At 43.3% G+C, this 144,179-nt stretch overlaps 1 long non-coding RNA gene and 2 pseudogenes across 1 annotated transcript; 1 reads left to right on the top strand and 2 right to left on the bottom strand.

Annotated features, from left to right (window-relative positions):
• Positions 1-57,651: 57,651 nt before the first annotated feature.
• On the bottom strand, positions 57,652-98,078 carry LOC132652809 (uncharacterized). The gene is made up of 3 exons (XR_009590366.1): positions 98,000-98,078; positions 90,772-90,850; positions 57,652-57,914 (listed from the first exon to the last, which is right to left on the bottom strand). It is a non-coding gene; the product is annotated as an uncharacterized LOC132652809 (long non-coding RNA).
• On the top strand, positions 96,716-97,174 carry LOC110561672 (small ribosomal subunit protein uS13-like; annotated as a pseudogene).
• Positions 98,079-114,767: 16,689 nt separating the features above from the next.
• LOC132652808 (NADH dehydrogenase [ubiquinone] 1 alpha subcomplex subunit 5-like) lies at positions 114,768-115,109 on the bottom strand (annotated as a pseudogene).
• Between the last annotated feature and the right edge of the window lie 29,070 nt (positions 115,110-144,179).

The raw sequence follows: 144,179 nt of genomic DNA, 5'->3' as shown, positions 1-144,179 counted from the left end.
GAGTTGTAATCTGAAAAAACTACATTTTCAAGTTTTTTCCTTTATTTTTTTTTTATTTCCTGTATATGGATATGCATGTCTGTGTATTACATGCATGCAGTGCCTGAGGAGGCCAGGAGAGGGCAACAGATTCCCTGGAACTGAAGTTAAGAGAATGTTGCCATATGGATGCTAGGAATCTAACTCTGGTTTTCTGGAAGAGAAACCAGTGTTCTTAAGTGTTGAGCCAAATCTCCAAAACAATCTTTAAAGAATTATAATTAATATGATAAAAAACAAGAGATACCCTGGAATAGTATAAGCTGCTTGATTGAAACTGCATAAGGCAGGACAAGAGAGGAAAATAAAGAACAAATGTTGCAAGTAAAAATCAGACATAAGCACAGCAGATAGATGTATATTCATAACTACTTCTAAAATGAATGATTGAGATATACCAGTTGGCTAGGGTATGATGGTAAGGGATGCAGCTCATTAGTAGAGTTTATGTTTATCATGAGCCAGGCTCTAGGCACCAAAAACAGAAAATGAAATCAAAATATGGAGATTTTCAGAGAGAATAAAAAAAAATGTTCTGGAGAGATGGCTCAGCAGTTAAGGGCACCAGCTGCTCTTGCAAGAGCACCAGAGTTCAGTTCCTAGCACCCACACAGCAGCTCACAACCATCTGTATCTCCAGATCCAGAGGTTTCAATGCCTTCTTCTGGCCTCCTCAGGTACTAAGCTTGAGCATACATGCAGAAAAACACTCTGTCTATAACTGTCTTATATGCATAAGACAAAACAAAGTAAGAATTTAAAGGGATTCAAAAATCAGAGCAAAAGTCAACTATATTATTATCTGTAACAAATACCAGACGCTGCCCATGGAGACACAGGCCTGTGATCCAGCACAGGGGAAGTCGAGGTAGAAAGACTTCGAGGTGCAGTCAAGTCTGGGCCACAGAGGGAGACCCTGTATCTAAACAAGACAAAACAACAAGCAGGGACATGGGAGGCAAAGGTAAGGGAGAAATGGCCGAGTGTTCACTTCACAGAATATGTAATAAGCCTGAAGCACTACAGAGACCAGCACGGTCTCTGAGTAAGGGCGGCACACACTCATGAAAGGTCTATAGCTTTCCCTCTCCCACCCAGGTCAAGTACTACTAATGGCAGCTGCGTTTATAGGCAGTCCTGTGTGTCTCCTGGGTCTTCCCACTCAAGGAGAGATCCAGCCTCAGCCTGCTGATGGACATGCTGAGGAAGCCATTGACACTAAACCAATGCCTCTCCCACCTCGACACTTTTGGAATTCAGCTGGCCTTGGCTGGAATGAAGTTTCACCCACTTTGAAAGGTTGACCCTAAGCCTCCTGGAGTTCAGGAACCCAAGGATGAAGCCAGCTGCGCAATGTGTTTGCTGTCCATTTTTTTTTTAAGAGTGTGTTTCTAAAATGGGCAAACAACCATACAGATATAAAACCAGGAATGTCCCACCTTCCCATAGCAAACCATGAGCATTGAGTCTTCTGTTCCAACTGTTTATCTTCAGGACTAAGACACATGGGGCCTGGAGCTTGATGAGGTGACACCATCAACAATCATCAGGCTATGGCCAGTAACAAATGTTTGCATGAGCGTATATTTCTGCTAAGAGAGTGTCATGATTAATAATAGGTAATAAATCTTGTAGGCATGGGGGCATTAACATCTGGGTATGACAGAGTGGCAGTTCCCTGTGGACCCTGTAGCAGTTAAGAGATACAAGAAAAGCAATATGGTTATGGCTTTTCAAGGTGTGTTTGTGGGGTTCCCAATTCTCTGACTCCCTCATTGTTGAGGAATATGCTTCTGTGAGACTCCCCCCTTGTCTCTTCCTTATCTTGTAGGGAAATCCTGTCTAGAAATGGAACTGGATTTATGAAGTTGAGAGTTCCCCAGGTCTTCCATTTATATCCTGGTACTGTTAATCCAATCCTTGGAAAAGTGGAGAAAGAAGCCAGATAACAACCAGCTGGATCTAGTAGTTTCTAGACAGGGTTTGTGCAGAGAGGTGAAGTGACATCTACACATGCATGTAGAATGATTTGTGGTGCTTCCAGGTAAGTGCCAAGGCATTGGGAACTCACAGTCCTGTCTTTAGATATGACACAATATTCAACCACTATCTGACCCCAGAGCTGAGGGCTATCCAAGAAGTTGTTCATACCATAAGGATTGATGAGTGAGAGCAGAAGTTACACACAAAGACACCCAGAATATCCTGAGACCCTTCTGGACTACCTGTTAACTTATGCACTTTAGGAAACCCTTTATCAGTCACTTTAGACGTTTGTAGAACTGCCTATCTCTTCCATTTCTGCATCACTGCTGAAACGACTTAATCTGTCTGATTCCTTTTGTCCAAGCTCTGAGCTAAAACGGAACCCAACCAACCATCTCAGAAGGCTCTCCAGCTACCACAGAGCTTCTGCTGGCATCTATAACCAAACAGTTAAGGAAGGGACTGAATTTGTAAACATCAGGTGTGAGGTCACACAGGCTGTCCTAAACAGAAACTCAACCACAGAAAAGATCCAAAGGCTAAAGAAGAAAGAAGTCTAGGTTGTATCAGGCTCCACACCAGAAAGAAAAGTGTGATGATATTGGAAGTATGTCTGAATCGAACCTATGACCATACTTTGTGCTCCGGAGGCAGGTTTGAGGAAAGGTTGCCATGTAGCTCCCTTGCCCTTCCAGTTACACCCATGTAGTGAAGGCTCCTGTTGTGCCCCGTTCGTGAGACCCCTAAAGACCACCAAAGACCACCAGGAATTGACTCCACTGAAAAACATATGAGGATCTTTTTATTGCAAGCTCAAGCCCCGGTCGCAGCAACCTCCCTGGTTGAAGAGGAGGAGTGCATTGGAGTCTTCCTAATATCAGAATCTGGGCTAGATGTAACATAGGATGGGTTACTCTGCTGAGCAGCTTCTGTCCTCTAGGCCAGGTGCCCTTCACCTCCTCAGCTCATTCTCTGGAGAGCATAGCTGAAAATGCTGTACACACACGCTTGGGCAGGAACATCTCTATTCCTCTAGTCAGTGTGGGGAGGAAAAAGAGGGTCTCTAAGCCAGCAGGCTCAACAAACTGAAGCTCATTTCTTCAATGGTAATTCTGTCCTTTCATCCCACCATCCCTTTGTAAACTTTAAGAAGTTTACATTTTCACAGAAGGAACTAGAGTCTTGGGGCCTAAGAGGAAAGGAACACAGTGGCCCCGACCTTCTGCTCTTTGACGTGACAGAGAAACAACCACTCCCTTTATTCATATCGCTGCTATTTGGAGAAGTTTTCCAGTCCTTGCACCTGAACCTGCGTGGACTTATAGATATAATCCCAACGTGACCTTTCAGTTCTAAAGCCACGAGTTTGTAGACACTGCCTTTGAGGGTGTCATTTTCTGGCAGCTTCCCAAAGGTTGCAGGGCTTGTGTCCTGATTTCTGGCTTTTCTGTTGTGACTTTGACTATCGCTCAGGCTAGAGCAGAACCCGATAGACAGATCAGAGAGCCCTGTCCCGATTACTTGCTGTCATCTGACTCTGGGCACCAGTGGGAGCTCCAGGGACCACGGAAAGACAGGCTGGGCTTGGCTTTGTCTTGAATGTCACAGATTAGGAAGCTCACACTGGGCCCTTGCTGTGGCCTTGATCTTACGCACATTCTGGAGCCTGAGGTAGTCACAGTCCCCAGCCTACGGAACTGCTGGAGGCCTGATATGTGCCAGGAACCCAGGAGCCACTTGAGCCCTAGGGTGGAGCTAAGTTTACGGGACCGGCTCCATTTCCTCCAAGACCCAGCCAGCTCCCTGCTTTTGGTCACCTCCTCTACACTGCCTCTTACTTAAAGTAATCTCCCACCGTGGTCTTTTTCTCCATTTTTTAATTTAAGCAACTGTGAATTGAAGCTAGGAAGACACTCTTGTCTTCTGTGTTCATTCTCTGCCTGATCAGAAAACATATCAAAGACAGCAGACACCAAATTCAGCCCACTGTGAAGGGCTCTCCCAGAGTCTGAGAATAGAGCCCCAAATATCTCCATTCCGGCCATTCTAGGATAGTGAGGAGGAAAAAATCTAAACACAGAGAAGATTATTTTAAAACCACCCACATTTTGAGACAGGATCTTTCAGCTGAATCTGGAGCTCACTGATTGGCTAGGCTGATTAGTTCCAGAGATCCTTCTGTTGCCCTGCCCTTCAAGGATGAGGTTACAGGAGCAAGCCAAATGCTTAGCTTTTGCATGAATGCTGGGGATCAGAACACAGGTCTACTGATTGTGCCACAGGCACTTTATCAACTGAGTCACTCCCCAGGCCATACTGCCAGGTACTTAGAGGCAGATTTTTAATGTGGAGTTCATGGGTGAACTGTAGGGGATCTCTCAGCTAAAATGTACATAGCGTTTCTCAGTGTCCAGAGATCTGTATTAGGATTTCTAAAATCTGTTCTCAGAAGGGTCTATTATCCATGTGGAGTTAAAGTTAACTTTTCCAATGCACTTGAGTTAAATCTTAAAAAGTCTTAAATTCAGCCCTTTGAAGAGTAAAAACAAATTTGCCTAGCTGGGTCCTGGAGCACACAGGGAGCCCATAATTAAATGACAAAGCCTGTTCTTTACACGGGAAAGCTGGCCCTGTAGGCTCCTGTAGGCTCCTCGTCTGTACTGTTTATCAAGTACACAGCTCTGCTGAGCTATTGTTTTATATCTTGCTCTCCAAGTAAATTGTTCCCTTTTAAGGAAGGGCTTTGTTTCTTAGACACCTCTGCATGACGTCAAACACACCTCCTCTCTGGCCGTCCCGTTGTTTGCCAGGGATCTATTGTTAAGTATTCCCTGGTAACTACTTACCTGGCCTGGTGCTGGCCTAGAGGAGAGCCATGAAATGATAAAGAGCCATTATTGGCCTTTTAATGTTTAACTTGGTTTGCTCTTCGTTATCTCTCTGAAATTAGATTGCTCAGATATGGTACCCTCTTCTCCACAGAAGAGATAGTAATGAGCTTGTGCTTTGGATATGCAAATCATTCTAGATTCTGGATAACAAGCCCACAGTACAAGTCGATAGAAGCTCCGTCTCTTAATTATCTCTCCTGGTCTTACCCAATTAGCCCGACAATTTTACAGAGGGGAAGGACAAGACTTATCACTCCTGCTGTTTAGATGCCACGCCCAGTTTCTATGCCCTAGCAAGCTTCTGGAAACCCCCTTTTTTCATTGTGGTCTGGGCTAAAGGATAAGAGAAAGAAGCTTCCTGCAACAATGTCCAACCACAGGGAACCTCAAGCTTCCCGGGGCTCAGCTAACATCCTATGTCCATCAATTAGAGCGGACATAATGGCTTTCGTCAACTTCTCTACTGACAAATAAGAAAATCCTGACAACTCTTACTGACATGCACTGAACTGGGCTCTATCACTACTGAGTTTAAATAGCACTTAATATATCATACATGCATGTGGTCCAAAGAGTTTGAGTTGCTGATGTTTTTGTCCTCGGTTTGCAGATGAAGAAACCAGTGCATAGAAAGACAGAGTCACTTTCACAGCATTACACAGTAGGGAAAAGACACGGACTCCAAATGCGGTAGTTCAGGCTCCAGAGCCTAAGATCTTCAACCCTGGGGCCTCTCAATGCTCCCAGTTCATGTTCTGACAGGTAAGGTGAGCTGATTAATTTTTCAAGCTTTTCCCAAGTAATGGTTCAAAGTGCCCGCTGGAGTTGGGGAAATCGGCGCCTTAACTTCAGAGCCAGCAGCTCCAACTCAGGTAAATTATCTAACCCTGGTTCAATGGCACCATTTAAGCATTTAAACCTTTGGAGCCACATCTTGTCTTATCTGCAAAGAGTCCATCCTAGTGTGTCTTTTGAAGAATTGCTTTGTGGATTAGGCATAAATTACTTTTCATAATATCTGGCCCATAGCATATACTCAATGCATAAGCAAACAGGGAGATACCTGGATATGAATGAAGCAATTGCATTACCCAACTTCCATCTAGTCACAGTCTGTCATTAAAGCACACAGGTCCACAAAGACCCGGTCTGAATCAACAGACCAGAGTTGAAGGGAGAAACAAAGAGCAGAGAAATCCAGATTTTAGCATCTGACCTTACTACTACATGGGCCTTTCTGTGTAATGGCCTCCCGGGGTACATAAGAGTGGGTGAAACTGTCATTTGACTTTCAGATCTATCCTTGGAATGTGCAGGCCATGCTCCCAGATGGCTCCAAAGCTTACCAAGGACCCTGTGAGAGATGAAAATGACACACAGAGGTGACTTCGGGCTCAAAAACAAGGGGTGTGTGTGTGGAGGGGGGTCAAGCTATGTGGTCTGACAAACGGGGAGGAAGGGAGATCTGTCAGTAGTAATGACTGTTGTCTAGTTCATTAGGAAGACAGAGCTCAACTCCAGACGAAGGGTATTTGGGAAGCTAAATGAACCATTGCACATTAGCTCTCTTTAATGACTCAAGACAAAATTAAGAAGACTTGAGCATCAAAGGTAATATTGCCTGGTAACACACATATTGATTATTATACAATGCATACTAAATGAAGGAAGGGGAGGGCATCTGAAAAAAGATCCTTGAGTTACAAAGATATTTTAGAAAATAGTTTTTTGTTTGTTTGTTTGTTTTTTAGTTGCAAGAAATAACAGGGTATGAAAAACAAGATGTGTGCAGAGATTTTTGTGCACTGTGTCAGGGGGAGGAAGTAAGCGCAGAAATGGCAAATTATGTCAGATGCATACAAATATCTTTTTCTGGTTGTCCCTTCAAGCCCAGAAGGTTCCGTGCATGCGCTCAGTAGGTTTGGATTGTTGAAGGATCACTGCAGAACAGTGCAGAGTAATTAATATGGCAGAAACTCATCAAGTTGTCTGCAAAAGGTCAAATGCATGATGAGCAGAATACAATTAGGAGGGCAAACTATCCTGTCAACTTTTACATCATTAGCCATTTATAGGGGTCAATACCTTCCAAGGATATGGGCCCAAGACTGAAATTGCTAAGTAGCTGGCAGAACTACTGGGGCATTTTTTTTCCGAATTTCCTTTAATCTTCAAAGGCTAAGCCACCCTTAAAGCCCTTAAACACATTAAGAACACGTAACAAAAACTTCACATCAACAGTCATGAATGGAGTCAGGTTCATTCTCCAGTCAGTTATAAGTGAAAGGAACAAACATAATAGCTAAATGGAAATCTTCGGTTCGGTCCTGGTCACATTAAAGCACAACCAATAAAATAAAGCAGAGCCTTACGATGTCTGTCCTTCCAAATCATGTCAGACGTGCGGGGAGGGGAGGAGGGATGCCACTCCACAATCAAGTTACTTGTGAGATGAGGTAAAAGGATGGAAAAGAGCGTGACCACTGGAGACTTTCTTATGGTGATCTAAGTTCAGCAAGGCTTAAAGTGAAATGGATAAGCATGCATTGATTTTTTTTTTTTGTTTTCCCCTCACAGATTTAAAATAAAAATAAAATAAATAAAATCTGCTCTAAAGTCTTTTTCTCTTTTTACACACACTCACAGAGGCAGTCAAAGAGACACAGAGAGAACAAATGGGATCTTGAAGATTCAGAGACTTAACTAGGAAGAAAGAGCTGCTAAAGTAAATGTACAAGGGATTTTTTTTTTTCAGAGTGGGAGGGATTGGAGAGAGAGGGAGAGAAGAAAATCATGCTGCTTTCATGGCCATGGCCTTTTTAGCTGCTTGGGTCTGTTGTAAACATACTACACAGGCAGATGTATGTTTATATATGTAAGTTCATGTAAATATGTATGCTATTTATTTAATATCAATTATATGCTTCAGTCCGTCTTAAGCATTCTATTTATTATTAAATATGTTTTGTTTATCCTCTGAGAATCTCACACATATTTATCCCTACTCTTTTCTCCACCTCATCTCAGGATCCACACACCCTGTCCCAACTTCTTCTGGTCCAGTTTTTATTTTTTCTTTTTCTTCATAACCCCAGTGTGGAGCCATCCACCAGAACACGGTGAGCCTACCACACCCTTAAAGAAAGCCGACTCTGGCTTCCCACTGACTGACAATGGTCTCTTGGAGGCATAACCCTCTGCTCCCCTCCCTTCCTCCACGCCGGAAGACTGTTGGCCTGAGCAGGTCCTGCGCAGGTAACCACAGGGCTGTGAGCTCGGCGTCCTGTCGTGTCCTGAAAGCACTGTTTCATTCCTGTCCTCTTACAGTATTTGAGGTCCCCCTTCCTCTTTGTTCACTGAGCCTTGGAGGAGTGTGTGACATAGATGCGCAGCCCAGGTAAACATTCCAGGGTATGAGACTTATGCGTGCTTGGACGAGCTGCACGTCTGGAGTATTTGCTGTCCACTGCCCGAAGAAGCTTCTCTGACGTGGACTGAGGGCTGCACCAGGCTGTGCATCCAAAGATATGTATTTAGAGGTAGTTGGATGTTTTAACACAGTAATGACAGGTTCTCTCGCAGGAACCGTGAGCTCCCTAGCTGTAGGTTGTTGGCCATATTTCTAACATGAATCCTTAAATTCAGTTAGAACACCTGTGGGCTTGTTGGGCTAACCATCGTAGCTTTCACAGTTCTAAGCTAGGCAAGACTGCTGATTGCTTTTCTTCTCAGACAGCCTACATAGAACCTTCCAGAACTGTCAAAGCCAGACAGCAGGCGGGAAGCTTCTAGGCCAGTACCAATTGGATTTCTCCAGGACCTGTGACCAAACTGGTGGTGTGCTCAGCAACAGGGTCTTAGCATCAAGTTCTGATGGGCAACCAAGAGCAATGCTAGTAGCCTGTATTGCCTAGGGGATCTCTGAGACACTTCATTGACTAACCCCTCAAGGGGAGGTACCCCACTGGGTGTTCTATTTAGCAGTGGTGGCCTCTGTGAGAAGCATTACTCCTCACATAGGGTAACGCTGTGTAAATTCATTTATATATGTATATTTAGGAAGGGCATCAGATAGTAGGTTCACATATGGCCTTTTCACACATCCTTAGTCCTAAGTACTCCTCCCCCATCCTCTTCTGTTTTAGCCTCCCATTGCCCCTTACACATTTTCTCCATTATTTTATTAGTATTAGTATTAGTATTCACTCCCCCTCTTCCATTCATACCCCCTGCACTCTGCTGTCACCCCTCCTATGAGATCTTGATTCTGCCCCTATTGTGGCCCCTTCTTAGTGTCCTGCCTTTTACAGGAATCCCAAGTTAAACATGCATCTAAAGATTCGACACAAGGAACTACATTTGAGGGAGAACATACGGCGTTTGTCTTTCTGGGTCTGGGTTGATTCGCTCGGTATATTTTTTTCTCTAGGTCCATCCATTTGCCTGAGAATTTTATTTTCTTTTTATAGCTGAAGAAAATTACATTGTGCATATCCCATTTTCATGAATCGATTGATAGACATAACATCTAGTCCAATCCATTTCCTACATATTGTGAACAGAGCAGCAACAAACATGGACGACCATGTGTATCAGCAACAGGAAGTTCCCGGGGGTCGTATTACTGGGTCAGATGGTAGATCTAGTTGCAGCTTTCCTAAGAACGTTTGCACAGATTTCCACAGTGGCTGCAGCAGCCTGCATTGCCAACAACAGTGAGTGAGGGTCCCCTCTCCTCCATACCCCCTCCAGCTCATCATTGTCCCTTTTCCTGTTAGCTATCCTTACTGGAGTCCAATGAAACCCTAAAGCAGTCTTGAAGACTTCTGTCTTTAAACTGTGTGAGTGTGTGGGTCTGAACTTGGATTTGTGCATTTGAATATGGTGCCCCTAGAGGCCAGAAGAGGGCATAGGCTCCCCGGGGTGAAGTTAGGCAGTCAGGCGCTCTATGGTATGTGTTAGGAACCAAACTCAGCTCCTCTGCGAGAGCAGTTCAAGCTCTTAGGGACTGACCCATCTTTCCAGCCCTTTGAAAAGCACTTTTAATTTTCATTTCCATGATGGCTAAGAATGTTAAGCACTAAAAAAAAATAAATAAATAAAAATAAAAAATTAAAACGTTTTAGCCATTTGTATTTCTTCTGTTGGGAGCTCAATTTTTTTTTTTTAAATTGGGCTGTTTGTTTTCTTGACAGTTGTTTTCTTTAATTTTTTATTATCTTTTTAGTGCTTTGTATATTGTAAACACAAATCATATGCATATTTTTTTCTATTCTCTGGGCTGCCTGCGGTCTACTACCAGCTTTCTTTGCAGTCCAGGAACTCTTTCATTTCCTTAGGTTGGACTTGTCCAGTGTTCCTAGCACCATTTGTTAAAGATGCTGTCTTTTCTTCAGTGAATGTTTTCAGCATCTTTGTCAAAAATCAGGTAGTGATAGGTATGTGGATTTTTATCTAGGTTTTTTGTTCTACTCCATTGATCAACATGTCTATTTTTATGCCAGTACCACCCTGTCTTCCTAATGTCTCTGTAGTAATAATTTGAAATCAAGAATGACAATACCTCTAGATGTGTTTTTACTGCTGAGAATTTATTTGGCTATCTGAGGTACTTGCTTCCATATAAACTTTAAAATTTTTTATATATATTTCTATAAAGAATTGTACTGGAATTTTTATGGGAACTGCATTGAATCTTTAGACTGCTTTCAGCAGATGACCATTTTCACAGGATCAATCTTATCGATCAGTGTACATAGGTAGATTCTCTTTCTGGTGTCATCCTCAGTTGCTTTCTTCAGTGTTTTGAAGTTTTCACTGTAACCTGTCATTTTGATGAAAGTGTTTAACAGATGTAGGCATTTCCTTGTGGAGTCTTTAGCATCTTTCATGCACGGAATCATGTCACCCATAGTGATTTTCACTTAGTCCTTTCCTATTATTTCCTTCTCTTGTCTTGTTGGTCTAGCTAGGAATTCAAGCACTACATTGAAATTTGAGTGATGAGAATGGACACCTGTCTTGTTTCTGATGTTAGTGGGATTGCTTCAAGTTTTTCTCTACAGGCTTGTGATATACAGCCTTTATTTTGTTGAGATATGTTCCTTTTATCCCTAGACTATCCAGTGATTTTTATCATGAAGGGATGTTGGATTTTACTTTTTTCTGCATTAATTAAGACCATGTGATTTTTGTCTTTGAGTTAATTCATGTGATGAATTACACTCATTGATTTATACATGGTGAACCATCCCTGCATCCATGAAATAATCCCATTTGGTCATTTTAATGATAGCTTGGATGTATTCTTAAATTTGACGTACAAGTATTTGATTGATAATTTTTGTATCTATGTTTATTAGGGTTATTGACCTCCATTTCATTCATTCTCCACCCCACCCCAGTGTGTATGTGTGTGTGTGTGTGTGTGTGTGTGTGTGTGTATGCCAGTATACATGAGTGCATGTGTGTGTGTCCCCCTCAAATTAAACTGTTATCTGATTTTTTTATAAGAATAATATTAACTTCACAAACTAGTTTGGAAGTGTTCCCTTTTTATTTTTTGGAATAATTTGGGTCATATTGGTGTTAGTTCTTCTCTGAAGGTCGGGTAGATTCTGTGCTGATGAGAAGAACTTGCATTCTTTGGTGTTTGGGTGGAATGTTTGGTAGGTGTCTATTAATCCATTTGATCTATGGATATAATTTAATTCTAGCGTCTCTTCATTTGGGTCCAGTTGATTTGACTAATGGTTAGAGTGGAGCACTGAAGTCACCCAGAACTATCATATTGAGGAGAGAAAGCACAAACCAAATGGTGGGAGGAAACAAACAAACAGTAGGGCACAGGGTTAACTTGCTACACTGACCTATGGTATCACATAGACAAGGCAGAGCTTAAGAGAGGTGGGTGAAGGCACATGGAAATGAAATCATTGGAAGATAAGGAGTACCTGTAGGAGGAAGGAAAGCTGGATGGAGACAGAGAAAGATGCAGCCTCTGGCCTACATGGATCCCCGGTGGATCTGAGGTTTGGTTTCTAGGTCTCAATGTTGACTTCTAACAATCCTGCTATTCTTCTGTAGACTCTCAGCTCCTTTAGTGCGTAGAGTTTTCACTCTGTTCTGTGGCTAGATCAGGCAAACTCCACTCCATGGTTGCTGCTCTTCTGTAGCATCTGCCACAGTGCCCAAATCAATGTTTAGAGCTTGTGCCTAGTCCCACAGCTTTATTCTTCTACACTGAGGCTGGTTCCGGCAGCAGTGGCCGGGAAATCTTTTCATAATATTGTTAAAGAATTAAATTTACCAATTGGGTGGAGATATGCTATGTCTCTTTACTGAAGAGTTAATCCATGGTCAGTTACTTGGCAAAAGGACCACCCTTTAGGGAGACAAGTGTGGTGGTTTGAATGAGAATGTTCCCCATAGTATCAGTTGGTGGCACTGTTTGGGAAGGATTAGAAGGTACAGCCTTGAAAAAGAATTATAACACTGAGGGCTGGCCTTGAGATTAAAAAGTCTTGTTCTTTTTCTCTCTGCTTCATGCTTGTGGTAAAAGATAGGAGTGTTCAGCATATTGTTCCTGACATCATGCCTGTCACTTGCTTCCATGCTACCCCACCATGAGGGACATTAGTTCATCTGGAACTGTAAGCTCAAGTAACCTCTTTCTCCTATAAGTTGCCTTGGTCATGATGCTTTATCATAGCCACAGAGAAGTAGCTACACAGCAGATTCCCATGCTACAGGGAGGGGAGGAATAATTATCCCTTTATTGAGATAATGTATTTTCTTTCCCAGAATAGCTATCCTCAGTGCAGTTGCCTTAGGGCTACCAAAAGGTTCTGTTGTGTCTGCCAACCTTTCTGAGGCCTAACTCAAAAGCCATACCTTCCCTTTTTTTCTTCTGTCTTTTTCTTTCAAAAGCTGGCTAGATTGTTGGAATCTATCTGACAGTTATATCTGTAACTGCACTGATTGTAGCCATAGTTACACATCCCATCCAATGGTAGAAATGTTTGTGGGTCTAATAGTAGAAAAGATTTGTTGCGGCATTGATCAGGCACATTCTAAGGATTGCATCAATAGTCAATGGGGTGATAAAAATATACACTTTCTCCTTGCCTCCCAAACTGTAACCAGCCATTCATTCAGACATGGCTTCTTGTCAGTCATCTTGCCTTGAAGTCCCATCTTAAGCGGTTAAATTATATTTAATTTAGAAAACTTGAAGAAATGTTATATTACCCCAATTTCATTAGGCAGAATCATGAGGCTTATAAAGGTTATCTAATTTCCTCAAGGTAATCCAGCCAATAACATGTCTGGAGTTCTAAATCTTTTGCTTTGAAAACCATATCAGGGTCTTAAACAGATACCAAATGTCTTAATAAGACTTCCTCTAACTACTTCGCTGAGAATTGGGTTCATCACTACATATCCTCCTACCCCCTATCTCCCTCCTCCCTCTCTCCTCCCTCTCCCACATATAAAGAACTGAATCCAGGGTCTTGCAAATGCTACGCAAGTGATCTGCCCATGTACCACACCCCCTTCTTCTTATACTAGTTGACCATAGAAATGTCTGCCATCTTTAAATTATCTAGAGGCCATCCCATGCTTCTTTCCCCCTCTAGCTGGTTTTCTATCTACACTGTCAAAGGACACCAAGAAAAAAAAAAAACATTTTAAGACAAAATTAAATCAGTCTTCACCACTAAAAGAGGGACTTTCGATGAAGTAGTTGCCTCCAGGGGTTCTATGTGAACAGTTTCAAGCCCCCGTGACTCTCTTTCTGACATCCACTTCCTGATGACTTTTGACTGTGCCTATTGTTTTTTGGGAGATGATTTCCCCCCATATCCCCCTTGGCCATCATCAGAGGGTGCATTGTGACTCTTGGGTGTTCCTAAGACCCTTTGGGTACATCCAGTTCTGACTCATAAAATACAATGAGGAATTTACAACTTTGATTTCTACTATGGCATAAAATTAGCCACCTAATTCCGTGTTAGTTTTTTCCCCCTAATTACTTCTTTATTAAACTACTCATGTCGCAGCAGGAGGGGATGCTGATGTTATGTACCTCAGTGGAGAGAAACTTAATGAGATGGTGTGCTCAGTGTCTTCCCCCTGCCCCTGCTCCCCACACTGGCTTCTGGAAGAATGTCCTCATGGCCTACAAACACACACTGCCTGCTTGGTTCCCTGGTTAGGAGTGTCTGGTGAGCAGATCTGAAACCAGAGCATCTATCCCCATGGCTTTCTCTGTGAGGTCACCACAGCTGACTCTGTCCCTCTCCAAAGCCATTCATTGTCCCTCTCATGGGGCTCTCTCATACAGCTGTCTTTCTGGTTCCCTTAACTTTCTCGTTAAGACCAACAGCTCCCTGCTGGGGCCAGCCAGCCCTAGGCTGCAACCCCATCTCTTAGTTTCTCTAAACTCTGCTTCTACCATTTTAATTGATCTCCTCACTAAATACTCATTTTACATATCTTATCAGTTCCTGCCTCTTGCTCTCTGAAGTACGAATGTAGGTGTTCATGTGATTCAAGACTTTCCCCACAGGCACAGCAGTGAAAATGATTGCCTACTTAATCAAGTGGCACTGTGAAAGATTAAGTCCTACCTGACAACTGCATTGCCTGTGGTTTCAGCACAGCAACCTTCCCCTCGATGGGGAAGGAAATATTCAAATGAGAGCAACGGGTTGTCATACAGATGAAATGAACCCCAATAAGGTTGTCCTGGAGATCAGTTTACCCGCTAAAACTGAGTGAGACTTTAGTACAACCCTGTTAAGAAAAACAAAGTGGGAAGTCTGGGGCTGGGGAGGTGGCCCAGTCAGTACAATGCTTGTCACACATGCATGAGGTCCTTAACTCTATCTTCATAACCAGGCATGGTGGTAAATACCTATAATCCCAGTACTGGGGGCTTAGGGAGACAGGAGGTCTCCAGGAACTCACTAGCTAGCCAGCCTAACCTAAGTTGTCAAGCTTCAGGCCAGTGAGAGACCCTGTCTAAAAAAAGCATAGGTGGATGGTGATGCAAGAGCAACACCTGAGGTAGACTTCTGGTCTCCACACAGTGCACACAAGAAGTCTAGAGTGGATCCCAGTGGTGGAGCACGGGCTCCTGGGTTTGGTCCCCAGCAACACACACACACACACACACACACACACACACACACACACGCACGCACGCACGCAAACACACACACAAAATAATCTTGATGCAGTGAGGTAGAGGCCATCCTTTGAAGGTTTTAAGGAAGCAACAACAGTCCCTTGGATTTTCAGATTGTTTTCTCAAGCCCGTAGGTACATGTCAGAGGAGAAGATTAAACCATCTCAAAACTGTCCATTTGGGCAGGAGGCCAATCAAACTGCTTCTCGTTCTTGTAGCTTTGCTTTCAAGTAGCAAAGCTCAGCGGCTTCAGGTGGAACCTCTCCATTGTGGAGGTGGGTGGTACTCCCTGTCATAGGCTACCCCAGCCTTGCACATCCCCCTGTGTCCAGGAAGACCAGTCTTAGAAAGAAATATGTGAATGCAAGAAAAAATGTGATGGTTTTATTTATTTGCAAATCTCTTATATAATAAAGTTTATTAAAATATTTGCATAAAAAGAAATAAAGCAACAGTTGTTTATTATTTGCATAAAACTAATGTAAGCAGTGCTCTGAAATTTACAGTTTAAATTGAGAAGAAGTTGGCCTAGATCTTGGCAGCCGGAGTTCTGTCTTGCATTGGACTCTAGATGGGCACTTAGCATCTGCATCTGCTTTGTCTTCTGAACGATGCAATGCTCGGAATAACTAAGGTGCGCCCACGACACACGTGAGAAGCAGAAGAGCAGAACACTGAACATGGTATACCTCTCAGGGCTGCACCCCCCTCCCACACCTTGAAGACTGAAGGCCATGCTAAGAAGGCCCATCTCTTAGGACGTGGCCCCATGACAAGTTGTCCTGTGTGGAAAAATATCAGAACTTCCCTCAGAGAATTGGTGTGAGGTTTAAAAGAGTATAAAAACAAATGAACAACCATGAAATTATAAATATTTTTAAATACCTGATGCATGGCAAGTAGTGATAAGTACTGTTACTACCGAAGCTGGGCGTGAGATTCTTTCATATATAGGCAGCCTGCTTCTAGGTTGCCTAGTGACCTATGATGTCATCACACGTGCCAGATATAAAAGGACTGACTTGCCACCCCCTCTCTCCCTTGCACTCTCCGCTTCAGTTCTCTGCTGTCCCTCTCATGGGCCTCTTTCTCATCTCCTGCCCTCTCCCACTGTTTCTCTCTCTCTCTCTCTCTCTGTCTATCTCTCCCCTCCCCCCACACAGACAATAAATCTCTTCTTCCTAGAGATCTGTTGTAGATGGCATTTTTATTTATATCATGACAATACCTGTGCCATGTATTTGTGACTTTGTCCTAGGTGTAAGAAGCGTGAAAACCCAGCTTCCTGCTGTAGAGCTGCTGGACAGACAGCAGAGTGCGGAGCTGTTTGTAGGCCTCATGCAAGGAAAGCTTTGTTACAGGATGGTTTTGCAAGAGTGAAGCTGTACCCCATTGTTTCTCTCTTGTCTGCAGTGAACAGTTTGCAATGTGCGATAACACTGCCAGGCATCTGCCTCTGAAAGTTCCATTCACAAGAACCAAAAATCTCTCAGGGAAAAAAAAAAATTCTTTTCTTTCCATTGCTCTGGAGTTTTTCTAAAATGGCTTCTACTGGGAGATTAATTATAGAGGGCCCAATGTTTCCTGGAAATGCTAAAACATTTTAAAATAATACGAAGACACTGCTTGATAAATGGCTTGACTCTTTATTGCCTAACAATCCAAAAAGAAAAATGCATGTTTGAAACAGAACAGGATGTAATGGAAATCTAAGTAGGTGGACTGTAAAATGGATTTTATTAACTATTTACAGTGGTTCTGTAAATTGTTTTTGTCTACGCCTGAGAAAATTCCCGGTTGGGGCTTCGGCTCCCCTTCCTGGCACTTATCTTTTTCGTTTGCGTTATAAAGGCCACTAGGATGAGGCTTTCCAGGTGCCACCAGCCTCCCTAGAGCAGGAAAGGCATCCTTAACAAAAGGGAAAGACTGAGGAGAAAATAAAGCACCTTTGCTCACAGCTCAACTACTAAAGACACCTTAAGAAATACTATTTAAAGGGCTCTGCAACCCTCTCGCTTAGCAGGACTTCTTTGCTCTATGTTTGAAAGGGGTATTATTTTTTTTAAAGTTGTTGAGCACATAGTTATAGTCCTAGAACTTCAGAGGCTTGGTAGGGGGGCATCAAGGGTTCCAACTAGTCCCAGGCTACACAGGAGACCCTGTCTAACAAAGAAAGGAGACAGGGAGAGGAGGGGGAAAGAGAGGAGTTAATACCTATCCTAGAGAAAACATGCTGAGCACTTGGAAAACTTTTCTTTCCCCCACCCCCTATGTCTCAAGATATCTAATGACTGTCCTCCTCTTTACGGTTTTTGGCCAGTAGCTGGTGAGTTACCAAGGCCCCGGGCCTCTCCACTCTTGCAGACCTGGTTTATTCCCTAAAGTTGAAGAATCTCTTGGGCATTGTGGCAGAGCTGTGGAGGGATTGGATCAGACTGGTCACCTACAAGATGAAAACGTCTCCCCCCAAAATCTTCAATTTTTCTGTTGCAAAAGAAATACAAGTCTGTCATCACAGTGGCAAACACCCAGCACCGTCCTGCTCCTTTACAATTAATTATGGCTCAGTGCTGTTTTGTTTTTAATTATAAGTGAGGGTGGCAGTGCTGTAATCTTTTTAGTGGGGAGGTTCCTCCCCAGATCCTAACCCAACTGTGACGTAAGGCGGGGCTTGGCCATTCACCACAGGGCTGCACACGTGGAGCTGCCGCTATAGCTGCTATGTTGTGAGCCTGTGACCGCTGGCACTGCATCCTTGGCACCGAGCAGGCACACCACAGTGATTGCAGAAGTTCCAGTGAGCTGCCACTGAAGTAGCTCAGGCCCTGTGATGAGGACTTCACAGAGCTGCTAACTCTCTGCTTAATGCTTTTATCGATTCTTGTCATCCCCAATTTGCTCTACTTTACATGGAGAGAGCCTCAAGCTTGGAGGTTACACAAGTTTAGAGAAGTCATTCAGCAGTAAGTGAAAGCGTGGACCATTGGTCCCCAGCCATCCTGACCCAGGAACTCACACTCTGTCCATTATACACACTACCAGGCTGCCTGATGTTCAGGAGACTGACTGCCGGCATCAGGTCATTTGGGCTGGGTATGCACCGGAAGCAGTTCAGCAAAGCCGCTCAAGCTCAGTATAGAGAGAGGAGTATCTGTGTGAAAGCACCAAGAGAGAAGATCAAGGAGGTTCCCAGCCAGTTCTAAGTCCCCAGATAACATTTCCTAGGTCTGGATATTTGTTGGGAATAGTCTGCCCTTAGGACTTAGCCCTGCTTTAGAGTTTGAAAATAATTGTTTGGAGGTGATGCCCAGCATGAAGGTAAGAGCGGCTTCACAGTCCTTGGTTGTAAGACATTGGTCTCTGAGCCGTGAGGATGGGCTGGTGGACATGCTCAGAGCCTGAGAGATGTGGAGCAATGCTGGGGGGGGGAGGGGACTGAGAGAGGAGGAAGAAGCCCACTCTTCATTCACTGTCTTCTACCTCAGACAATACCATTTTCAGGAAATTCTGGGATTTCTACAGCTACTCTCTAAGCCATGGGGGTGGAAGGGAGAGTCAGCTCACTTCTCTGCTTCTTGGACAATGACATTTTCAGCTGACGTGAAACAAATTCGCTCTCCCCACAGCTGAAAGAAAAGTGCGAAACCTACAGGCGGAAGGCAGACAGTTGCATCGGGGCTGAGCTCTCTTGACTGGAGCACAGGGGCAGGGAATCCCGTGGCTGCTGCACAGCGGAGCTGGGATTATTGACTGGTTGGGTGTTGAGTCTGGCCAAAGTGTAGGGTTATGGGCAGAGCTTTTCTGAGTCCTTCCAACCGGAAACTTTTAGGAGTGCAGGGCTCCTTTGGCTAATTCTCCATTCTCTCTCATTCTTTTCTGGTCTAGCTCTGAACAGGCTCCATTTATTAAAGAGAAGAGAATGATATTCCCCAGTGACATAAGGCCAAGCCCAGGTCATCTAGAATAATGAAACAGGAAAGCTCATAGACCTTAATGTCACACAATGAAATGAGAAATTCACAGATCTGGGATTGCGGAGAAACGCGCATTTCACTGCCTCCATGCCACACGGAGCCTGAAGATAAGGACAGAGAGAAGAGGGTGGGTTATTATAAATGATTTTCCCACAGCTGGTCTACCTGTCTAGCTTGCTTTTTGTTTCCTCTGGTACTTGGATACAAACTGCATTGTAAAATAAAACATCAAAGTTAATAGCATGAACGGAGTGCTAGGCATGATAAGTTGTGAAAAGGACATGGTTTGTGAGGGCGCCGAAGAGACACGGAAGGACGTGCATTCAGTCATAATGAATCATGTCAACTAAGAGACATGGTGGTAAAGGAGGATAAATTTGAAGAAAAACCCAGAGATTCTGTGTGGCAGAGAGCTAATTATCCTGACGTCTAATCTTCCAGGAGGCTAACAGTTAGTTCAGCTGCTAACAGTCACCAAGGAGTGAGCTGCAGAGATATTTTTAAGTATGCCATTTTTTTTTTTTTAAGATCCAGCGTGCCTACATCTGATCGTCAAACCCTTAAGGATGAGCTGCAGAGGGAAACGCTGAAGTCTTCTGTTCAGCTTTGCTTTAGACATTGGAAGGTTATTAGCAACAATAACCACCATCCCAGCATGCTCCTAGAACTGGCTAGACTTTGATGGCTCCTACAGCACCTCCAAGCAAATCACCCAGGACAATATCTTGCATTGCTCTTTTTATCTGGATCTATTTAATAGTTTGGAAAAGCGGTCTGAGGGATGTAGAGGAAGTCAAGCCAAAAGCAACGCCCAGGTAGAGTTTTAATTTTAAAATATTCTGTAATTGGCTTTGTTAAGTAAATATACAAAAGGGCACTGTTAGGGACACTGCACGAACTGGCTCATGAATCTCTGAAAAACCCTGGGAAACAGGTTTTCTCCTTATTGGTCCTAACCTACAGAGAAAGAAACAAGTCCAGACAGGTTCCTTGCCTAGTGTTACGCAGACAGATGTCAGAGGTCCAGGCTGTAGGCAGCCTTTCTTCCCAGCAGAGTGCATGCTCTCATATGCTTCACTGTCTGTGCTTTGGGGGTTTTCTCTGACATTACCTCACCTATGGGACATGCTAGACTCTGCTGGTTTCTTCTGGTCACTGACTCACCGTATCTGTGGATGGAGAGTGGACCCATGCAGACATGGTCCCTGACTCCACGGGCGTATGGTCCAGAGGCAAGGACAGACATAGGACAGGCCATTTAAAACTCATAATCTGAAGTGCGTGCAAAGATCTCTGAAGAAGAGAAGGGCATTCAGAGTCAGGTAGTGCAGTTATACACACTGCTCTCTGTCTTTCTCTTCTCTGAGAACATCTATAACCTCAAGTCAAATGTAAGGAATCAGTACAAATCATGAGGTCTACAAAACTCTCTTCCACCCTTGAAGCTTGGGCTGATCTGTAGGAGCCCATGTTCCCTCATTTCAACATCCCTTCTTCCTTATAGGCCTTTCCTTGAGGGTCCTGCTAGGCTTACTCCAGTCCTTAACATTGATAGAGTACCTTAGAGCTGACTGACGCTTTCCCATCCCATCCATCTTTTCAACCGTCTTGAGAGTGATGCTGCTGAGGCCGTCGCTTTGTAAGTGATAACAGTACTTCTGAACTCTCCGCCACGTGCCGGGCCCTGAGCTAAGCATTTCATGCGCTGTGTCCAATCCATCTTCATAAGAGCTTCTGTGAAGCAAACACGACATACAGCCATACAGCGGCATGTTTGCGGCCACGAGAAGTGATTTGTCTAAAGCCTGGCAGTTGAGGGGTGAGGAAGCAGGCCCCGCCGGCTTGGCTCTCTGACCCCAGGGTACATCATAGGAAGACATGGCTTCTTAGGGTCCATTGGCCAATGAAGAGCGACATTAAGGCTTTCTTCCATAAATCTATGTGCTCCTACATACCACATAAGTTAACGCAAAGCTTCTGACAGGGATGCACCCAGTTTCTATGTAAAGTGACACACGGGCTATTAATGAGGAAGGGGGTTAGAAAAAGAGGGTTTGCATTTTGAAGGTCAGGCTCATTAGCCAATGGATTTCCCATGCACAACTAAAGTCAGTCCTGGCTTTGGTTTTTAAAGCTCTTGGCATGTTTGTTATCTTGAGAGTTCAAGTCCAGAAACGCAGAAGCGCAGAAAGTAGGCAGGCTGATGTACCCTCTAATGCTTTCAGCTTTTGGAAATGCATCCCAAACAACAGTCATCAAGGGTGGAGACTTGCTAAGAATGCGACTTTTGAAACTGTTAATCACCTCAGACATGCCGCCGGATTTTCCCGCCTGAATTTCATTCCCATGAAGCTCTTAAGAGTGAAGACACTTTAGAGTCTTCGGTAAAATAAAGTCAACACACAAGTAATGTTACTTCTATCAAACATAGCTTCATCCTTGAGTGAAGTACCCGCAGGTACCGTTTCATGCAGTAGGGATGTGGCCACTCATGTTTTAAAATTCAACCACAAATGAGGAGCTCTGGTTTATTTTAAGCATTCTTTAAAACTCAGATTTAAGATATCCTAAGGAAAATAGTATGGTACAAAAGCTATTTCTAGATGTACAAGAATAGGCAAAACAATGACAAACTAAAACACAGAGGTATGGTCATATATAGGAGATTTTTTTAAAAAATCAGTTATAAAGATATGGGCTAATGATGGAGTGGGATTTTTGCCCTGGTACTCTACTTCCCTGTCACTAGATGGGGCTCACTGGTTGAGGTTACTTCCTGCCCAGATTTGGATTTTGGGTCAGACAATAGAGAGGATTCAACTGGAGTTTCAGTTCAGTTCTTGAAAAGAAAAGTTATTGGAAGGTATTCAATGGAACTCCTAATAAGATTGACTTTTTTTTTTCCCTTTTTTTGGTTGACCACAAAAGTCTTATTGAGCAAAGCTAGCTTTATTCCAGTTGAACATGAAATAGGTCACTATTAGAAAAGACAGCTTCACTGTATTTGTACTTGGGATTAACAGATAAAATAAATAGTTCTTTTCTTCCCATGGGCATTGATGAGGCAGCTTTCTCCTAAATGACTGGAGACTTCTGTTCTTTTCAACAAACACAGCCCTCCAATTAGGGGCTGCAAATAAGATTATATGCCCTGAATAAGCCTGAAAAGGGCCTTTTATAATTAGAAAGTTTGTGTGCAGAGAGTGGAGTAGCATTAAGTGCTTGCTGTGGCTTCATTAAGAGAGCCGAACGAAGATTCCCAAACCCTCGTTGGAGTGCTCCGAAATGATAAAATAAAAATTATGGAGAAGAGTAAAGTGTGTCCCACCCCCATGTTTCTTTGTCCTTCTCCCTTCTTCCTCTTCTTTCTTTCTTTCTCTTTTTTCCCTAACATCCAGGACAGAAACAAATCAGTGCTGTTAACAAATTAGGCACCGTTTGGAAACATCGCCCCTGAATAATGGGCAGTGTTAGAATCCAAGCAGAAAACAAAGGACAAAACCATAACATCCCTGTGGATAGAGAGTATCATCTATTTCCCTACAACACTCTAACGATGGCTGCTCCATCACTACTATGACATAATAACGTATTGAGAGCTGCTGGCGTTAGCTTATCTAAGCTTCCTAGACTGTGGACACAGTGGTGATTGTCCTCATCTTCTCTTCCAGATCAAGCAGAGCTCAGCATGTGAATGGGCCTTTCCGCCATGAATAGGTCTCCTCTCCACATACACAGCGCATTCAGGATCAGTGGACTGAATCCCCTAGAGCCCTGGAGAATAAAATGCAGCCGTGCAACGCTTCCTCTGACCACAACTTCCTCTGAGCTAAGAGGAAATGACAAGGCTGAGAAGAAGGAGGAGATGACCTGAGATTCTCCAGCTAGGACAGAAAGCAGTAGCTGCAGACACACCAGACAGAACTGTGTCCAATCCCAGCCTGTCCACAGGGACAGTGCAGGTGCTGGCGATAGGCCAGGCTCTTTCCCTGAGCTGGGTTCCCTGAGGAGGCACACGAAGAACCTCAGTTCACAGTGCTTGCATTCCAGACGCTTCCAAACCCTGTGACTTGTACTTTACACTGCCACTCTCTTATCTGGACAATAATGACTGCCTCTCAGGACTAGTAGCTGGAAATTAATATTACCAGAGAGCTCTTCAGAGCCTCTGATATGTAGAAGACAGTCATAAATATTTCATGAATGGATGAACGTGTCTATCAAATCAGGGTTTTCAAAACCTTCAAATCCATTTAACAAACTCAAACTGTAGACATTATCTTCTGATACTTTAATCACACACACAGCAGCAGCAGCAGACTTTCTTATTTTACAATCATGGATTCTCTCAGGAACCAACATTCGTTACGTTTTTACTTTTATTTTTTTATAGGAAGACATTTAGTTTGTTGTGGTGGTGTGGGGGTGTTTTGCTCTCGTATATGTCTGTGTACCACTTGTGTGCTTGGTTCCCATAGAGACCAGAAGAGGTCATCAGAGTCATGGAACTGGAGGGACAGACAGTTGAGAGCCATCATGTGGGTACTGGGAATTGAACCCAGGTCCTCAGGAAAAGCATCCAGTGTTCTTGACTTCTGAGCCACCTCTCCAGTCTTGCATTTGATTGTTTGAAAGCATGTAGGTGGTGGTTAAAATCATATAGCAGTGTGAGCATGTAAAAGAAGACCAATCTTCTTTTACAGGGTATGGCCATTTGTTTCAGGGCCTTTTGAGTTTTTCTTGAGATAGTCTTAGCCTTTTAATCGTTTTGCAGTCCTATAAGCACTGTTATCCCTTAAAATCTTGCCAGGGGTGCTAATAAAAGGCCTTCCTTGCTATACTGGCACATACTTATAATTCTAGCCCTTGAGAGACCGAGGCCAAAGGATCATAAGTCCTAGCAAGCCTGTGCTGCAGAGCAAAACTCTCAAAACAAGAGATTTAGGATTAGTATAGTGAGCAATACATTTATGACTCACAGGTCTGAAAATAGCAAGGAAAGCGATATTTATGACAATAAAATAATTACACCAAAGAATATGTTTAAGTAACTTCAACAAAGTTATAATTTTAAAGTTAAGAGAGAGAGAAGGAGAGAGAAAGAACGAGAGAGAGAGAGAGAGAGAGAGAGAGAGAGAGAAATCTTAGCAGGGCATGATGTTACACTCCTGTAATCCTAGAATTTGGGAAGCAGAGGTGGGAGGATCAGCAGGTTGAGGCCAGTGGGACTACAGAGCAAGACCTTTGCCTCTAAAAATCCTAACCAAAACAAACAAAAAGACATCTTCTGTGTAAGCCCCCTAGAATAATTGGACCACAGGATCAGCTGAACAAATCTTTCTAAAATGACTTTTAGAGTTTCAGAAAGAAGTGTTTTGTTTTTCTTGTGTGACACCGCTTTTCCTTTCTGCCTCTGAACCTTCAATAGGTCATTTACAGATACAAACTTATGAATTCAAAGTGAAAGGCAGCTCACTGATTCTCAAAACTCATGATGCATTTTGTAGAGAAAATAAAAAAATAAGCAGAACTGAACTTTTGGGAAAACACCACATAGGAGCTGGAGATTGTAGCTTAGTGGGAGAGCATGGCCAGTGATTAGGGACCCAGATCGTCATGCCCAGCACCAAAGCCGAACAGCAACAACAGACCAGATCAGAATACACAACAAGACAATCTTTGGAAAATAGGTATTTTTCTCTTTCTATTATAAGTAGCAAGACTTATTTTTCTCTTCATTTAATTATCAGGCATCCCAACAGTGCACATAACACAATTCTAAATCAGAGGCACTGAAATGATTTCTTAATTTGTTTTTATCGAATTCAGTGGCCAAGACAATATGTGTGGTCTCCGGTTGGATTGGAATCAAGGAATAAAACAGATAAAATTACCAAGACTTGGGACTGGAGAGATGGCTCAGCAGTTAAGAACATTTGCTGCTCTTGCAGAGGTCGTGGGTTCAGTTCCCAAGACTCATATAGCAGCTTACAACTGCCTGTGACTTCAGTTCTAGAAGATAGAGCTTTCCCTTCTGGTCTCCTTGGGCCTCAGTCGTGCATGCGATGTACATGCCTACACAGAAGATAAAAATAGAAGAAGCGTAGAACACATGGGAGGCAGAGGCAGAGGCAGATGGAGTGGGTCTCTGTGGGTCTAAGGCCAGCTTGGTCTTCATAGTTGGTTTCAGACCAGCCAGGGCTACAGTGTGAGCCCTTCTCTCTCTCTCTCAAAAAAAAAATCCAATAAATAAATCCTATTTAAAAATTACCAAGAAATACCCACAGCCAAATATTAGGTGGACTTTGGGGAATCTGGAGGAAGAGGGAGAGGAAGGCTTTTTGGAGTCAGAGAGGACACTACAAGAAAACCCGCAAAATCAACCTGCCGGGGACCAGAGGGACTCACAGAGGCTGAACCACAGCCAAGGAGCTTGTGTGAAACCGACCTCGGCTCACCACACATATGTTACAGTTGTGTAGTTTGGTCTTCTTGTGTGATTCCTAACAGCAGGAACAGGGACTATCTCTGACTCTGTTGCCTACTTATGGGACCTTTTTTCCCTACTTGGTTACCTCATCTAGCCTCAGTAGGAGAGGAGGGGCCTAGTTTTACTGCAAGCTGATATGCTATGGCTGGTTGATATCCATCAAAGCTGGTTCTTTTCTGAAGAGAAACGGAGGGTACGTGGGGTGGAAAGGGAAGGTTGGTGGGGGGGGGCGCAACTGGGAGAAGAAGAGGGAGGGGAAAGTGCAGTGTGGATATAAAATAAATTAAATTTAAAACAAAACAAAAATTACCAAGATTTGAGTTGAGATGACCCAGAAAATATTCTGTTCTTAATTTGGCTTTTAGTTTTCCTTATTCCCAAAAAGAAAAAAACATAAAATGAAACAACTGTGAAGTTTAACTTCCATTAGCCCAGCTTCATTCGGGTGATGGAAGAACAGAGCAATCCATCTGGAAAGGCTTGTGTTGTCTGTACAACATAATATCGTTGCAGCAAGATACAGCAGGCTCAGAATTAGGAGGAATGCCCAGGCCTCAGTCATAAGGAAGGAAGAAAAATCCAAGCTTCCAACACATGGAAAGGCGAATCCAAGAACATCGCCAGATGTAATCCAGAATAGATGGATTTGTTTATTTATTTATTTATATAAGCACAGACTGACTCTACTGCCCAGGGAAAAAGAAGCCCATATCACGATGTTTCAAAATGGCCTTTTCAGCTACTGAAGTTAAAAGCCATTGCAAAGGATATGGGAGCATGAAGAGCAATAGACAGAAATTACCCAAGCAACAGCCAGAGTACCATCATTACTACAGCTGACACAACAAGGAGAGCTAACGTGGCAGCAGATCTGGACTCGCTTGAGGAAAACAATCAGAAGGGGTCTTTGTCAGCACGGCATAGACAGCCACGACCACCGCAGTCCAGCTCCTGGGGTGTGAGAAAGAGTCTACCCATTTCTATAAAACACCCTGCTTCCAGAGTGTAACATCTCAGCAAAATGCATAAAGGCAAAGGAAAGAGAGGGATAGCACTAGCACCCTTGTTGAGATAGAGCTAAACTGTACACAGGACAAGAACACAACCTCTGAGGGCCTTCTGCACGATACACTGAAACAGTGGCTCATACAGCCTCTTCTAGACACAGTGACACATAAGACAGACAACCCCAACCCCTAAAATTTGCATAATGACACAACCCATCTTACAACAGGAGTCCTGGATATTGCCATGGCACAATATCCATGTAGGAGCAGACAAGAGGCACAGAGCTGGTTGACTTTGGTACCATCTCTCTGACAAATGACGTCATTCTCAAAGGAATCCTTTCAAGGAGAACAATGAATGTGAGAACAGGGAGCACTGTCTGTGCCAACATAACCGAGGTTACAAAACCTAGACTTCCAAGCTGGAAAGACCATGAAAGCAAGTCGTCGACAAGAGAATGGACTTGTGGGTGAGAACTCTTACTGAAGCTATCCACCCGATGTCCAAATAAGGAAATAGGGAAACAAAAGCATAGACAGGAATGTCCCACCCTGTTCAAGTAACGATGGGAGGTTTGCCAAAAGCACAGGCCAGGAGAGTAGAGTGAAGCATCAGCTTCCTTCATCAGCGTCAACAACGAAGAGGACGAAGAGGGGCCTGGACGTGTGCTGATGTTCTGATGTGGTCCACTGGCTCATCTAAGAGATTGCCTCACAATAAAACTTTCCCTTGTGTTGGAGATGCTCTATAGTCATTCCCCTTTTCTCCGAGGAATGAGTAGGTTATGAGCACATACTCACCTTCATCCACTGATGCAGATTTCACAAAAGTTGGTCACAGAAGTCATCAAGATAACTAACAACTTTCATCAGAAAAAAAAAAAAAGACTTCAATCCCTCTGCCTCTGTTGTCAAACTCTTCTTTTAGACTACTCCCCTACATTACCCCTATCTCATCCAGAAATCCCAAAGCAGCCCTCCCAGTAGGGGTGACCATGCCAATGTGGGGACAATGAGGTTAGTTGCTGGCTTGTTGGACCAAGAACCATTTCCAGTCAGGATCAAAGCTCTGGTTTTCTGTTACATCAAGGTACATTTCAGGCAGTGGCTGCTAGTCCTGGCTGCAGATAGTCACCTGGGGCATCTTTAGGACAATGTCCGACTACCGTGATTCCTTGGCTGTGTCACCAAAAGCATAGACAACAAAGGTAAAGCTAGACAGTGGGGCTACGTGGGAACTAAAGAGAGCAACAGAGAGCAACTGCTGAACTAAAAGACATTCGCCTATCACATGTCTAATGAGGGCTTAGTCAATGAGGCAAACGAATGGCCAATGGGAACAGGAGTAAGGTACCCAGCATGACTAATCATCAGGGAGATGTAAACTAAAGTCACAATTAGACACTGGTACACATTTGTAAGGACAGACAAGGAGAAAAACTATAGAAGAATCTATGGAGACATTGAGGCCATTAACAGTGGTGGTGTAACAGGTCCCAGACCTTAGCACAACAGATAATATAATAAAAGTACCGATTGGGCTTTAATATAAAAATTTAATATATAAAATAGCACCACCTGCCAAAACAAAAACAAAGACCTAATCCGTCATAGTCCATAGTTCTGGGAAAGTCTCTAAATGTACTAACCTTGCTTTTTGGCTTCTGTAGTTCTGCTTCTGGTTAACTGTTTTTGCTAACTGAGGAATATCAACACAGGATATGGTTTTGTGCTTAAAGATTCACCCTGAGAAAGGCTCAGGTACACTGGAATCCCAAACACACAGTATTGTTGCTGGCTGACTAATAAAGACTTTCTATTGGCTTAAACTTGTGTTTGAGTGGTCTTCTCTGGTCCCACAAGACTGGTAGGAATTAAACATGGAGGAGCTACCACAAGAACCTACGGCAAGTCCTCAAAAAATGTGAAATAAACTAACAGACTCCAGCAATTCCACCATAGGGATTTATACTAAAGAACCTACCCCAGGATCTTGACCTGTGCTGTAACATTCACTGCAGCATTTATTTGCGCATAACAGGTAAGTAGAAACTGCCTAAATGACCAACAAATGAACAGCCAGTGGTTCTCAACCTGTGGGTCGTGACCCCTTTGGGGGCAGTCAAAATGGCCCTTTCACAGGAGACACATATCAGTTATCCTACATACCAGATATTTACCTTATGATTCACAACAGTAGCAAAAATTACAGTTACGAAGTAGCAACAAAATAGTTTTCTGGTTGGGGGTCCTCACAACATGAGGAACTGTATTAAGGGGTGGCAGCATTAGGAAGCTAGGACATGGATGAGCCTCCCCGACATGATGCTTCGTGAAAGTAAGCTGGCGGCAGGAGGACAGACCCTGCCTGGCTCTGTGTACATGCTTAAAGCATTAGAGCTCATGGAAGCAGCCAGTAAATGATGTTGCCAGGAGCAAGGGGAAGGGGAGAGGAAGACGCCCTCACCAGAGGTTGAGGGTTCTAATCGTGTTGGTAGAGAGCCTAGCAACACCTAACAGATGTGGGTACAGCGAGCGGGTAGTTATCAGCACTGCATGACTCACTGAGCAGCTGAAGAAGGGGGCCTCCATTATGTAGTTGAAAACAGTAAAAAGCCTAAAAAAATGTTAAATTCAATCAAATGTCTTTGGTAACAACATGACTGAACAATAGAATTAAAGTTACTACTATAAAAATAAAATGAAATTAAGAAAGAGAAGACAAATACTGAATGCCCAGCTCCATCTCATCCAATTAAGCCTGAATCCTTAGATTTGTGACTGGGCAATCCCTCTCTCCCTTTCCCTCCTCCTCTCCCTCTCCCTCTCCCTTCCTTCTGCCATCACTCCCCCCCCCCCCGTGTGTGTAATTGTGTGTGTGTGTGTGTGTGTGTTCATCTGTGTACACATGTACATGGAGACTAGAGATCAATGCTGGTGCCTTCCTGTCATTCTCCACATTACTTCTGAGACAGGTTCTCTTGCTGACCTTGGAGCTCATTTATTAACTAGGCAGGCTGGCCAGTGAGCGCCAACCCTGGCATCCACATCTGCTTTTTGCATAGGTGCTCCCGATCTAAACTCAAGTCCTCCTCTGGTGTAGTAAGTGCTCTGTCCACTAAGCCATCTGCCTGTTTGTTTCATGCCTATGTGCCTTTCCCCTGCATGTGTGTTTGTGTACTGCACGCATACAGGGCCTGTAGAAGTAAAAGAAGGGGTTTGGATATCCCGGAACTGGAGTGCTGGGAACACAGGTTCTCTGCAAGGGCATCAAGCGCTCTTAACGGCAGAGCCAACTCTCCAGCCTTTTCCACTAGGTTTTGATGATCCTATTCTCCCCTCTCAGTTGCAGAGAGCTACATGCTAAGAAAAACCCTTTATACTGCACTGTCTTCTTTCTTTTTTAAACCAACATTCCCAAAATACTTGCTCCCCAGTCAGAACTATGCCAGGACCTATTGTGCTCAGCACCACCATCATCTTTCAAGCTACCAAGAAACTTGAGTATCCTTGCCCTGAACTACTCCCTTTTGTTGCTCATTCCATCTTGAAGGTCCACTCCTCCATGCTTTTCCTCAGTACCACATCTTTAGAATGTACTTTCTTTCTTTCTTTTTTTTTTACATTGAGATTTAATAGTGCAGCTCTCATCCTTGGGGGCGGGGGGGACTGTTTTGGCTTTGGCCCCCTGAGTATCGGGACTATAGGTATATTTGGCATACCCATTTTATTTTTAATTTTCTTCTTAATAATTGCACTTTCGGAATACAGTTCAGAATAAAGCAAAGCCACTGTACCCACACTGCTTATTCTAACACAGAAAGGAATGTTAAATAAGGAGGTACATTCTACACAGCACTGTTTATGTCCCCATAGCTAACATCCTGGATGCGGAGATTCAAGTTCAGGCTTCGGATGAACCATGCTATTCTAAAGGCTGCTACCAATCTCAACACCAACACATCTGTGTTCGTTGTGCCGAGCTCTGCTCTAGCCTTGCTTCATCGGCATGCAATGTTTCATGTTTCCAACCTGCTCTCAGCTGCTCCTCATGCCGTATCTCTCTGGTCTTTGAGCTAGCCTCTATAACACCTTCCCCCCCCCCCGCGACTAAATCTACTTCAGACTAATAAGGGTGGGTACAGGGCCAGTCACAGCAGTAGAGGATCAAAACAAGATGGCAGGTGGTGCCCAGGGGCTTCGAGTCTGCATAGCTTCCCTTCCAAGCACGCCCTCATGGATCCGTACTGCCTAGCTCTGTGTGGTTTGTAAAGACCTACTCATTCCCTTGTATTTGCAGATCACCCAGAAAAGCAACGCTCTAGAGGACATGGCACAAAGCCACAAAATTTTAATTACAAATGCAAGTAAGCCACAGTTTGAAGAACTTGCAAAACCGAGAAATTGCTATGAGTTTTGTGACGATGCCAGGAATGGTGGTGGAGAGATCCATACGAGTATGCAATAGTTACGTGAGTAGAAGACGCTCTCCACCATTTCAGCCACTAAAGCCAGAGCCAGCATGCCTCCTTTGCCACTAACCAGTCAGAGAGGGGAGTGGCATATAAAAGGTCAGCTTCCTGTGGCCTATTTTATACATCCCATAACTAATCCTTTTTTTTTTTTCTCCATTCTAACCAAATTGGGGGTTGAGTTTTGAGTGGGCCTCACGACTCCCAAGTGTTGCCACTGAGTTGGATATTGATTTGCTTTTGAGACCATTATCTATTCCACAAGCAAGGGAAGTCATTCTTGAATCTGACCTGCCAAATTTGATTCCCAAGGAATCTGACGAACATCCATTAAGAGGGTTTATAGATCTTAATGAGCAAGAGCGTGCTGAACCTCATGCTCTGTAATTATACCCACAATTGCCTCGACATTTAAAACAAATTTTGGTATAGTTTCCATGCATCTTTGAAAACCTCTTATTTGTACACGTCCCAATTTTGACTCATAAAAAAAACCAAAACAAAAACGAACATTTGTTTTTGTACTTTCTTGAAAATGCAGTGAATAGAATAGAATCGGGACTCTGAAATGATCACTTTCCAAAAATATTTCTTTTTTTCATGCAGGAAGGCCTGCTAGCAATGACATGTTTCCTCTGTCTAACCAAGTTTGTTTGCATCCTCATAGTTATTCTTGTTAAATTTCACAAGTCCGATTAGTTGACTGTGACATAGGAATTATGTCCAAATACTCAGAGAAGCATTTCCTCATTGGTAATTAAAGTCTCCGGGTGAAAAGAATTAAAAGATTATATAAGAGGTAATAAATAATCTTATCTTCTAATGAATAACTGTCCCTTGCATTCTCTGGACACAAATGATCTAGCTCTTCCTTCCTGTGTTCTAATTTATTCTATTTGCGTGACTTGAAAGGGAGGGTTAGTCACATGCAGTTAATAACCAGACGCCATCCTGGGGGCTGAGCACACAAAGACAAACAAGACAAAAACAAAACAAAACAAAAGAACCCCGCTTCTCTCAAGAAACCCATTGCAGTGTGTCCCAACATCTGGAAATTGAAAATGTCACACACCCCTCCTCCCCCAGGTAATTATCTGTTGGCAGCGTGCTGTCCATCACCTCTAAGGGAAACTGAGGCACTCTGAGTCCTGATATAAAGGACATGAATAATCATGAGTATTTTACAAGCTACAAAAATGCCTGCAGCTCCGTAAAGTTCTAGAACTTACAAGGGAAGATTAAATTTGCTGAACCAAGCAGGCTGGTTTCTTGGGTTGTCCTGGTCTAACAGGATGAGATGGGGCACAATAAAGAAGTTAGGCTAGAAGCAGTCTGTGCTGTTTCTCAATGTGGGGCTGTTAGTGATTCCCTCTTGCTTCACTGTAAGCTGCTGCACAATGGAAGTTACAGTCACCCTGGGAGACCTGTTAGGAAGATGGCGAGGACTTAGGACAGGACCAAAAGAGCTTCCTTATCACCAAGATCTCTGCCACCAAGATCTCTGTGGCAAGGAGCAGGATTAGGGATAAAACTGTAACTGGGTGCCAATGAGTTTGAAGTGACTTCATTAGTGACTCATATTTTTTTGTAGGCTATGGGCTTTGGAAGTTTGAAGAAATCCACCTAAAAATGCAGATTACTCCTGGGAGAGGCCCGGTTTGAAGAACAGAGGCATGGAGTGTGCAAGCCTTCAGGGAGAAAGAAGCTTTACAGCTGCCTTGGTAAATACAGCATTTGGGAGGGGAAAAAAAAATTCCTGGCCTGATTCCGCCTTTTTTCATGGTTCCCTGAGAATGGTCGCAGGTTCTTTGCAAAAGCTACATCTTTGAAAGGCAGGTCTGGCAGAGACAATTCTCAATGCACAAGAGTCTCACCGATGAAGAGCTTAGAGGGGCTGAGAGAGGAGCTGCTGCTGCATCTTTCTGTCAACAGGAACTTCAGGGGAGTAGCTAGGAGGCTTAAGGTTTTCACAGAGCACAAAATGTTCTTTTCACTCTGTTCAATAGCTGCAGTGAGACGCTCACTTAGAGGACAATGGAGTCATGTGGCTCCTTCCTTCTGTTCCTGATGTCCTGAGTCACAATGTTGTGGTATGCAGCTGCTCTCCAAAGAAGATGACACAAGGAAGGTGACGTTCATCTGGCCAGACCAGTGTTGGCCCAGGAAACACATTCTGAGGTATAGATGTGAAGATGTCTTAAACTTCCTGGTAATCAAATGAAAGAGAAGAAAGAAGAATTGATTTTAATAAGGTATCCTACTCAAAACCCAGTACAGCCAGGTAATGCTATTCCTCCTGGGTTGAAATATTTCCTCCTGGAGGGAAGAGCAAGCAAGGCTTCTAAGACTCAGAAAGCTCAGGAAACTTAAGAAGTTCAGGAAGCTCACAAAATTTAGGAGACTCATAAGGCACATGCGCATGCGCGCGCGCGCACACACACACACACACACACACACCACACAATTCTTTTCTGGAGGTATATAAACAAGAAATAAGTACTGGGGCAAAAGCAACTCTTTAGTGGAACTGCCTGCATGTTAGGGTACTCAAGGAATGCAGGTTTTGCAAGCTGTCACCAAATACTTTACTGGGCTTTTCAGAGATATTATTGCCCAAGTCATTACGCTTCTGGAACTCCAACGAACTAATTGGTTCACCAAGCTGGACTTGAGTGAATTCATTTCTCTGATCTCTTGTCAGTGCCTATCTGGGGAGACTAGACTTTTCTTTTTATCTCCCAGGCACAATCACACAACCACTACCATGTAATTTGAACTAATCCAGTACTTAATTAATGGCTGTCATTTTGAACACACACACAAAAAAAACTACATCATTCTTTGAAAATTAAGAAAAAAACCAGAAGGACCCAAAATTGCCACACCAATGCAATACCTTCCATATGAGTGTGTTGTGTGCCTTGAAAAATCACCTTATCTGTTTCAGGTTCTGCTGCTCCAGCATGAGGAACTGCCACTCCCCCCCCCTCTTCTGACAGTTGGAGGCAGTGGCCATTCCAATCTCAAACCCCTGGGTCTTGACCCCGTGGCACAAGGATCCACTGGGTTGATTTCTTTGCATCTCTAAAATTCCCATAGAACTCAATGTTATAGCTTCGCTAGGCATTCACAACTACTGTGATGAGTCCTCAGCTCCTCCTGACAAAAGGAAGAGCAGAAATTATATAGCTTGTTAAAGACTGATGTGGACTGTGGAGTAGATCTTGTGTGGAGTAGACCTGGATCCAGCCTCTTGTTCTATGCTTTCCCACCCCACCCCACCTCATCCCATCCCACTCCATCCCATCTCACTTCATCCCACTTTGCCCACTCCAACCCACTTTTCCTACTCCATCCCACTCTCTTCCACCCTTCCCACTCCACCCCATCCCGTCTCATCCCACTCCATCCCATCCCATCCCATCCAATCCCCTCCCAAGGAATCCACCATCTTTGATGAACAACCTCTGTCCTTCATGTTCTTAGTCATAGAATAATCTCTCAGAGGCCATCTACCTAGGACTTCATCTTTCTCTGCATCTCATAGAGAGAGGTTTGCCATTCTCCAGAACCAGAAATTATTCCACACTCTCTGTTTCAAGGTCTCAACCTCAAGAATGTCTTTTATCTAACTACAACAAGAAGAATGGTGAAGTTGGTTTGCATCTCCTTAGCCCCCGGTGGTATTCTTCTACTCATGGTGTTCCTCGTGTTTTGCAATTAAATCAAGTGGTGTGGTTGTATGACTAACACCACATGCTTTTACACAGCTAGAAAATGGGTCTGTTTTACTTATGTTTCATAAGAACAATAAGGAACACTAGCCCTCCCTCCCAGAACCCAACAAACCCCACTGTGGACATAATACTACTAACCTTAATCTCAGAAAAACTCCGTCCCGGCCCTCAACCAAAAATCCATCCCATTTTTTTCCCGTCTCTTTACTCTATTTTTGTCTTTAAATGTAAACACATCTTCTCTGGCTCTTGCTTATAACCCTTCCTGAAGGGATCTCATTTTCCTTTGTACCTCATTGTTCCTTTAATCCAACATAGTGCCCCCGGCCACTAAAAGCCTGCCTAGTTCCTGATCAAGTGCTTCTTTATCACTACCATTTTCCCTCTGTCCGTTGGTCTGTTCTCAAAGACAGAAAGCATGCTTTGAATCCCTAGCTTTAACTGTGAACAACCACCACAAAAACACATCAAAATGCTTAAGGGAAAGTACTGGAGAATTAAAAACACAGACCATAAAGAGGTCTAATAAGTCATGTTCTGCTGTTTCTGTCCTTCTCACTGGCTTGTTTCAAGATCCTGCCAAATGCATTAAGAATTTAGAATCCTACGTGTGGCTATCTATCTTCCAGAGGTGAAAATTAACTAAAGAGACCCCACCCAGAGATGTCCCAGTGGACGAAACAGGATTGCAGGAGAAGTTGGTCCAGTGCCTCTAAAGATCTCTTACTGGAAAGACTTAGCATCTGTGGGTGATCTCTCTGGCTTCAGTGAGCATCATGAGCTCTGAGAGAACTTCTCTAGGCACATTTAAGGGTCTCTGGTTGCTTGTAGACCTATGTCAGTAAAAGCCGAGGAAGGTGAAGTGCTAGGGAAGATGAAATGCTCCACTCTTCTCAGCTAGAATGAGCTACACAAAAGAGGAGGTTGGACTTGGCCACAAGACCTGCTCTTGGGAAAGAGAGCTTGGGGTTTTCTTCGTGGTTTGCAGAGAAAACAGCAACACAACCAGACTCAGGGTCTACAGGATGCTGTGTGTAATAACCAGCACATGGGGCTCATTCCACACACATCCTCTAGGACAAAGACATTCGAGCCATTGGGCAAGCCCAGACGCTGGGGCTAAGACCTGCTGAGACAGAGACTTCACAGCAGCTCAGGCACTGTATCATCTCCTCAGTACCATTTTGGTATCTTCCTGTCTCTGGTACTCCAAAGAAACTCAGTGTTATGGCTTCTTCGTATTTGATTTAACGTATTATTTTGTTGAACAAATGTAAAGGCAGTGACACAGAACAGGACGACATATTTACTTATAACCAGAAGCTCTTTTGTTGACTATATACGCTTTCCAGCAAGTTTACCAGGCGAAGGGGCAGCCTTACAAGAAAGACTGCACGTACTTAAATTTATATCCTTCCTTCTTTCCCTGCAGGTCTTAATGGAAACTCAAAACAACTTCTGCAAACAGTCAGCCATTCTAGGGGGAAAAAAACAGATTTCCAGAGTACTTTCAATTCCATCAATCAAACCTTAGGCCAATAGCACAAGTAAGATGTTTGCTCTTTATTGTAACAATTCATAAAATCCATCCATAGTTAGTCCCACCAGCTCAATGTAACTACTTTCATTTGTCCAGTTCGCTTCTACTGTTTCTTAATATGTGTTCTATCTAAAAGCCCTTAGCATGTGCTAATTTTCTTTTACTTATACCAGATATTACAAGAAGAAAATAGTAAGTAAGGATAAGTATCATCTGTTTACATTTCTGTGGTGAGTATATATTTACATGGGGAGCTATGTCAGAACCTTATATCGTGGGTCAATTAGTTGACTCCACAAGGCAAACTCAAGCGAAGAAGAACTAATAATGTCATCTTCAAGTCCCCTAGAGAGACCACTTTTTGGTCAAAATGCAAATGTATGTGACAAGGTTTTTTTTTTTTTTTCATCATAATTTCTTTCTCTTGCTTCCAAATTACTTTGATCTAGAAGGCTCATCATTTGTATTAACAAATTGAAATTTATCATCATTGCTTCAGAGCTAAGTGCCATCCAGGTGACAGTAATAGATGCAGCAGGGGAAATGTTTCCTGGTTGGAGCCATTGGATCATGTGGCTTAGTGTTTGTATAATGACAAGTTTCAAGAGATTAAATTCCACAAAAACAAAAACAAAAACAAAAAAACCTGGTCATTTTTAACCAAGGGACTTAATTGGCAGCATCTGATTTGCATAATTACTCAGCCCTGCTCATGGAATGTTCTTGAATGCAAGATCAAAGGTCTAATTCTATATCTATAGGTATAAGGGCTCACTCAGAGCTGAATAGGATATTTTGGTCTCCAAAGTAGATTCTTCAAAATTATTTGTCAACTGGATATTTTTAAAAAACACCTCAAAAATATTTCTATTCTAGCAGAGTTTTCCATCAGAGTAACTGTCTCAGGCAAGAGGAGAGAAGATATTTGAATTTGTCCTTGAAAGGGGAAGGATAACAACCCCACTTTAAAAATACAACCCAAATCCAATTCGGCTCTCACTGGCAACCTACACTCTCTGTTATCAAAGTGCAGGTCACAGCTGGGATTTTCTTGAAAAATCAAGAGAGAATTACTTTTCTAATGACTCTGGGCATAATCTATCTCAATAAATAGCAAATAAGGGAGACAGACAACTCAGACATTCCAAACATGTTCAGAAGGTAGGCTAATTTTCCCAACTGAAAACTTTCAAAAGAGGCACGCACAATTTTAGTTCTCCCAAATTACAGGAGGATGATTTGGAAACTTTTGATCATTTGCGATGGTTTTTGGTTTCCTAAGAGATCTGCTTATATTTCTCTTTCAGCTACCGTCTTAATGTTCTGTGATTGCCTTGACCTTGCTATATACTTTTGAAGCTTTCATTCCATATGCCAAGTTCAAATTTTGAACATTAGTTTTTACTACCGCCCACCCATCTGCCCACGAGCTCCGGCATCATTGACTCTATAGTTTAGGGGCTACAAATACTATACTACAAAGGGCCCAGACTCTGGTCTCAAGAAACTTAAAACCAATCACTAATAAAATACACATGACAGGAACAACCAATGATCAGAGACAAAGAGTCTCTCAAGACAAGCCATCCACTGTATAAAAAGGATGAACCTAGTTTCAAGTAAATTTAGAAACCAAATATGTGACAGAGACAGGAATGGCTTGTGAAGGATAGATGGAAAAATTAACTGGGGCAAGCAACACACACTACCAATTATTTACCGTTGTGGGGTAATTGTTGAAATAGAAATCATTGTTATGTTATTAATTAGTTACACTGACAAAATTCTGGTTTCAACTTGCTAGAGATTAAATCAGTTTGTTGTATATGCTTTATTAACTCTACTGGAGAAGGTGTGTCCAAGCCTATATGATTTAGGGAGGATAAAATGGCCAACATGGATTGGATTAAAATTCATTATTTGTGTTTATCGTGTGGTATTTGAACTTGGGAAGGCTATCCTTTTGAGAGGTTCTTGATGGAACTTTCTCCCAGTGCCATCTTGATCCAAATGCTTTTGGGCAGCTGAATGGCATCTCTAAAAAGATGACTGGGCAGAGTCCAGTAGTGGGATGCCTTTCCCAGCATGTCTGTCCCTGGGGTTTTAATTATCATTCTAACAAGATTAAAATCACACACACACAAAAGTTTTATACTTACCTAAGTTGTGAAGCTAAGAATTCAAGCTAAAGAAGACAGTTGAGAACACTCCGAAGCCTCCGATGGCTTCCGAGGTTGTCAGGGACTTCCAGAGATCTCATTCATTTGTTTCTAGTTGTTGCTACTACTGTTACTTAACAGGAATAGTCAGGGAAAGCACCTAGGAGTGAGCACTCTGAAGAACTTCCAGTGTCCTGTTTGATGCCTTGAGCACTGAAAGTATGGCTAGGCAAATGTGAGTGATTCCCTGATTTTCCAGATAGCCCTGTAGACTGTGTTTTCTTCCAGATAAAATTTGAAATTATCTTGCAAAGCTGAACCTTTCATTTCTCATGTCAAGTCCATAAGTCAAGGATTTGGGCTGCCCCTGTGAATTTTTCTGACATGAAGGTGACAGGGCAGTTTTACTAAAAGAAAAGTCTGACGTCCAATTGGAATTTTACCACCTAGTTCCCTACTCAATCTTTCCATGAGAGAGTCTTGTGACCTGAGAAATGGTCAATAGGTCTGGGAGCTAAAGAGTGTTGGGTGTCATGCTTCATCCACCTCAAGCGCTCTTTTTGTCCTTTCTCTCTGCTTTCCTTCTCTACACCTGTTGTTATCACACTGTTAGACAATATTATTATATACATAATTATAAATTAATATAAATGCCACACAAATGAATACAAAGATAGTGTTCTATATAAGTCATACATAAATGTATAAAAAGTATAGGAAGCTATTGTTCTGAACTAGAGTTCTTTATTAGCTCTTCCCCACCCAAACCAGGCTGAAAATCGAAATGGAATCCAAGCGTACTGGTCCATTCTCGTTCTCACAGCATCGGAGAGACTGTAGGAGGAGGATATAAAGATAGTCTGACCTACATAGTGAGTTCCAGGCCAACCTGGGCTATGAGACCTTGTCTCTAAAAATAAAACAAAATAAAAATAGATTTGTTCTTGCCATGATTCCAAGTCACCAAGCAGGAACTAAGTTGTTGATGTGACCTGTGGAATTGGGGTTAGACAGAGAGAGATGCCAAATTCTCTGGACAGGTCAGTGACAGTTGGCACAATAATGAAGTTCCTTTTGCCTTAATCCTTCCAGAAACAAACTGGTGACCTGATGCTCACCAGTTATCTTTCTATTGTTCTGTCTTCCTGCCTGTTTGCCCTACTAGGAAGACTTTTAAATATCTGAGTCACTTTCTGTATTTTGTTTCTGTTGTCTTTAAGCTTTTTTTCTGTCCATGAGACCAAGATCCCAGGGTTAGTCTATTGAAGCATTTATTCTAGTTTAGGAAATGAAGTGTTGCCTCAGTCTAAAGTTGCAAAGTTGACTAATGAAGATTTTTTAAACTGAATTGTTGTGATTTGGTGCCTTGATGATATTTAGGGGTAGCTGTAACCTCTTGTTGGCCTTCATGGTTGTAACTTGCAGCCTTGATAAAATGGAAATGTTCATGTGAAACTTGAGAATTCATCTGTGTTTGGGTTGGATTGGATTGTACCATTAACCTGCTGTAAGAAATAAGACTGGAAACTAAGCCTGACGGCACACTTCTGTAAACTCAGCGCTCACAGGGCTCAGACAGGAGGGTCAAGGATGATCTGTGGCCAGCTTAAGCTACATAGTGAGCCCCAGGACACTCTCAGGAGCATAGTGAGATCCTGTCCCCAAACAAAACAAGATGGGAGGGAAATGGGTGGGGGGGCACATGCCTGCTTCAGGAGGTAGAAACAGGAGAATCTTACATTTCTAGTGAGACTGCATTAGACAAGCTCTACTTCTCATTATCTTCCCCTCATCCCATTTGAAAATGGTACCTATATTTAAGCCCATACAGCAACTAAATTAATAATTGCTGCCTGTGGGATCTTTAGGGGGCACATCTATATGGAGGAGTTTGTTTCTTCCATCCAGTGTTTTCCTCACATTCAGAGCCTTAGAAAGGAGAAACACAACTGAAATATCCCAGAGAGACAAGGTTTTGTTTATGTGATTTAAATTTACCCCAGACTAATAAAGACCAAAAAAAGTACTGAGAGTTGATGGCATAATTGTATCTGCAAAATGGAGTAGCATTTCATTGACTCTTCATCTGTTCTTCGGCACTTAAACAATGACAATTCCAGTTGGACAAGTGGCGGAGGACATGATTTTCATCAGGGAAATCTCCTCGTGCAGCCTACAGTAGACCATAACATTTTAGTGTTTTCTGTTCACAAATGCCCATGCTTGGAGTGAAGATTGCATCTCTGGGACCATAATCTGCCCCTCTTCAGGAGAACAGATGCTGTCACAGGCAGAGTCAGCAAGGCCAGTGAGGACAACACTGGCTCCAAGTCTGTCCCAGGAGTGTAAGTGTAGCTGTGCTCGGGGTGGGGAAATGAGGCTCAGGAAACCAGCTTCAACACAGCCCCGGTAAAACTAACAAATAAGGCTGGTTGTAAGACTTTGCCTACCAAGCTGTGCACAGGGATGAGGTGCATGAATTCCCAGGTGGCTGCTGCTGCTCAGCCTTCTAAACCACGCACGCTAATAAGGTACAGTAGTTAGCTCTCTATTGCTGTGACCAGAATACCAAAAACTTTTGAACAGGACTCCAGTCACTCAGGAAGTAAGGTCAACAATCAGTAAGTGGGAGCTCTTGGACCTGACAAGCATCCGTACAGCAAGCAAAGCAGTCAAGTGATTGAAGAAGGAGCCTGCAGCATGTGAGAAAATCTTTGTTCTAACATCAGCCAAAGAGTAGTGAACAGAATATATAAAGAACTTAAAAAACTAAACATTAGGAAAACAACCTAATTAAAAAAAATGGCGGTCACCAAGAAAACAGTTGATGCCAAATACTGACAACATAAGGGGAAAGGGGACCCTTCATACCCTGTCGGTGTTGGTGAGGGTGTGAACTAGTACAGCTCCTTGGAAAGCAATCTCTATGGTCCCTTCAAAACTGGAGCCGGAGCTATTATAACACTGCTATACCATTCCTGGGAGTTTGTACATAAAGGATGCTACATGCAATTAACAGAGGTGTTTGCACACTCATATTTACCACTGCTCCATTCACAGCAGCTAGGAAATGGAATCAGCCTAGGGTGTCCATCAACCGATGAATGGGTAATAAAAATGTGGTACACATACTGAATGGAATTGTTTTAGTGGTAAGGGGAAATGAAGTTGGGAGATTTGTAGGAAAATGGATGGAACTGAAAAATATACAGAGTAAGTAACAGAGGTCCGGAAAGACGAGCATTATAGGTTTGCTCTCATACGTGAATCTCAGCTTTGATGTGTAGACTTTTACATTTAACTGGGAGTGTCTGTTGAAACCAGGAAGCCAGGAATGGGCCATGGTGGGTCGGCAGCAGAGGAGTGTGTAGGAAGGCAGATAGTAAAACACACATAACATTTAAAAAAAGGAGGAGAGTCTGTAGTGGTTTAAACAGAGGAGGAGTGGGGAGGGATGACAGGAGGAAGAGCAGAGTAGTTAGCCAAAACAATGGATGTAAGAAGATGTCATGGGGAGTTATTAAGTATAGCTTGGTTTCAGGATATAGAGAAATCAAGTTGGAAATGAGTTGGAAACTCCCTTCCTGTGAGGCAGTATACACAGTACCAGAAGTTTCTGTGAAGGCTGCTGGGAGAGAAAACTCATCAAAAGTTTAAACCCCCATAAATCCTGTGCTCTGTATTACCAACCTAAAGACAACACATGTCCACTGATACAATAGTGGCATGATTGTTTGGGAGATAAGCGACCACTGTCTGATTTGAGGCATGCCTAGATTTGAGGCATGCTCCACAGGAGAGAATTCACACCTGAGGAGATCACTGAGCCCTAGCAGAGAACCGTATGCTGTTTTGTTAAATAGACACGATGCCAATGTGCCTTCAAAATATTCATTTTCATATCCATAGACAAGTACTAGCCTTAGCTTTGATCAAAGAGGCTTCTTTTCACAGTAGTGATTGCAGAGGCTTAGACTGTTCAAGGTGCTGAGAGTAATCTATGTCACCTCCTCTAAGGCTCAGAGAACATCACAAAAGGGAGGATAGGAAGAATATGAGCCAGATGATTTAGGGGAGGACTGTGAAATGTTCTCTTCTAAGCATGATATGGACATTGCAGTGATTCACGGTAGCTGTGGTTGTCTGCATTGGGCCTACTATAGGCTGGGCCTGTCAATCTGACTCATGGGGCCTTCTCCTACCCCAGGTTATTGGTTCTTGCTAGCTGCTGAGGGAGAGGGAGTCATTGACTCTAATGTGTAGTTACCAAACTCCAATAGGTAGTTCCAAATCCACAGCCACACAAACTGCCCTGGTTAAACTCAGGGGTCACAAAACAAAGCAAAACGATATGAACATGGAAATGAACTTGTGGTTGGGATTTGATGAAGGTAGAGGGAAAGAAGAGAGGCTGGAGGTGAATACAATAAAAATCCATTATGCACACGTATGAAATTGTCAAAGTACACATTTAATTCTTTTAAAAGAAAGAAACCGTTTAAGAGAGGAAGCGTTTATACGGGTTCTGTGTCTGAGGCTTCCTTTCACTGTGGTGAGGAAAGCATGGCATAGCGGAGCTTTAGTCCACAGCAGTCCAGAAAGCAGGGAATAAGTCAGGGCTGGTGATATTATACCCCTGAGAACCTTGTCCCAGTGACATACTTCTTCTGGCCTGGTCCTTCCTTCTAAGTTTCTAGAACCTCTCAAAACACATCATCAGCAGAGAAACAAGCATCCAAATCCCAAGCCTATGGGGAATGTTCCATAGTCAAACCATGACACAGAACAATGAGACTTGTCTTATTCTCTTAAACATTTTTCATTTTTTTCCAGTACCCATCATTGTCAACCACATTCTCTGAAAAACAATTGTTTACACCATCCATTATTTCTTAGCCTTTTGACTATGACCAAATGATGTCTTTATCACTGAGACTTCTTAGGAGACAAGAAGATGGCTAATAATATGTCTAACAATAATTACTCTTAATTACAAAGCATCTTCCATGCACATGGTACTTTGCACAGCCCTTTGACTTGATCCGTATAACTCTTCAGATACCACAAAGTTATGACAATGAAAATGTGGCTTAGAAAGGTGACAGGATTCAATTCACCTCATAGTTTTGATGTCTAAGACCCTGTTAATTCCCAACAATAAGATATTAAACTAAGCCACTTGCCTGTGATAGGTGTATGTTGTGTGTGTGTGTGTGAGAGAGAGAGAGAGAGAGTTTTTGAAACAGACAAATCCTGGCAGACCCATAAAAGATGCTCAGTAATAGGTAGTTACCAAACAAACAAAAAACTAATCATGATAATTATATACATCATTGTTGAGGTTCTTTCTCAGAAACCTTTTTTTTTTCTTTTTGACACACATTCTCAATTTATAGCCAAGACTGAACTTGAACGCATAATCCTCCTGCCTCAGCAATCTAAGTGCTAAGTTTACAGTTAGAAGTCTCCACAGCCTGCATCTTTCTCAGGCTCTCTTGCTCCCACAACCCCCCACTGTGTCCTTAGCATGGCAGAGATCTTTAAATCCTAATACACTTGTTGCTGGATTAGCCGAGTCAAACTTGTCATTACAGACACAGCAATCCTGACAAAAGGACAAATCAATAAAGTAACAAATTGCTAATCAATTCTAGAACTCGAGATACAAGTGTCTTGTTTGTAAGGCCAGTCCCCAAGTGTTTTAGCACCCTCCTCCTTCAGGACCCTGGTATAATTGGCTGAGACTTCCAACCCCAGCCTCAAGTCTGGGTGGCAAAGAGTCACTAGACAAATCATAAAGAAAAAGAAAAGAAGAAAGAAAAAGAAAAACCTGAGGCAATAATCCCAGGTAATGCTTTGTTAAGCTGAATGGAACATGATCTTGTATATTTAATTTATTGACCTTGTTAGCGGAAGACATGAAGAAAATCCTGTTTACCTGAATTTTACTACAGTGGGGCTAAGGAAAGCAGCTAACATCGGAAGTTAGCATACATGTCTTCAAAACCTTGTCCTCTGAAGCCAGCTGAAGCATTGAGACTCGAAGAAAAATGAAAAAAAAATACTTGCAAATGCTGAAAGAGATTTCTATCTTCCCATCATTTTAACAGCAATGCCATAAAATACATTCTAAAACAAACATAGAGGGCTAAAATTTCCACTGTGTAAGCTCAAATTTAAACATCTGTCTTCCTGCCTCATGGTTTCACCTTGGTTCTTGGGGTCTGGGCTAAAAGTACGGAAATGTGGAGCTTTTAGTGTTGGCTCTGGGATTTTTAATCATCTTTACTAGTTAATCACAGCTTCCTCTTTAACCTAAACAGATGTGGAAAGAAAGACCATCTATGGAGTGGAATTAGCCTCTGGACTCCAAAGGCTGTGGGAAGAGTGTGGAGCAGTGAGGACGAGCCTCAGAGTGGGTTGTGACCCTTTCTCAGCATCTTGTTTTTCTAATGGCTTGGACCTTGGTGTTCTGCCTAATCCTCTTGAGGCTGTTTCCTGTTTGTGGAAAAGTGTGCCAGCAGTCTCTGATCCATAGGGTTGTGTGGGTTCAATAAGATGTTTGTTAAGTTTTTGTCTGGAGTTCATGACGGCTCAGGAATGAAAATCATTGTAGCATTATTACACTCCTTCAAGTAGATCCTACCAGCGCTGACTGAACTCTCGTATATGCCTGCATCCATGCATATAATCAAGCAGCAAGAGCAATGCTACAGTTTGCCTTCCATGGATGAGCCATACTGATACCCTGTGGTAGAACTGAAGTCCAAAGCCAGCTTTGATCCTCTCTAAGGTTGGCATATTATTTCTTACATTCAAGAAAGAAACTCAACTGGCCTGAGGACTGATGGCCTCCTTCACTGTGGAACTTCTGGAAAAAGCTTTGTTCTAGTTTCCAGCCTCTTAAAGGACAACTTATAGAAAACAAACAAACAAACAAAACAAAACAAAACAATAAAAAAAACCCTGTGATTCTAACTGATCATGAACCAGCAGTCTAATCTTAAGATACAGGTTATGACACTCATAAGCCATGTTCTTGTCTGAGTCATTCTAAATAGGTGTTCTTGGATGTCACGTGACTGTCAAACTATCTGCCTCAAGTAATGATCCCTTCTCAGCTCAGACAAGATGTCTGATTTCTAAGTCAACGTAGCTATCCCTGCAGACTATCCACGGGGAATGTTGGTTCTAGGATCTCCCCACTCCCTCGTTCTCCCACACCAGAATCCCAAAGCCTTCTAAGGCTCAAGACTTTTATGAATAGTTAGAATGGACATCAATCAATCTTTGAGAGTCAACTCATCCCCTGTGTATATGGTAAAGGGCTTGGGTTACCTGACTTTCCCAAGATTTCTTATATTACAAAGATTATACAATGTCATGATATTCACAAATTGTCTTTACACATCATCTTTGAATCACCTCTGGGTTACTTATAATCCCTAATAGACTATAGAGTTATGGAAATACTTGTTCTACTATATTTTACAGGAATAAAGAAAAGCAACTGTATGTGTTCTATACAGTTGCAATTTTTTCAAATACTTTTGCTCAGTATTTGGCAAAACTCATAGGCCCAGAATAAACATCATCCTCTGAGGTCTCCTTGATATTTCCTTCTGGATAGTTCCTTCTTCTTGGTTTGGTTTCTGGCATGACAGAGCAGCCCTGAGTTTCACATCACCCCTGCTCCCTGCCTGCTAGTTTGTCTCTAGTTGTACACTGGGAACTACAGAATTGTGAAAATACTTACCTGGAGCAATTGTGGACAAGGTAGTCCAGCTGCCATCCCTGGATCGTCGCTTCTGCAATCGTCTCAGAATTTAAAATCAGAATGTGAGCAGCTTGTCTCACCGTAATGAGCTAGACCATCTCCTGTTTCAAATGGACAGACCCAGGCTGCTGTGTGTTCCTTTGAGCTCTGCTATATCATGGTTGCTGTTGTTGTTGATACAATTCTAAATGTCTGCTCAACCCAGCTGCTCTCGAAAGTAGAAATGTTAGAAAATACGAACGTGAAGTGTGCCTCTATTCAGGAACTTTTATGGCAGCTATGTTCGAAACCTGACATGAGTTTGTTAGGCCGGATAGACTACAGTCCCCTTCAAGCAGAAAGAATCTAACCCCAAACCGAAGTGGTGCACACGTTCATCCCCCAGTGATTATAAGTATTGGCAAGAATGTTATAATGTAGCGATACTGAACGTCCTTGTGTGAGTGCTCATGTTATTCCAGAAAAATAAATCCTACATCTGACAGCTAACATGCTCATTTGAAAAGCACTTACATGAACCAAGAGGGAGAAAAATCTTGCCCTGTATTTTATAAGATTTTGAGATTAATGATACATTCAACAAAACAAATATTATTTGAAAAGCGCTCTGAAATATTTTGCTTCTGTGACTAAAATAGATTATCTTAAACTTTCCTACTCATCATTTCTCAAGGAGAGAATAACATGACTTATTCATTAAAATAGATTTGAAGTTCCGTTTTGTGATACCTGGAGTTGAAATAAGCATATTTAATCTACTATTTTGGTGGTATAAACTAGGGAACTTTGAACTGAAGTAGTTAAGCTTCAAGCTAAGCTTTCAGTTGTGGAGGAGATGGAACCAAATTTTGCTATAAGCAAACCTAAGAGTCTTAGCTGAGAAAGTGTTTATGTTCTTAAGCGCACACAAGCAATCACATTTGTACAAGCATTCTGGTATGTGTGCATACAAGCACAAGCCTTAAGAGAATTCTGTCAAATCAACCCACCACGCGTTCTGAGGCGTTTTAAAATTGTCACTGTTTCTACATTCATTCAATGGGTATTTTTAAAAATCAACGATCTATATGTGCCAAATGCAAGCCTCCAAACTAAAAGAGAGCGCAATAGAAGAGACAAATGACAACAAGACTATCAAGGAATCAGAGAAGTATTAAGATGTAAAAAAAGCTTCATCCTCGGGGTTACAAACACATCAAACAATTGCAGGCAAAGTCCTTAGAATGGCAAAAACAAACAAACGAAAAACCAAAAGTCTTTAGCCAGATGTGGTGGTCTACATCTTTAAGCCTAATGCTCAGGAGGCAGAGGCAGGTAGATCTCTTGTCTCTGAGGCTAGCTTGGTAACCTCATAGTGAATTTCAGGAGAGCCAAGGAAGGCCTATGTAGAGAGACCCTGTCTCAAAAAAAAAAAAATTGAAAAGAAAAAAAGTCTTACTTGTCTGTCTCCTTCCAGCATCCAAAATACTGACCAGCATAAAACAGGAATTCCTACAACATGCCCTTCTCTCGGTCTCACAAGCTTAGACATTGACATATGTCTGAGACATATGTGAAACTTACATGACTTCAAGCTTGGCAAACGCACTGACTAGCTTACAAACTCCATTATCAGAAGGACTCAGAGAATTTTAAATCTGTCTAATAGAGATTTATTGGTGCCTGTGGGTAGCTTTCAAGGGTTTTTTTTCCCCTCAGTATTCCAGTCTCTAACTACTGCACACAATGCAACTATAAAGATGATGGATATTTTTAACCTGTTCATAAGGAGATTCTCCACTCTCCCCCACCCACCACTGCTTTTGCTATTTCCTATACAGTTACTGATGGCAAGTTCTTATTCTTGGAGGTAGGATTTGCTTAGGTAACTGGTGGCCCCAGGAAACAAAATGTCCAATGAGCAAATGGCCACAGGAACTTTCCATGATCACCAGTGGGCCAAACTAATCAAGCCTGCCATGGGTCTCCCATTCCAGGGAAAAACTCATCTTTAATGATCAAATGAAAATGCAAATTTAAGGAAAACAAATCGGGTTATTTGGAGGGCGGTATGTGCTCAGAGGATATTAATGTCATTGTGGTTTCCTGAGGAAAGGCCCTCTATTTTGCTTGCAAGAAAAATGTCAACTCTAATTATTCAAACTGACATCCTACAGGAACTTTCATGAAAATTGAGGTAGGTCCGGCAGACTGGGCAGGAAGCAGGGTTTTCATTTTGGACGATGGAGGAAGGTCAGCAACTGGAGACAGCTCTAGTAAGGAGGATTCTTGACTGGCTGAGTCCAGGTCTCCTTGGTTACAGAATCTTGGGCAGATCTACTTTCTCTGACATTCCACTTTCTATTAAATCAATCAATCAATCAATCAATCAATCATATTATCTCTTTAGTCAGAAATAGCTCCTTCTATAGTACTCAGCACAACGTGAAAAAAGATTAAAAGTATATTTGGAGATTAACAAATGACATAATCTTTATTGAAATGATTATTGCTAAGCACGCCATTAATGAGGGCAGTCTCCTGGTTATCAATTAGCCATTGCTAGAGTAATGCTCCATAACAAACAGCTATGAAACTCCATCACGAAGCTGTAAACCTTTCACCCTTGAGTAGGTAAGCTAGGCTCCCTTGGCTGGGCTCAGCTGGGCAAGACTTCTGCTCCTCTCTGGGGTCATTCATGTGGATGGAGCTGTCAGTCAGCAGATCTGGAGAACCTCCAATAAGAGACTGGGGCAGTTGTTCAATTCTCCAGGTGGTTTCTGCCCTCTGGCAGAGTCATCTGGACTTGTTTCCGTATCAGTGGCAAGAAAACAAGCTCAACATCACCCACTCTTTTCACACGCTCTTTTCAAGGCTGTATTCATCTCATTTGCTAATAGCTCTTTGGCCGTAGAAAGTCCCACACCTGAGTGGAAAAATATTTACTGGAGAAGGAGACATCCTGGGAACCCCACGGTAAAGGAGGCAGTTATAGCAGAGTGAGGACTGAAGTCGTTGGAACAGCTGATCTACCATGTGATGCATACTATTTTGAAATTTTTATTTGGGAACATTATTGTACTTTATGTTTATAGAATTGAACAATTTTTTTTAATTTCACTAAACCCCTTAAAAGCGGTATTTCTCAGACTTTTTACTTTAAAATGTATATAGTGTGAATGATTTCATACAAAAGCTTCTCAAGCCATCATTTTCTCCAATTATGAATATTTATTGCTATTATGAGATTTAATTTTTCAAAGTTTGGGTTGCCCACTATATTCGCTGTGGGGTTCAAGTAGTGACGAGAAAAAGAGATTGAAAAACATAAACCAATTTGTGAGCATTAGTCTTCACTTTTTGGGAGGACAACCCATAAATATTTGCAGGAGCCAGAGACTCCACACAGGATGTCTGAAATGAGGCTGTTACAATACAAGTGTGACTAACGCTTAGAACCCAGAGGCCTCAGCGTGAGTTGCCTGCGGCCAGATTTCTAGTCATCCATAGAGCCAGAGTGACTTCAAGCATCTTTAGGCTGAGAGGCGACAGCAGGGCAGGAGAAGGGTGCCAACAGTCACGTGACACTTTGCGTAGCTCTTTAATACACCCACACTCTCATAAGAAAGCCGAAGCTTAGAGAAGTTTCTCAAGGTCACGACATGTTTGGCTGAGTGGGGACTGAGCGGTTTCCGGTGTCACATATCTCAAGGACACTCCACTCCTGCCTCTGTCACTGTCTGCATTTCCACTGTACAGTAGGGAGAATGTGAGTCTAAGTTTTCCCACCAAGAGTAATTCACAGCTGTGCGTGTGTCATGAATATACAGTTAACAAGTACTGTGCACCAAGAGTAAAGCTCTGTGCTTTGGGATATATCAAGAAAGATTTGCAAGAGGGAGGGGTGTCCTACACGAAACTGAGTTTTATTGGAAAATATGTGAGCGCAGCAGCTCGGGGAAATTGCCATTTAGAAAGCCACAGGCATTTGCTTTATGACTTTGCATTTGGGAAAGAGAGGTCCCAACCTGAGAGTTGGGTTTACAGTGACAGCAGATCGTTGTTTTTGTTTTCTTTTGTTTTGTTTCCTCCAGAACAATCACCACTTTGGGACTCTTGATTATGCAAATCAAAGGCATAGCACCACCTATTGTTGCTGGGAAAGATCCAAATTCAGTGTCGTAACCTGGACTCAAATATTTCGTGTTGTTTAGCCGGTTAAGTTGAACAGATGGTTCAGAGAGCTGTGTATCGAGATTATTTGTCCCTTCGAGTGCTGTTGCTTTTCTAAGCACAGCTTTCGACTGCTCCGTGTCTCTTTAATACTATGTGTTTCTCGGGGAGCTCTGTGAATGTGTCTTGTTTAGGCCGTTATTCACAGCGCCTCACAAAACAAATGGGCTGGACTGAGTGCAGGCCACCCTGAAATGGGTTGCTAAAGCCTTACCTAGAATGTGAAAAGCTCAGACTTGGAGGCAAAGGAAGCTCCGTGAGATAAATATATTGTGGTCTTGGGGCATCCATAGGATGGGGTGTTACCACTCTGGGGTTTTCTGAGAGGAAGAGGGGGAGAAGAGGGGATTCCTCCTGCCAGTGGCCATGAACAGCCGTCATTTCTGGCAAAAAAAACTGGAACCGAAAAGAGCATATACCTCATCTCTAGGACTTTGGCTTTTAGCTTGGTTTTCAGAGACCACCAATGGATGCAGGACTGTGTGCTTTGACTTGTCAACCACCAAGAAGTCCTAATAAAAGTAACTTTTATTGGCCTGTCTCAATTGTCATCTGGAGGCTTACTTTACTGCCTCTTTCTGCTAACCTAGGCCTAGCCCTGGAAGCCTCTAGCCTCCATACCATCTAACCTAGGCCTAGAATGTTCTCAGTCTCTAAGAATTATTGCTTAATAAGCTCACCTATTTTTGTTCTTTCTGAGCTCATAGCTGGCTGGTTCAACTCAGCTGTTCTGGCTCAAATTCTTCTTCCATCTGACTTAGTCAATCTGGCTTCTCTCTCGGCCTCTGAATTGCTCTCCTTGGCTTCAAACTAATTCCAGCAATGTCTTCTAATCTTCTGGCTCCTTTTTGTTCTCTGGTTCTTTCTGTCTTCACCTGTGTCTAGTTTGTTCTTTCAATCAACCTGTCTCTATAATTCTCCAGGTTAAACTGCCCCCTCCCCGGCATTGTCCCTTAAATAGTTTTCTTTTCTGTTGTCATGAGAGTTGGGTGTATCTTATTCTGTTAAATCTCTTTCTGATTTGTCACTTTTTCTGCCACTCAATTGAATATTACTTTCAAACATGGGTGCTTCCTTCTACAAACTAAATTTACCTTCAATGTTTGGGATTAAAGGCGTGTACCACCATGACTGGACCTAAGCTTTTCTTTACCTGAAACTGGCTCTATAACAGGCCGGCCTTAAATCCAGATCTGCTTGCCTCTGTTTCCTGGATTAAAGGTATATGCTTTCACTGCCCAGAGTGTTTGTATTCCAACTGGACCACACAGACCTAGAAGATACTTGGATGTGATCTCTTGCCAGAGCACCCATGTTCTGATTTCAAATTCCTCTACAGTCCTAAGTCTGGGTCTGACACTAAGAAATATTTGGAAGTTCGTGTCCATACAGTCATGTTGCCTCTCATCCTTCTGTTTAGACAACTGAGATCAAAATTTCTCCAGTGTCTAGGGGGAAAAGAGAAAAATAGAGTCTTTTCCTTCTCAAGGTCCAAACCAATATTAACGGTAGAGTCACCAGCAAAGGCTTTGTCCAAAGAATGGTAAACTTGGAAAGATCATCATGAGTGAGAGACATGGGTCAAAACAGGATGAAGGTTGTGAACCCGGGGACTGAGCTGTCGTCATCTGAATGTTTGCGGCCCGCACCTCAAGTTCATGAGTTGAAACCTAATTATGACGGTGGTAGACATGGGAGACATTTGCAAGATGGTTAGAGAACGGCAGAGCTTGAAGTAAGGAACCCAGAGAGCGGTTGTGCTGCTCTCCCCTGTGAGGACACAGTAGAGGTGCCCTCTGTGATCCAGAGGCAGAGCCGGGCCACCTACGAGTCCGCCAGCATCTTGACCTTGAACTTCTCGGCCTCTAGAATTCAGAAATTTAACTCCTGTTTAGAATCTACTGGATTTATACTGCATTGTGAGACCCATCTAAATGGATTAAGGCTGTCAGCCTCTGGAGGAGAATGCCGGGGGAACAGCTGGGGGACAGTGTGAAAGAGACTTCACTTCTCACGGCGTATCTCTGGGAAGTTGAGGCAAAATAATTTGGATTCCTCTGTGAATATGGCAAACATGTCCAGAACTACAGTCTACAACATATTAAAATATTAGATGAACTACTTTCAATATTTTAAATGCTTAACCTGAGTTGAAGACAGGGAAAAAAAATCTATCTAGGATAAAGTAACGAAAAGCCACAAATCCAAAACAGAAACTGGGTGTTGGAGCTGAATCTTGTCTTCAGAAAATCTGCCAATACATAGTTGGGTAAGATTTTTGTTTCACAAGCTATTAGCATGTGAGAGGGACCAAAGACAGGGAGAAGGATTCATGTGAAACACAAAGGCCTTTCCTAGGCCTCCAGAGGCAGCAGCACCAATAAAGAGGAAGTGGAAAAATAAATTTAATTTCACTGAAACAGACAGTGAAAGTGCTTTCCTCTTTCAGCTTCAGGAAAACAAAGGCTCCTCTGAGAGTTACCAACATCAAGGTGAACACGATAGGCTGGGTATGAAGTTTACACTATTTAAATGTCCCCAAAGTCCAACTAGAGAATTTGATGTAAATGATCACAGCTTGGTGATACACTGATGCCTGGAAGAAGCAGCTTCAGATCAGGAAGGAGGGGGCTGGGGAAGTGGCTCAAGTAAGGAAAAGCACAGTGCCTGGCCTGAAAGCCTGATGACTTTTCAGGCTTATTCAATCCCTAGAAGCCATGTAAAGGGGAGGATTCTGTGGCTCACCTCTGTAAAGGGAGAACCCACACTCACAGACACACAGAAAAATAAATAAAATGTTTAATGGAGGAAGGGAGGAGAGGGAAGAAGGAAGGAAGAAAGGAAGGAAGGAAGGATGGAAAGAGAAAAGGAAGGAAGGAAGGAAGGAAGGAAGGAAGGAGGGAAGGAAGGAAGGGAGGAAGGAAGGAGAAAAGGAAGGAAGGAAGGAAGGAAGGAAGGAAGGAAGGAAGGAAGGGAGGAAGGAAGGAGAAAAGGAAGGAAGGAAGGAAGGAAGGAAGGAAGGAAGGAAGGAAGGAAGGAAGGAGAAAAGGAAGGAAGGGAGGGAGGGAGGAGAAAAGGAAGGAAGGAAAGAAGGAAGGAAGGAGAAAAGGAAGGAAGGAAGGAAGGAAGGAAGGAAGGAAGGAAGGAAGGAAGGGAGGGAGGGAGGAGAAAAGGAAGGAAGGAAGGAAGGAAGGAAGGGAGGAAGGGAGGGAGGGAGGAGAAAAGGAAGGAAGGAAGGAAGGAAGGAAGGAAGGAAGGAAGGAAGGAAGGGAGGGAGGGAGGGAGGGAGGGAGGGAGGAGGAAAGGAAGGAAGGAAGGAAGGGAGGGAGGGAGGGAGGGAGGGAGGAAGGAAGGAAGGAAGGAAGGAAGGAAGGAAGGAAGGAAGGAAGGAAAGGAAAAAAGGAAGGAAGGAAGGCAGCAAGCCAGCCTACTGGCTTGGCTTACTGGTTTACTGTATGTACCTTAACTTGAAACCAGATAATCATTACTGACCAAGGAGTGAAACCTGCTATCTTAGTTTCCAGAAGTAACCAGTGATCATATAGACATAGTAAAGTTCACCCAGACACTAAGTCAGGAAAAAAACCAAAACTCCAGGGAAATGGGCTTCAGTTAAGTCTCAATTGTTATGGATGTTTCAAATATCATAAGTTCACAATGTATATCAAAACATCACAAATACATGATGAAACAATCTAGCATGAACAGGAGCCAGCAAACATAACAGACACATAATCACATCACAAAGACTACACATGTTAGAACAGTTAAACTCCAAGTGTAAATTGTGTGTGTACATAGGTGTGCATTTAAATAAACAAAAGAGAATAACAGAACTATAAGCAAAAGGCCATAAAGACTTTTTTTTTCAAATTAAGGATATTTGGTAGTAAGAATTTACAGTGGGATTTTAAGCAAAAATAAAATGCTTATTTAGAAGGTAACCCTTGTCTATTAGAGATACACATTGAGTTATTACAGATAAAATGATACAATGTATGGGACTGTCTTCAGAGTTATCTGGAGTAGAAGTGAGTAGGTATTTAGAAGAAACAAATTAATCACGACTTATTCGTTGTTGAAGGTTGTAGGCATAGCACATGGGAGAGGGGTTACTTTGCTATTCTTTTTACTGTGACATGTGTATTGGTTACTTTTCTCATTGCTATGACCAAATACCTGAGAACACACACACACACACACACACACACACACACACACCCCTTAAACAAGGGAGGAAAGGTTTATTGTGACTGTGAAATAAGGAGATACAGTCCATTGAGGTTTGAAAAGCATGGTTGCAACGGGGTGAGACAGCTGGTCATATTGCATAGTCAGGAAGCAGATGACCAAAAAGTGGGGTCAGGTTATTAAGCCTCACATAGGCTTAGATCTTTCACCAAACCTACTTTATTTAGGGTTCTTCAACACCTTCACCTCCCTTCCAACCCCTCCCCCCGACATTAGGTAGGACATTAGAGCTGTAGAGCTCTTTTATCTGCATCCTGCTGTTTAGGGTCAATGTGTCTTTAGGGGATTACCAAACTCAGCCATCAGGATACCAGCAGTCCAGTCCAAAGGCCAACACCAAGCAGCAACAGTATTCAAAAGATTGGGACAAATCAGGGAAAGAGACTCAGTTGGATTGCCCCTGAGAAGTTCTCTGGAACATTTCTCTCTGTGAAGTCACGTGTCAAAGCACAAAGACCAGGGCAGCGATGTCCATCCCAAAAGCAATGTCTTACTGTGCATGGGCCTCTATATATCTCTTCTCCATGATGTTCTCAGCTGGCCAAAGTCATACCATGTATATGATGAGAGAGCAGAACATCACATGCCCTCACACAAGCCAATCCCAAGTAAAACATCACGTGCCCAGCTTGCAGCAAAACATCACATGACAAAGCTTCAAGGAAACCAGAAGCTTCCATTCATCCTGAAGGCACCCCTGGTGTCCCCCATCTTCAGTAGGCTCTGCGTCCTGCACTATCAGCTGAAGACAAAGCACTCAGACACATGAGCCTCTGGAGGACATTTCACATTCAATTTCACAATACCGTGCCTGCAGGCTTTCTCTTAAAATGTTACCATTTTCAATGAGCATGGAGATGGGAAAAAATATTTAACCTACAAAGACAAAAAAAAAAGAAAAGTGGCTTAACTAAGTCTCAGGAGATATCATACACGATAACAGATAAATGATAACAGCTTTAGCGAACTGTAAGATATACCTGAAGCAAGATATATCTGAAGCAATTACCAAGAATGCAGCACAAAATAATAAAAAAAAAGATATGGTCTTATCAGAGTTTATGATAACTAGAAGGTAGGTTCATTAGACTAAATCGATCTAATAAGAAATTGAAGAGGTGCGTTTGGTTTACCTGACGGTCACCTCAACACAGCCTAGAGGCATCTTTCGGGTGAGGCCTCAGTGGAGGAGTTGCGGAGATCAGACTGGCCTGTGGGCATGTCTGTGGGGGACTGTCTACATTATGACCTGGTACGGGAAGGTCCTGCCCAGCCCACCATGGGTGGCGTGGTCTTGGGCTATGTAAAAAAACTACACAAGCTTGAGCCTGCCAGCGAGCGAGCAAGCTGTGTTCTTCCAAGGCTTCTCCTTCAAGCTCCTACCTGAGTCCCTGCCATTGCTTCTCTCAGCGATGAGCTGTGATCTAGGGGGAGCAGTCTTGTCTGCAGGCGTGGACTCCAGACTCCACGTTCTAAGAGGAAGCCGTGGTTGCACAGATAATCCTGGTTAAAGTCGGTGGTCTCAAACGACAACCAGCCATAAATGTGGGAAGGAGACTTTAGAGGGGGCAGCAAGGGTTGGAAGGGAATTAGAGAATGGAGCTTATAGAACAAGAATGCATGTTATACGTGCGTGAAATTGTCAAAGAACGTTTTTTGAGGGTTTTTTTAAGGTTTTCTTAAAAAGAAAAAAAAATCGCTTTAGATACATCCTAGTGAAACAACCAGTCAGCATGAACAACAGAACCACCCGTTTCCTCTAAGAGAGAAAAGATGGAGCAAATCATGATTAGATTGATAAGTGATATCTCAACAGCAGCACTAGAAGCCAGAAAATATCACAGATAAGTTCCCGAAGTGCTGCAAGAAATGATAATCAATATATGAGTACTAAACAAAATGATCTGCCAAAAAGAAAAGTGAAAGCTATTTTCATGCAATCAAAACTGGGAAAGTTTACTGCTAACCGTTAATATCTTAAAAATTGAAGGAATAGCCTTTGGATGATGATCATAACAGAACAATTTAACCTGCGAGAATCAATGGTTAGCCAAGAAGCCATGTGATGTATGTAAAGAAACACAAACTACATAAAATAATCATGTTGAAGATGAAGTAAACACCCTCTTTCCCATCCCTCATATTAAATCCAGCTGAGAACTCTCTGCATTATGTTAGAAAACAAACATAAAACATTCAGAGCAGGGGAAGCACATTAGCTGTTGTCTTCGGGGACCCAAAAGAGCTCCCTAGTTCCTTTCGCCTCGTGTGTCCCACAGGGCTTCTAGAAAACAGGAAAACATAATATGAATAGGTACAGAGAAAACATCAGGATTTAGGGATGGAAACACAGAAATTATTTAGTCTTCATAACCAAGAAAAACATACTGAAAGAGGAAAAAAAGTAACAGAGCCTTAGGACATGTGGGATTATAGCAAACAATAAAATCTCCACAAGGAAAGGAGACGGTCTTGAATAAGTATATAAAGAAATAATTGTGAAAAATTCCCAAATATGACCAAAAAATGTAGACAATATACAAACAGGATTAACTCAAAGAAATCACTCCAAGATGTAGCAAGGTCAGACTTCCAAAGACTACAAAGAAAAACAATTCTTAAAGCAACGAAAGAGAAAGGATACTTTGCACTAGGGAAAACAGTTTGAAGAGCAAATTTCTCATCAGAAATATGGAAGCTAAAAGGAAGAAATCGAGGTTGTCCTCCATTCTACAGCGAGATGAAACCAATCACTTTGTCACCAGCAGATCTACTATGAAACAACACCTAAAAAGAAAATATTCTGAATAGGAAAAAAAAAAAAAAAACCAAAAAAAAAAAACCAAAAAAAAAAAAAACCTACAATAAATAGTCTTGGAACAAGAAAGAAACAAGGTATTTCTATTTATTTTATTAGAGGTCAGTGGATTTTTGTTTGTTTGTTTTATTTTTTGAGTCAGGGTCTCTCTAGGTATGTCTATCTGTCTTGTAACTTCCTGTGAACACCAGGCTAGCCTAAAACTCACTGAGATCCTCCTGACCTGAAACAGGGGGATTTTTGTCACAGCTTTTAAATGGAAGTTGGCAGCCTTGTGGAGTCCATTCTCTCTTCTACCTTAGCTGAGTTCCAGGACTGGATTCAGAATTGCCAGGCTTGTATCCCTGGGTGGCAAACACTGAGTTTCACCTGCATAAAAACAAAGCAAATCTTAGGAAAAGGTATTTTCCTGCCAGAGAAAGCTCTGTTAGAATGCTTAGAAAAATTGACAATGATGGATTCCAGGTGAGCGAACTGGGTAGCTTGTTTGAGGAAACTTTTTAGAGTGTTTTTTTGTTAGTTTTTGAATTTTGGATCCTCTTAATATATTCCTGATTTTAAGTAAAATGTAAATAAGGAGTAGAAAGGTAATATTATGTAACTGACATAAATGTTAACCTAATCTGACATCTAATGTATAAGTAAATAATTAATCACAAACACTACACGTGATGGCTAATTTTTTTTTTTTAGGGGGAACTTGAGTGAATGAGGAGGAATTCAGATATCTGTAAAAGCATTGTTTGCAGATGTATCTGGCTAGGATTTTCAGGAGACAGCGATGTTTGAATTAGTGAATCATGTAAGGAAGCTGTATCATCACCACGTATGGGAAGGCCCAACCAAAGCTACACAACAAGAACAACAACAAATATATACATATATATATATATATTGACTTTTATATCAAGATATATATCTATATTTCTCTGTTTATCTATATCTGTAGATAGATAGATAGATAGATAGATAGATAGACCTTTCTGAAGGACAGCGCGTGTACTCTTTCTTTAGTTTTAGTTTATCATTGTATTTTAAAGGTTGGCATTCGATAGCGAAAATGGAAGACACAGAGAATACAAAAAGAATGAAGTCATATAATTTGCTTTTCTTCCGGAAGCAGGACACCTACTTTCTCCTGTCTTCACCCCCCAGAACTCTGTGTTCTCTAGCCCTCACTGTTTATTACTGTGCCAGGTTTCCCTAATTCTTCAGCTTGAACATGATGAATGTGTACTGAACATATGATGCTATTTTGCACACAAACATACACCACACCCCTGCTTGCCCCGGGAACTTGACTATTCAACCTGTGTTGTAGGAGGATAAATTGTCTTAAACTTTTCTAAAATCTGTTATTTTATTCATTAGTTTTATTCTTGCCTTTGTTTCTTCTGTGCGGAGTGGAGACATTCGTGAGTTGAGAGCACAGGTCTAGGCCAAATAACAAGATCCTGTCCCACACACACATGAAAAATCAAAGTAAATAAAGGGGCATATTTTACGGATAATAACCTTTTAGATGACAAAAATGCTTAGTCTTTATAAACCTATACATAAATTTAATATTATTATGAATAAAATCTCAATGGAATGAATGTTTTGTAGACTACTATAAGCTGATTCTAAAACTAAGCAGAGTTATAAATGTGAAAACAGGCAAGACCTTTTGAAGGATAGCACAGTGTGCTTTTTCTTTCATTTATCTTTTTGGGGGTTTTCTTTTCTTTTTCCTTTTTTTTTTTTTTTCAAGGCAGGATTTCTCTGTATCCTTGGCTGTCCTGGACTTGCTTTGTAGACCAGGCTGGCCTTGACCTTACAGCAATCAGCCTGCCTCTGCCTCCTCGAGTGCTGGGATTAAAGGAGTGTGCCACCATGCCCAGCTCCATTTATGTGTTTTAAAGAGTTGGCATTTGATAAGTAATGTAGCAATCAGTGTTGATCTATATCCTCACCACCCCAAATTCTCTCAGTTTACCCCCAAACAGATTCTGATTGGGTTGGGCAAAGAGAGTTGTTTTTTGTTTTTTTCTTTTTTTAACAATGAAAAAAGACAAACAATAAAGAAAACTTCTGATGCATTTAATGATTAAAGTTTAACAATTGTCTTTCAAAAGACCAGAAAGAAGGCTACAAAATAGTCTACAAATCAGGATAAATTAATTGTTATATACATAACTATATAGGTTATATAAGCTGGCTATAGGTTATTGGCATTCAGAATGCTTTTTAAAACTTCTAAAATTTAATGGGAACATGATAACTTAATGAAAAATAATAGATGTAATCATAATAGATAACATATAATATATGTCATAAAAGATATCTTATAGAAGAAACCTAATAGCCATAAATACATAATTAAAATGTCTTTACTTTGTGTGATGATTAGTTTAAAATGACAACTCTCCATAACCTAGAATCATCAGCAAAGACAATTGTAATTAAAGAATTACCCTGATCAGGTTGGCCTGTGGACATGTCTGTGTGTGTGTGTGTGTGTGTGTGTGTGTGTTGGGTGGGGGTCTTGATTATTGACTGACATGGCCCACTGTGAGTAGTAGTATTCCCTAGGCTGGACTCTGAGCTGTACAATAGTGAAGAAAGCTAGCCGAATGCAAGTGGGCAGGCCACATGGGTACATTTTTCTCTGATCTTAACCATGGATGTGATGTGCCCATGCTCCTGTCTCATGCTCCTGCCTCTGTGATTTCCCTAGAATGACCATTGTTACCTGGAATTGTAAGGTGAATAAGCTCTTTCCTGCCCCATGTCACTATTTGGTCGGGATATTTGTCACAGCAATGGAAATGAAACTACGGCACTTTGAAATGAAAAAATAAGTTGCAAATATTTATTTAGCCTGATTTCATTTACAAAAATTGAAAAAGGTGCAAAACTACAAATATTATTTAGAAATATACTTCTATATAGTAATAACTACAAAGAAAAAATAAAGGCATATAAATAACAATAAGTGTAAAATTCAAGATAAGTGCTTGTCACCAATGAAAAGATAAAGGCTATGATTAGGGAGGAGTACAGAAGAAGTTTTAAAGACATTGAAACATACTTCCTCTTAAACTGTGTGTGGTGACTAAGGAACATTTACTTTATACTTCCATGAGAGATAAATCTAACACATATTGTGATTGGATTAGTTTTCTTTGTAATGCTGTGACAAAAACATTAACCAAGAGCAACTTGGGTACAAGAGCGTTCATTTGCTTTCTACTTCCACATCACTCCATCATCAAGGGAAGAGGCAGGAACTCAAGTCAGAATCCCAGAGGTAGTAACTGAAGGAGAGACCACAGAGGAGTGCTTCTTATTTTCTTGCTCTTCATGGCTTGCTTAGTTTGTTTTCCTATAGCACCCAGGACCACTTGGCCAGAGGTAGCACTGCCCCCAGTAAGCACATCATTAATCAAGAAAATATCCCTACAGGCTTGCCTCCAGGCCAATCTGATGGTGGCAATCCTTCAAGCACAATTCTTTCTTTCAAAATATGTCTAGGTTTGTGTCAGGTTGACAAAACCCAACCAGCACAATGGCCTAACCAAAAAATAGAGAGAGAACATGTAATTTATGTTATTACATACTCCATGGTAGAATGATTGCAAAGCATATAGACCACACCCCTCAGCATTCCTGTATGTCCTTTGCAATATGATACTCAGACTTCTCCAAACTACATCAGTGTGTCTACTTCAGTCAACACATTCTTTTTCTATTTTTTCTATTCTTTTTCTATTTTTCATAGAAAGCAGCCTTCTTCTATTTGTCCTAACCAATGTTCTCTTTTCTCAAAATTATGCAGTTTTCCTTGTATCTTTATAACAATTGTGATGACCACTCTCAGACGTCAACTGGATGAGATTTATCATCAACTGAAGATAGGCCTCTCCAAATGCCTGTGTGTTTTTTGGGGAGTGGGAGGTGGGGGTGTGCAGTTCTCTTGATTGGATTGACTAAGATGGGAAGACCTGTCCACTGTGGGTGGACACATTCCCTGAGCTGCTATCCTGGGTTGTGTGAATGGATTACGTGAGCTGAGCCACATAGCATTCATTTCTCTCTGCTTCTTGATCATAGATGCAATGTGCACAGTGGCCTTCTCAAGTTCCTTCCTCCTTGACTATCCCACTGTGATAGGCTGTACCCTCAAACTGTGAACAAAAATACCGGCCTTCCTTTAAATTGCTCTTGAAAGAGTATTAGAATATTCTGATGTTAAAATTAAATCACAGCAACAGGAAAAGTTACAAAATTAGCAACTTTAAAAATAAGGAATGTCCCATTTCCTCACGTGTGAATGACCTATAGCTCTCATTTTAAATATAATTACGTGTTAATCACTCTTGAAATTATTTATCAATCGCTATTGGTGTTTTCCCCTTAAGATAGAGGGAACTTGAAGAGGTGGTTACCCCTTCAAGGAATTGCAAAGAACAACCTGTCCCTTCAGTGTCTGCTTAGAAATAGCTTTGGCCCAGTCCTCAGTACCTCATTTTGCCCCCAGAGGAACAAAACAATACAGAAGCTGTCATTCATTTCACAGATTACATGACACGGTTTTCTTAGCACAAGAAAATCCCATGCAGACAGTTCTCTGAACAGAGCCACCAACATCCAGGGTCTGTCCATCCCCTCACTCCCAGGTAAACTGCTTTGTTGGACGCACGCTTTTATTAACACTAATGCATTTTCTATGCTTCTCCACACAGCCCAAGGATCTTAGAAAACAAGACTGGGCCCCCAAGCTGCAAGCTGAACATGGTAAAACATGTAAATCCTCGGGCTATATCTGATAGAGAGCTAATTAAAAACTCTGGGTTTTTTTCTCACGAGCAATGAGGAGCTCTGTTCTACCTGTGTCGCTCAGCAGCAGCGAGGGAGGGGAAAGGTGATGATGAATAGTGTTGAAAAACTGTACTAAACATGACATGTTTCCAGAGGCATTTTTTTCTTCTTCTTTTTCTATGTAGGGCATTCAGATATTTGAGACAACATTCCAAGTGCCACTTTTTAAAATAAACTTTTTTTATTTTAGAAGGCAGCCCGATTTACAGGGGGAAAAAAATGAAGAAAGATTTCCAAGTACTCTACACTTTCCAATTACTAGCATCTTGCACGACTGTGACACATTTTTACAATTAATTAACCCAAATTGATACATTATTAAAAAGCATCCATACTTTCTGCAAGTTTCCTAGCGTTTCTTTTAGTATCTTTTCTTTCTTTCTTTCTTTCTTTTGGGGGAGGGGGCGTTGGGGAGAGAGTCAAGACAGGGTTTCTCTGTGTAGCCTTGGCTGACCTGGGCTCGATTTCTAGACCAGGCTGGCCTTAAACTCACAGTGCCCCCCTGAGTGCTGGGATTAAAGGTGTGCACTACCACAGCAATATCTCTTTGTGTTCATAGGTCCCATCCAACATCTTTCATCATATTTACGGTTCTTGGGTTCCTCAGTGGAGCCAGTTTCAGATTTCCCTTATCTTACATAATCACAAACATCTTGGGGCTTCCTGATAGCCAATCTTGTAGAATGTGCTCCTGTTGGTAGGTGTCCGCTGTTTCACACAAAGTAAAGACAAACATTGTGGGAGGGAAGGATTATAGAGGAAGAAAAGTGTCCTTTTCATAAAGTCTCATTTTCAAATCCATTTTTAAAAGTTGGATGTGAACACACAAGAGTGAATAAATAGACAAACCTTTTGAAGGGAGTAGATGAACACAGTGTTAGGAGCGATGACAGGTTAGGGAGTCACGGGGCAGTTCTACCTTATATTTGCTATTTATCTGTGCTTTCTTAACGTTCTGCAATGCATATGTGCTTTTACATTTAGTGGGGCGGGCAAGGAGAGCCAAGATGTCATTTAGTTGGTAGAGTGTTTGCCCAGGGTGTTGGAGGCCCTAAGTTCAATATTACAAAAACCAGGCCTGGTGGGACATTTCTGGGTGACCCCAGAGAGCCACAGCTCCCGAAATACGATAATACCTTGTCGTTCAGTTGCCTGTTTCTAAGAAAGGTTGCTACATTGGAGCCAAGTCTTGGGGTGAGAGCTGAGGATTTAGCTCAGTGGTAGAGTGCTGGCCTGCAAGGCCTTGGGTTCTCTCCCTAACAATTAAATACATACATATGCATACATACATACATACATACAAATATATACCTGTATATATGAATTTCCTTTAGTGAAAAAATTGTCTATTTTTAAATCCATCTTTGTTTGCCTAAAGCAGTAACTCAACTTTCTCAAATGAGCAAAGTGTTCCTAAGGGTTGGAAAAATATCCAGAAGTATTTATAGGTCACTCATTTTGAAGGAAATCTCGAGGGGAAGGAGAGGAGAAAGGTTAGTCCCAAGAATCTTTCTTACTTCAAAGACAAACCTTCAGCTTAGAGACCAACAGGGTATGGTCCTGCTTCTCCTTCACTGTCTCCTTATGCCTGTCCCTCTTTCTCTTGTATTTTCTTTTTGTTCATTGGTTTGTGCTCTCAACTAGCATCTGTTGAGTCCAATGAGAACTGAGTAAACACTGAGGGACATCCTCATCCCTACTTCCAAAGGGAATAGAAATATACGTCAACAAATAGTTTTGTTTAATAGTGATAAAGGAGGTTCAGAAGCCCCCTATTGCATTTACCGTTTGTCCAGGACCTCACCTCTGAAGTCCAAAGTGGCCTAATTTAAGCTGGTGTTTCTTGAACTCTGTCACTGTTTTTTTTTTTTTTTTTTTGGGGGGGAGTACCTCCCAGATGGAAAGATATCCAAAGAAAGATTAGGGTTCCAGGTGGGAAGGATGATGAGGTGGGACTGGGGTCTCAGGAGTACGGCAGAGGGGGGGGAGGGTACCGGAGGAAGCACCCTGCAAGGTGCTGAGCCGCAGTGTGAGGCTTCGTTCTGTTAGGTAGCAAACCACGGGGTCTGAACTAGGCACTTGGTTTTACTTTTATGTTTTGCTATTGGTGTGTGTGTGATATGTTCCTGTGTAATTCCTCTGTGGGTGTTTTGGGGATAACTATCATACCCCATTTGCATTTTCTTAACCCAAGGAGTCCCTCACATTCTAAGTATTAACCATATCGGTTTCAGATAGTACTTTTTTTTCCCAGGTTGTCACCCGCTGTTGACAGTTACTTTATTTAAACTAAAACCTTTCATGCTAACGTGGTCAAATAATCTGTATCTTTTCAAAACCCCTCAAGCCCATAGAATCCAGAAGATCTCAAGAAAAGACTTAGACATAAAATAACAGTGTGACTTTAAGAAAAAGATCATGTTGGGCAGGAGCCCTGGGCTCATGCCTCAGCCTTGCTTGGGCTTGACCTTGTGCCACCGGAATTTTAACACTTGGAAAATAGAGGCATAAAGACCAGAAACTCAAGGTCAGTCCTTAGCTCCTCGGAGGGTTTGAGGCCAGCCTGAGTTACCAGAGGCCTTGCTGAAAATCAAGAGAGAGCACGAGAGAGAGGCGTGCCCTGGCTGGCTGCCCGTCTGCTGCATGCACACACAGAGTCATAGTGTTATGTTATATCCATCTTTCTCCCCAGCAGCCCTCCCTCCCTTGAGAGGTCATACACTCCAGAGCTGTCTTTCAATACCAGAGCGAGCTTGTGCAGCCGGCAGGCCTAGGTCTCTCTTTGCAAGCTCTAGACTCGCTCTTTCAATAACCTGGCTTCATGTATAGTAGAAAAGTATGAGTTTCACCTGCCTCTGGTGTTTTGAATAATAAGACAGGGTTGTAATGTAAGTGCTCATATCCTGTGGTCGGCAACGCCAAGCATTTCTCTTCTACCTTTCCACTAGGATGTGCTTTACATCTTTCACTCACTTTAGACAATGCTTCGCCGCAGGTAGTCTTCCATGTCTCCTTTACAGAAAGCTGAGGTGCAGGGAAATCAGTATGCCTTGGACGGTTCAACTGGTAGACCCAGGATGTGCTTGTGTCTGTGACGATCTGTTTCTATTTTACGCAGGGAACTAACGTTATGACTCAAGCCCCTTGCACAGGACTGTCTCAATGTAGACTAATCAAAGTCCTTTACGAGGCTTTTCAGTCGGACGCTGAAGAAATTATTAATTCCTGCTAATGATTTTAAGATGGTTGGAATGTGGTGCTTCTTTGTTCTCCACATAAAAGAACCTGAGAAGACATAGAGAGTCTGATGCCGGACCTTTGAGTCTCTTGATGCAACCCAAACAGAAACCAGAGTCAACCTGGCTGAGTTTGATGTGCCTTTTAATTTTCTCATCTTCTTTACCATGTTTGAGATGCTGTGCACACCAGTGAGAGTGTCTAGGTTCCCGGATGTTAGTCACCATTGAGTAGCTCTCTAAGGAGGAAAACTCCCATGCAAAGAACCCAGCCCCTGTGGAGCAGGATTCGGAGCCCACCTTCCCAGGCTCCTCGAGACTCGGGATCCACATTCTGGCAGCATCTGTCTACTCACAGGGCTTCCCATGTGAGCGTGGCCTTCATCTTCACTGCTCCACTGGGCAGCTGCTGTCCAGTTCTCTGGAGGGGCAGAAATGACCAAGTTCTTGACTCGGAAGTAGTCTTGTCTAGTGAAGGGAATGGCAGGAAGGCCAAGTTCCTTTCATTTCTGGTTTGGCAAGTAGCAGCCCCATCAGGTCATTTCTGTAGTGGGACTTGGGGCACTGCTCCTGAAAGCACCCATCTCTTCCCGGTGTGCCAACAATTTCGGTGACAATTTTAGTGAGAAAAATCTTTTCACAGGGCATGGCGGCTCACACCTGTATCCCCAGCACATGGAGGCTGAAACAGGCAGATCTCAGTGAGTTTCAGGTTGGCCTAGCCTGCAGAGTAAGACCTTATTCAAAAAACACCCAAGCAAACAAGTCCCACAGTAACAGGCCATGTTTCTCATTCACCATTGTCTTCTCAGCACATGATATAAAACCTGGCGCACAGTAGGCAGTAACACAGCCATAGACAGGATGCAGTTTGGGCCACATCCTTATGGTCTATTGAGGGAAAAAAAAAAACCAAAAAACAAAAAAACAAAAACACAAGACCAATTACATATAATCCCATCATCAGAGATGATGATTATTTAGTATTTTATGACCTCCAATTTTCTTCCTCTTCACATAACGATAAACACACAGAGAAATGCCAACAAAAACACTTTTTTTTTACAGTGCTGAGAATGCAACCCAGAGCCCTACACATGCTAGATCGTCCTCTCTCACTGAGCTAAAGCCCTAGGCCCCAAAGTTGCATATTTTAAATTAACTGTGATTGCAAGATACATACTGTTTGTAATCTGCTCACTTTTTTCTCCTTTCTTTTTTTTTTAATCCCTCTACATTATAGGTGCTATTTCATGCAAAATGCATATTAATTAATTATCAATTAATTGTGTGTGTGTGTGTGTGTGTGTGTGTGTGTGTATGTGCATGTGTATGAGTGTTCGTGCCTGTTTGGGCACGTATGGGGGACTGAGGAAAATCTGGGAGCCCACCTAATTGATCCCCCCTCCCAGCCTGCAGCACTGAGGTCATACTGCCAGGCCCTGCTTCTTCTGTATTTAGGATCCAAACTTGTGTCTTCGTGCTTGCTTGAAAAGTGCTCTTACCCCCTGAGCCATCTCCCCAGCCCCCGTGAACACATTTTCCTTCATCAGTATCCTCGCGAGTTAGTGGCCGCAGGGATTCCTTTGCATGAACCAATAGTAACCCAATGTCTCGGCTTTAGACTTGAGATTGGTTCCAGTATACATGTGTTATGTATAATACCTTCTACGCCTGGTTCAAAATTGTTGTATATGCAGCTTGATTGCACCCAGTTAATCAATAATCAATGTTCTAAGAGGGAGATTTAACCTTATATTTCTGCACACTTATATTTAACCTTATATTTCTGACTGTAACTTTCCTTTTCTATTTGTCCCCAGGAAATACCCTTATTTTTATACCCTTTGCCCGAAACCCCTGGAATCCAGTCAACTAACATTAGAAATGTATTAAACGACCAATACCAAATCTTAAAGATTGGGGAGGTTTGTTGGCTTCCATGTCTGAAATCCTATTTATTTATTCATTTATTTATTTATTTCACTGGATTTGTGAGAACATAACATTTATACCTAGCCCTTGCATTGTTTATAGAGTTGAGTAAGACGTTTTCCCCGGGTGAGTTTATAAAAAGCTCCTTTATTTCTGTATGCGGTGACATATTCCAAGTAATTAAGTATGATGATTCATGAACTGTGAGAGGACCCAGACTCAACACTGAATATAATCTGACAAAGAAGGAGTGTCTGCCTACTACTGAGACCTCAGCTTGATCAGTGAAACCTGCCACATCCTAGTCACTGGCTAGCAGACAAATTTCACAGGGTAGTGAGAATTTCCCTGGAGGATGCTGGGAAAGAGACTATTCCTCTAGTGATTAGCAAGCAGGTATATCTTGTTTGGGGTTCCTTGTAGATAATTGCCTCTTTTGTCTTGGGGGAGAGCGGGTTCTGATTCTTCCTAAGAAATGTATCATCCTCTCAAAGATGCCACAGTATAAATAATAGAATAATAATAAAAATGAGCAAATGCACACCTCTGCATTCCAACGGTTGCCATGGCAACGAGTGAATTGCCAGCACAGATCTCCAATGAACCAGCCACTCCGTGAAGGGCCAAGAGTCTGCCTCTCTTAACCACGGCTGTCTTTGCAGCTGAGCGTGTGAATCCCACTTCACTGAGCCAGAGGACACTTGAGCCTGTCAAAGAAGTGTGGCCCACCTTACTCACAGACCCCCTGACGTGGCTGGCTCTGCAATCTCACTCAGGCTGGGCACTCAAGAAGTTTCCTAAGCAAGTCAGCAGAGAAGCAACTCACCCTCGCCCGAAGTGATCACTAAAACATTAGTTTTAACCAACTAAGGTGATTTACTTGAAACGTGGGTAAAAATCTTATGCCTGTTTCCAGCTTGGAGAACTGTTTCCCCCTTAGGCGGTGCAGAGAGCTCTCTGTGGAACATTATAATTTGTTGTCTAGTTGGGGGTCGGTTTCATCATCCAATATTTGTGCTCCTGTGTCCTGCCTTCTCTTCTCCCTTCCCAGTAGCAGAGGTTGCTGTTTGCCAGCCCGCGAGGCTAACCGTCAGGTGCATATTGAAGAAATGGGTGTTGTCTGGATTCACTACTGGAATTCGACCCATCCACCTGCTGTCACGCATAGGAAGGGACTGGGTCTCCAAGCTGCTCTTGGACCTCTTGATAAAGGCTGAAGACTCCATGTGCTTGCTCTCTGTCTCTGCCTCTCTCTCATTCTCTCTCTCCCTCTCTCATACACAGAAAACCACACACGAGCTTTTTGGTGAATTTGTGGGTTTCCACTGGAGCTCTGGGTGAGACCTGCAGGGCAGCTGGGCCTGAGAACATGCAAGTCACTGCAGCATTCAAGGGCAGAGGGAGAAAGATTACTGTAAGTTCAAGGCCAGCCAGGTCTACATGATAAGTTTCAGAGCAGACAGGACCGTATAATAAGACTCCACCCAAACACACCACACACACACACACACACACACACACACACACACACACTTGGGGGTGGGGGGCGTGGAGAACTGAGTGAAAATGTGTTAGGAAAATGTAGATAGTGTTGAACAAGCCTGGTTCAGGTACCTATCTTTCCTTCCTACCATAACTTCTTCCATGAATGTTGATAAGACCGCCCCTTTTATGCCTGGATATTCTTCCCCCCTTGGCTTAGATGCTTTGACACAGACAACAAACAACAGAAAGGTGTAAATCTTTGTTCTGAAGACATGTGTCCATCAAAGACAGGGATGGGGGGAGACAAAGATGTGAGCAAGCAAATCAAAAGCGACACGAAAAGCGAAAGGGAAGCAGCCAAGATCCTACTCCTGACCCACAGAGGAAGACAAAGTAGGAACTGGCAGCTGGAAATAGTCACAGAAGACTGCACAGAAGATGCAGTCGTTGAGTGGAAACCCAGTTCCACAATGAGAAGGGAATCAGAAACCCTCACAGAAGCTCTCTGTGGTTAAAAGTGTGATGCTCAGACTTGTTTCTCTATTCATGCTTCAGTTCATTTACCCACATCCGTAACCAGGAAGGAGAAAGGATGAGCAGTTTATAGGAAACGAGGCACACTGTTCATTTGCCTTGAAGTGGCACATCTCTGCATATTCTCTGTTTTTAGAATAGCTGTGGAAAGCCAGCAGCGCCAAGAAGCCATTTCCTCCTCACCTCATGCAGGGTTCCTGAAGTCAGACTGCCCTGTTATGGGAAAAGATCATGGAAGTATTTCTTAGGCAGAGAGAAAAATAACAAAAGGGATTTTTTCAACTTAAAATATTTATACGAACAGGAATACTGGGCTATATCAATCAAATGCTTTGTTAAACTACAAATCCAGGAACCCTGCCTTGGGCGATGCCTTGATGGAGGGAGAAATGCTCTGGAAGATCAAGTTTATAGAAAACCGGTCAACTGACACTTGACGGTAAGCAACGGCCCCAAGTTCAAGATCTTGCATATGAAGCAGGTGCCGTTGGCTTTCCAAAATAACAGGAGAGGATGTATATTTTAGATAGAAAGTTCTGGTTTCTATCATTTAAAAAAATGATTTTAATACAACTGTCAGATCTGACCCAGTGATTCAGACAAATCTAATCAGGGTTGTAAAAAGAAATCGCTGCACTTTAGACTTCCCATCTATGTTTGCATCTCCAAAGTTCAGAAAGTGACATTTAAGAAACGTTAAGTTTTCACAGAAATAGTCAAGAATGCACCCAATTTAGAGTCTTCTGAGGTAACAACTTGCTCCCAAATTAGGCGGATTAGAGCAATCCTAATAGTCACCGAAATAACCTAACGTTAGCATTGCACATAAGCCAAGTGGGGAAAGAACTTGAACCAGTTTATTTTTGAGCTATTTTTAAATTGGTGACATTTGCCAAGTGAGAGTCACCAGATGAGGACAGAAGTTACCCCTTTGTGATGCATGAGTTTGCCTATTTGGTTTTTGCATTTAATTAAAATTGCTTGGAATTATTTGCTAATTGCTTGTACGGGGAGAGGAAGTGGAAAATAGAAAACCATTCCCTGAGGGAGATGGGTGCCGAAAGTCGGTTCCTGTCCCTACTGCTCAGGGGGTTCAGACGATATCCAATGAGCTTGGTGAGCACTCCCTTGTGAACCTCCTTCTAGTCAAACCTAGATTGTCAGTGCCACTCTGTTCCCAAAGGCACTTTTCAGACTCTTCAACACACATCGCTTCCTACTCTGCTCCTTCCTTCCCTTCAGCCTTTCTCTTCCCCTCTTTTGGTTTTCTTGTGGTAATGTATATGGTATTCAAGCCCTCACAGATGCCAGGCAATTGCTCCACCACTGAGCTACTGTATAATCTGGTTGTTAGCCTCTTGCCGCCCCTTGGCTCTTCTTATATGCTTTCTGTCTCAAGGTGCGTTGTCAGCCAGGTGTGGTGACACACGCCTGTGATCCCAGCACTCTGGAAGGCAGAGGCAGGCACATCTCTATGAGTTTGAGGCCGGTCTGGTCTACAAAGCAAGTCCAGGACAGTCAAGGCTGCACAGAGAAACACTGTCTCAAACAAACAAAACAAAACAAAAAGGTGAGTTGTCATCCAACTGTCCCTTCTGTTATTCTGCGTTGTCTCTGTATTATCTCCAGTATTGCAAGATTTCAGCATTCCTACCTAGAAGGACATCACTTCTGAAATTCTCCATCCCACTTTTTCCTGAGTGTTGGTCCAACTTCTACAGTCCTCGTCAGACTCCATGAGCCCAAGGGTGCTCAGAACTTCCCAGGGTTGGCTCTAGAATGACATTTGTTTGTGTAACTCTAGAAGATGTCTCAAGGTTGGTCTCTTCCGAGACCAAGAAGGGACCTCTGTCTGATGTTTAATTTTTTTCCTACCAGCTCACTAGATCTCTTACAGGCCAAGGGGCAGGGTTAAAGCTCTCTAGCTTCAAGGAAGAAAATAAACAGAGAAAAGAGAGAAAGAGGAAAGAGAAGGGAAGAGGACTAGAGAGAAGGGAAAGGAAGAGTATTGTGGCATGAAATATCCACAGAAATTAATGTCTGGTTCTGAAAAATAATTTCAGGATGAATGGCTAAAATAAATGCAAAGGCCTGTGATACTTAGATCCGACAGTGCCTCAGGGAAGAGGCTGTTAACACAACAGTTAAATCTGTGTTTTTAGATGGTTCTGCTGCTTCCCAAGGTAGGTGTATAAACAAGTGTAAGGCCGCAGGGAAACCTAGGCTTGATTGAGCACCTGACTGAGGAGGACTTTCAGTCACACTGACATTCATGGGAGCCAAGCCTTGCAGTCAGCATTGCCTCAGGCCCTGGGAGAGCCAGACTCCACAAGAATTTTTTTCCTTGCTTCAATCTTATATGGACATCAGGATGCTGATTTTTAATATAGATCTTTTATGATGAGTTTGAGGATGGCAGAATGACTTTTATGAGGACAAACTTGGTTACTATGTATATAATTCATTGGGGCTTTTAAGATGCAGAAATTTGATTGCCTGCTGGGTGTGTGGACTATTTTTATTGCACATCTAAGTTTGTTTATGAAATTCTCCAGCACCAGATGATATTGCAATATGATAAGGACTGGGAGTATTTATGTGACCTTGTGGTAATGGTGGAGTGGTTTAAGGGCCTCGCCTCTCAAACACTGTATGTCTGTAGGACATTTAATTATTCCATGTCACACAGTGCAATCTGATGGTGTACATAAGAGGCCGTGCCGCTCTCTAACGGTGCACTAGAATGGAGGATGCTGAAATTGGTCCACTCCAGGAAGCCCAGAAATCCCACATCTGCGGCACAAGGCAAGCGTGTTTCCAAACTACAGAGGGGAGATGCAGGAGGGCAGGCGCAGTATGCAAATGAACAAAGTCAAGATGTCCAATCAGACACACTGGATGGTAGAAGCCAGAGGCAGCATTTCCAGAAACCTGGGAGAGGCTACCACATCAGGAATCAGCAGCCAAGAAATTCAACCCTAGAGAGGGCCCGTTGCTCAACATTATTTATAATTACTCTCTCTCTCTCTCTCTCTAACAGGCACCACTCTATGTCCAGCCCATCCTCTCTAATAATTTTATCTCTAATAAAATGCCATCTTCTATTAACTGAACAGGTTTTGTCTTCCAAGTTCTTCAGTCAGCGATTTGCAAGCATTGCCTTGTCTATGACTTCCGGTGATCTATATGAAGAGAGAGAGCATGGAGTCTGTGGAAGGGACAGCCGGCCTATGGTTGCTCAGAGCTTATACTGTCTAATCTCTACAACTTCACCCGTCCACTCCAATAAATGCCACATAACTACCTGGCTATCTGCGGTCTTCACAGTCGAAGTGTCTGAAATCAAGATTGCCATAGTTCCTCCTAAATCTGGAAATTTCATTTGGTTTTTTCCTGTGGTTTGTGGCTACAGGTTTGGTCCCAAACTGTCTCCTCCCTTACCAACATCGAGATAGCTGCTGTCACCTCCTTGCTGGTCTCGCAGCCTCTCTCTCCTCAGCATGCTTGATCTTAGCAAGCTTAGCTCTGTCCCAGTCCCCACTCTCCATCATCACAGCCAGCTGGCATGATGAGGAGCCACAGATGTGACATTGCACAGCCTGAGCCTGACCTTGAAGCCAGCCTCTTATCCAGGATACCTGTGATCCTCAGTTTCCTAAATCAGAAACAGGGTGGCTCCTGCCATCCTGCCGTTGTAAAGCGCAGACACAGTAACGTCTGGAGGGCGCCTCATCAGACCTTGGCCTTTGCATAGCCAGTACTTCCAGAAACATGCTTTCACTTTTTTTTTTTTTATTTCCTCACTGCTCCTCAGATAAAATCTACTCCCGGAACTCAATCTTCCTATGATGTGTTTCCTAACTACCTTTCTTTCCAGCGACCTGTGCACCCACGCAGAGCCCTGTTCCCCATCAGCTCTACTTAGACCTCTCATCTTCCTTCCTGAACAGGTTCACAAATGTCGCTTCTCACGCCATTGCCTTTCCTCACCAACCAGAGCCCTCCATTTCCAGTCCTGAACTTCTCTGTGACCAGGGACGTTTTCATTCCCTCTTCATATGCCAAGACACATGGCTGAACCCACCATTTAGGATATTAATCATACCCGCATTTTTATTGAAATAGTCCCTCCATCTCTTCTTAGCTCTCTAAATATTTATAAGCATTCCAAGGACAGGGCTCCGCCCTCCATCTTTCTGTGTTTCCCGATCTTTTGTTTTCTTGTGCTAAATTAGTGTCCCATGACTGTTTATGACTGTTCAAAATAAAAATCTTTTCGATTTGCATGTGTCCCAGTTGCCCCTGCGCCACTCTGCAAAAATGATGGGAATGTGCCCCACCTCCGTCCCCATCCTCTCCTTGAAGGCAGGATAGGTCTGCTGCTCACTGGGTCCAACACACAGACAGATAGATGTTTAAATAAATTATGGGTTTGGTGATGACAGCCTTCACTGGAAGTTTAAAAATGATGAGCTATTACTGCCCTGGTTCTCGTCTTCCCACATCACATCTTTACAGAGAGCCTGCCAGCCCCAGCTAATGAATTTCCTCCATGTCCTAAGCAGTGCATGGGGATTAATCACTCCACTCATCCTCTGGACTCCGGGGCACTCTGATGGAAGCTCAGAAATAGCATCTGTGGGACTCTGTCTTCTGCTTCCTCTTATCTCCTCTACCAGATTGAAAGGACCCTCCCCCGCCCCCCGAGAAGCGGGGTCAAAGCCACTGTCCCTAGCCCGGTACTTTAAATATGGTTGGTGTCCTGTGCTTGTATCCTCTCTTCTTGGAGTTGTACTGTCAGCCCTTTGGGCGTGGGTGGGCAAGTGACAGTGCTCAGCGAGGAGTGGGCAGAACTCGGAGCACCTAATGGCTGAGTTGGAACCATCCTCTTCCCTCTGGCCAAGGACAGCATTTCAGGTGGCAGCCCTCCCACCCCTGTCAACCCTCCAGGAGCACTTCAATGAACATAGCCCCATCCCCAACCCTGAAGGACATCCCACATGAACCAGAAAGAAGGCTTTGCCGTCCTAAGCTGCTGAGATTAGCAGGCAGTGTGTTGCTCCAGGATAACCCGACCTATCACCACTGCTGTCCTAACCAGTGTTTGTTAAAGGAGTTGGTGTGGAATGCAGGAGGGTGCTTTAAAGTTTTTTATAATAGTAAATAAGGCAACTACTCTCAGAGAGACCGCTCCATGCCGTGCTTCCTCCCTTTTAAAGCTGCTATTAAAATACGACACACTGTGGATCCAAGCAATTAGACAGAGTAACAACCAGACTCTGACCAATAAAAACTAAACAAAGAGGCTGAAGGGATGGCCCAGTCAGTAAAGTGTGAGCGTAAGGACTAACGTGCCCACAGAAAACCCCGGGCGTGGTGGCAAGCACCTTCAGTTCCCCCAGCAGTGGAGAGGTTAAAAAAAAAAAAGATTCCCCACAGGTGCTAACCAGTCAGTCTAGCCACACTGGTGAGCTGCTCTAGGTTCAATGAAGCCCTGTCTCAAAAACCAGTGGGAAGCAAGTGGATGGTGGAGGCACACACCTTAACCCCAGCACTCAGGAGAGGCAGAGGCAAGTGGACCTCTGTGAGTTCTAAGCCAGTCTTCTTTACAGAGTGAGTTTCAGGATATCCAGGGCTAAACAGAGAAACCCTGCCTCAAAAACAAGCAAGCAAGCAAACAAATAAACAAACGAGTGGGGCAAAGGGGAAGAGAAGATTGAAGAAGTCACTCAACATCTGCCTCTGGCCTCCATACACATGGGCTCACATATGCATGCCTACCCCCCCAACACACATACATACACACGCATTAAATAATAACATTGATGCTAACACTGTCATTTCGTGATTACTTACAATACTGAGGGCTCCAAGTATAACATTTTTGCATGTTTGGTGTGTGTTTGGGGGAGAGAGGATTTCAAGTCAGGGTTTCTCTATATAAACCTGACCGTCCTGGAACTTGCTCTGAGGAGCATGCTGGCCTTGAACTCAGAGATCTGTCCCCCGAGTGCTGGCATTAAAAGTGTGTGCCACCGTCAATGACTCAGTGGAGCATGCACAGCTAGTGAGTGACAGGGAAGAATTTCCTGCACGGGGTGGTCACCAGAAAACACTCTCACTTTCTAGGGAGCTCTCCAGAATGTCCCTCGGCTGACTCTGGAAAGCAGAGCGCCACAGCTGATATGAGGTGGAGAACTGAACAATCAGCTTTCAATAGGGTATTGATAAATGTACCTACATAAGCAATCTGCCATAAACCTGTTTCATGTTCTCAGCTGAGACACTGAAAGTGACTGATGTTAATCACGGAAGACGACAAGGAGCTGGGGTGAAGACAGAGGCATGCCAGGTTGAACCCAGGGACAGGAAAATGGGGACACCAGCACGTGGGCCCGGCAGCAGCCAGCGTAAAAGATTAAAAGAGACGAATGAGGAATCCGTGTTTCTGTTCCATGTAGTCATTCTGTCCCTGAAAAAAATCCTCCTGCGTAGAGTTTGCTGAATGTATGTTAGGTGCCAGTCATTTTCCTAAGTAATTCCCATGTATTCACTTATCTATCCTTACAAAAGCCCTGTGAAATAGACATTACTCCTTATCTCTCTTTTAGAGATGAGGGACCCAAGGACGCAGGAAGGTTAAATTATGTTCTCAAGGTAACGAAAGCAGCTGCTGGCCCATGCTAACCACTATGCCGAGACCACAGGCTTGGTGAGAGCAGGGCTTTTTATCTGTATTGTTTGCTATGAATCCTTAATGTCTCGAATAATCATTGCTCATGCAGAGTAGGCCTTAAACAAGCAACTGAATGCATGAATAAAAGAATACTCCAATAAAATACAGCAGCTTTGCTTCCTTGAGAGGTCTTCAGTTTCCTCTTTGGAGTTACTTAGGTAAGCCCACACTCAGTTTTGCCAGCATAGACCCTTGGTTCTTGTCAATCACTTAGGGATAGCATCTCTTCTTTACTGGTGAACCCCTGGGCTGGCAATGTAGTTCACTAACCGAGCTCTGGAGGCTTCTGTATCATGGGTCGGCACGTGTCTGCTCCCCTGTGGTGCTCTGGGGGTAGAGCAGGACAGATGTGGCAGGGCCCAGAGCACACGGAAGGACACGAGACGAGCAATAGCAGCAATGTTTGGTGCTTACACGCATGAATGAGACTCTCAGACAACCAACTGTAACTCAGGTGCAGCAAGGATATAGCAGGAAGAAACTGCTTCTGCTGGGCCATTTGTGCTTCTTCCCCGGTGAGCCCTGGAGGCCACCAGAAGTTCAGCAGTGAGGTGACACATTGAGACATAATTTCTTCAGAAGAGGATATATTTGGAAATAAAGGTATTTGAGATGCCTATTTCTACTCAACTACCCTCCCCCCCCCTTTTTTTTTAATCTCTGTAGGAGACCAGAATTGCCTGATAGGCACTGTCAGCAGATCTAAATGAGACACCCCAAGCCGATTACAGGACGCCTGGCCACTTGTGATAGTTCCTTAATCTTACAGAGAATCTGAACAGCTTTTGTCTCTGTCATTCACAATGTTTTTCTCATGAGCACTTTGGAGACCGGTTCCGCACTTCCCTCTTAATCTTTTGAAAGATTTATGTTCCCAGCATTTCTGCACGTGACAGGCTCAACCGATGTCAGTTACTGTAGATGAGGCTAGCGGACAGATAGTCCTTACAGTTAGGGACGTGTGACATGTCTGATGGAGATGTGCTGCGTGAGGGAGGCATTTCTCTGGGGGAAGTAAGTTGGCATTTCAGCTCCCCAGGAGGCCCGCTGACGAGAGGAGAGGATGAGATGCCAACTCACTAATGGGTATACAAGCTGCTGCATCCCTCCTCTGCAGAGAACTTCAGCACTAGCTGGCAGAGACTTTTTGCATTTACTTAACTCTCAGAGGCATTGATGGAAATACAGTCTCTACATATCGGAGGCAAAAGTGGAGGCACAGAACTTACTTTGTTTTTATTTGCCCCAAACCACACACACTCAAACAGATGAAATATGTATGAGGCAAGAGCCAGGTGCAACGCACACAGAGATCCTTGCGCTGAAACATCAGGGTCCCATCCAAATGCTCCAAACCCCTGTGTGGTTCGTGACACTTGCGGCGAGAGAATGACAGCAGCACCTTTGAACTACGCTTTCGCTCCTCCAAACAGTGGTTTTCCCTACTCTTTAAAAAATGCACCTGCTTGGTCGCAGACCACATCAAAGAAGGTTCTTTGTGCAGTGGAGTATGGAAACTCAGCAGGTCACAGTGCAGAGAAGTGTCTGTAGGATGCTCAACTACAAATGGGATATCTAACAAATATACCCAGATGAGGGCTAGGGCTTCAGCACTTGAATTTGAGGGAGACAGAGTTCAGTCTGGAGCATCTCCTGATCCCAACACTACCCAGTTCTCAAGTTGAAAGGTCATGCAGACCTGGTGACTTGGCTATGACTTTGCTAATCCCCTACTCTCCATTGTATTCTTAGGGAGTTTGGGGCCAAGGGAGACTCCTGGTAATCTTGCAAATACAACATGTAACAAGAGAAAGAAAAGCAAAAATCACCAGCAAATTCAAGTATCAGAAAATAACATTTGCTGTGTATGCTTCCTGCTAATCTACGGGACCATCTACTTATCTGTCTAGATTTCTAGTCAGAAACAGTGCCTTCCTCAGCAACAATCTTGTGGAAGCCTCACATAGAGATCGCACCTCAGATTCAGTTTTCTGCTGGTTAATTATGAGCCGGGTCACACCTACAAGGACCTCATAAACAAAAACTGACTACACATTAGACTCACAGGGAATTTTATAGACATTTGTTATCACCAAAGAACTGATATCGATTTATTATCTCACATATGTGTGTACATGCTCATGGCACACAGAGAGAGAGAGAGAGAAAGAGAGAGACAGTGACAAAGAGTCAGAGACAGAGAGGAGAGGTGAAGAGAGGAGAGGAGAGGAGAGGAGAGGAGAGGAGAGGAGAGGAGAGGAGAGGAGAGGAGAGGAGAGGAGAGGAGAGGAGAGGAGAGGAGAGGAGAGGAGAGGAGAGGAGAGGAGAGGAGAGGAGAGGAGAGGAGAGGAGGAGTACAGATAAGATGATATGACCAGGCAAGCTGTTTACAGCAGTTCAACTTATACGCCTTTAAAAATACAACTGGCTTCTTCAAGATATTGCTTATCAATATTAGATACTGGTCATCCTGAACAAAAAGAGTTATAGGGGAAAGACAAGGCAGAGCGTTAGTTATAAACAGGCACTAGGAAACATACTTGATAGCATGACCTGGTTAAAAAGAGAGGACCAGACACTGCAGGTTGCTGTGATGGGGAGGCAGCAACCTGGATCACGTGCTCAAGTATGCTGTTGTCCGTCAGTGTTTATGGGAGTTGGCCCCAGGGTCTCGCATATACCAACACCTGTGATGGTCGATACCCCGATATAGCATATTGTAGTATTTGCAAGGAACCAGCACACAGCCTCCCCTATGCCGTAAACCCCCTCTCAATTATCTGTCAGGCCGAACATATTGTAAGTATGTGTAAAAACTCGTCACACTGCATTATTTGGGAAATTCTGGTAAAACAAAAAACTGTACCTGTCGAATACAGGTATGGTGGTTGCTCTGTTTTTGAGCCAGAGTTGGTTGGGTCTCTGAAAGTAAAACTTGTGGCTTCAAAGGGACGACTATTTCAAAGGGACAGCATTTTCCATAATCTCTCATAGCTTTGGCAGTGACTTCTCTGTGAGATAAACAGTCTCTGCATCTCATGTTTTTACCACCATCCTGAACGCCACTTGGAGGTTGGGGGGGAGGGGACATGGGGAGCAATTGGAGGGGTCATTTTGGCCCATGCAGCTTGGCCCTAGGGTTACGGCTTTCTGCACGTCCTGTGGTTTGTCAGATGGGAGGCCCCTGCCAGGGCTTTCTTTTCTGACGTTTACTGACATCTTATCTACGATGCCAGGAAGGCAGGGAGCAGAGACAGGAAGAGACACACACAGTGTTTCAAGTCAAGCTGTAACCTCTAAAAAGCATACACGGAAGTACTAGGACTAGGACCCAGTGCCCCGAATGTGACCTTTATTAAAATATTGTCCTCTCTCAACAAGTTTCAGAGACCTGATACTCTGAAACTTCTAGAGGAAAAGAACACAGTGTGAATGCATGGGAGCAGGTAAGGACTCTCTAAATAGGACTCCAGTAGCACAGGAAACAAGAGCAGCAATCAACAATGGGATCTCACAAAACTGCAAGACTCTTTGCAGTAAAGGAAACTGTTGATTGAGTAAAGAGAGCCTATAGAATGGGAGAAGATGTCTGCTATTGACAGATGACTAGTGTCTAGACTATACAAAGAACTCACTAAATAAACATCAGGGGAAAAAAACAATTTGAAAGGGCGGGCTCTGGAACAGAACAGAGAATTCTCAAAAAAAAAAAAAAAAAGCACAATTGGCCGTTAAGCATGTTTAAAAGCTTCTGGCATCCTTAACCATCACGGAAATGCAGGATAGACTGCTTTGAGATTCCATCTCACCCCAGCCTGAATGACCGTCATCAAGAATTCAAATGACCATAAATGTTGGCCAAGATGTGGGCTGGGGCAAAGGAACCTTTATAAATTGTTGGGGATGTTAAAACCAGGGCAGTTACTTTGGAAAGCAGTCTGGAGTTTTCTCAAGACATAAAAAGAGAACTATCATATAACCTATCTATTGCACTCATTTGCATTTACCAAAGGACTCCAATATCCTATTACATAGTTGCCTGCTCATTCATTCATTCACTGCTGTTCTATTCACAATATCAGAAAGAAAGAAAGAAAGAAAGAAAGAAAGAAAGAAAGAAAGAAAGAAAGAAAGAAAGAAAGAAAGAAAGGAGAGAAAGAAAGAAAGGAGAGAAAGGAGAGAAAGAAAAGAAACAGAATCAGCTTAGATACTTATCAACCAGTGAGTGAATAAAGAAAATGTGGCACACACCTATAAAAAGAAATAAAATTTGCACAAACGGATGGAACTGGAAAAAAAAAATTACATTGAGTGAGGATACCCAGGCCCAGAAAAACAACTGATGCATGTTATCTCTCAGAGATGGATTCTAATTTCAAGTATTCAGTTATCTATGCTTTCCCTGGAGTACCTGTGGCAGCAAGAAAGGGAGTAAGGGTATCAGGGAGATGAAGAGTTGGGGGAGGGTTAGTTAAAATAAAGAATACATGGAAAAGACATATGGAAATCTACTATCTTTTTCTGTTTGTTTTGAGTGGTGTGAGTGGAAGCCAGGCTTCACGCATTCCAGGCAAGAGTTCAACCAGCAAGCTGTATCGCCAACCCCTTAGAAACTTCCTAGCTTATAACCCAGATCAAAAACATAATTCAAAAGTAATGAATTAGAAGGGAGATTCCCTGTGTAGTGGTTTGAATGAGAATCCCCCCCCCGTAGGTTCTCGTATTGTAACACTTGGTGCCTGGCTAGTAACGCCATTTAGGGAGGTTGCAGGAGCTATGGGATGTGGAGAAAGTTCATCACCAGGACAGGCTTTGAGAATTTACAGCCTTTCTGCACTTCTAGTTGACGCTCTGCTTTCTGCATGTGGCCATGGGGTCTCTCAGCTTCCTTCTCTGGGTACCCGCTGCCATGCCTCCCCCAACATTACTCTCTCTCTCTCTCTCTCTCTCTCTCTCTCTCTCTCTCTCTCTCTCTCTCTCTGGAACCACTGCTTTGGTTGCTTGCATGGGGCCTGCACAAGACTGGGCCTGTCAGCAATCAGTCATGGATGGAAGCGGGGCTCTGTGGGGTCCTAACTCATGATGATCTACTGACTACTGATAGATCCTGGGTGAGGAGGAGATGTTGTCTTCAGTTTTATTTTCTGCTGCTGAGTTCAACAAGCTCCAGTGGATAGTTCCAAAGCTGTGGCCACATAGATGGCCCTGGTTACACTCAAAACATAAACCGAAAGACATAAATGTGGGAAAGGTATTTGTAAGGATGGGGGTGGACATTATGAGGGTATGAGGGAAATAGAGGATAGGGACGAGAACAATTAGAGTGTATAATATACACATATGAAATGTCAAATTTTTAATTAATGAGAAGTTTTTAATTAAAAAATACCCTCATAGAGATAAATTAGTGACAAGTAGGTCACTATGTGACATGATAAGCATCTTAATGAAAAGGCAAATGAAACAGAGACAGACGTGCATGGGAACTACAGCATGAAGATGGACATGTAGAATAGGGCTGGATGAGCTAGGCTTACTGAGCAAGCACTTGGGCACAGTCATCAGGACCTGAGTTCAGATCCTCAGCTCCCAAGTAAAGCCAGGTGTGGCAGCACACAGCTATAATGCCAGCCCTGAGGTGGCCAGGACAAGCAGAGTCCTGGATCTTGTTATCCAGCCAGCCTAACTGAATAGGGGCGCTCCAGGGTTAGTGAAAGGCCATGTCTCAAAAGCAAAGAGGGGACAACTGAGGAAGCACCCAACACTGACTTTTGGCCTCCACAGGCGTAAGCACCATGTCCAAGCACACAAACACTTATACAGACATACAATATACTGCAATGCATCTCACACACACACACACACACACACACACACACACACACAGAGAGAGAGAGAGACAGAGACAGAGACAGAGACAGAGACAGAGAGAGACAGAGAGAGACAGAGACAGAGAGAGAGAGCTCAGGAAGCACATGACACTCCTGACCCTGACCACTGACAAGGTCAAGAAGTAGGCAAGGAAAAACTCAACAGAGTCACCAGAGAAAGCATGGGGTTGCCAGCACCTTGGCTTCAGACTTCCGACCTCAAACATTAGATTTCTGCTATGGTAAGCCTACCAGGTGTTGGACTGTTGTGGCAGAAACTAATACACTCAGTGCTTCCACATGTCTGGCCACTGCATTGTCCCTCAGGGCTAATCCACTCCCCTCAGGGATTTGGGTTTTGGAAAACCAGGGCAGAAAGCCTGGTTATTTGTTCTACTGTAACACATATGTCCCCAAGGCACAAGCGCAGTGATGCTATCTGCCTGACTGGAGATTGGGAGAAGGAACGCTTACTGCCTCAAAATAGTTATCCATGAGGTATAATGGCCCCATGGCCGTGTCATCTTCGGTGACCCCGATACATATATTAGAGTGTTTCTGGAGGAGCAGTGATGTCATTTAGATCAGAGTCAATATAAATGTGGCTGTAGTGTCCCCACTTCATAATCCAACATCCTTGGAGATGGTGTAAACCACCATTACTCTCTCCCCCAGAGCCTGGTCTCCATCTGAGCCCTCGGTATGCGGCGCTGAGGGTCTGTCACTGAACCATCCAAGGTGGTGAGTGGGCCGGGTATTGAAAGCATGCAGCAACTCAGTACTCAGCCTCCTCCACACCCATGTTGGGTGCAGGGCTCTGTTAGAGAATGTTCACATGTGTGTGGGATTTTTAAAGTCTGTGGTCTTTACATTCACCCAGGTCTTGGGTGCTGTGTCAGAAGCCTTCTGTGTTTCTTTAGTCAGTTTCTTATCTGACTCCCTCCATGAGTTTCCGCTCTGCCTTTCTCAGTCTCTGCACCCTTCTGCTTCTTCCCACCGCATGGTGAATGGCTCCATCTAAAGAGCCAAGGCACCATCTACCTCCTACCTCTGCACCTCCAGAGTTGCTTGTACCTCATCATTACTCCCTCCCCCTTTCTTCCTCAAAGAACAGTGAGTGCTCCTCACCTTCCCCCAACTTCCCTTCCCTGGCTTTCCCCTCCAAGACCTTCACGCTGCCTCAGAGCTCATGGTTTTAGGTCTCTGCACATAGGACTACCCCACTTCTGATACCAGTTGCAAGAAGGTTGTCTCCTGTACTCTGACCAACCAGCTGCAAGGTCCTAGTTCCCATAACCCATTCTTTGGGTCCTGTTCTTATGCTCAGGAACTTATAGAGCTTATAAGTTCTTATAGAACTCAGAGGAACACAATTTGTTTTGAGGCGTTTTAAAGAGTATAAATGAACAACCAGGTGGCAAAGGTGTTGTTATGGTTCCAATGTCCCCCTAAAGTTCACATGCTGGAACTTTAATTATTCATTGTGTTTATATTAGAAGTTAAGAGCTAGGGAAGGTGTGTGTCATGGAGGAATGAGCCCTCATACATAGATTGATGCTTTTCTCAAAGGAATGGGTTGGCTGTCCCTACAATGTGGCTCCCTTTCTTCTATCCATGCGTTTGTACTTTTCTGCCTATCTCAGGAATATCATATGACCCCTACCAGATGCCCAACAGCTTTAGCTGCACTTCTCAGCCTCTAGATGCATGATCCAAAACAAACATTTTTGTTTGTCTTTTTGCTGAGTCTCAGGTGTTCTAAATAACAACAACAACAAAAAGCTAAGACAGATACGTGGGACAAGGGGCACGGAGCTTCCATGTCATGTCAGGGGCATCCCCCTCCAGGAACCCCAGGTGTTTAGCCATCAATAAACGCTCAAGTCCAGTGGGCTTTCATTAGAGTTTCACTGTGTAGACAGTTACATCAGTGGCCACAGGCGATCATCTCAAGCTTCCATCATCTTTTTCTTCTTCCCCGAGGTTGAGGAGCGCTGCTGAAAAGTCTCAAGTCTCTCTAATCGTGCCTGGGTCTTTCTGATGGCCAGCCTTCTCCTGAGACTCTTCAGGAGCCGCCAGCGATCAATCACTTCATTAGCATATGAAAGACATAGATTACTCTGATATGTGCATATATATGAATTATATGTGTGTACATGTGTATCTGTATATATGCCTATATCTGTGTATTATGTCTGTGCATATGTTTTACACTTAAATTTATATCTCATTATAATGCATACTACTAAGAATCCTGACTTAATACTTTTCAACCAACATATTTCTACACTGAATTTTTGCTTTGTTTAGCTTTGTTGTTTTTTTGTTTGTTTGTTTGTTTTTAATTTCAAACTAGATCATCTCCTTTTCTTCTTTGAATTATTTCAGTAATACCCCACCATCAGAATTCCTACCCGCCTTATGAAACACCCTCATGTGGCCCAGTTTCTTTAGGTTCCAGGGTGTAGCCTTCACTGTTTTTGAACTCTCTCTCTATATATATAGACCAGGCTGGCCTCAAACTCTGAGAGTTCTGCCTGCCTCTGCTTCCCAAATGATAAGATTAAAGGCATGTGCCACCATCTCCCAGCCACTCTGACATTCTCAATGTTTATGCCTTTGCCCTTTGGGAATGGAATTTGTCCTTCCTTCCTTGACTCTTTCCCAACTTCTTTAATCAGTAAGTTATCAGAACCCATTTGGTTCTAAGTGGTAAAAATACAACACTATGTAACTTGAGCTAATTTAGGAATCTGTCACCAAGTGAGAGGGTTGGCTTAACAGTGTCCCTGAGCTTCAGAAGTACGCTCCTCAGGGGCTATCTGAGCAAGGCAGCCGCAGCAAAGCTCTGCAGACTGGTTGCTTAAACAGCAGGAATATATTTTCTCACAGTTCTAGAGGCTAGAAGTCCTCAGGCATCAAGCATCAAGATGTCCCTAGGACTGGTTCCTCTGACAGCCTTTCTTCTTAGCTTGTAGATATCTCTCACACTGTCTTCCCTCTGTGTGTCTTTCTCCTGGTCTCTTATAATCTTGTATACGTGGTATATATGTGTGTGCATTCATGTGTGACCGTGTACATGTATGTGCAAATGCACACGGAGGCCAGAGGCTGATGACAGATTTCTCAGATATCATACTCTCCATCTCATTTTTTTTAAGCAGGCTCATCTTGATGGCTGTGAACTCCAGGGATCCACCTGTCTCTGCCTCCCCAGTGCTAGAATTATTGGTATGTGCTGCTACTCTCAGCTTTATAAGTGGGTATCTGGGACCCAAACTTAGGTCTTCAAGCTTATGTGTCAAGCACTTTACCAGCTGATTCATGTCCTCAGCCCCTATCTTTAAAAAAGTGTCTCACCATGTAACTTGGCTGGCTCCAGATTCACCATCCTCTTGTCTCTGGCTTCTGTCTTTACAGCTTGCCTCCACATCTGGCTTTCCCTATTTCTGTAGCATATGTAGATGTGACAGTTTCCACGGACTTCTTAGCAGGAAGAACGTATCTCTTACATACCTGTCTTCTCTGCTCTTCCTTCCCCAAGCTTCCAATATTAAGCTACCACATCTGGACTAATAACCTCTTACTGTAGGGATTATATAACCTGCCCTAATAACCTCATTTTATCTTGTTCTCCTCTCTAAAGAACCTGTATCCAAATACATTCATAGTGTGAGGTTCAGGAGTTTAAGACTTCAATGAACAAGCCAGGAGAAGATAAGACTCTTCTCTTTGAACACTCTATCATTAACCCCTACCTTTCTATTCAGCTCTACCTCAAGCCTATCCACAGGAAAAGAAATGGCACTCAGCATCCCTAGCCAGACTATGGTTTCATTCATTAGGGAACCCACCCTGGAAAAAGGCTATCAGACCAGCGAGAGAAGAGGTTTTATTACAGTGGCCTTTCCAAACTCTGAGTCTGAGGAGAACATAGTGAAATGGGTCCTAAGTCCACTCACTGCTTTTTATACAGAGTACATTTTGAAGAACAAAAATTTCTCATTTTCTAATTATTTCACAAAGAAACCAGCTTTCTGTGCCAATCTCCATTCTTCCTCTCAGCCAAATGATTAAGGGAACATTCATTTCCTGCGTAAGGCCTGTCTTGCAGAATGCATATGCCCTCTGGGTAGGTTATTTCAATTTCGGCTATCCTGAGAAGATGGATTCTGGGAGGAGGAAGATCAGCCTCTGGGTTACCACTTCAAATAATTTCTCCTCCCTTATAAAACTTAGTTGAACATATATCCTCCCCCTCGGCACATCCCACTGCTTCTGCAGATCTTCGAGCAGGTAGGACATTCTATGCTGGATTTACGAAGTTATCTTTTATCAACTATACCATGATCCTCATCTCAAAACGGTGTTTATGCTCTGCTCTGTGACAAAGGTTCTGGGGCAAAAACACACCAAAGAGCCACCAGCACTAAGTTGTTACCATGCACTGAATTGTGTGCCCTAAAGTCATAGATTGAGGCCCTCATGTCAAAGCTGAGATCATGTTCAGAGATGGGACCTTTGGGAGATGATTAAATGTGATGAGGTGAAGAGGGTGAGACCCTGATGATGGCATTAGGACCCTCCTAAAACAAAATACCCCAAAGCTCTCTCTCAAAACACGCTCTATTTTGAGCTTGCGAGGATCCAGGCTTAAGTCTCTGACTACCAGTCAGGAAGTCAGCCTTGACCGGAACCCAACATCAGAGACTGGGTTCTCCACTTCTAAGACTTTGGGATGGAATTTTTGTTGCTGTGTTACTTTCTTATGGTTGCTTGAGCAGACTAAAATACTTGATTATCCCTTTTCTTCTACTTCTCACAAGTATTAAAAGGTTCTTTAGGGTAGGAAAAAGGAAAGTTATCACCCATCTCATCCTTGCATATAAGAATTTTTGTTTAGCCAGCTTAACTGTAGCTGATCTGTTTGTTCATTTTATGTTTGCAGTGTCAGGGATCAAAGCCCAAGTACTTTGTGCTTGCTCAACAAATACTCTACCACTGAGCTACATCCCCAATTCTAGGTAAAGACATGTTCAGGAAAGGAAAAATAATGTGTGTCAGAAGGACTTTACACTTTGGAAGCTCTCTGTGGCTTCTTTGGATAAAAAAGAATCAACCATTATGTGTGGTCTGAGTGTTACAATTGAGAGGCAGTTGAGGAGCACAGTGGTGGAATTTTGAGCCACATACCGGGGTTTAATCTTGATATGGCCCATACTCTATGGCTCTAGTTCTGTGCCTTAGTTTCTTCATCCATATCCACAGTAACAATAGTGGTCTCCTCATCAGTATTGGAAGTGACAGGGCAACTCCACAGGCACATTGTGGATGACCCTGAGAAAGTGGTGAGCCTCAGAAGGGGAGAGTATCAACTGATGGCCACACTTACTCTTTGCCCCTGAAGACTTGTTGCCTTCTTGAATGCAGAGAGAATCAAACCGACTGAAACACAGATGGGTTATCCAAAAACATAGGGAAGTTAAAAGGGGTGTGTGTGTGTGTGTGTGTGTGTGTGTGATATATTGCTCAAGTTGTAGTAGCATCATTAACATGTCCTGAACATCTATGACAGGCAGAACCTCAGAGCCATTAAAATAAGAATCCATGTTTAACAAATTCCCAGGTCATTTGGTAGCATAACTAAGCACAAGCTCTTGTTTCGATATTAGTTGTAGGTAGAGAACCATGAGTGCCTCCAGGAAAGGGTTGGTGGAGGAGCAGAGGGGCTTCTCTGCACTTTGGAGATCACAAAGATCTTCTTAGAACTGTAGCTAGTAGCTACCATGTGTCTGTGAAAGAAAATCAACAGACAGCAGCAGAGCTATTTAAAAAACATTTTTTTCTGTCTAGGTTTAGCAGAATCTGAGCATAAGATCCTGGGACCTGAATGCCTCAGTATGAAATTGTAAAATGTACAAATTGAATATGCACAAAGCTTGAAATTTGCATATAATTCAGCCAATTGGATCAATTGGCCCATCATTTCTACCTCATTTTGATGCTCTTCTCTCTTGCTTCCACATACAAATACAAGCTTTTATCATTTCATCCTGCCGCTTTTTGAACTATTCCCTAATTATTTTTTAAATATTCCTTCTTCCAAGAGAGGCGGAGGGTGTCATTGATTATAAAGCCTATGGCTTTTAGTATCTTTCATACCTGTATCCAACAAAGATACTACTCAATCTCTCTCACACTTCATAAAAGATGATGCAATGTACACAATAGACAGAAAAATAAATCATTCTTGTACCAAACTGAGTGGCGTTTCACATTTTTAACAGTAAAAATAAAAATAAAGTGGCTATATAATTGTTTGTTAAGGATGTCATGGGAACCCTGGAATTTTTAATGCCAAAAATAAATGTAAGAAAATTATTCTAGACATTGTCTGCATTTAAATTATAGATCTAGGGGCTGGAGGGGACTCAGCAGATAAGAACACTTGCTACTCTTACAGAGATACCAAACATGGTTCCTAGAACCCATGTGGCAGTTCACAACCGCACGTAACCCCAATTCCAGACAATTTGACTCTATCTTCTGGCCTCTGCCGGAACTCGACACAAATGTGGTACAGCCACATATATGCAGGCAAAACATTCACACACATAAAATAAAAACTAATAAACATTTTAAAACCATTGATCTATTAAAGATAATACTGAGAGAAAATGCATCAGAAAAAAAAAAACCAAACAAACAAAACACCAAGATCTCTATAAGCTAACAGGGTCTGGCTATGGTATGACTCAGTGGTATAGGCCTCAGTTTTGACTCCCACCAATGTAAAATAATGGCAGGTTGAATAAGGAGATGAAGAGATGAAACAGGACACTGAATGAAAAGTGGGTCTGGGGCAGGTCTCCTAGTCCTCCATGAGGTAGTGGTGCTTGAATGACCCTGGTCATCCTGGGGTCTAGGTCTCCTTTGCCATGTGGACAGAAAACAAGATGGACGTAGGAAATACTTTGATAATTCAGAGCCTTCCTAAAACACAAGTCTGATGAGGCTTACAGGCTCTGGAATGAGAATCTTGAATTTCTTGTAGTCACAGGCTTTTACTGTGTTCCCAAGAATATACTGGAAGCTGAGCAGTATATTGCTCAGAAGATGGCACACACCTGCGTGCTGTGTATGTGTGTGTTTTTTTATGCTGAAGCAGGAGGATTATAAGTATGAGGCCAGCTTGAGGTACAGAGAAAGACTATAGGGAGTGAGAAGATGAAGAGGAAGTAGAGAAGGAAGAGAGAAGAAGACAAAATGAGAAGAGAGGACCCTGGGAATATTTATTGAGGACCCTGAAGTCCAGAAACATTTTCTTTACCATAATCGTCATGTTCTTCTCCTTCTGAGTCGAAGCCAAACCCATGATAGCACAAATTTTCTTGAGAAAAGAGAACTTGTTGCCACATGACGTGGACAGAGGAGCTCTCTTCTCTAAAGCTACTTTGGAATATGTGCCTTCACAACTGACCAGATAGGTCCCTAATTCAGTATCCTTGTATATAACTAGCTCACTGGCCACAAGTGATACTAGGCAATATGATGTCCCGTGTGTGGGCAAGTCCTTCTCTGTTGCTCTTACCTGGTGTTTGTGCCCACATAGCAAAAGACATCTTCTCAGCCCGCAGGTCCAGCCCAAGAGGGAATGTCTTAGTTACTGTCCTATTGCTGTGATAAGACACCATGACCAAGGAGGATTACAGGAAAAAAAAGAGTTTTGGGGAGCTTACACTTCCAGAGGATGAGTTCATAGTCATCATGGAGGTGAACATGGCAGCAAGCAGGCAAGCGTGGTGCTGAAGTGCTCACATCTTAATCCATAAGCACCAGGCAGAGAGTGTTAACTGGGAATGCTGTGGGCTTTTGAACCCTCAAAGCCCACCCCCAGGGACACTTCAACAAGGCCACACACCTTCATTTTTCCTAAGCCGTTTCACCAACTGGGGACCGAGTACTCAAACATATGAGCCTATAGGAGAATGGTCATTCAAACCACCACAGAGAGAACTCAAGTAATCACCACTCGTGTCAGGCTGAGAAGATCTATGCCTGGTCCTCTTATGGAAGTTCCCTACCCCAATAACAAAGGGGAGGAAAGAGTGGCCTGTGGGTAGTGTTGTTCCACTGTCCTTGACACCCTTTCATGGTGCTATTCCTTTGGGTCCCTCCCCCTGAGTCTTCAGGTGAAGGTGTAGACTTAGCCACTTGCAAGGTTACACATCATCCAACTAGTTCATGAATAAAGGATGCAAATAGGACATCAGTCCAAGGCTGAAAATTCACTTTCTTTCTGTATTCTGTAATGAAATATATCACCCAATATAGTGCATCAGAGATTCCAAAGTTTGATTTATTGGCAACTTGAAAATATTTCAATAACAAAAACTCCTCCTTTTTATCAAAATTCTTTTAGAGAACTTTAAGTCTCAGGGTTAAATTATCTTGTAAATTAAAGTCCGAGAAAATAAATTTCTAAAGCAAATCATCTCTCTTTTAGGACTCCAAAATAGTAAATTTGTGGTCAGTTTTAAATTCACAAAAGGGGAGGTGGGACTCACATTCTTTCTGCAGCTGTCTCGCATCTTTCTTGACGTGGGGATGGACATACCGTCTTCAAAATTCCTCATGAAACTCATCCTTTTAGAAAATAAAAGCTTTGTTATGACATGTACAGTTATTACAGCTTTAGCTTTGGCTCCTTTGGATGTGGGGAGCAAAGGCCATCTCAGCTAGTTCAGGATACATTAGCTTCTTAGAGTTAGTGTGCTAGCCTGCTGATGACCCTCTGCAGAGTCCCAGGGCAGCTGCAGAGGAACGGAGGAAACATGAAATTGGTGTGCCCAGGATCTGTGTCAAGTGTGCACAGCTGGAATTCAAGTCCTTTGGGGAGACTCTTCCATGCGGGGCTTGTAGGATGAGAATCTCTCCATTCTGAGTGAGGCCATGTATTTTTATTAGCTGGGAAACAAAAATTGAATAAGTCCATTGGGTACAATAGGTCATTTTAAAATGTGTGATCATAGTGGGATGGCTAAATTGACCTAATATACATTACCTCAGACAACGTGTGTGCGTAAAGACATAGACTTTAAGTATTTTTATCACCATATATACATATATCACCGTTTATATATATATATATATATATATATATATATATATATATATATATATATATCAACACACCTATATGTGTTAAAGTCTATGTATATTCAAGAATATAGCCACCTATTATTATCAAGTTGTGCTCATGAGTTTTGTGTAAACTTAACACATGCTAGAGTCATTGGAGAGGAGGAAGCCTCAGCTGAGAAAATGCTTTCCTAAGATTGCACTGTAGGCAAGCCTATGGAACATTTTCTTAATTAGTGATTGATGTGGGAGGGTCTAGTCCATTGTGGGTGGTGCCATCCCTGGGCTGGTGGTCCTGGGTTCTATAAGAAAGCAGGCTGAGTAAGCCATGTGGCACAAACCAGTAAGCAGCACCCCTCCATTGCCTCTGCATCAGCTCCTGCCTCCAGGTTCTGCTTGAGTTCTTAACCTGACTTCCTTTGATAATGAACAATGATATGGAAGTATAAGCTAAATAAACCCTTTCTTCCCCAAATTGCATTGGTCATGGTTTTATCACAGCAATAGTAACCCTGACTAGGACACAACTATTGTCATAGTATTGTAAGAAAGATTTCCTAAATCTATTCAGTGGGTTTTATAGGAGAACTTTCTTTCCTTCCATCTTGTCTCTTCCGCCTGAATGCTGTAGGTAATGTCTCTTTCAAGAATGGAGCATGTGCCGTGAGGGACGCAGGGCCATATTCTTTTGGAACTGTAAAGAAGCAGCTAGTCCTGGGCCACAGTGCTGCAGCCCTTTTCTTTCAGTTCTGGTTTGCTGAAGCCAGAAGACCTTCTTGTTAAGATTTCTCCTCCTCTTCACATCTTCCTCCCCCATGAACCACATTTGGAAGATCCCTGATTCTCCCATGCTGATGCTAACATCATTATAATTGGGAACCTAGCAAGCCCCAGCTTCTGCCCCCTTCTTTTCAGGAAGGCAGACTTCCTCAGGGCTTGGCATTCCAGGCTTCAAGGTCCTTTGTTTTCTGCTTCAGCAGCTGCAACGTGACATTTGTTTGTGCGGCATAGGCCCTGCTGCTCCCAGAAAATCCCAGCTGAGTCCCTAGCAACATGACTTACTTGCAGACTGTCTTTCTCACCCGAAACCCTCAACAAAATCTTCACACATTACACTACCCTCCTTGAATTATCCTCTATGGATCCAGTAATGTCTTCTCATGTTGGGCTTCCATAGTAAGAGAGAAAACAATCAATGAATGGCAAGATGTTTTATCGTGTCCAACATCACTCTGGGTAGGAGTTTCCCTCCTGGAAGATACTGTCCCAACAAACTAACTTCTGCTCCAGCCTTCCCTGCTCCTGGTGGCAGGTCATATCTTTCCCTAAGCTTGCAAGGTCATGTTTTAGTCATGCATTCCCCAGACTGTAGGGGATGTTTCAACGCTCCCTTATATCAACTATAGAGACACATCTATTTTATATCCATTTTCCTAGTTATCTCTTCCCTACATATCTCATCACGTAACCTCATTGAACAATTGTCTCATCTTCAATGGTGGTCCTCTGATTGCTCTTACTCTGGACGCCCATCAACATCTCTAAGACACACCTCCCATTTTCCTGAATTTCAACTCCTTTTGGAAGGTCCATCTGGCCACTTCTCATGTTTTCTCACCTATGAGGTAATTAGCCCCCAACCCATGTTTCCATGCTTTTGGATCTTATAACAACAATAACTTCTCACCTTCTCCCACTTTGCTCAAGAGTCACAGACCTGGAGGCTTCCCCGGATCCTGTTTCTTTCACCCAGGATTCCGGGGTAGCTTTCTTTCAACTCTGGAGACATCAGTCCTTCTCCTGGGAAGTTCCTCATCAGCCTTGACATCCTGTTCTCATGTATTTCCTCTTTGTTCTCCCCAGGTCGCTGTCCCATTGGTAAGAATTATGCCTATTTCTCATCGCCCTTAAGCCCTCCCTAGATTTCCAGAGAAATCTGATTTCTGCAGAAACAACGTTCCAGGCACGGGCCCACTCAACCACCTCCTGGGAGTATGCTGGGAGGACCGGAGTGTCGTCTTAGTGTCCCTCTGCATTGAAGAGAGCTTTACAAGGTACCATCCTATTCCCGTTCCTATTTTTTTTTCTTTTCATTTTGGTTTCTTTACGAAGCCCATCACCCTTGAGTAAGTGGTAGACAGGGCTTATGTAGTTGGCTTAGTCAATAGAAAAAGTCCGGGTTAGGAGCCAGTTGCCAAGCCAGACCATTGTGAGTGTTGTCTCAACCTATTTGGAGTGTCTTCTGTCACAGCACCTCCTGGGTTTGAAACTAACAGTTAGAGGTTAGACTCCATGCTTAGCTCTTACCTTTCCTTACTCTGTTCCTTTTCAGCTTGACATTTCTGCTTACAAACAGGATTGAGAAACACAATAAAGACGATAAGTGTCACTCTGCAAACCCACACTTGAATGGCCTCTTCCTCTATTCTTAGTCTTGTGTGCACTTTGGCACCTATGCCGAGCAATGCCTCAGGTTTATGATCAAGTGTGCTCTGCACAGTGGAACAGATGGAATGTGTGTTTCAGGCTGGTGAGGTAGCGAGCAGGTAAAAGACCTGCTGCCGTGCCGGAGTTTTATCCTCAGGAACCATGTGGCAGTAGGAGAGAGCTGGCTTTCCAGCTCTCTCTGGAGACCTCTGACCTCTACACACAACTCCTGCTCCCCACAACACACACAATTAAAAAAATATCTATTTAATGTTCTTAATAAAGCCTACACTAGACAAAAACCATCCATTCTCTGCATGCAAAGCCTCCATAGACAGCCATGCCCATTCTGAACGGAAATCCTATTTGCACCACACTCACAGCCTGACCTTGAAGCTGTCCAAACATAGGAAAGCTGGAGGAGCTTCCCTGACATCTGGAGCCCTGTTTTTCTGTTTTTGCTGGGTATGTCCCATGGCAATGGGACATGTGACAGCTATGAGGATTCTTAGGAAGCTTGAGCCATGCTCAGATAATTATCTCACTAGTGCAGATGGAGACCAGAACACCACACTCATCTCCCTCCAAAAAGCAGTCTGTGAATGTATGCTGTAGTCTGAAGATCACCTGCTGCTGTTAGAGCTAACTTAGAAGGCCATGGGTGAAACTGAGCATCCATGCCTCTCCCGTTGGAAGACATTTCTGTGCACTGTGTATTCAAATTCTGTTTTCTGTACCCAGAGATCTGGTTGCAGTCTGAACACTGGCATTTCTATGAAGCATCTCCTGTCTCAGAGTTGTCTAAAAATTGTTTTCCATCACATCTTATTGGTTAATAAAGAGTTGAACAGCCTATAGCTGGGCAGAAGAGAAGAAGGCGGGACTTCCGATCCAGTGAGGGAGTCCCAGGTAGAGAGCAGGGAGAGTGAATCGCCATAAGGGAGTACCATGAGAGGAGTTGCCATGAGGATGCAGATGAAGAAGGAAAAGCCAGGCAAGACTATGATGCAGATAACAGGCCATATGGCTAGGAAGTAGGCCAGGCTAGCATAGTTGGTTAGAATAGATGAATATCTACCCACCTTATTAATAAATATTAATATTAATTTATTAATAATAAATATAATAGGTCTTCATGTCATTATTTAGGAGCTAGAACTGGCATAGAAAGCCCTTAGTTTTACACAGAGAGAGAACCCAGGATTCCTGCCACTAATTTTTGAGATGTGTCACATCCCATGGTCCTCAGTCTAGAGATGTTTCTAAGAGTGTTTCTGTGACTGTGGAAGTAACAGGTTTCTTAAGTGTTCCCCACTGTAATCACCTGTACTGTTTTTCTTATCTAAACTGTGGCCAGACTATTCAGAATACTCTGAAAGACTCCATCTCACCAGCCACCATACACAAAGAATCATATGTCCCACTTCCAGCTCCTTCCTGCCCTAAATCAACATCGCTCATCTTTCCCTGGCTCATTCCTGCCTCTTTCCTCTTAAACACGGCTGGCCACCTAGACCTGTCTCTCTTTAAACCGAAGTCCCAGTAAACACACATCCTGCCCCTCTACTTTGGACCCCCAATTCTTCCCTCTCCCCTTTATCAAATCCCATAAACATAACAGAACATCCCCAGGCCTCAGGGCAAAAAGATTAAAAAAAAAAAAAAGGATTAGGCAAAATGAACATGTCACATCTGCCACTCATAGGGACATTTTAATCCACGAGCTTGACCACACTGCCTTGTCCTTCTCTGACGGTTCACCCTGGGGATGAAACTGCCTAATCTGCTCCAGCAGGGGCAGTTAAACTTTAAAGACCCTCTCATCTACCATGGCATTGGGGCCCAGGGGAAAGCTATTATTATTAAACATGTACCCCAGGCCTTCAACTCCCCTCTGATCTTGCTCTTGCTGGTTACACGCTTGATGCCTCTCCTGCTGGCACTTCTATGCAGTATCACAGCTCCATGGATATTGATAAATATTATACAGAAGTCTATTAAATTAGTCCGAGGGCTGCCATGCTGGTCTCATTGATACCACAGATATCTCTAAAGTTTAAGAGCTGCCAGGAAAGCTCTGGGTGATTTTCCTCATGTGGTTTAAATAAGCACTCAGTAGCTACTCAGAGGGTTGACAGGCTGGCCACCCCAACCTTGTGTGTGAAAGCTATAGGCTCCGGTGGGAAACTGCTTCACTGCGCACTGGCGATAACCTTGCACGAGTTGAATTCCTTCATCTTCTGTGTCTGCCCATGCAGTGCAATGTAAACATCTATTAGTCAAGGTCTCTAGAGGAACAGAGACAATAGGATGAATCTGTGTATTTATAAGAGTGATTTATTAGAGTGTTTTACAGGCTGTGGTCCAGATAGTCCAACAATGGCTGTCTATCGACAGAAAGTTCAAGAATCCCGTAGTTCTTCAGCCCTTAAGGCTGGATGTCTTAGCTGGTCTTCAGTACATGCCAGAATCCTGAAGTAGGCTTGAATGGGAAGGAATGAACTTGTCACCATCAGCTAGGCACATACCTTTAATCCCAGTACTTGGGGGGCAGAGGCAAATGGATCTCTATGAGTTTGAGGCAGGCTTGGTCTACAGAAAGAATTCCAAGGCTACACAGAGAAACCTTGTCTTGAAAAACCAAAAAGAAAAAAAAAAAAAAAGAAAAAAGAAATTGGTCTTTCCATTTCAAAAGATTTAGTTAAGAAAAAAAAAATCCCTCACAGGTGAACCCAGGTGCTTGGGTTTTAGTTAGTGCCAGGTATAAATTCCAGGGTTTTCGTTAATTCAAGTTAACTAAAAATTATAGCCATCACAATGTCCTTTCCACCAGTTATTAAAATTCTCCTTTCCAGACTTCATCATTGTTGTTTATTTTTAAGATTTGGGTTTTCTTTTTGCTCTTCCACAGGAGACCTACACGCCACCGCTTGTGCCACCGCCATGTCTTTAGTGATCCCCAAGAAATTCCAGCACATTTGGCGAGTACTCAACACCAACATCCATGGATGGTGGACAATAGCCTTTGCCATCACTGCCATTAAAAGTGTGGGGCAGAGATATGCTCATGTGGTGCTGAGGAACGAAGACATTGACCTCACCAAGAGGGCTGGAGAGCTTATGGAGGATGAGGTGGAGCGGGTGATCACCATCATGCAGAACCCTCGGCTGTACAAGATCCCAGGCTGGTACTTGAACAGACAGAAGGATGTGAAGGACGGGAAGTACAGCCAGGTTCTGGCCAACCGTCTAGACAACAAGCTGTGTGAAGACCTGGAGCGGCTGAAGAAGATTTGAGCCCACAGCGACCTGCGCCACTTCTGGGACCTTCGTGTCTGAGGTTAGCGCATTGAGATCACTGGCCGCCAGGGCCGTACTGTGAGTGTGTCCAAGAAGAAATGAGTCTCTGGGGCTTTGTTGTTAATAAATAGTTTATAAACCTAAAAAAAATTGTTTTTTCTTAATGTGTATGTATGTGCAGGTCTCACAAAGGTCAGAAGAGGGTATTCACTCCTCAGGAACTGGACTTACAGACGGCTGTGAGACAGGATGCGGGTGCTGGGAACCAAATTCAAGTCCTCTTAAAAAAGCAACATGTGCTCTTGACTGTCAAGCCATTTCTCCAGTTTAACCCCAGCCCAACCCACTCCAAAGCTCACATCACTTTTTATTTAACATTTCTCAATAGTTGCCCATTAAAGGATTGAGACAGAGTAGTGATAGAACACTTGCCTGGGGGTCAAAAAGTTAGAGAAATGACCCCATAACTGTAGCTGCAAGAGAGTCCAGGGAAGCAGAGTGCAGTGTCCCACTGCTAAAAAATCTCTTTCCTAAAACAGCCTGGACAACTCCCTGCTAACAAGCCTGCTCCTCAGGGGTCCTTTCTATCCTCTCAGGTTAACTGAAATCCCTCTGAAACCTGCATTATAACTCCTTTTCAGAATTACATCAGAAAGTAAGATGAACTAGTTTGTGTCTCTATGATCATTTGTTCAGCATCTAGCTCCTTACTTGTGTCCTAAGTCTCCTTCCTTACCATGTCCGTGGTGTGGCTCACTAACTCTCTTCAACAGATATGTTTAGTGAATAAGTGACTAAATGATGCCAAGAAGTCTGGGTACCCAGCAGCCCTTTGATAGGACATCTGTTATCTTAGATCCTGCCTCTCTTTTCCTTTTTATTCCTTTGTTCCATAAACATGTGCATAAGGAAAAAGAGTCATCTTACCCTGCGTAGAGATGACTTAGTAGCATCATACTCAGCCGGCCACTGGAGCAGAAGGAACAGCACTGTCAGTCCCCAACCAGCAACTACTGTCATTGTCAGAGGCCACAGTGTGTTCTGAAGATAATTAGGACCATGACTCGGACTTCCTTTTGCCTGGGTGGCCAAGATACCATTAGCCTTCTGCTCTTCTATTTTTTGCCTATCCCCGATCCAACAAGACAGGTCGCTTTCTTCCCTAACCTCATTTCATTTTGGTCTCCTTATGGCGTGTCTGACTCCGTAATCCAAAAATCCCAGAATCATCCACTATTCATTAAATTTCTTGACATCCTCCTGGCTACTTCTAATGAATATTTTGATGAATATTCAACATAAGAGAAAAATAAGATTTAGCTAAAATGGGTATCTGCAAATACAGATCTATTTGAGGAAGGCGCCTGTCTGCGCGGTCTTCAGGTCCTGACTGCACATTCATTCTCTCCATACCCTGCCACTCTTGTTTCAACCTTTACTGACTCCTGAATTTGGGAGGCCATCTTAGGTCTCTATGGCCAAGCACAGAATCTGCAGGTGGAAGGTACAAGGAAGAGAAAAGGGAGAGTGGGAGACATGCAGGGCAGAGGAGGTAGAAAGGGATGGTCTTAGGTTTAAACCTAGTTCTATTTCTTCAGAACAATGTCTACAAGCTGGCCCATCCAGTGTGTAGCTATCAGCCACATGCATAACTAAAATTAAATTTAGTTGAAATTCAAAATTCAGCATATGAGCAGTAACCATTTTTCAAGTGCTCCCTAGCCAGTGTCAGCCCTGTGAGACAGGTGGCACAGAAATTCCATGACTGCAGAATTGGGTACCACTGGGCAGTTCCTAGGAAGGTCCTCAGTGCCCATCAGTGTTGCACAGTAAGGAAAGAGGGAAGGACCAGCAATGGGTTTGTTTACCTTTTAAGAAGAGGGAAGACCTCAATTCGAGACCCTGAGCACAATGTGGGCAGCCCACCTGTATTTCCCCGACGACATCATTTCTATCTGCGAATAGCTCATAAGTCTGAGCTTGGTGGGCCGCTTGCCACTGTTTATAGTACTGGGTCTGGAACCCAGATTCTCTGCGCACTAGGCAAGTACTTCCCCACCAAGCTACACTTCAGTCTATCCCCGAGATTAATAAACAGCAAGAATATAAGCGGAGAGATCCTCAGTTTGTGCGGTAATTACCTTATGACGTCATAGACCTGCAGCAGAATCTTGAAAGGGTTGGGTTTTTTTTTTCTTTTTTAACGCCAACCTCCTTCTGATTAATTACTTCCATTACTCTTAACCTTAACCCATGTTTGAAACACCGCCGCCCCGCCACAAGGAGCACAGGAGCGAGGCAAATTAGCAAGCCCTGTGATTGTCAAGGGGCAGCAGGCATAAAACTGCATTGATTTTAATCCATTAACATTGACTGTGAAATTATGTCTTTTCTTAATGTAGTAATTTGGTTAATAATATAGAAACTCTAAAGGAAATTCTCTTTTCAGGCAATCTTTAAAAAGCATGTTAGCTCTAATGTGCACAGATATATATATATATATATATATATATATATATATATATATATGTGTGTGTGTGTGTGTGTGTGTGTGTGTGTGTGTGCTATTAAAGTGTGTTCCAGAAGAAATTTTGCTTAAGGAACTTTTATTAGTTTAGTTCTTATGGCTCTATTTATGTAAAAGAAATTAAATAAAAACAATCTTTTTGGACCTGAGCTCAAAAGTTGATAGCTCAGCAGTTGAGTGCAGGACCTGAGTTCTGTTCCTGGCACCCACATTGGGCAGCTCACAACACCTCTAACTCCAGCTCCAGGGGATCCAGTGCCTCTGCTGGCCTTCACATACGCCCACACACATGTGGCATACACACACGCACACACATACGCGCACACACACATTTTTAATCAGCCAGTAAGGGACGGGAGCGATGGGCGTGTGGTTAAGAACACTTGCTGCTCTTGCAGAAGACCCAGGTCCAGTTCTATCCCCACACGGCAGGGGGTCCAAAGCCTCCTGTAGCCTTCTCAAGCAACTGCTTGTACGCAGTGCACATACATAGCATGCCAATAAAACACACATACACGTATGTATGCCAGGCACTTATGTAACATGCAGGTAAAACACATGTACACATAAAATTAAGTAAGTGAATAAGTAAATAAATAATAGATTAGATAAAATATATTCTTCATATCAGAATTTATTAATTTAGAATTTTCACGTTTATTTACTTTATGTGTGTGAGGGTTTTGCCAACATAGAGGTATATGTTTCACATGCATGCCTGACGCTCATGGAGGTCAGAAGAGGACATCAGATGCCCTGGGACTGTAGTTTGAGATGATTGTGAGCCATCTACATTTTGGTTCTGGCAACTGAACTCAAGTCCTCTGCAAGAGTAGCAAGTGCTCTTAACCCCTGAGCCATCCTTTCAGCCCTAGAATTTTCATTAATTTAAAGGCAGAGTCTTCTCCCTCTCCCTCCCATCCTCCTCCCTCTCCCTTGCTCCCCACTTCCCTGCAAGCTCCATTTTGATATAGAGAGACATATAACATTGAAACAATGTGGGAGTTGTTACCCATAGTCCCAGCTCGGAGGGAATAAGGCAGGGAGCATTGGGATGTCAGGGCCAGCCTGTTCTGCAGAGGGGGTATGGGGAGTAACAGGTTTTTTTTGTTTTTTTGTTTTGGTTTTTGTTTTTCCTTCGTTGTTGTTATCAAAATATCCAGCAGTAACACAGTTTGTTTTGGCTCATGGTCTCAGTCCATCACAGCAGGAGGACATGTTGGAGCAGCTGTATCCATGGCAACAGGAGTGAGAAGCTGGAAGGACATTCACATGGCTCAGACAGGAAGCAGAAAAGGTTAGATAAAAGCCAAGAGTATGGATAGCTTTCAAAGTCTCGTCCCTGGAGACCTACTTCCACCAGCCAAGCCTGACCCCCTAAAGCAGTGGTCTCAACCTTCCTAATATTATGACCCTTTAACACAGTTCCTCATGTTGTGGTGACCCTCCCAACCATAAAATTATTTTCATTGCTACCCCACAACTATAATTTTGCTACTGTCAGGAATCATTTTTCCCATTGTCTTAGGCGACCCTGTGAAAGGGTCATTTGACTCCCAAAGGGGTTGTGACCCACAGTTGAGAATCACTGCCATAAAGGCTTCACCACTTTCAAAATACCACAGTGGTTGTGGATATAGCTCCAGGTGTCAAGTGCTTGCTTAGCATACACAAGACCTTGAGATGTCAAATCTCTGACATCACCCCATAGTGGTGCATGCCTATAATCCCAGAATTTGAGCAGTGGAGGCAGAAGAACCAGGAGTTTGAGCTCAGTCTGTGCTACATGGCAATTCAAGGCCAACTTGGGGTACAAGAGATCTTCTTTCAAAATAATAAACAAGTAAATCATCCCATATGCTGAGGAATAACATGAGCATGTGGGAAGCATTTCAGATTTGAGCCACGGCATATAAAGAGAGCTTGTCTCAGAGGGGGGAGAGAGACAGAGAGAGAAATAGAGAGATAGAGACATAGAGGCAGAGACAGAAACATACAACACACAGAGAGAGAAAGAGACAAGGAAGGAGGGACATGGAGAAGGTGAGGGAGAGACAGGAAGGAAGAGGGAAAGGGAGGGAGAAGAAGAGGGGGAGGCAAGGACGGAGAGGGAGAGAGAAAGGGAGGGAGAGGGAGAGGAAGTGGGAGAGGGAGAGGGAGGGAGAGGAAGAGAGAAAGGGAAGGAGAGGAAGAGGGAGAGAGAGGGAGTCTGTTCCTCCCATTTAAAGACAGGCACAAGTCTTGGTTTGTTTTCCCCAGTCTCTTCAACAGTGCAGTAACAAGAGCTTCTGAAATTTGGGAGAGACAGAGCTGCTGTGGAAGCCACACACCAAACAGAGCGCTGCACATTCTCTGTGGAACAGCAACAGAATCTGTGGTGGGGAAAGCTCAAGCACAGGCTTAGCAGCCTATTCCAAACTTCCTGAGGTTGTTTATACCTCCAGGCAGATGAGAACTTTCTATCTATAGCTGCGCTTGAGCAAAACGCTTTGCAACTCCAGGCTGTAGCCAAAGGCTGGAGGTAAAACACAATGGATTTTTTTTTCCCATTGCCAAGGATAAGCTTGATAAATCAGATACACAAGTCACTCAAGAGCCAGGTTCTTCTCCAAACTGTGTCTTCCTTTTTGGCAGGGTGAAACTAAACACCGATTCGGTGCATAATTCAAGACTCAAGGTTGTGAGATCAGAGATGTGGCCCTGACGCATTGCGTTGGTTCCAAAGGACTGGACACATCCTGGTGGCCTCTGTGTTAAAAGAATCCAGTATTTACAGTGACCTTCAACCCTCATAATATGGTATTCTTAACCTAGTCTCAAGCCCAAGAACACAGGACTGCCTGGAACATATCTCTCAGGGTGCCAGAGCCCTTGGCAATATTACCATTGTCTGTGGCCACTTATGCTCATCTATGCCCAATGACCTCAACCGCCAGCGCCATTTTGCCTTTCTAAAAGTATGTAACAATACTTAAGACAAGTATTTAACTCTGCTATGGACCCCTCATGTGAACTCCAGCCCTCCTTGCCCACCTCTGTTAATGGCAGCTCCATCTGGTCACTTAAACCAAAAGTCTCGGAAGCTTCTATGACTCCTCCTTAATTCCCAACCTGAATCGGATTGTTTCCTGCATTGTTTATTGTTATAGGGAATCTCAAAGTTGGCTCAAGATACCCCAAGACCATGTTCTCAGCACATGAGAGAGAGAGAGAGACAGAGGGTAGGATAGAGGACAGAGATAGGAAATCAAGGAAGAGGGAGAAGGGAAAGGGAACAAAGGGGAGGGAGGAAGGGGAACAAGGAAGAAGGGCAATGGATATTTTTCCCTCTGGGAGACAAAGAAATGTCTCTGGATACAGAGGAGACAGATGTGGTCCATTGGGCAAATGGCAATTTATAAAGGTAAAAGGGAAACCCGTGTTAAGATGGAGGCGTTTAATTTTAATTGGGCATGTTGATTAGGTGAATCAAAGGGGCCTTTTGATTGGTGGACTTTTAATACTTTGACAGCCGGACCTTGGTAGTCAGCCTCAGGAGGAGGAAGTGGCCAAATAAGGAACTAGACCTTGGTGGCAGGCATGTAATCTAAGATGGTTTTTAGCAAGGCAGAAGGAATTTGGAAGAAGGGCAAGACCTGCCAGAGCCATGCTCACACTCCAGCTGGCTAGAGTCGCTTCAATTATTACCCTACAGTAGCGATTCTGAGCCCTATCTAGGGACACTTGGGGCTATCACACTGAAAGGGTACAACTGGCATTAGTGGGTCAAGACCAGGGCTGCTAAGAAACATACCTGACCCCATCACCGTGTAGAATCAATACCAAGGCATCCGTCGAGGGAAACTGGTCCCGGCCCAAATCACAGTCCCTCAGCTAGATTGTCCAGAGCTGTTCTTCCAGTTTGCATGCTTGTTTTCGAGACAGGGTCTCTCTGTGGTCCTGGCTGTCCTTGAACCAGCTCTGTAAACCCCAGTCTGGCCTCAAACTCACAGTGCTTCCAAGTGCTGGGATTAAAGGCATGCACCACCACCACCGGGCCCCACAGCTGTCCTTGCCTTGTCCCCTCAGCTCTTTCCCACACAGCAGCTGGCTGTGCTGTTGAGTCAGGCAGATCGCGTCACTCCTCTGCCAAAAGCACTCCTACGACTTCACATCTCTTTCAGAAAGACACACGGCTTCCTAACAGCCTCCGTGTCTGCACACAGAGGCACCGCTGTTCCGTCCTTGGTGTCACATCCTTTCCCGGTCTTGTACCCAGCCACCCTGGCCTCTGGTTACTCTTTGAGTCCTGCAGGCACGTTCTTGTGTTGAAGTCTCTGCTAGAGCATTTTCGACCTGCTTCTCCCAAAACTTTCCTCACAGGTTGTGTTGTCAGTGTGAGCAGAACTAACTTGGCCTTGGTTTCCCACAGCAACCCAGTCTCCCTCCCAAATTACACGGCTTACCTCCCACGGGATCATTGCTGTCACACTCACTGTGGTCTTGGCCAGGCATTCTTTTATCCAATCACTTATTGTACACTGCTTCACACCATTAGAATACAAACTCTACGAGAGCAAAGTTGAGTGTTTTGATTTTTGAGATGGGATTCTAGCTGTCCTGGAACTTGATACATGGACCAGGCTGGCCTTGAACTCACAGAGACCCACTAGCTGCCTCCCTAGTACTGAAATTTAAGGTGTGCACCATCACACCTGTGAGAGCAAAGTTTTCATTTGCTACTTCCTACTCTATTTCCAGGAATAAGGTAAACATAAAAAAGTAATGCCAGGGGGAGTGGGAGGAAGAATAAGCTCATTGCAGATCACCCAGCATGGGCAAACAGTAAGAAAATAATAACAAAAATAAAATTTAAACCCAACACCGGAGCTACAGTCTCAGAACACATTCCGTGTATTTTCAGACGTCTCTCTGCCTCTAGAAGGTTCTGGGCTCTACTTGCATCTTATTCTCCCATTTTCCCCAGGTATCTGGGAAGCAGGTCAAAATATCCTCTTATGCTATTTTAGACTGCAAGGCAGAGCATTGCCCAGGGCTACTAATTCCTCCTGCTGCAGCACAGATCTAAGTCCCCTTAAACTGCTCACAAAACAATACATCATCACAGAACTGCCTCCCGAAGCAGGGTCCCGTGAGACTTAGGACAGAGCTGCCTGGCCCCCTTCCTGTGAGCCACCAGATGGGGAGTAGATGAGGAAGGAAGAGTTCTGGAGGGGAAAAAAAAAGGCTAGAATCACCTGCTTTGTGGCAACTCCAGGTCAGAGCACCCCCTCAAGACTGTACTATCCTCAGGGTCTCTCAGCTGGGAGCTAAATGTAATTCAGCTTTCTTGACCATGGCAGGAACCCTCTTTGCTTGAGTGAGAGCCAAAATGGACTGGTGATTCCCCCAGTCTCCCCTACTTGGTTGCCAGAAGCCCGAGGTGTTGTATTTTCTTACCAGCTCCAAAGGCAGTAAAATTCCACAGATCTCTCCACAGAGCTGACCCTGGGAATTCCAGAGCTATGTGCGCTGAGGTCATGATGCCCTTGGCCTTGCATCTGGACTCCCAGCCCACCCCTGTTAAAGTTGGTTCTGTAGTGTCTCAGTTGGTTTTTTTCTCATTTGTATCTTTGGCAGGTCTTGGATTTCCCAGAGTGCCTGAGGACCAAGGCAGAGTCTGTATTATACCACACTCTCTCTTAGTCATTTTTTTTTCAGCACTAGAACAAAATAACTGACATGGGGAATGGGTATCATAAACCCTTAAGCAAGGAAGACTTTCTTTTGACTTCTCAGTTCAGAGGGATTTCACTTCATCATATCAGGGGACACAGAGGTGTGCTTAGTAGCCGTGCACATGATCAAAGCTTGTTCACAAGGAAATAGAAAATAGGACCAGAAGCTGAGTCTGGAAGGCCTGCCCCCAGTGACCTACTTCCACCAGCCAGGTTCCACCTTTTAAAGGTTCCACAACTTCCTAAAACAGCACCCCAAGCTGGAGACCAGGTTATCAGACATGGAGTCAGTGGGAACATTTAACATTCGAACAGCAACTACATGCTGGATTCTAAAGCTGGGCTCCTACGTGGTTCAGCATATTTTTATGAGTAAGTGGTCTCTCAGTAATGATTTGGTCTCATGGGTGCCATTTCTATACCTTGAGGCTTTATTCACTTATGCTCCGTACCAAGTCTTTATAATACAGACTGTTCCTTGGTCCCCAAGTACACTGGGAAATTCAAGACCTGCTCAAGACACAAATGAGAGAAAACAACTGAGACAGTAGAGGAAGAACCTTAACAGGGTAGAGCTGGGAGTCCAGCTGCAAGGCCAAGGACATCATGAACTCAGGCCCACTGGTTCTGGAATTCACAGGTCAGGGTCAATCAGAAAGCCTGAAGTGAGCTCCTTGGCAAATATTTGAGAGCCTGGTCTCACTCTGTTATCTGTTCCTGTAGCTGAAAACCACAGAGCAATTTGCAAAGAGCATCGCTTTCCTTTGCTTACAGTGCAGTGTTGGAGGTTGATCTGATGCTAATTACTGGCCTCTGTGGAAACCTGCCTAAGTCATTATACCTGGTTGGCTAATTAAACAGCCTATTCCTGGGCAGGGCAGAATGGGGAAGGCGTGGCTAAGGTTGGCAGGCTTTGGAGAATCCCAGAGAACTCACAGGAAGGACAGACTGATGGGAAGAGAAGAAGGAAGAGGATGCCGGGATGGGTTAGCCTCGTGAACACCACATGGGCTGAGGAAAAACTCTAATAATGGTGTGGAAAGGCCCAGATGGAGAACATAAGTACCATGAGATTGTGGATGGAAGATAGTTCAGATGAGGATGGTGAAGGTGGATGGCATTGGATGGGGGCTGGGAGATGGCTGGTGACTGAGACAGTGTAAGTGAAATATCTGTCTGGCCCAAGGTAAATTAGGCAATTATAAATCTGACAGGTGTCATCGTCTCATTATTTGTGATAACAGGTTAAATAATACTACCATGATAATCATGGGGCTAATAATAAATAATATATTAGCCCAACGGCATTTTTTTTTTATTTACTACAACAGTTCAGCCTTGAGCCACGGAAGAACATAGATGGAACCTGTGAGATGTAGAAGAGCTGAAAGCCAGGGAAGGGGTCAAGTCAAAACCTCTTCCAGGTCAGAGAGGGAGGCGGACTGCAGGGTGCTGGGTGGGGAAAAGGCACCCTTCCTAATTCCACCCACTGAGCCTCTAGCTATGTCGTCCAGTGAGGGCATGGCCAGTCCAGACAAGGCAGTTCACACTGTCGTGGAGTAGAGCCAGATACAGAGCACACACACAGTAAGTTGATGGGAGAGAGGGCAGGGTGATCACAGCTGTTGTCTGAATATGTTAGGGCGTAGTAATTTATTTTTGAAGCAGGCTTGATGGAGAACAAAGGGCGTCATAAATGATGAGGCACTTGCTTTGCATGGGTAAGGCTCTAGTTTCGATTCCCAGCACAGATTAAAAAAAAACATAAACAAAACAAAAATAAATACAGACTCTTTGCTTATTCCAAAACCATTTACATAGTCTGCCTCAAAGGTGACACTGCTCCCAGGAGCAGGTGTCTTTAAACGGAAATAATGAATTTGCGTCCCTTTCCTCTTCTGATCCGGGAGGCTGAGGGAGCAGACCCAGCGCTGGGCTGTGCCTTTCACATCCAGAGCTGCCTGCACCCACCTGTATTCATTGCCCCTGGCAAGTCCGCTGTCTCCCACCCCGTGACAGCTTCTCACCACCCACCTGCCACCCTCTGCTTCTCCACCTGAGGGGTTCTCAAACACAGAGTGCCCTCATATGCCAGAAACAACCCGGAGGCACGGGTATGCTAAGTCTCCTGGGAAGCGAACATCACTTAGTAAGGATGGCAGCTCTCCAGTGGCTTCTCCACACCTCGCTGGGTGCTCGTGGGGCTGCTCCAAATGCTGCACAAGCTTCCTTACAGGACGAGCTGACTGGTTCTCAATGGAAACTCACGCACTAATGTGCCTTTCATTGGCCTCTCTCTTCCTGCCCTCAAGTGAACCCCCTGCACCCAAGCCTTGTCTTATAGTCTTTGCACAGACCCATCTCAGACGGCAAACGAAACCCCATTCAAATCTGTAGTCAAACCAGAGCTCATGGCTCACACTTGCATTTCCTGGTACCCAGGAGACCGAGGCAGGAGGATTGCTGAGAGTTCAAGGCCAGCCAGGGCTCATTAGTGAGATCTTTAAGAAACAAAAAACTATATTCACTAACGTTCTTTTGATCATTGATGGCAAAGAGTTTAAAGAGCCAAAATCCCTACTCAGAAGAAAAAGGGGGGGCTTAAGATCAAGCTCCAAGTCTCTCATTTGGCTGCACCTGGGTTTCTTTAATTTTCTTTCTGAAGGGTACTGGGGTAGGGCTAAGGCTAGCACACTGCTCTGTATCCCAGGTTCATCCCTCTAAGCAGTGATGAGCATCTCCCAGTAGGTTTACCACACGCTACACACCATGCTGGTCATACAGATAGACAGACCTCCTCATGTTAGACAGATGAAGCCGTGGACCCCATTTAGACCTGATGGCTCGGTGGACTAGGGAACCTGCAAGCATGCATCCAAGTGGATGAGTCAACTCCCTTGAAGGAAGGAGAAGATGAAGATCGACAAAGGCAGCAAGGTGCCGATTTCCCACGATAGCTTCACGGGGTCCATTCTAAGCCCCATGGCCTGCAAAGTCAAAGGACTGGTTTTCTGGAGTTGTGTGCCGCGTTGAGATCATTGTGAATGGCAGTGCAGAGGTGGTTTGGTGCAACTGAGGGCTTACAGATCTCTGCTGAAGCACGCTGCAGGCACGGACAGGCATTGCTCTGCCACCGCAGGGCTTGGCAGCTGTGCAGTGTCACGATGCGGTCACAGAAGAAACTACAGAGCCAGCCTCTCGGAGCCTGGGTGGGAGCAGTGATATCACCAAGGGGCCAGAGAGGTGAGAACTAGGGCCGTGGCTGAGCTGCTGTTATCGGTGTCAGGAGGATGCAGCGGGACCTCGAGCATGTAGTGAAGGTTAGATCTGACTTACTCTCAGTGGGATCCCGCTAAAAAAAGTGAAGGTGGCAGTCAGAATGTGCCGGATCCATGCTACAGAAGAGGGTCTGCCCTTCAGAGCCGCTACACTCCAGGAAGAAATCTCCTCAGGCCAGCTGACTGGCGGTTACCCTGAGGAGGAGCCACAGCCTTGCAAGATGAGTAATGTCATTTTTTTTTTTTTTTTTTTTTTTTTTTTTTGTGGAGGAGAAGAATGGCTGGGTCTTCTAGAACATGAAAAGCAGAGTAGGAGGAAAGGTCACCGGAGGTTAGGTGTGGCTATCCTAACCTCCTAACCTAGGAAGCAGGCTGAACATGGTCGGAAAGAAAAGGAGTCCATTCTCAATGCGTGCATGTTTTACAGCACGGCTTGAGGGGCCCTGGGGGCACGGCAGCAGGCATCCCCAGAGAAAGCCAGGAGGATGACGGTACATGAGTATTTTTACAGTGTCTTCTGGGGCTGTGGGGAGTGTCTCAATGGAGTGTTGCTTTTAGCAGAGGATTGCCCACTGTGTAGACAGGGGCCGAGCAGGGTAAAAGAGGGGCCAGTTAGGAGAGACCCTGCATGTTTTTCCTTTGTTCCTTTGCCCAGATCTGTTTCCAAAGCTTCTCTTTTGCTCTTTGCCCTATATCACCTTGAACCTCTAACCTCTGGTCTCCACTGGGAGACTCAGCAAGAGCTTGGAGGGAGGGAAGGGAGGTTAGGTCCTTTCCTGTACTGCCCAGTCTCTGCGTGAGACCACAGGAGATAGCCTGCCTTCCATGCTAGAGCTCATCAAACTCTGCCGCCATTGTTTGCTCCCCTTGAGCTGTTAGGGAGTCGTAACAATGGCTTGCTGCCATGGCTAGGTCACCTTGATACCCCAAAACATTGGCTTGCTTACTCTGCACACATTTTCCAGCTAAGTTGCTTGAGTGGGTCCTCACTACTGCCACGCCCCAACTGGTACAGGAAGTAAGTGTTTACCCAAATGAAGGCTGTGGGGACTGACACAAAACAGAGACAGGAGTGAAGACACAGATTCCAGAGCTCTCTGGCAGGTAAGAGCAAGGGACTGATTTGGACAAAGGACCTTCTGCTGTGTAAAAAGTCACCCCAAACTTAGTGGCTTTAAAATGCATCTTGCTAGCTTGTGTTTTTCTGTGCAGGGAGGGATCCAGGCATTGCTTTGTGGATCCTGGGCTTTAAGAATGTTCATGAGACTGCCATCAGATCTTTCCCAGGAGCAGAGGCCCCAGATGAAGGCTCAAGGGTGGGGTGCTCACCTTTGAGTCATACCGTTGTTGGAAGAATTCCCCTGGACTGGGGGCCTCAATTCCTTACTGCCTGCTCATCAGAGTCTGCACTCCGGTCCTGGTCAACATGGCAGAGGGCTTGATCAAAATCTGTAAGCTAGTTCTGTCAAGACAGCCTGATGTGGTGACACACACCTATGACCCCAGCACTTGGAAGGCTGAGACAGGGTGATAGGGAGTTTGAGACCAGCCTGGGCTACGCAGTGAAATATATGTAACTATGATTATATACTCTGATTACAACAATGATACCTTTACTCTATCCTACTGTTCAGAAGTGAATCACAGATCCAGTCTACACTTCAGAGAGCAGGGAGAGAATTACACAAGAGTGCGAACCCCTGGGTCTAGGGAATACTAGAACCATTCTACAATCCACCTGCCAAAGGAAGAGAAGGAAGAGGAGGAGGAAGAAGTGACTCTAAAAGTCTCCACTTTAAAAGTTGTGCCATTTATCAAACAAGTGTGTTAACAAACAAACAAACAAACAAACAAATAAAAACAGAAGAGTTTGAGGGAGGTGGGGTTGTGGCCACACCAGGGAGGTCAGAACATGCTTTCTCCAACAGACTCAGAATTGATCTCTGTCAGAGATAGAGGAAAGGGCTAGCATTGGGAACTAGGAGGTGGTTTTTCAAGTCTTTTTCATTTGTCAGGAAGCGGGCAGAGAGAGGGAAATCAGGTGACAAAACGGACATGTGACCAAATCTCTGTAGGAAAGATGAAAGGGAGGAAAACACATTTATCTTTTTAGGAGCAGGAACTGCATGTTTTACAGGTGAGTTCCATGTTTTCAGAGAGAGGGCAGGAACCAGAACAACTGTCTCAAGTCCTGAATTTATCCCCTGAAGAACGAAGTTGAGCTTTCCCTAAGGAAATGGAGTACTTACTTGGGCCTTCTGAGGGCGTTTGAGTGAGAGCTGTAGACTCAGAGATGATGCAGCCAAGGGCCGAGCAGTGTGGGATTATGGGACGATGTGAGCAATACTAAGGCAGGAAGGCTGGAAACTTGTTCAGACGCCACTGATGGCTGCTCTGTGTCATCTTGTGACTCGGCCTCCCCAGCCTTTCTCCAGTCCTCACCCACAGGGACGTCACATGTCCTGCTAGCCCACCAGGACTGTCGTGGGGAATGCAGAGCATTACAGAGCAATGTAGATGGCACCACAGTGGACCATGGATGGGGAAGAGAGGGAGGCTCCAGCCTGTTGGCGAATACGTGAACCTGCTTCATCAACCAAGGCGCAGCCAACAAATAGGATCTGCCTAAAAGATACCTACTCTGCTGCCAGTGCGACCCCTGGTCTGATACACAAAGCAGGAGCATGTCAAGGCTAACTGAACTGCCCATTAGGTCTCACGACTGTGTCAGGGCCTCAAACTTGCTAATACTGTGGCTTTTTCCACCAGTATTTTCATACGCTTTTAATAAATATGCCCTGATGTCGTTTTTCTCTTTTGGACGTTCGTATGAATGGTATGCATGTGTGTGCGCGAGTTTAAGTGCATGTGAGCCACAGCGTACATCCAGAGGTCAGAGAATATCACAGATTGCTCCCTTCCTTTTATCTTAACTGAGATGGAACCTCTTTGTTGTTCAATGCCGTGGAAGGCCAGCTGGCCCGGGAACCTCTGGGAATTCAGCATACCCAGCCAGGATAGCCCACCACCGCCTACACGGCGGCTCACAACCACCTGCAACTCACTCCACTTCTGGGGAATCTGACACCCTCTTCTGACCTCTGTGGCCACCTGGCATTCACACAATGCCTGGACATACATGCAGGCAAAACACCCATACACATAAAATAATTTAAGAAAAAAAAACCACTGTCTGTGAGGTCAAAGGGGTACCCTGGGGACCTCTCATCGTTTCTCTTCATCTGGTGTGGATGTACCTATTTACCGCTGAGTACACCTGCCTGGTTCCCTTCAGACCGGAAGTATTGAGAAGACCCCAGTCCCCTGTATCGGTTCTCTTCTTTCTCTCAGTAGTAGACCTCGGTTTACTGTCTTAGTGGGGCAGCTGTGTGGGTTAAACTTTTGTAAGCGCTGGTACCTCCAAGCATGTCTGCGTGACCAAGTTTGTGCGCCAGGAAAAGGACTGAAGGCAACATCTGTGACTTCCCTAGAAGGAAACAACTAGCTTTGGCCCCTCTCTCCTCCTCTGGGCTGGAAGATGAGTACAGTGAAGCCACTGTAGCTTTCGGCCTTCGGATGAAGGTGTTACCCAGTGGCTGGGGAGATGGCCCAGTGGTGAAGATTCCTTGCTGGGCAATTGCATCTGAACCCAGAGTTCAGACCCCAGCACCCTTGAAACAAGCTTGCTGTCCTGGGTGTGTCTGTAACCCCAGCTCTAAGAAGGACAGAGACAGGAGACTCTCTGGGGCTTGCTAGCTTCCAGATTACCCAAGAAAACACAAATCCCAAGCTCAGGGAGAGACCCTGCCTCAAAAGAATAGGGGGTGAGTGACAGAGGCCCTCTGGCACACTTATCTGGCCAATCTGCGTACGCACAAATTTGCACATTTCTGCGCTCATGCATACACTCACAGAGACACAAACACACAGGTACAAACAAATAAATAAATAATCCCTTTTTAAAAAGTGACACCTAAGGGACAGCAGACTAACAAGACCTGGGTCTCTGGGTGCCCTTTTCTAGTTCAGAGCTGTAAGTGTAGAGTCATTTATCTCTAGATTATAATGTAAAAAGACATGAGCTTTATCAGATCTACACTACAGTATTGGTGGAGGAGGGGAGGGGTTGTTACAGCAGGTAAACCTAGGCTCTGATTAACACACGCCTGCCTCAGTGAAAGTGCTAGCTGAAATACAGTGTGCCTTCATTGCCAGGGCAAGCCGCATTGAGCTTTGGACCTGTAAGCAGGACCTGGGCAGCTCACACACTTCCTCCTTCCAGATCACTCAAAACCTTACTCTTCTTTCCATCATCAAGGTCATGAAGTTTAAGGCTTAACTGCTGTCTGCTTCAAGCCACTCTCCTTTGGGTCTTTAGATTTGGGCTAAAGTCCAGGAGGTGGCAGGAAAGAGCACCGCAGATGGGAATCCCAGCCCTGCCACTTGCCAGCTGGAGCTACGAGGCTAGTTACTAACCGCCCTGGTACCGGATGCTTTGTACGTCAGGTAGAGGAGGCCACGCTTGTACCTTCCTGCTCCACAGGTGGTGTGGAAAGAATCAGAATCAGAGTCATGAGCTTAGAAGCGCTGCCTGGTCAGCTCTTGCCCAAGACTCCCGTAATGCTGCTTTTAAGGGATCTTCTCCATTATTCAGCCTAACGCTGAATGCTAGCTACACACTTTAGTGGGTTCGAGCAGGGGGAAATGGCCCAGTTGACAGAATGCACGACAAGTGTGCACAAAATCCTGGCTTTGATCCCCAGCATGACGTAAACTGGACCTAACAGTGAGTGTCTGTGCCCCCAGGATTCGGGAAGTAGAGGTAGGGAGGTTAGGAGTTGAAAGCCAATGTCAGCCACATAGCGAGTTGGAGGCCTACGTGGGCTACAGGAGCCCTTGTCTGAAAAAGAAAAGGACTAATTTTATTGAACGATGCACGCACATTTCTTATGATTGCTCTCAACACCTCAGGCTCTACCTAGCATGGGTTAACACAAGCGTCGAACAAATATGAATTAACTTATTCACGAATATTTAACGACTTGGAGACAAGCTCCAAAAAAGACAGCAGAATCTCCACCCACCCTTCCCACCGCCCACTCCCAGTCTTCCTTTGAGTGGATGCAACAAGCCCACGAGGTAAGTTAACAGCCATTCCAGAATCACAGAAAGGACAAGATTTTGCACCAGAGTCACAGAGCCAAAATTAGTCGGACTGTCTGCTGACCTTCCTCCCCAGTTCCCCTGCCCTTTGCTCTCTAGTTCCTCCATGTCAGCTCCAAAGCTTTTACATAAACGCTGACTCTCCTCCCCTGATTACCCCTTTAATCAGATCCACTCTCTCCCCACCTCCTTGATCTCTCCTCTCAAACACAGTCGCTAATGATGTGCCAGACTTGAACAAATGTTGAGCTGCGAACTACTGCGCCTGTTAATTCTATCCTCGGCTCACACAGGCGGGATCCTCGAGTGCCGGCAGATGCTGCCTCCCCGGGGCTTCCGTGCCCAGTCACCCGCTCTCTTGGCGGGGAAGGAGGGGGACATTTCTCCCGAGAATGTCATTTGAATAAAATTTATTGTGCTCGGAGAAAGATGTGGAACCACGGGAAAGGTACTGATGGACAGTAACGTAAATGAACAGTGATGAATGACCTGTGTGAGCGCTGGGTAAATGACAGGAGTTGAAATCCTCCACAGCCAAACGGACTCCTTCTACGCAGCTGGGGTGTCTAATGAGGCTCCCTGCACAGTCCAGATGAATCATCGCAAGAAAGCCAGCAATCCCACAAGCCAGAGTGTGCAAGAGCACAGGCACCACAGACAGCTCCTTGACTCTGAACCTGAGTTCCATACTGAGCAAGTGACTTGGTGGCCTGGCTCAGGTTGGAAGCCTAGTGATGCTTTATTTGTTGGTGAGCTGAGGGTGTCTAATGAGCGAATGTAAAAAAAAAAAAAAAAAATCATGCCACTGAAATCGTGCGTGGTGCTTGGTAAGTGCTACACGGATGTTTGCTGGTTTTGTGGTGATGATGGTAAGTTTCCCAGCTGCCCGTCCCTGACTTCCCTTTGCTCCACCATTGCCCGTGTGTTTTATATAATTTTTTTAATTTTATTTTGTTTTAGCATAAGAAATTTAGTCGAGCCAGTTTCTCATTAACCATCGGACGTTATGATCATACTGGCTGCCTCCACCTGTCGGCAGGAGGCTCTGCCACTAATGGCTTGCATGGCTTCTATTGCAACATTTTTTTTCCTTGCCAGGCTTAGTTCATTTTTCAGCCTGAAGAATCCCCTCTCCTACTTCACCATGCTGAAGCAAGTTTTTTTAACATCTGGTTCCACTTTAACTGTACCCAGCTTCTCAGTGGTAATCTATTGTGTGTTTTCTACAGGCTGCCTTTTTAGGGAACTACTCCGGAAGATCAAAAATGTTTTTCTACAATATTGTAAGCCCCTTGTGTGGAGTGTCTCACCGGCCCACCCACCAAACCAGCTGTCTTCGGCAAGCCTGACATGACTGTACCTGGAGCCCACAGCACAGGACCTTCTATTCTTTTCTTTAGGGGGATTATAACATAATTACATCATTTTCTCCTTCAAACCTTCCTGACTCTCTTTCAATTACATGTCCTCTTTTTTCCTTAATTGTTGTTACATACCTACCCTTGTATGCATATGTGTGATTGTGAGTACATGAATGCAACCTGCTCAGTCTACATAATGTTACCTGCATGTTATGTTTTCAGGGCTGATCGTTTGTTACTAAAAAACCAGTTGGTGTGCTCTTCCCTGGGGAAAACTATTTCTCCTGCATTCAGCTTTCCTTAGTTGCCTGTGTATGGCTGAGGTCCTGCTCTGTGTTAGCATATCTGTTGGTTCTGTCTTTCTTATTCAGGCCGTGTTTAGGCAGCCATGTTGGTGAGACTTTCTGAGTGTGGCTTCCATTATTATATATCTGACAGAAGATTAATATGCAGAGCATATAAAAAAACAACAATAACAAAAACAAACAAACAAATAACCCATTCAAAAACTGGGCCTAAAATCCCAACCTGAGCCTCACCCCCTGGGATACGGCCAACCCCTGGCATGATTAATGATACTCTTGCTATGCTTGCAGACAGGAGCCCAGTCCAGCTATCCTCTGAGTGCCTCCACCCAGCAGCTGATGGAAACAGATGCAGAGACCCACAACCAATCATTGGATGGAGCTAAGGCAGCCTTATGGAAGAGTAGGGGTAAAGATAGAAGGACCCATAGGGGATAAAAGCTCCACAAGAAGACCATCAGAGTCAACTAATCAAGGTCCAGGGGGGACTGTGGAGACTGAAGCACCAACCAAGGACCACGCATGTACTGGACTTAGATCTCCTACACAGTTGTAGCGGATGGGCAGCTCAGTCCTCATGTAGGTTCCTAGTAAGGGAAATGAGAGCTGACTCTGACATGGACTCTGTTGCCTTCTTCTCGATCACTTTTCCCTGGAGGGGCTACCTTGCCAGGTTACAGGGGAAGAAGATGAGCTTAGTTCTGATGCAACTTGATATGCTGGGGGGGTAGGGGACTGGGCTCCCCTTTTCTGACAACTAGGGAAGAATGGATAGGAAAACATGGAGGAAGGGTAGGACCGGGAGGAAAAGAGAAAGGGGGCTACGACCAAGATGTAAAATGCATAAATTAAAATTAAAAAACTGGGCCTAAAGTATTAACCAAGAGTTCTCAAAAGAAGAAGAAGAAGAATGGCTAAAAGCTATTTCAAAATCTATTAGTCATCTCTAGCAATTAGGAAAACATGCAAATCTAAACAACTTTGAGATTTCACTTTAACCCTGTCAGAAGGGTAAAGAGCAACAAAACAAGCGAGAGTAAATGCTGGAGGGTGTATAGGAGAAACGGAGCCCTCCCTCCTTGCTGTTGGTATCACAAACTAGTCCAGCCACTCTGGAAATCAGTGTGGAGAATACTCAGAAATCTAAAGATAGGGGGATGGAGAGATGGTTCCGTTGTTAAGAGCACTGGCTGCTCTTCAAGAGGACCCGGGTTCAATTCCCTGCACCCACATGGCAGCTCACAATTGTCTGTAACTCCTGTTCCATGGGGCTAAAACACCCTCACACAGACATACATGCATTCAAAACACCAATGTACACAAATAAAAAATAAATTGCTAAAAATCTAAAAATATGACCATATAACCCAGCTATACCACTCCTTGGCATATGCCCAAAGGACTCAGCATCCTCACAGATATTTGCTCAGCCATGATTATCACTGCTCTAGTCACAATAGCCAGGAGATGGAAAGAACATAAATGTCCTCCAACTGACAAACAGATAATGAAAATGTGAAACAGATACAGTACGGGATACTATTCAGCTGTAAAGAAAAAAATGAAATCATGCAACTTTCAAATTTTTTAAATAAATAAAACTAGGAAAGATCATATTTGGTTTGGTAATCCAGACCCAGAAAGACAAATACTTGTCTTTATACCCAAGGCTAAGTTTAGTTCTCATCACGCATCAAGGAAACTTCTATTTGCAGCGTATGGAGACTGTTACAGGAAACCACCACCAAGCAAAGCACTGAGTTGTGGAGCCCAGTCCGAATGGATACCTTTATAGCACAGGTCCTGTGCCTAAAGCTCAGGAAATATCGCAGAAGAAGGGGTGGAAGGACTGTAAGAGCCAGAGGATCGAAGACTTTGCTGGGAGGTGCCCTTGTGTTTCTAGAGCAGGGAATGGATGGAGGGCCTTCTGACTGTCTTCCAGGTCCACTTGAGTTTCTGACTTTGCTCTGACCCTTACTTAGATTTTATACAAGTGCCTTCAGTTTTATTATTATTTATTTCAATTATGTTGGTGCACACCTGGACTCCCAACATTCAGGAAATGGGCAGGAAGCCTGCCATAAATTCAAGGTCAGCCTGGGTTGTGTCAAGCTCTTGGTTAGTCTGGCTGACAGAATGAAACCCTGTCTCAAGTTCATCTCAAGCCCTGTAGGAAAAGTAGGAAAAAAAAAAAAAAGTAATAGCAAAAATAAATGTCCCAAAGTGCAGTGGTTATTTTTGAAGGACAGGACTGGATTAATTTTTGTCTCTTTTGACTGATCAAAATTTTGTTTTAATACAAGCACAGCCAAGGACTTTCTGAATAAGACTCCAGATAGCTCAGGAAGTAATATAAAGAACTGACAAATGGAATTTCTTGAAACTAAAACGCTTCTGCACAGCAAAGAAAATGACTCTCAGAATAGAGATGGGCCACAGAACAGGAAAAAAAAAAATCACTGCCAATTATTCATCCAACAGAAGCCTGCTATCCAGAACACATAAAGGACTCAACAGAAAGAACAGTCCAGTCGATAAGTGAGCAGATAAATTTAGCAGACAGTTCTCAAAAGCGGAAATACTAAGGCCCAATAAATACATTTAAAAATCCTTGGCCTCTTCTGCCATCAGGAAAGTGCAGATCGAAACTATACAAATCCCATCTTTAGTCAGAATGGCTATGATCAGGAAAACAACAGAAGCTGTTGAGTAAGACGGGGGAAAGAACATATATCCTCTGCTGATGGAGAGGCAAATGGATCCATAGTATGGAGGCTCCACAGAAAAGTACAAACAGAATGCACTCTTATGCTCTGGCTATGCCACTCCTGGAATAGCCCTAAAGGAATCAAAATCAAGGTGTGATAGAAACATCATGTTTATTTCATCACTGTTCTCAGTAGCCCACCTGGGCGTCCATTATCTGATGAACAGATAAAGAAAACGGTATATTATTTACTCGTAAAAAGCAAAGCCATGTTGACGACAAGAAAATGAGCCGGAGATGGTTGTGTTGGGTGAAGTGAATGGTGTGTTTCCTCTCAAATGTGGAATCTAGATTAAAAAAAAAAGACATGGAAGTGGAAGAGAGATTCTTTAGGAAAAGAAAGTGGAGGAAGGAATGAGAACAAGAGAAGAAAATGAGGTGAATGTGACTAAAGTGTGTTACATGCTTGTAGAAAAATGTCATAACGAAGCCTTTATTCTGAACAATTGATGCACATTAATCACTTTTAGGTTTGGTTTATATATCTAATGCAGTAAGCATTAGCCACTCGTTTATAGCTACACTTTTTTTTTCCTCTTTCCAAATGTTACCACAGTTAGCATCCACTTATCTGCGATGAATACTAAACCAGGTCCCAGAGGCACACCTACACCTACTGTTCAGGGGGTTAGCTTGGTTATATCTCCAAACATGAAAGCGCTGTGAAGCAATGGTGTCCCTACACACACACACACACACACACACACACACCCTGTGTTTTACAGTGATTACAAGTGAGTTATCTTAACCAAATAAACCAGCAGGTGGAGCCGTCCCAACCTACCTCTGCAGGCCTCAGAGTGTCAGCTAAGGCAACACAACACCAACCTTCTGGGGCAGAGGGAGGAAAATCTGTTCTGGATATGCAAACACGTCTGGCATCTTCGTCCAGGGATGGAGTGCGGAGAGCTACATAGCAAGACACAGACAACCTGCATGTGTCTGGACCTTCAATTGTTTTTTTTTTTTTTTTTTTTTTTTTTTGTGGTTTGCAAATTTCTAAGCCAAATGTGTGTATGTGTGTTTATTTACAGTGGTATGCATAAATGGATGTTTATAAATGGAATAAGAGCATATTTATTCTATTTGTCCTCTTCCTGAAATAACTTAGAGACCCTCGCCAAACTATATGAATAAGAAATCAGAGCTGGGTCTGGTAACACAAGCTCGTAATACTAGCTACTCAAGAAACTTAGGGAGAATAATCACAAGGTCACAGCCTGCCTGAGACACAGAGTTAGGTCAAGGACAGCCTGAACCACGTAGTGAGACCCTCTCTAAAGATTAAAAAAAAAAAAAAAAAAGGACTGGGAACATTGATGGTGTTGGTCTATCATGTGCAAGGTCCTGGGTTCAATTCTTCAGCACTGCAATCAAGAGAAAAATAGTAAAATAAACTAGGAACTCAGTGGACCAAGAGAGTTGATGTTATGGCTGCTTTCTGTTGAAGGTCATTACCAGGCCTGTGTGATGCCTAAATCCAAATGTAGTCTCATGTACTTCACTATGGAATAAAGGTGAGTATATATCACAAACCATTTGAAATCATAGTCAAGATGAGTAACAATGAATGCAGCACCATCTCTCTGCTGTAAGAATGTGGTGTTTATATTTTAGGTGGCTTTGTGGGATCATTGTGAATTGAGCCCTTACATCAGGGCGCTCCTGACATGTCTATCTACTGAAAAGACGGCATAGGTTTGATGGATTCTAATTAAGAGAGAAAAATACAGGGAGTCCAACACCCTCCAGCCTGGTTGAAGAAGATAGCATGACTTCTCTAAGATGGGCTATAAGAGCTCCGGGATTCATGGGGGATTGGAAGTCCTAGCCGGTCAATCTCAAACCCAGTTCACAACTCAAGCACCTCATGGAGGATGACAAAGATGGATTTGTCCTGACAATGCTCCTACCTCCAATTTGTAACCTGTTGTTATGATCGAAACATAAGAGGGACAAAACAGAATTGTATAAAATGTGTTATTAGTTATATGATGCCAAAATAATGCCCTGAAACTTACCACCTTAACTTAGTGGCCCTATTTATTACATACTTTCATGTTGGTGTGACGAAAATACCTGAGGGCATGCTGGACACAGTGGTATACACCTTTGATCTTAGCACTCTGGAGGCAGAGGCAGGCAGACCTCTTTGTAGGTCTGAGGCTGTCCTGGTACGCATAGCGAATTCCAGGACCGGGATACATAGAAAGACCCTTCCTCAAACAAACAAATGCCTGATAGCTGGGATGGAGCGATGACTCACAGGTTAAGGGCGCTGGCTACTCCTCCAGAGGACAGGGTTCAAGTCCCAGCACCCACATGGTGGCTCACAGCCATCTGTAACTCACTTTCAAGGGCTCTGATGGCCTCTTCTGATCTCTATGAGCCCCAGGCATGCCCATGGTACCCAGACATACATGTAAACAAAACACCCATACACATAAAATAGTAAATAAATACATTAAAAAAAATAACTGACTGAAACAGTAGATGGAAGGAACGGTCCACTCTACCTCATGGCTTCATGGAAAGGAAGGTTTGGCAGAAGTCCTCCAACATCAGTGATAGGGTTGTGTGGCAAGGGATCTTCACACAAGAGCGGTCCAGATGCAGAACACTCTCGGAACCACAGGTCAGCTGATGGTCGGAAGTAGACTGGGTCTCAGCTGGTCTATCATGATCTTCCTCCCCAGGTTCTCTCTCTCTCTCCAGTGGTTCCACCCAAGTGGTTCATGGAGAGCTGGACAGTGTCCCATGAGTGAGAACGCATGTGCACACAACCTGAGCAGTTCCAAACTCAGAGCAAGACTCTACCATCTCTACTGTATCCATTCACTAAAACAGATCATGAACCACGCCAGATTCCACGGATGGGAAGAGCTGCACAGTCATTTAATAGATTTAGTCGTTTAGTGTGCCTACAGGGATGGGTGGAGGGAAAGGACCGTATCTTTAAGCAACTTGCCTCAAGCTTGACACGTGAGGAGATGTAAAATGAGACACCAGGCATGGAATAGATCACATTATTGTAATTATTCCGAGACAGGGTAGATCATACAATAGAAAGGAAAAAGTTTAAGTCAGAGACCTAAAAATCTTAGGCACCATGTCAGATCCAGATCCTCTTTTATCCCTCTAAGATTTTTGTCCTTGGAGGAAAATCCCCTTGATTTCTGTTATGATGCTGTGGAAGGTGACTCTGTAGAAGAAAACCCACAGAGCTGAGAGGTGAGTGCGAGGCTCCCACGGCTATGGGCTATGTCACCAGTCCCAAAGAGACTGAGGAGATCATTATAATCATTTCAGCAGGTCCTCCTTGTCTCAGCCTTCTGGTGACACAGGATTTGACAAAAGGGAGACACCCTTTGAGCCATTATTCTGTAGCCTAAAAAGACCTTGCTTTAAATGCCACGGAACATGGAAGGCTTCTGTGACAACCTCTACCCTCACCCGAACTCTCCAAAAGTAACAGCCTAGACAGGAAGCTACCAAAGGGAACTCTTTTAAAAGTGTGAAGGAGATGCTGAAGTGTAGCGCTCCACAATCATCAGCTTCCGGAGGGGGTGCAGAGGGGAAGGCCACTGAGAGTTTGACCATGTTCCAGTGAGTGTATATACAACACAAAATGGACTTGTTTTTTCCTTAGTTTTTTATCATGATTTTTATTTTGGGGGGATCACAACGGTAGGAGATGGAAGGACTGGGAAGTGAGTGGGATGGGGTACATGATGTGAAATCCCAATAGAATCAATAACAATGTTGCATTGGAAATAAATAAGTAAATAAATAAATAAATGGAACTCTACAGCCAAGGTAGCATGCATGGGATAATAGCAACCATTCAAAGGTATGCACATGAGCAGACGATGGGCCAAGAAAACACAAAGGAAGAGCCGTTCCATTGAGAAGATGAGATGGCTGGTCGTGTTTTCCTCATTTTTCAAATTTTTCTTTGATGCTGGGGGTTCTGTCTTACAATAAACAGGGGAAGAATGTAAATAAGTAGAAAGCAAAGATTAATGAGCATTTATCCTGAATAGTATACACATCATACAACAGCCGGGACTCGGCATTGTCTTTTCATTTTCTAATCCCCGAGGCTGACAATGAAATATTCAAATGCCAAGAAACACAAAAGCATCCCAGAATTACGCTCAGAGAAGAGTAATGTGACTCCACTCTCATTACTTAATTCATGCAAAGTGCCTTAAATAAGTGGTTTTATCTTCATCTTGTGATATTTTTTTTTATTTAGTAGATTTCTATAAACGTGTCTAATGATGACAAGTCAGTGAGGTCCATGCGCTGAAGCACAGCTAACAATGCAATCATGGGGATTTGAGAAAAATAACAAAAGAATAATCACGGCTATATAGTCTCTGGGTAGTTTTGAATACAAATGCAAAATTTTTGGTAAATGTTCATAATTAACGTATCTGGATCCGAAAAGGGAAACCTGGCTCTGTAGGAAATGTTTTAACTCGAGTTTCAAACAATAAAGTAAACTTAATGTGAGAGCAAAAGAGATGTGTCTCATATTTTGTTTTCTAGGGTGAATACAAAGGTTTCGTCTTCATCGCAGTCAATAAAAGGGATGCAGTGAGATAAAATCAGAAAACTCGTTTTTGCTATTAAGACGGTTAGGTACCTAAGAGAGGTGAATTCCAGACTATTCTTAGCTCCTGCCTCTCTTCATCCCTCCCTGCCTAGACTAGAAATGGCCACAATAAGGACGTTCTAGGCCATGCTGATTCCTTTCAAATTATCTGTGCATGTGTTTCCTTGTTAAGAGTTTTCCGTCTGAGTAGATTACACACGTTACCATGTTTCATTTTTTTCTAAAGGCACAAAGAGATCTAAGTAGTTTACTGATGGACCACCAAAGGCCAGAGTGGTTAGCATCACCCTTCAGAGCAGCCAGAAAGGAGGGCACTTGTGGACGCTGCCTCTAAGGGCAGGACCAACTCAGATGCTTATTAGAGGGCTCAAAACCCAAAATCAAGATCACCGAAAACATCCATAATTCCACACTGAGAGGGAACCATCGCTAAGGCCTTAGAGTACCTCACTCTGGCTATAATCCAATCTTACGTCTTTCTTTGTAGTTCCCCGAGCAAATAGACAAGACGATAACGGAATGTGTGCCCTCATCCTCCAAGCCTCCAGACCCCACATCTGCTCCTGCAGAGTCCATGCTCCCTTCTGGTTCAAGGGTAAACTGATTGTGTTCCCATCATTTGTCCTGCACCCTATTCCAGTTCCTCTCACTTACAGTGCAATTTGCTCCCTATCTTGGTTCCTCCCTTGTGCCCCGTCATCTCTGCCATTAGACAGAACACATTGGAGTTTTCCTATTGTTTTGAAGAAACAGCAGCTGGGGAGGTAGCCCAGTGGTCAGGCCTAGTATGGTCAACTGCCATCACAAGAAGAAAAGAAACTCTTGAGCCCACCCTCCCCTCAAGCCCTACTTTGATGACAAAGAAAGAGTGAGCTAAATAAAATAGCAGATTTGCTCACATGTGGTTTATTTGAAACCTTCCTACTAAGTATTAGGCCACAGGCAGGCAAGGGCATATTTTAATTTGAGGGCTTTATGCTCAGAACCTAAAATAATGTATCACATGCAATATAACCTTTCTTATTCTGGAAGTAGACAGAAATTAAACAAGTAAGTAGGCAAGCTTAGCCACAGTTCGTGTAATTGATTTATTTATGTTATGAATAAATTGAAGCAGATTAGGGAGTGGAGAATGAGGAGGAAGAGAAGGGATCTGCTAAGTACATATATTGTCCATAAAAATAATGCAGTGTTGGTGATTTGTTACTGGGACAAAATAGTGGATACAAACAACACCAAGAGGGAAAGGTTTAGCTAGGCTCATAGCTTTAAGAGTTTTGGTCCCGCCCCCTTGGCTCCATTGTTTTGGGTCTACAGCGAAGGAGAATATGGAAGAGAACACGAGGTAGAGTTGACCTCATGCTACAGAGAAGAGAGAGGATGAGATGAAGGCCTGGGGACAAGACCTGGTCCCCAAGGGCATTCCCCAAGGATTACTAGGTCTAACCTTCTACATTTCCATCCAGTTGTGAATCTATCAATGGACTGATTATCCCGTGTGATCAGACCCATCCAATCACTTCCTCAAAACCACCTCTGAATATTACTGGCCTGGGGGCCAAATTCTCAACACATGAGGCTTGAGGGGACATTTGAGATTCAAATCATATCAAGTCCTTAAAATGTCATTGACCAGCCTAATTTTTTTCACTAAAATGTATCTTCAGTGCGCTTAAAAAAAAAATCATTGTCCTTTAAATTATTTTTCATACAAGCACATTATATAGACTGATTAATGTTTATTTGACGAATTCAAACGTTAGGTGCTGTCTAATATTTTATCCTTGTAAACACTAGTTAAGCTAATTCTGTCTTGTCCTGAACCTGTTGTCCACTATGTCACCACAGCCACATGAGGCTAGTGAGCACTTGAAAGGTAGTTAACTCAAACAGATATATACATATATAGAGATAAATCTATACATGTATGTGTGTATATGTATATATACATAACTGTGTGTAGAAAATCCAAGCCAATCTTAACATAAAACGTGGAGAGTGATATGTTATTAATAAGTTACTATACTTATTATATGTTGAAATTATAGTATTTTGATGGGCATACAATTTGCTAGGAAGATTACACCCACATTTTTTTTTCTTTTTAAAATATCTACTGGACAGTTAACACTAGATTGTGCCTCATGAGTGTGGCTTTTATATTTCTCGGGTGCATTGCCGGTCTACATGCATACAAGGACATTAACATTCTATTTAATTATTCATTACTCTGGGTCAACAAGCTATCTTAGAAATCAGCACCATCCAGGGCTCCCGGCCTTTCAGGATATAGTCTCAATTAACTTCCTTAGTGTCAGAAGTAGCCCTTCAGTTGCCTTCGTGAAACAAAGGTTTTCATATATAAAAACTAACCTTGGTGTCTTCGGAGACGAGGGTGACACCGTTTGTCCTGCTGGGATCTCCGGTCTAAAGTCCCATGGCTCCCCTGCAAGGAGTGGTTTCTCCTGGGAGTGATGGTTCAAGGACACCTAAAGGGGAAGAGAAAGGATTAGACTTGGAATGTGGCTGAGGCAAGCAAATGGAGAGACGTTATATTTTTTGCGCTTCTGAAGATGCTTTTCATTGCTGGTGGTAAATGTTCAACCCAGAAAGCCACAGAAATCATACCGGCATCTCTCCAACATGTTGCTCTCCTTTAAAAATTTGTATTACGTGTATTTATTTAATGTACATATGTTGGTGATAAATTAGTGTACACGTGGGGGCACGTGTGTGAAAGCCAGGGGACAACTCGTGGGAGTCAGTTCTCCCCTTCCACCTTGTGGGTTCCAGAGACTGAACTCGGATCATCAGGCTTGACAGCCAATGCCTTTGCCCTCTGAGCCACCTCACCAAACCCTCCTTGTTCTTTTTGTAGGAGGTTACAAAGTCGTCATCCGTGAGCACGATTCTGATCATTTCTATTTTCCTGGCAGAGCTGAAGGGAGGTGGTTAACCTTGATTGTCATCTTGATCCGATTTAGGATCTGCAAAAACAAACTTCCAGGCATGTCAGTGAAGGGGCTTCCAGACTGGTTTAATTGAGGTAGGAAGGTCTGCCCTGACTACGGGCAGAACCATTCTTTAGATGAGGATCCCAGACAGAATAAGAAGTCTGGCAACAGTATTCATCTCTATTCATCTCTCTCCACTTCCTGACTGCAGATACAATGTGGCCGGCCACCTCACAACCCTGTTGCCAGGCCTTCCCCGCATGGTAGACTGTAGCCTCTTGAACTGTAAGCCAAATAAACCCTTTCTCCTTTAGGCTGCTTCTTGTCACCTATTCTGTCACAGCAACAGTAAAAGAAACTAGTACCAGTGGGCTCACTGGCTTGAAGACTTTTTTAGTGTCTTGCTCTAATTTGGAAATTTTAAATTTGGAAATATATCAGTTATCTGGGTGTGTTGGCTTATACCTGCAATCGTAGTACTCAGGAGACTAAGTCAAGAAAACTGTCATGAGTTTGAGAGCAGCGTGGGCCACAGTGACAGTCTGTCTCCAAAACAAAAACAAAAACAGAACAGTGTAGTAGTTCATGCCTGTAGTCCTAGCACTTGGGAGGCGGCATCTGACAGAGTGTGTATAGTGGTTTGAATGAGCATGGGCCCCATAGGCTCACATATTCAAATGCTTGGTTCTCAGTGGAACTGTGTGGGAAAGATTAGGAGGTGTGGTCTTCCTGGAGTAGGTGTAGCCTCGTTGGGAGAGGTGTGTCACTAGGGGTGGGCTTTGAGTTTCAAACTCTCACGCCAGGCTCAGTCTCTCTCTACCTGTGACTTGAGGGTCATGGGAGCTCTCAGCCACTTCTCTAGCCCAGGCCTACCATCACACTCCCCACCACGGTGACAATGGACTAACTCTCTGAAACTGTAAACAAGCCCCAATTAAATTTACCCTTTCATACGCTGCCTTGATAATTGGGTCTCTTCACAGTAACCAAGACAGTGAGTTCAAGACCAGCCTGAGACTCTGTCTCAAAACACACAAACACACACACACACACAAACAAACAAACAGGTTGAAGAGGATATGTGTGGCCCCTGTTAAACCATTTGCTCAGAAATTAAGATGCTTGAAAACGGTAATTTAAGCTCATTGTAATCTCTGACCTGACTATACATGGTGCAAACTCAAAAGCTACAGGGAACTGAATGTGCTCTGTAGTCATTTGAAAGTTGGGTTTCTTGCCTTTCCCATGGGGGTGGTATATCCTGCTACCTCACAGGGTTAGACTGAGTTCAGATGAAGTGAAGAAAGCATTTGGCAAGAAGCTTGTATTTGCGACCATCAGAGCTCCATCTAAGACCCACCCCGTTCCTGTTCTCCATCTCGCAGCTCCTCCCTCCGCCCGTGCAAAGTGGAGCACTTGGTTTTCTGCCACCGTAAGATGCTGGCTTCTTGTTTCTACTTCTCTATCTGATTTGATGTACAAAGTCTCCGACTGACGGTGGATGCTACTGCTCGAGTGTGGTGTGTTATCATGTCAAACGCAAATGTCACACATCAGAAATTCAGTCTCCAAAGATGCAAGTAAGGGTATTAGAGGAGGGCCTTTGGGATAAGACTGGATCATGAGGGTTCTGCCCTTATAAGCAGATTTATCCATTTGCTGATTAACAGATTCACGTGTGATTGAGGAAGTGGCTTTGTTACCGAAGCAGGCTGTCTGCCATGCTTGCTGTCATACCTTGTAATGTCCTGTGCTGTCTTAGGACTCTGAAGATCAAAAACTCACCAGGCTTTCCAGCCTCCAGAAGTGTAAGAAGTGAACAGATTCTTTTCTTTGTAAATTACCCAGCCTGTGGGTAATTTAGTTAGAGTAATGGAAAATAGACTGAAACAGTGATCAATTTAAAACCCAAGGAGAAGAATTCTCTTTTCTGAGATATTGTCAGACAGCCTCGCTCTGGAGCTGACTGTATGAACTATCTGAGCACTAGCCAGGCGTGTTAGTCAGGCTTGTCTACAGGAACGGGACTGAGAGATAAGATACATATTACAGTAGATTGGCTTACAGAGTGTAGTCCAGGCAGCCTCACAGTGACTCTTTCACAGTGAAAAGGTCCGGGATCAGCCCATGAGGCTGATTATCTCTGCAATCCCAGTCTGGTGCTGAAGTCCTAGAGTGCTGCTGGTCTTCAGTCTACTTTAGAATCTGGAAGACATTGGATTCATGCCAAAAGCAACAAGAAAGATGAACATGCAGGGAGTGGTTAGGCAAGCAGGCAAAAAGCAGCTTCCTTCATTTATGTCCTTTCATACAGGCTGCCACCAGAAGGTGTGGCCCATATTTGGGGTACGTTTCCTTGTTTCTGATTAACAAAATCTTTTGCAGGAGTGCCCAGCAACTTGTATTTTAGTTCACTGCAGAAGTTGTCAAGTTGACTTCACCCCTGGCTCCAATCCACCATAAAATTTATTCTATTTCCATATCCTCTGTGCTTAACCTCTCTGGGTCTACAGATTATAGCTTCACTATCGTTTATTTAATGGATAATCTCAAGATATAAGCAAATACATACTATATTTATCTTCCTGGGTCTGGGTTAACCCAGAATGATTTTTTCTAGTTCCATCCACTTGCCTGAAATTTTCATAATGTCTTTTTTTTTTTAAGGGCTGAGTATTACTCTATTGTATAAATGTACTACATTTTCTTTATCCATTCTTCTGTTGAGGGACATCTAGGTTGTTTCCAATTTCTGGCTATTATAAATGGAGCAGCAATGAAAATTGTTGAGCAAGTGTCCCTGTGGTAGGATGAAGCATCCTTTGTGTATACGTCCAAGAGTGGTAGAGCTGGATCTTAAGGTAGGATTCCCATCTTTCTGAAGAACCATCATACTAACTTCCATAGTGGCTGTACAATTTTCCACTCCAACCAGCAAAGAAGGAGTGTTCCTCTTGCTCCACATCCTCGCTAGCATAAACTGTCACTTGTATTATTGATCTTAGCCATTCTGACAGGTGTAAGATGAAATCTCAGAGTTGTTTGATTTTCATTTCTCTGATGGTTAAGGATTTCGAACATTTAAGGGTTTCTTGGCTATTTGAGTTTTCTCTATTGAGAATTCTCTCTTTAGATCTATACCCTATTTTTAATTGGGTTATTTGGGTTTTTGATATCAAGTTCTTGAATTCTTTATATATTTTTATATTAGCTCTCTATCATATGTATAGTGGTAAAAGTCTGTTCCTATTCTGTATGTTGCTGCTTTGTACAAATGACAGTGTCTTTTGCCTTACAGAAGCATTTCACTTTCATGAGGTCCCATTTATTAATTGTTGCTCTAAGTGCCTACATGAATAGTGTTCTGTTTAAAAAAAAAAAAGTCTTCTCCTGTGCCAATGTAATCAAGGCTATTCTCTACTTTCTTTTCTTTGGAGGTTCAGCGTATGTAGTGTGTGTGTGTTTAAATCTATTTAATTTGGGTTTCTTATGCCTCTTTCTCCCTACTGTACCTCAATACCATCCAAGACCCCAACATCAGGTATGAGAGAAAGAAGGTTAGTGGAGAGAGGGGGTGTAGTTCTCTTTAGACTACTTTCTGCTGGTTAGGGTTGTTGGGTTCTTTGGGGTAAGTCCAATCTTTGTTTCAGGGTATCTCCCAACTTCTTCTCATCAAATGGCATCAGCATCAACCAGGAGCAGCAGGGGGAGCAACAACCACCTTCTTCTTTGGAACCACCCCCCTTACCTCTCTCTGGGATCTGGCGGATAACTGAGTTTTTAAGGAAACCAAAACTCCCACTATAAGCATACCTAGTTTTACTTCGATCGATAAGTATACCTAGTTTATCTTCGATCCATTTGGAGTTGGGTTTTGTTCAGGGTGATAGGTATTGCTCTGCATTCTTCCATATACAGACTTCTATGAAGATGCTTTTTTTTTTCCTGGCTTCTTTATCAAAAATTCGGTCTGCACGGGTGTTTAGGTTTATATCTGGGTCTTCAGTTTGATTCCATTGATCAAGGTGTCTGTTTTTAGGTCAGTATCATGCTGTTCATATTACGGAAGCTTTGTAGTATTAGAGATCAGAAATGGTGAAGCTTCCTTCAGTTCTATTATTGTTTAGGATTGTTTTAGCGATCCTGAGTTTTCAATTAACTTTTTTGTTTAGTTTAAAACAACCCTGAGGGCTGGCAAGATGTCTCATCAGGTAAAGGTGCTTGCCTTCCAAGCCTGATGGCTGAGTTTGTTCCCAGGAACCCACAGGAAGAAAGCAAAACACTGACTCCGGGGGGTTGACCTCTGACTTCCACATGCATGCAAACATACATACTACAACAACAATAATAAATGTGGCAAAAATAGTATTACTGCATGCCTGTGTGGTTTTCTGTGTTAAGCATCTGCCAGCAACAGTAGACTCAAAGCCAGGAAGTTCTTCACAGAGCCATTGCTGATGCATATGTCCCCATTCCTTTCATGTGCAGTCATTTCATGTTCAAGTGCAAAATGACATGTGAGTAAATCCCACTGGCTTCACAGAGGGGTGTAATGTCTGTTGAAGAGCCATTTAAGCACTCGCCCAGTCAGAACAATTTTAGCACTTGCTTATGCATCTGGTACTGAGACCATAAGGACCAACAGCAAACATAAACAACAGAATGGATGCTGGAGCCCCATCTCACCCCTTTCTAACGTCCGCATTTGACACACTTGAAGCAACTTCAGAGATGGGCAGAAAGCAATAGGTGTTATGAGAAGGTTACCAAAGTTATCGCATGGTGTGAAATTATGATGAATGCCACGAAAAAAGGAAAGGGGCCTCTGGCCCTGTTTATCTGGGGCACCTCATGTGCTGGCAAGTGAAACTCAAACAGATCCTGAGGGACAACAAGGAGGAAGAGCAGTATAAACTGAAGCTGACAATGTCTTTGTTTTCTTTCTTTTCAAAATTGGTCATACCTGCACGTCCTTCCCCAACACAGGCACACGTTGAGAGCCTGCCCCATCGCTGTTTCATGCACCCCATCCTCTTTGCTTCTGGACAGGTCTTTGTGATTGTTTTAACCAAGAGGGTACTTTGGAAAAGGTGCTGTGTGTGTTTTGAGACACATAATCAAAGATAGCGTGGCTTCCCATTAGCCTCCTCTGTTGATCAGGACCTTGCCCTTAGAATCTAACCACTTACAGAAGGGCCAAGTCCTCAGCCATGGCCGAGACTTCAGTAGCAGATTTACAGGCATGAAAGGGAGCCATATTAGAGCCAACCCAACCTCCATCAGGCTACCTTGGGTAAGAGACATGCAATAAGAACAAGCCCGACGGCCGTGGTGGCACACGCCGGTGATCCCAGCACTCTGGGAGGCAGAGGCAGGCAGATCGCTGTGAGTTTAAGGCCATGCTGGTCTACACAGCAACCAACCATGGCTTCCTAGTGAGCACCTGTCCCAAAAAGAAAAGATGGAGAAGGAGAAAACGAAGGAAGAAAAAAGAGAGAGAGAGAGAGAGAGAGAGAGAAGAAAAGAAAAGAAAAGAAAAGAAAAGAAAAGAAAAGAAAAGAAAAGAAAAGAAAAGAAAAGAAAAGAAAAGAAAAGAAAAGAAAAGAAAAGAAAAGAAAAGACAAGCAACCAGAAAGGTAGAAGAAAAGCCATGAGGGTTCTAAAGAAGAGTGACAATCAAAAATCCCGAGTTGCGATAGCTAAAAACTGCAAACATTCCCCAGATGGCTGCTGATAAGGACTCCCTAGTACCATTAACAAGTCCTGGTGATTAGTTTTGCTGCCTGCTGGACTGGAAGTAAGAAAGACATAGGTAGCAAAAAGAATGACCTAGGCAGCTGATTAAACGTTAGTTCTGGGTGTGCCTGTGCTTATAGTGGAGAACATTTGAATTGGCAGTCTGAATAAAGACAGTCCTGTCCCACCAACATAGGGCATTTCCAATCCAATGAGCACCAGACTAGAACAAGGAAGCAGAGAGAGGGCGACAGTTTTGTTCTCCCTGCTTGAATTGGGACATCCATCTCCTTCTACCCTCTCACCTTGTTCTCAGGCACATATGTGCTCGCTCTCCTCCCCACCCCCTTTGTTTTTGGGTTTTCCTATTGATTCTTTCTCTGACGAATTTTGATTAACGCTCATACTGTTTTGCTGGAGTGATGAGGGAGGGGATTGGATACCCAGATTCTGAAGGATTAAAAAGTTGTCACAAATGAGAGTAGAAAACTCCAGAAGCCTGTCAGTGACCAAATTAAATAAACCAGTCAGCAACCAGGTGGAAATGCGAGCACTTGTGGAGAATTTTTTTTCTTTCAGTTGGAAAGTTTAGTACATAGTTAATATAGAAAAACACCTGGTAGGAAAGCAGGACAGGGTTTCTGAAAGGATGTGGAACAGAGGATTTGGAGCAGAGTCAGGTCTGGTTTGTGGGTGGAAGAATAGCCACTTTGTCCCCCGTGACAGGCACAGAGAGAGGGGCTGATAATGACAGGTCTGTGGGGTGGGTGATAAATAAAGATGGTCAGGAGCCTCCTAGAGAGAATCCGCTTTCTGGAGTAGCTGTAAAGTTAAGTTACTAGACAGAATGAGAGGGGGGTGGATGGAGGGGGAGGAAGGTCAGGGGTTTGCAGAGCAAGGGAGAATAAGCTGATTAGGAAGGCACAATACGATTACCCAGCACCGCTGAGATATTTGACATCACTGCCATGAACATATTTGAAATGATACCGATCTGTGAGGTTTTTCTCCTGAGCCTCAGCAGTTTGGGAATGAGCACAGAGAAGACAGAAGCAGTGAGAGAGGAAGATAGGGGGGTGGCCGGAGATGGTGCTGGGGTGGGTGGTAAGGGGTGGGCTGTGTTTGCAAGAGAGAAACTGTAAAAAGACACAAAACAATACAAAACCAAACCAAACAAAACCACCAGATCTAAGATCTAGAGTTTGGGAGACTAGAAGTCTCACTGGGAAGGAGAAGGGCTATCATCATCAGAAGAGGGGGCAGGCATGGCCCAAGAACAGCTGCTGTGGTGCTTGAGGCCTCTCAAGGTGCACAGACAGCTAGGTGGGGGTGAGGGTGAGGCAGGATTTCAGATAGGGACTCTCAGGTAGTAGCTAGAATTGTGGCAGATAATGGGAGGTTACATCATAGTGACCCCAAAGTCTAAGGTGGTAATAAACAGCCATGGAAAGAAAGAATACTTTGGGATCAGAGAGACCTAGGCTTGGGACATGACCTCACTATGCACTCATCTGCAATGTAGTCCCAGACATGCCTGTTTATCTCCTTGCTTTCAGCTTCTATCTCCCTTTTCTTGTATTAAAACCATGGTAGGACATTGCTTATACAAATGTATAAAGTGATATGTGTAAGAACAGATCTGTTGATATGGAGTCATATGTGCCTCTGAAATAAATGCCTACCTGGTATGAATACAAAACAGCGTCCGACTTTTAATAGGCCAGCTGAAGATTCTTTGACTTCAAAGGTGCCTGAGTTGGCCCATGGAGTCTGTCCCTTTCAAAATAGTAGTCAACAAATTTCATAAAGCCTTTAATACTTTATTATACACAGGCTTATGTTAGGTCATTTCCCTCAGCTTTTGGTGAATAACAAGTGTTCAGCCTGCCACAGAAAAGAGGACAGAATGTAAGAGCTGGAGGATGGGGCAAAGTGCTGTGAAAGGCTGTCTTCTGGACATGACCTGGCCACTGCACTCATGAACTTCTCGCACCAGCACAAGACCAGTACAAGATTAAGCCAACAAGAGTAGTTACTATGCCAACAGGCAGCACTAATTAGACTCTGAGTTGTTTTTTATCCAGAAAGAAAGAAAAAAGAAAGAAAGAAAGAAAGAAAGGAAGGAAGGAAGGAAGGAAGGAAGGAAGGAAGAAAGAAAGAAAGAAAGAAAGAAAGAAAGAAAGAAAGAAAGAAAGAAACCAATTAAGTAGAGAATATGAAATGGGAAGGAGGGCACAATTGGAGGTGCTAGGGAGTTTTGGGGTGCATATGATCAAGACACCTTGTTTACATCTAGAAATGTGTTGAAGAATAAAGGAAAGATTCCCTAGTTGAAAAAAAATAAGTGCTCTAAGTACCCTTAAGGTAGCCTAGGCTAAGCTGTAATGTTCAGTTACTAAGATCTATTAAGTGTCTTTTGACAATTCTTCAACTTTATGATAGATTTATTGGGAAATAGTCCATCATAAGTCGAGAAACACTTACACAGAAATCACTACCTATATATAGATTTTTAAGCTGCTATAAATAGTGGTTTATATTTCAAGATACGGATCAAATTCTCAGCATACAGCAGATATCCCATAAACGTTAGTCCATCACACATTCAAGCTTTCCCTTCTAATCGCCCTCCTTTTTGCACACTTGAAAAGATAAGAATCAGCTGATTTAAATGATAATCCGCAGTTCAAGCCTTAAGCATCTGTCCTTTCGGGCCCTGAGAAGCCTCCTCCGGTGCCTAGAAGACAGAGCCCACAGTGTGCAACTCTCCAGCCTTTTGGCTGGCATCCTACAGATGCCCACAGACCTTCTATTCAGAGCACCTGAGAAATGCTGAGCATCAGAGTAGACTACAAATAGCCCATCTTTCATGCACTCAACACTGAATATAATGTCTGTGCTTTAAAAAAAATTTTTTTTAACCCTGGGAAGTCTGCTCTTGACGTCAGTGAATAATTAATTCTTTTTGCCATGTGGAAATTGGTTTAGAAAAATCTATATACCTCCAGATTGGCCTCGTTGTTTCTGTAACTCAGAAATGATACTATGTGTGAAGCACGAGGCAGGGCAGTTGGAGGCCAGGCATTCTTGGATATACAGTTCCGTTTCAAATCTCCTCCCTGGCAGACGCGATGTTTCAAATATCTTGTGAGGATGTAAAGCAAGCCCTGGCCCTACACTAGGGCTTTGATACTATGGTTTCTGTTTAGAAACTTCTTTTCCTTATCCAACTTTAAAGTATTTATTGCAAAAATGTCAATAGAGGCAACAGACTCATCATTTTGCCAAAAGAAAAATTCACCCATGAACCAAACGTATCAAGACATCAGACTCTTGTCTTTTTCAGTGTGTCCACCATCACGCCTCATTTTTGAAATATATGTCGTCATGGAATAAAATATATACCTACCCTGCAGTGCCAAAGCTGTGTGAGCTTTCGGCCTGTACCGCCCCCACCCTCTCTCCAGCTCTCCTCTACAGAGATAGAGAAGTAAACCGTATAAAGTGGGGGTGGGGCTTCTCCACCCAGCCCACCTGCAGGTGGTCCAAATGAACCCCCGAACTCTCCATCAATCATTGCCAACCATTGTCTCTTGCACTCTTGGCTCTTTTCCATACACAAAGGGGGTGGGGAGGAGGGATGTAGGAAAGAAACAGCAGGCCTGGTCCTCACTCTCCAGGGACATTGCCATGGCAACAGGAAGGGGGCAGCTGGGAGTGGGTGGGAAAAGGGCACCAAAACAGGGAGAGGCCAGGGCCTCACCCAGGCTCTTGCTGGCTCCATGAGTACAGGGTACAACTGTCTCCTTTGTCCTTTGTGAATGAAACTATTGACTATACTTTCTAGGGCAATTTCCCAAAAGTATGTCATGAGAAAGATACAAGATGCTAACAGACTAAGCAGTAAATAACAACAACAACAATTAATAACCACCCGAGAAGTAAGGAAAAACAAATAGGCTTTTCTTTCAGATCTCTTACACCCTGGCTGCAGTGTCCCTCTCACTGAGGGTGCTGAGTCTGGTTGCATTCACCTTGAGAAACCAGGGCCCAAGAGACACCCTGTGACAATGCAGCTCTTGGCCAACCATGGTGGCATTCTCACTTACTCAAGCACTTGGGAGGCAGAGGCATGTGTATCTCTAGGAGTTCAAAGCCAGCTTGGTCTACATAGCTCCCAGGACAACCAGAGCTACGTAGTGAGACCCTATACATCTCCAGAATATTCTCAGTTGTGTCACCATCTACCATGTACCCCTTGGTGTTCCTAGGCTAAAAAAATCCATTGCCAGTTGCGGGGTGGGGTGCGGTGTTCCTTGACTTCCTGGTAGGCCTAAGAAATGGTAGGATTGAAGGAAAACAAAAGGTTGAGCCACAGGGCTCCGTAGGTGGAGACACCAAAGAGTGCAAGAAGAAAGAGAATCCAGGAGGACAAAGCATTTTAGGAACTCATCATCCGCCTCTGATACTGAAGTTGCAAGGGGACCACCAAGTGACAGCTGCTGTTATGTCCAAGACTGAAGGCAGCCAACCCCCGACAGAAGGCTCCACATCGGCGCTCCGAACCACCTCTCTGAGATGCCACAGAAAACCCAACCTTTCCTCTCTTCCCTTTCCTCCCAGCCCAGCCCTTCTCAGTGCCTAATGTAAACCCAACAAGTGAAGTCAGGAAGGGCCCTGTGGTTTAGCCTCCCAGATTTCCTCACACTGATGAACAAGGCCCCCAGCTTCCCTGCAGCTTCCCCTAGGTCCCTCCAGTCATCTCTTCTTGATCAATTGTTCCCAGCACTGGTTGCTTGTTCTGATAATCTAGAGGTGTTTGTTTGCTTTTAAATCCCAATGGCCAAGCCTCATGTTACGTAAGTAAGGTCAGAACCGTGGGTGGCGAGACCTCAGTATTTGCGATTCCCACGCAGAATTGGAGCCACCTATTCTTCTGGAAATGGGGTTGCTCCAGAGGCAGATTTCTTGTCACCCTTTACTTTTAGCCAAAAGTGTTCTAACCAGGGTACACATGTTCCTGTTTGGGGGTGACTTTTAATCATTGTGTCTCTTGTTTATGGTCACACAATTTTGTGGACCCAGGCTCCGGGGATCCGGTTCTTTCCAGTTCCTGAGTGTGTGCAGTCTCATCGACAGGTAACTGTATGGTTAACATCTGCACAGCAATGATTTCTAGGAGGCCAACTGCTCATGAGTGCAGTCTCAACAATGCTTGCCAACCCCAGAGTTCTTCTACTAGCTTCAATGGCACCATCTTGGCACAACATAACTCCCAGATGCCTTCCCCCCTCCCCCAGACCTTCCTCTCACAGATTTTTCCTCTCACAGAAAGCCAAATAAATACAGGGCATGAATTCCCCTGCCAGATTAGTCGGCACTCACGAGACTGCAGTGGGCTGCTCCCAGGAATTTCAGGAAATGTCACCTTAGCTAAAACTGACTAATGGAGTCAGCATGAAACAGCTGAGGCCTCCGAACATGAACAACTCACCTTAAAGACCGGCATCAGGATCCTACAGATGAGAGCAAACTGTGCTAAAACATCAATGATCAGCCAGACAGGTGGGGCTGCCCACACCCATTACCCTAGCACCTGGGAAACCAAGGCTTGAGGATTCAGTGTTCAAAGCCATTCTAGGCTGTCTACATAGCAATGCTTCCACTCAAAAAAAAAAAAAAATTCAAATATTAAAAAGTAACTTTAGATTTGGAGTGGATTTAATGCAAAACCAGGACTCTTTAAAGAGAGACAGGACAATTTGAGGTTAAAATATATATATAACATATATATATTAGCACTTCAACTTAGATTGTAATTTATAGAATGAATACATCTTCATTTTTGACATGAAATTGATAGTAGTGCTATATGCATAACTTATAAATAAATATGTGTGATCCATCACTCACAGCTTTGGTCATGAGGGTCCATGATCTTTTAAAGTTTGACTAATAATGAAGTTAATAGTTACATCATCAGACCTCAGGGCATGTAATGCCTGTATCTGAAGGATACGCTCCAGACAAGAGGAGCTTACTGGTCCTTTCTTTCCACCTGTTTTGAGAAGTGGGCAGTCTTTTTTAATTTTTATTTTATTTTTATTAATTACAGTTTATTCACTTTGTATCCCAGCTGTAGCCCCATCCCCCATCCCCTCCCAATCCCTCCCTCCCTCTTCTTCTCCTATGTCCCTCCCCCAGTCCAATGATAGGGGAGGTCTTCCTCACCTTCCATCTGACCCTAGTCTATCAGGTCTCATCAGGACTGGCTGCATTGTCTTCCTCTGTGGACTGGGAAGGCTGCTCCCCCCTCAGGTAGAGGTGACCAAAGAGCCAGCGCATGAGTTCATGTCAGAGACAGCCCCTGTTCTTATTACTGGGGAACCATATTGGACACTGAGCTGCCATGGGCTACATCTGTGCAAGGGTTCTAGGTTATCTCCATGCTTGGTCCTTGTTTGGAGTATCAGTCTCACAAAAGACCCCGTGCCCAGATTTTTTTGGTTCTGTTGCTCAATTTGTAGAGCTCCTGTCCCCTCCAGGTTTTTCTATCTCCCCCTTCTTTCATAAGATTCCCTGCACTCTGCCCAAAGTTTGGCTATAAGTCTCAGCATATATTTTGATACCCTGCTGGATAGAGTCTTTCAGAGGCCCTCAGTGATAGGTGCCTGTCCTGTTCCCTGTTTTCTCCCTCTTCCGATGTCCATCCCATTTGCCTTTCTGAATGAAGACTGAGCATCTTACCCAGGGTCCTCCTTCTTGATTAGCTTTCTTACATGTACAGATTTTGGTATGATTATCCTATATTATATGTCTAATATCCACTTACAAGTGAGTATATACTGTGTATGTCTTTCTGCTTCTGGGATACCTCACTCAGGATGATCTTTTCTAGATCTCATAATTTGCCTGCAAATTTCATGATTTCCTCATTTTTAATTGCTGAGTAGTATTCCATTGTGTGAATGTACCATAATTTCTGTATCCATTCCTCAACTGAGGGACATCTGGGTTGTTTCCAGATTCTGGCTATTACAAATAAAGCTGCTACAAACATGGCTGAGCAAATGCCCTTGTTGTATACTTGAGCACTTTTGGATATATATGAAGAGTTGTATATATGTATCTTGAGGTAGCACTATTCCCAATTGTCTGAGAAGGCACCAGATTGATTTCCAAAGTGGTTGTACAAGTTTACATTCCCATCAGCAATTGAGTAGGGTTCCTCTTTCTCCACAACCTCTCCAGCATGTGTTGTCACTTGAGTTTTTTATCTTGGCCATTCTCATGGGTGTAAGGTGAAATCTCAGGGTTGTTTTGATTTGCATTTCCCTGATGACTAAGGACATTGAGCATTTCTTTAAGTGTTTCTCTGCCATTCAATGTTCCTCTATTGAGAATTCTCTGTTTGGCTCTGTACCCCATTTTTTAATTGGGTTACTCGATTTATTGCTTTTTAACTTCTTAAGTTCTTTATATACTCTGGATATTAGCCCTCTGTCAGATATAGGGTTGGTGAATATCCTTTCCCAGTCTGTAGGCTGTCATTTTGTTCTAAAGACAGTGTCCTTTGCTTCACAGAAGCTTTTCAGTTTCATGAGGTCCCATTTATTGATTTTTGATCTTAGAGCCTGTGCTGTTGGTGTTCTCTTCAGGAAGTTGTCTCCTGTGCCAATGAGTTCAAGGTTCTTCCCCACTCTTTCTTCTAACAGGTTTAGTGTGTCCGTTTTTATGTTGAGGTCTTTGATCTGCTTGGATTTTAGTTTTTGTGCAGGGTGATAAGTATGGATCTATTTTCATTTTTCTACATGTAGACAAACAGTTAGACCAGCCCCGTTTTTTGAAGATGCTAACTTTTTTTCATTGTATGGTTTTGGCATCTTTGTCAAAAATCAGGTGTCCATAAATGTGTAGGTTTATTTCTGGCTCTTCTATTCTACTCCATTGATCCATCAGTCTGTTTCTATGCCAGTACCATGCAGTTTTTATTACTGTTGCACTATAGTACAGCTTGAGATCAGGAATGGAGATGCCTCTAAAAGATATTTTTTGTAGAGGATTGTTTTAGTAATTCTGGGTTTCTTGTTATTCCATATGAAGTTGAGAATTTTTCTTTCAAGGTCTGTAAAGAATTGTATTGGTAATTTGATGGGAATTGCATTGAATCTGTAGATTGCTTTTGGTAAGATGGACATTTTTACTATGTTAATCCTGTCAAGCCATGAGCATGGGAGATCTTTCCATCTTCTGATATCTTCTTATATTTCTTTCTTCAATGACTGAAAGTTTTTTTCATACAGATCTTTGACTTGCTTGGTTAGAGTTACACCAAGGTACTTTATGTCCTTTGTGGCTATTGTGAAGGGTGTTGTTTCCCTAATTTCTTTCTCAGCCCATTTGTCTTTTGTATACAGGAGGGCTACTGATTTTTTTTTTTAGTTGATTTTTTATCCAGCTACTTGGCTGAAGGAGTTTATCAGCTGTAGGAGTTCCCTGGTAGAATTTTTGGGGCCACTCATGTATATTATATCATCTGCGAATAGTGATACTTTGACTTCTTCCTTTCAGAATTGAATCTCCTTGATCTTCTTTAATTGTCTTATTATTGTAGCAAGGACTTCAAGTACTATCTTGAGGAGATATGGAGAGAGTGGGCAGAATTGCCTTGTCCCTGATTTCAGTGGAATTGATTTAAGTTTCTCTCCATTTTGTTTGATGTTGGCTATAGGCTTGCTGTATATATTTCCTTTACTATGTTTAGATATGTGTCTTGTATTTCTGATCTCTCCAGGACTTTAAACATAAATGCATGTTGGATTTTATCAAGTGCTTTTCAGCATCTAAGGAGATTATCATGTGGTCTTTTTCTTTCAGTTTGTTTATATGGTGGATTACATTGATGGATTTCCATATATTGAACCACCCCTGCATACCTGGGATGAAACCTACTTGGTCATAGTGGATGATATCTTTGATATGTTCTTGGATTAGGTTTGCTAGTATTTTATTGAGTATTTTTGCATCAATGTTCATAAGAGAGACTGGCCTGAAATTCTCTTTCTTTGTTGGGTCTATGTGAGGTTTAGTTATCAAGATGACTGTGGCTTCATAGAATGAGTTTGGTAATGTCCCTTTTGTTTCTATTTTATGGAATAGTTTGAAGAGTATTGGTGTTAGCTCTTCTTTGAAGGTCTAGTAGAATTCTGCGCTGAAACCATTTGGCTCTGAGCTTTTTTTGGAAGGGAGACTTTTGATGACAACTTTTATTTCCTTAGGGGATATAGGACTATTTAATTGATTTACCTGTTCTTGATTCAGCTTTGGCAAGTGGAATCGGTCAAGAAAATTATCTATTTCATTTAGATTTTCAAATTTTGTAGCATATAGGCTTTTGAAGTAAGACCTAATGATTGTTTGGATTTCCTCAGTATCTGTTGTTATGTCCCCCTTTTCATTTCCGATTTTGTTTATTGGGATGATGTCTCTCTGCCTTTTAGTTAGTTTGGCTAAGGGGCTAAGGGTTTGTCTATCTTGTTGATTTTCTCAAAGAACCAGTTCTTGGTTTCATTGATTCTTTGAATTGTTTTATTTGTTTCTAATTTATTGATGTCATCTCTGAATTTGATTATTTTCAGTAGTCTACTTCTTTTGGGTATGTCTGCTTCTTCTTTTCCTAGGGCTTTCAGATGCACCTTTAAGTTGCTTGTATGAGATGTTTCAAATTTTTTCTTGAAGGCACTTAGTACTATCAGTTTTCCTCTTAGCACTGCTTTCATTGTGTCCCATAAGTTTGGGTATGTTGTTCCTTCATTTTCATTGAATTCTAGGAAGTCTTTGATTTCTTTCTTTATTTCTCACCTGACCCAGCTGTCATTGAGTTGTTCAGTTTCCATGTGCTTGTAGGCTTTTTGCTATTTCTGTTGTTGTTCAGGTCCAGCTTTATTCCATGGTGGTCAGATAGGATACAAGGGATTATTTCAATCTTCTTGTACCTGTTGAGGCTTGTTTTGTGATCAACTATATGGTCTATATAGTTGGAGAAGGTTCCATGAGGTGCTGAGAAGAAGGTCAATTTTTTTGTGTTTGGGTGAAAGGTTCTGTATATGTCTGTTAGGTCCATTTGATTCATGACCTCTGTCAGAGTCATTGTTTTTTTGTTTAATTTCTGTTTTGTTGACCTGTCCTTTGTTGAGAGTGGGGTGTTTAAGTCTCCCACTATTAATATGTGAGGATCTATGTGTGGTTTCAGTTTTATTAATGTTTCTTTTATAAATGTGGGTGCTCTTGTATTTGGGGCAGAACTGTGGTGTCTTCTTGGTGTAGTTTTCCTTTGATGAGTATGAAATGACCTTCCCCATTTCTTTTGATTGATTTTGGTTGAAAATCTATTTTATGAGATACTAGAATGGCTACTCCTGCTTGCTTCTTGGGTCCATTTGCTTGGAAAATCATCTTCCAGGCCTTCTAAAGTTGATTATACTGCAATGAATGCACTGAAAACCATGGACTTCCATGTTATAAATGAGTGGATTTTCTACCACATAAATGATTTCTCAATAAAGGTCTTTGTCACTAAACCAGAAGATGAAGACCTGACCATTTCCTGTGAGCCTCCTCACTGGGATTATCTTCCGCTGGCCACACAGTACTTGTCATAATTACTCTTTTTGTGGTTCTGTTGTTGTTGTTGTTGTTGTTGTTGTTGTTGAGACAGGGTGTCTCTGTGTAGCCTCGGCTGTCCTGGACCTACTTTGTAGACCAGGCTGGCCTCGAACTTGTGGAAATCAGCTTGCCTCTGCCTCTGCCTCCCCAAGTGCTGGGATCACAGGCATGTGCCACTGTGCCCAGCACCATAATTACTCTTAAGTATGAAGGTCCAAAGGCATTTGTTACTAGGTCCTCATGAGGGACCACAAACGTCATCTTCTGAAGCTGACACCCCAGTTCACAGCAGGAAAAGGAGTTGTGAGAAGAGGAATCCTGGTCCCTTCCTTACCCCTCACCTCCCTATAGTGCCTATAACCCCAGGGAGGCTATCAGTTTACAACCAAAGCAAGCACATTTTTCAAGGAAACCCACTACTTCAGACTTTCCACAGCAGCGTCTGTACTGGTTTGTCTTCATCAGTTTGACATGAACTAGAGACAACAGGAAAGAGAGAACCTCAGAGGGAATGTCTATGTGGCATTTTATTGACTAATAAAACCACTGTAAGTGATTCCGTCCATGGGCAGATGGGCCTGGTCTGTATAGGAAAGTAAGCTGAGCAAGCCATGGAGAGCAAAGCAGTAAGCAGCATGGTGGTCTCAGATTCATTTCCTGCTCCTGCCCTGGCTTCCCTTGTGTAACCAGAAACAAACCCTTTCATCCCCAGGTTTCTTTTAGTCATGATGTTTCTAAAGCAGCTGAGACATACTCAACCTCCGTGCTGAGTTATAACCACAGACATGGAAGACTACACAGAACTGAGGTTTAACTTCATCTGAATCAAGCTCCTTTGGGGTCTTCCCCATCTTCCCCAAGGGTGTTTCACCCTTTCTTAGTCTCTTGCCTTCTAGAAATCTCTTCAGAACATTTGAAGTTGCTGTTTGGGGTGACAAAAACTAAATCTGTTATTTACTGTTTTCTTCCAATTCTTTATAATTAAAAAAAAAAAAATGCTTGTCCCTCCAAGCTTTGAGAATACATATGATTTTTTTTCCCCTCAATTCATTACCCCATCAGGTCAATGAATGGCTTTCCCCAGTATGTCTGATGAAATGAGCGTTTGAATCTCTGACCAGTTAGAGCCCTTGTTTCTCTTTACACGCTAAAACTAAAATTGTGATGTCCTTGAGGGAATGTGCTTTTGGGTGACTTTGGAAATGATGTACAAAAAAACAAAAGGAAGCATAGTACCATTTACAGGTGTCAAAATGGGCTACGTGACATTCTCCAATTCAAGAGGTTTGTGATTCTAACTCTAACCCAGTCAGCTCTGGATCTCATTGCTCCTTTTATGAGAAGAAATCCCAAGATTTGATTCTTCCCCAGACTGTCATCTTCTTTCTCCTTTCTGTCGACTCCATACGGTTGGTTGATCATCCACTCAAAGCACATCCAATCCATTCCCAAAAAGAACAGTCACACATGCCCAGATTCTGGGGCCAGGCCTAAAATAAACCTCTAAATTCTTTAAAATCAATTTGCTTTTATATTAAAAATTGGGACTGGTGAGCTAGCTCAGGGGGTAAAGATGCATTTCCTGAATTTGATTCCCAGAATCCCTATGGTGGAAGGAAAGAAATAATTCCTCTGCCTTCCACATGCACACCATCGCACATTCACACACACACATAAAATAAAAGTAATAAAAAGGTTATCTTGGAAAGTCATGCATGTATTCTGTTCTCCAAAACCTATCAATTTTTAACATGTAACTTTTAGATTACAGATGAAAATGACTTGGCTGGTTCTTTCAATCTTCAAATAAAATTGACCCTCTGGGATAAAACACTATTTAGACCCTGTAGCTTCCCAGAGGCCTCAACATACTGCAAGTCTGTATTCCCTACTGATGGGAATACAGATAGTTTTCCAAATATAGAAATATTATTTGACAATACTAAATAAGTATTTCATGCCACCATAGCACTTAGAATATCAGGAAGTTGAGATAATTCTTACTAAAGAAAT

The sequence above is a fragment of the Meriones unguiculatus genome, chromosome 3 (assembly GCF_030254825.1).
Source record: "Meriones unguiculatus strain TT.TT164.6M chromosome 3, Bangor_MerUng_6.1, whole genome shotgun sequence".
Taxonomy (NCBI): domain Eukaryota; kingdom Metazoa; phylum Chordata; class Mammalia; order Rodentia; family Muridae; genus Meriones; species Meriones unguiculatus.
The sequence above is the reverse complement of the archived record's forward strand: the minus strand, read 5'-3'. Positions and strand labels throughout refer to the sequence as shown.